Source organism: Atractosteus spatula, chromosome 26, assembly GCF_055471065.1.
Source record: "Atractosteus spatula isolate fAtrSpa1 chromosome 26, fAtrSpa1.hap1, whole genome shotgun sequence".
NCBI lineage: Eukaryota > Metazoa > Chordata > Actinopteri > Semionotiformes > Lepisosteidae > Atractosteus > Atractosteus spatula.
Genome location: NC_142731.1, coordinates 10,518,272 through 10,658,908, shown reverse-complemented (window position 1 = coordinate 10,658,908; position 140,637 = coordinate 10,518,272). Strand labels below are relative to the sequence as shown.

General features: G+C 51.1%; 5 protein-coding genes across 8 annotated transcripts in view; 3 read left to right on the top strand and 2 right to left on the bottom strand.

The window, feature by feature from the left end:
* The window catches only part of LOC148814859 (polycomb complex protein BMI-1-like), an 18,152-nt gene extending 5,339 nt beyond the window's left edge, over window positions 1-12,813 (top strand). The window contains exons 2-11 of one of the 2 annotated variants that reach the window (XM_088906294.1): window positions 3,931-4,061; window positions 4,834-4,930; window positions 5,571-5,626; window positions 6,542-6,592; window positions 7,158-7,266; window positions 7,455-7,500; window positions 7,919-8,017; window positions 8,629-8,709; window positions 9,475-9,633; window positions 9,751-12,813. In XM_088906294.1, coding sequence (XP_088762420.1) covers window positions 3,950-4,061; window positions 4,834-4,930; window positions 5,571-5,626; window positions 6,542-6,592; window positions 7,158-7,266; window positions 7,455-7,500; window positions 7,919-8,017; window positions 8,629-8,709; window positions 9,475-9,633; window positions 9,751-10,131 — 1,191 coding nt within the window. In that variant the 5' untranslated portion in view covers window positions 3,931-3,949 and the 3' untranslated portion in view covers window positions 10,132-12,813. The remainder of the gene's footprint in view (window positions 1-3,930; window positions 4,062-4,833; window positions 4,931-5,570; window positions 5,627-6,541; window positions 6,593-7,157; window positions 7,267-7,454; window positions 7,501-7,918; window positions 8,018-8,628; window positions 8,710-9,474; window positions 9,634-9,750) is intronic. The other variant, XM_088906295.1, reaches the window with a different exon arrangement.
* On the bottom strand, window positions 11,608-17,248 carry LOC148814858 (uncharacterized). 3 transcript variants are annotated; one of them, XM_088906298.1, is made up of 4 exons: window positions 17,104-17,240; window positions 15,995-16,805; window positions 14,296-14,418; window positions 11,608-13,902 (listed from the first exon to the last, which is right to left on the bottom strand). In XM_088906298.1, exons 2-4 carry the CDS (start codon window positions 16,064-16,066, stop codon window positions 13,717-13,719), a joined length of 381 nt encoding a protein of 126 aa, XP_088762424.1. In that variant the 5' UTR covers window positions 16,067-16,805; window positions 17,104-17,240; the 3' UTR covers window positions 11,608-13,716. The 3 variants fall into 3 exon arrangements, with proteins under 3 accessions (XP_088762424.1, XP_088762422.1, XP_088762423.1); XM_088906296.1 differs by having other exon boundaries at window positions 11,608-14,418; window positions 17,104-17,248; XM_088906297.1 differs by lacking the exons at window positions 15,995-16,805; window positions 17,104-17,240 and having other exon boundaries at window positions 14,296-15,980.
* A 14,045-nt stretch (window positions 17,249-31,293) lies between these two features.
* Window positions 31,294-36,161, top strand: LOC148814857 (uncharacterized). Its single transcript, XM_088906293.1, has one exon. The coding sequence runs from the start codon at window positions 33,624-33,626 to the stop codon at window positions 36,054-36,056; it is 2,433 nt and encodes an 810-aa protein (XP_088762419.1). The 5' UTR covers window positions 31,294-33,623; the 3' UTR covers window positions 36,057-36,161.
* Window positions 36,162-60,983: 24,822 nt separating this feature from the next.
* On the top strand, window positions 60,984-89,542 carry LOC148814856 (protein AF-17-like). The gene is made up of 20 exons (XM_088906143.1): window positions 60,984-61,309; window positions 63,098-63,177; window positions 64,633-64,687; window positions 65,804-65,913; window positions 66,575-66,678; window positions 67,031-67,124; window positions 67,226-67,339; window positions 72,734-72,829; window positions 78,759-78,924; window positions 79,493-80,179; window positions 81,321-81,472; window positions 81,994-82,114; window positions 82,706-82,772; window positions 83,280-83,419; window positions 83,859-84,056; window positions 84,314-84,402; window positions 84,508-84,869; window positions 85,205-85,307; window positions 86,366-86,701; window positions 87,223-89,542. Exons 1-20 carry the CDS (start codon window positions 61,201-61,203, stop codon window positions 87,253-87,255), a joined length of 3,216 nt encoding a protein of 1,071 aa, XP_088762269.1. The 5' UTR covers window positions 60,984-61,200; the 3' UTR covers window positions 87,256-89,542.
* Window positions 89,543-91,146: 1,604 nt separating this feature from the next.
* LOC148814855 (junction plakoglobin a-like) lies at window positions 91,147-121,580 on the bottom strand. The gene is made up of 16 exons (XM_088906282.1): window positions 121,424-121,580; window positions 101,674-101,726; window positions 101,301-101,465; window positions 100,567-100,817; window positions 99,726-99,964; window positions 98,210-98,411; window positions 97,813-97,957; window positions 97,535-97,638; window positions 97,097-97,435; window positions 95,753-95,908; window positions 95,225-95,344; window positions 94,793-94,943; window positions 94,264-94,385; window positions 94,045-94,087; window positions 93,355-93,538; window positions 91,147-92,781 (listed from the first exon to the last, which is right to left on the bottom strand). Exons 2-15 carry the CDS (start codon window positions 101,684-101,686, stop codon window positions 93,366-93,368), a joined length of 2,223 nt encoding a protein of 740 aa, XP_088762408.1. The 5' UTR covers window positions 101,687-101,726; window positions 121,424-121,580; the 3' UTR covers window positions 91,147-92,781; window positions 93,355-93,365.
* Between the last annotated feature and the right edge of the window lie 19,057 nt (window positions 121,581-140,637).

Sequence of the window (140,637 nt, the reverse complement as noted above, 5' to 3'; positions counted from 1 at the left end):
GTCGTTGTCGTTTGGTTGTTTGTTATTTTTAAATGCGAGGCCGAATTCCATTCAGACAGCATAGCGTTTCACATGCTGGTGTGTAATCGGCAAGAAGAAAATGAAAATCGGGGGTTTGACCGCTCAGACACTCACCTGAAGAAGGCTCCACGGCCGAAACGTTGTGTTCTCTTTCTTCTTTTTTTCAGCATGGAATAAACCTATTACTTGTTCCTTTGTACTCTATAACTATTTTAGCTTTGAAATCCTCGTCCTCTTTGACATTTGACATCCTAATGCCCCAGTCTAGTGACGGGGACACTGTACTGTAAACAGGCGCCGTCCTTCTGAGGAGACGTAAAACCGAGGTCCTGACTCTCTGTGGTCATTAAAAATCCCAGGGTGTTTCTCGAAAAGAGGAGGGGTGTAACCGCGGCGTATTTCCCATTGGCCCTTACCAATCATCCCTCCTAATAATCCCCATCTCTGAACTGGCTTCATCTCTCTGCTCTCCTCCCCACTGAGAGCTGGTGTGTGGGGAGCGGACTGGAGCATCATCCAGGTGGGGCTGCACACTGGGGGTGGTGGAGGGGATCCCCATTACCTGTACAGCGCCTTGAATAGGATGTCCAGGAAAGTGCTCTATAAGTGTATGCAATTATTATTATTAATTATTTGATCACCACGCTGTAGACTGTAGCACTGTCCTCAATGGAGCCACAACGAAATTAATAAACACCCCAACCCTAGCAATAGCGTTGCATTTTTGAAGAAAATACTACAAAGGAGAAACGCGCGGCCATTGTCGGTGAATTCGGCATTCCCACGCAGGTCTGGAGAAAATTCCCATTCCTGCTTTAACCCCTTCGGCGCCGGGAATTAATGGAACTTTCAGTCCACTGGCACCCGGCCAAGTCTCCCCGTGTCTCCATGGAAACGAGCCTGTGCTGGTGTGTTTACCATGGAGACTGTGCCCGGCAGCGCCTTGATCACTGTTACTACAGTATTAATAGGAGCCGCGCAAGAGCCACCAGTGGGGAATCCGGAAGTTGGGATCTAATTACCTGCGGTTCCGTGCGGTAAGGTTATTGTTGTCTTTTATTTACTTAAACGTGGGTATAGACACGTGTGGTCGGTGCCAAATCTAGCCAGTTCGCGCTACCAGTTCGAGTTCTGTGCTCTGGGTCTGTCTGTGAGTGATTCACTCGGCACAGCATTAACGATGGCTAATTCAGAACCTTTTAATGCACGAAATTAGCTGGTCGTGCACAACTGATGAGCGATGTGGCGGGTTTGGGCAGAGGAGCTCCTAACCCCCACGAACCGCGGCTCCGGCGATCTGCTGTTGCCTCAACGCGAGCGGTGACCGATCCTTAGTCAGAATTAGTTTCAAATCTGGGTTAATAATCAAATTTATATTTTTATTGTAATGTTTTACGATGCGTTCAGGGTTTTTGTCCTGTATTAGCTGGTAAAGAGGATATTATACTGCGGAGCTGTGGCGCGGAAAGAGGTTTTCTCTGTGGTCCTGCTCATTCCTGCTGCCGGTCGTTGACAAGAAACCGGAGATGGATGCGTGAAGACTCACAACTCTAGAGACTTGTCTATAAATATTATAATCCCTCGCCTTGTCTGAAGATTACTTAATTGAATTACTGAACAAATCACCGCTCGGAATTTCAGGTTGATAGACCACACAGACTATGGAAGCGCAACCTCCGTTATTCTATCGCTTTGTTAAACCCTGCGTGCGGTATCCACAGCGGTGGGACGTGTTGTTCATTGGCAGGACACACACAGAGGCTCTCCCCGCCGCCGAGATACTCTCACACGGGCTGGAGTTTCCTCTCAGCAGAATGCGTTTTGAGCTCCATGTGTGCAACTTTATCTGATTTGTCACGGCTCATCGCGCCTCTTGGCGCGCACGAGCAGTACTGCGAGAGGCTTAGCCTGCGGAGGTAATAAGGCGTTAAGCTCGGGGATAAATTCATTTGCGATCGGAGCAATTACACTGTACTCGACGGAATCCGCGCCACAAAACAAAATACAAATTACTGTTCAGTTTGCTGCTGCTACTCTATACCTGATCCTCAACAGTTGGGCAATAGAGGAACAATCGCACCGCCTCCTGTGCAGAGAATGGTCTTCTTTATTAATTATTAATATCTATTAAAAGTCTTTTAAATAATTCAAGCTTAACAAAACCTGAACAACAAATCTTTGCTGTTTCGTGTTTTAATTTTCGGTTTGCTTTGTTTGATCTTGGCGGTCAGGATGCAGCTGCTACAAGTGGAGCTCTCATGCTACAGAGCCGCACTGCAGCAGAGCATTGTGGGAGCTCCAACCCAGGCCAGTGAAAGGGGTTGGAGGGCATCCTGGACTCCAGTCCCTGCAATGCTCTGCAGGGAGGTTATGTTGTTTCATGCTGAAGAAGGCTGCAGGTCCTGCTGAAGAGCCTGAGTCAGCAGGTGTAGGCCACAGGGCTCCGTGTGCCCGCTGTGCACCTGCACTCTCCGTGTGCCCGCTGTGCACCTGCACTCTCCGTGTGCCAGCTATGCCAGAGCCCCTGAAAGAGAAGATTCTTACCACCTGATTTATTAAGGAATGCAGTTTTCAGACGCAACCTGTTTCTCCTGAAACTAAAAAATAAGTGGATTAAAATAATGTCCCCATTCCTGGTCCCAGGCTGGAGTTGAGTGGGTTTTCTGGAACTTGCTCAATTTTCAGTAGATAAAGACTACTTAACTCGGGTCAGTTTTATGCTTTTCCTCCTTTTTGACTTGGAAAACCTGCTTAGTTCCTTTTGCATTCAGTTAGCATTGCGCTGCCCGAGCCCCTGAGCGCTGGGATTCTGCTCGGAGTGTCACAGAAGCCCTTCCCAGAGAGCAGCACAGGGCCTGGAGCACAAGAGTGTTTATCAGCGAGTGTTAGCCCATCATGGGCTTCAGGGGGGACCCGCCGTGACAAACCCTCTGGGTGCTGTGGGGTCGTTGCAGTTTTTACCCCACTGTGGGAATAAAGAACCCCCCCACCCCCCGCCAGCTCACAGTAGTCACAGATTTCCCAGGAGATCTGAACAGTGGCGAGCCGTCAGGCTGTGAAAGCTTGCTTCCATTCTGCACAGGCTGTGTTTTCAGTGCTGCACATGCTGTGCTGTCAGTAAACACCAGCAGTTGCCTTTCATCAAGCATATGACACTTTTTATTTTTCTGTAGTGCTGGCATTGTCGTGCTGTAATTGCGCTGTCCTGCTGGCAGGCTGCAAACAGAGCTGCAAGACCCCTTTTGAAACAGGCGGGGGGGGGGGGGGGGGGAGGAATGGGTTGCAGTTGTCTGCAGGCCTGAGTTTAGATACCTGTGGTGTCTGGCTGACTCTGACCAACCCAAAGCCGACACCAGACCAGGTCTCTGCGGCTGACAGCACGGTCGGGAAGTTAGTGGACTGAGAGCCGTCCCAGCCTTGACTCAGAAATGAGATGCTACCTACACATCCCCTTCTGGGTGTGTAATGCAAAATGCAAGGCAAGGCGCTGGCTGGGCTCTTCTCTCTGGCTTTGGTTTGACCTGTTACTTGAATTATAATCCCTCTGAGATGTTTGGTTTTATTGCTTTTAAGAGGGAGTATAATCCTTTGCCATATGTCATATGTGAAGAGGTGAGTTGAAACAGATTGTAGACCTGTTGTTTAGGAGAGCCCCAGTCCTTTGGATTTTCAAACTGGGCTCAGAGATCTTGTTAATCTCAGATAATTAGGCCACTTGTTGTTTGTAAGTACAAGCAAGTTTTGTGATGAAACATTTGTAGCTTTTTACAATGTAGACATTTTAACATGTAGACAACACATCATATGGAACTACCATAAAGGGAGACTCCACCTGTAAATGCAGACTTGGAATTTTATGTTCCTCCTGGATTTCTCGAGCTGAGGGCCCAGTTTTATTTTGTCTTCCAGATCCTCCAAGCTGGATAAGATGCACAGAACCACCCGGATCAAAATCACAGAGCTGAACCCTCACCTCATGTGTGCCCTATGCGGCGGCTACTTCATTGATGCCACGACCATCGTGGAGTGTCTGCATTCCTGTATGTGTCCTGAGCCCTTCTGCTGCACACTCCCACAGGCATGATCCTGTCTCACACACACACACACACACACACACACACACACACACACACACCACCACCACCACCATCACAGGCATGATCCTGTCACACACACACACACACACACACACCACCATCAAAGGCGTGATCCTGACACATACATACACACACACACACCACCATTACAGGCGTGATCCTGTCACACACGCACACGCACACGCACACGCACACGCACACGCACACGCACACGCACACACACTGTCGAACCACTATTCACGTTGTCTCCAGTCATGCTGGAGATTCTCCTAAAACATTATTGAACATCTAATGATCAAGGCCACAGGTTATTTCCAATTCTTTAGAAAGTGCATGTTCCTCCTGAATGTATTTAATTATAAATGGGATACTGGCTAAGCTTGAATTTCTAGTAGCTTTTCCAGAGTCCCCCATCTGTGAAATTCTTATCATATAGTATTGACAAACCTTTCATGTATTTCATTTAATCATCGCTCCACTGGCCTGTATGACAACACCTTGAAGCCGTAACTCTCCTGGGAGGAAGCGATGGTAGAGAGGATTTGTTGCAGTAATTAATTTTGTGCAGGTGTTCAGAATGAACTGTATAGGTGTGGTCTTTCCTGTGTTGGCAGGGGGGATCTGTTACCTGTCAAGAGAATCACATTAGGAAAAAAAATCATTTTTTTAGCGCTTTCTTGGTTCAGAAATTGACCCTCTCTCTGTCTGTCCACAGTCTGCAAAACGTGCATTGTGGGATACCTGGAGACCAACAAATACTGCCCCATGTGTGATGTTCAGGTGCACAAAACCAGGCCCCTCCTGAGCATCAGGTAAGCACACCTGCTGTGCAGGCGAGCAGGTGCAGGTCTGTCTGTCTGCAGGCACCCAGGAGAAGGGCTGTCTGCGCTGTAGGATCTTGAAATCTTCCCAGGATTTTGACTCAGCATGCATCTTATCCATCCCATGGCACAGTTCTCTTCCTGCTAGCTCCCTAATTACTTAATTGATAATTAGCAGGAGCAGCGTGACAGTGGAGGTGGTGACTGTTAAAGAGTGCAGTGTAGTGGATAAGGAGGGCCACACATTTGTATGAAGGTTTTGTACTGATCTAGTGAGAGAGAGGTTCTCAGCAGTGATAATCCATGAGCACTGTCTATTAAATAGAGCTGTGTTGTGCATCATCTCGATGGCAATTTCTCAGCAGTTCTTAGAAAGACCCTGACAGGGGCAATCAGCACTTCAGAACGAGAGAGGAGCAGCTCAGTTCTTCAGTGCTCTGGGAATGACTTGAGAGGAGTCCATTCCCCTGCTGTCTTGACAGACCCTGCTCCTGTCTTCTCAGATTTACATATCTCCATTATCCAAGTCATCTTGTACTGTTAAAACTTTTCACTAACCTGTGTATTCACATCCTGGGTGTGCTCTGCGTGTTAAAGATATTTTAATTTGTTTTCCCATTTCTCTCTGAAGGTCCGATAAAACCCTGCAGGATATTGTGTACAAGCTGGTTCCTGGACTCTTCAAAGGTGAGGTGGTCACTGCCCAACTCTGTCCCTCAGATGGCTGTTGTGATTAAGAGAATTAAAAACTCGCTGATCTCCTGGCTCCGTCACTCATGTCTTGTATGTATGACATCACACTCTCTTTGACATTAAATTCCCTGAAGCCAAAAAGTGACACAACAGAAATGTTACTGGTGGGCAGCAAATGTCAGTGATGGTGGGTGGCTTCCTCATTCATGCGTCAGCAATAGTGAGGAATCTGAGAGTCACAATTTAATCCTCTCCTATCTTTTGAGTCCCATGTGAAAAAAATGGTTAAGACATCTTTAATTCACCTTAGAAATATTGCCCATATTAGGCAATTTCTATCCATTTCTGGGTGCTTGATTCATGCATTTATAACATCATGTCTTGATTTTTGCAACTCTTTACTCTGTGGGCTCCATCATTCTCTTCTCAGTAAGCTGCAGTGTGTCCAAAACTCGGTCAAATATGAAGTCACATTTTCAATATAACTAGCTTCAAACAATCTGGCTCCATCAAACATCCTCCATGTTTACACTTGCTTGTGCTGCTACTTTCCTGCCCTCTGACCCTCCTTACCATAAGAATACAAACAGGCAAAAGCACCCTGAGCTCTGCAGAATCTGAGACTTTGCAGCAACATATTATTGCGTAATGGTGAGGTGCCAGTGGCAGGTCTGGATCACCTGCAGCGTGTAAAGAAAGTCTGCACCAGACTGAAGCCAGCAAAACAGGTCCTGTTAAACCTGTGACCACAGGCGGACTTCTCAGATTTGTGCTTTGTGTTCAAGTGCAGCGGCTGGGTGACTGTGCTCCCCTGTGTCTGCGGTATGAGAGCAGGCGTGTTGCGCTGTCGCGTGTGCGGGGCAGCCATGTTCCCTGTGTGACTCCGTGTCTGTCTTGCTCTGCTCACAGATGAGATGAAGAGGAGGCGGGACTTCTATGCAGCAAACCCAACAGCAGACAGTAGGTGTCGCTCTTCCTCCTTCTATTTGTTAGTATAGGACAGAACATGCATAGAGAACATAAGAATATAAGGACTGATATAAATAAAAGAATGCCTCTCAGGTCCTTTTACTGATTTGGTTGTTAGTAGTTTTTTGATCCCAGAAACTCATCCAGCTATTTTCGCTGAAGATCACGGGGAGTGAGTGTAAGCTCCACAGCTGGATAGTCACAGACAGCCTCGTGGCTCTCCATCTGAAGAAGAACCTCCAGTTCTCGGTTTTAAATGTATTTACTCTGAGCTTCCACTTGGGCACCTGGGTCCGTGTGTCAGGGGAGAGACTGACATAGCCCAGCGGGTCGATCTTGAGCGTCGCCAAGAGCAGGTTGTGATTGAACATCTGGATCTCAGTGGGACGGGACCCTGCTGGTGAGATACAATGAGATCTGAGATCTGTTTCCAGCGTCACTGGGAGCGCCCCAGCTGTTTCTAGAATACTGTACCCAAGAGCACGTTGGGCAGAGATTGTACTTCTCTCCTCCCCTGTGATGTTTTCTGACCTGTGGTCTCCCTGTGTCCCGTCAGCGGCCAACGGCTCAAATGAAGACCGGGGGGAGGTGCAGGAGGAGGAGAAGAGGATTATTGCGGATGACGAGATCATCAGCCTGTCGATCGAGTTCCACGAGGGCACCAGGTGAGAGGCAGGGGTCCCGCCGTGCTGGCCCCTGGGCACCAGCTCTTTCCGCACCCCCACAGGAGAGTGACCGACTTGGGTAGCCTCATCCCAGCCTTTTGTAGAGGTGATAGAGTTGGTAATATACCGAGTGCAGCTCTCAGCTGTCACAGGTAATTGTGTCATCTCTGCACTTCTCTTGTTTGCAGAAACGAAAAGAAAGTCCATGAGTCCAGAGAGTCGGACAAAGAAAAGGTGAGTGAATGTATCCTGATTGACCAAGAGTATTTTTCTTCATTGTTGTATGTGAAAACATGTAACTATTAATATGTAATGCATTGCTATTCTATCCAAATTTAAAGATCTTACTGATTATGTGAATTATTGTGCTTTTGAGTGAGGTACTACACCTGAACTAATCCAGTAAAATACCGAAATGAATTAATGGGTGCAAATGTAATCTTGTGGTTGAAAAAAACCATCAGCCAAACGTATAAATATGTATCATAGGTGAACTGCTACCAGGTATCAGGAAAAAGTATTTTAATATCACATTGCTACATTCATATTTTTGGAACATCTCTGCTTGCATCTGCATCTGTATCTGCAGACAGCTCTGACCTCTGTGCTGTTTCCTCTGTAAAGTTCACCTTGTGTGTTTCTTTCCCATCAGGGTAACAACAAGCGCTTCTTGCGCTGTCCAGCAGCCATGACAGTCATGCACTTGGCCAAGTTCCTGCGCAGCAAGATGGACATTCCCAGCAACTACCGGGTATGTCTCTGTAGCAGGCTGGGGCTGGCCCAGCGCATTTTCACATAGCGCACTGCAGTGGGCCAATAACAATGTCCAGCTGCCAGCTAGACCACTGTGACATGCAGGTACAATGAGCTGATGCATGTGATAGTGTGATGGTCCATTCCCATCCCAGTCCAATAATGTTAGTAATTACATTGCAGTTAATGGGTAAAGACTTGTGGTTTCACACTTGTTTCTGTACTGAATTCAGCACTGTGTCAGCTGTACCATTGTTATAACACATAAACATGCAAAACAAATCCTAGTTTGGCTCTGACCCAGTCAGTCCCCTGTGCAGCAGCATGTCAGTAACAGTTCAAGTAGGTAGCTGTGTCAGCATGCATAGGCTGCAAAGAAAAAAGGTTTATTCGAAGCTGAAAAGAAAGGAGACGCAATGTTTCAGCTGTGAAAGAAGGCTCCACAGCCAAAACATTGTGTCTCTTTTCTTTTCAGCATCGAATAAACCTTTACTTGTTCCATGTCAGTAACAGTGCTAACCGTGATAACCACTGGTAACTAGCCAACTGTCTGCGCTGCTGTGTGATTGAAGTCTCCTGTTCATAGAACTTGTCTTGTTTCTGTTGCAGATTGAGGTTCTGTATGAAGATGAGCCCTTAAAAGACTATTACACACTCATGGACATTGCCTACATTTACACATGGAGACGGGTGAGTTCTGTTGTCTTCTAAGCCCAATTTCCTTGTAGAACAATAATGAACAAGCCACAAGCCGAAAGCACAGCTGGGTCTCCTAGTAGGGTAGTATGTATCATTACATTTACTAGTAGCCTATTTCAAATGTGCATTTTTAACTGTATTGTTTATTATTGTGTGTGCTCTGGTTTGCAACCTAAGTCATCCTGCATGAGAACCTGCTAAATGAATAAAAATGCCCTTGCACAACACGCAGCCCTGACGCTGGGTCCATTTGCACTGGAGAGTACATGCTGTAGCACAAGCAGTGTTGTGTCTGTAATATTAATACAGCTTTCCTCTGGGAATGATCACCTCCATTCCTCCTGAAGGGCTGGTTTTAGAGGACATGTAGCTTTTAAGTTCAAACCACACGTGCAGCAGACCTGGAGAATCAATCAAAGGGCTCAGGTCCAAGGTGCTCCTCCTGTTCCCCGAGTGAAGGAGATTCTGGCTCCTGCTGCCAAGGGAGCCCTTCAAGTATGTCGTTCCAGACAAGCTTCTTTTTCAGCTGTTCAGTTTCCTACTAAAAGGAAGTACGAAAACATCAGTGTGCTGTAATATTGTTAGAATATCATCAGACCAGTGGAGGCCCTGTTATTGTCCCCAGTACAGCAGAGAGCATGATTGCATCAATCAAAGCAAAAGGTCTGCAAAGCCAATTAGACATTACAATTATTAGACACTGCAGAAGCATGTGGTCCCAGTATGGGAAACAGATAACCCTGAAGGTCTGGGCAGTGTCTGTCTGCTGCAGTGCTGTGGACTGAGGTGGCTGTGGTCAGCGTGTGGTGGAATCTGACCGGTGCCTCTGTTGATCAGAGCACACTGCAGGTGCGTCCAGCCACGGTGCTCCTCTTGGACTCAGGAGGGGTCGGGAACAAACCAGTCAGCCAGAAGGTAATGGATTCCCTGGGGTCGTCTGAGGAAGGACTGGCCCAGGGCTGGTGTGGGGGTCTCCGCTCGTGCGCAGGCTGGCTGGAGTTCTGACGTGCTTGTGCCTCTTGTCCCTTGCAGAATGGCCCCCTGCCCCTGCAGTACCGGGTGCAGCCCACCTGCAAGCGCCTCAAGCTCACCCAGCCCCCTGCGGCCAACTCGGACGGCATGAACACCAGCGCCAACTCGGAGAGCGAGTCTGCCAGCGACAAGGCCAGCAGCCCAGCCACGCTGCCCTCCTCCTCCTCACCGCTGCCCAGCCCCACGCCCCCCAGCCCCAGCCCGCGCCCCGCCCAGCCCACGCCCCCGCCACTGCTCAACGGGGCCCTGAACTGCCGCCAGCTGTCTCCCCCCGCCGGCCGCGGACGCAAACTGACTGTCAACGGGGGCTCGGGTGCCGGCGGGGGGGGCAGCGGCGTCGGCCCAGCAGTAGCCACAGCCACAGCCTCCCCCCTCGGCTGAACGGACCGATACCCCCCGCCCGCTGCCCCCTAGAGGCTGGGAGCTGAAGGACTCTGCTGGGCTCGACCCAGGCAGCCTCGACCTGGCCGTCCTCCTTGTTCTGCTCCCACGGACTGCTGCAGATGGGGTCCTGCGCTGCGTCTCTTGGACTTTTGACCTTTATCTGGGGGGAAGGATGGGTGTGACTCCAGAGGGGGGTGGAAGGTGGGGGGAGGCCGTACTTCAAGAAGAGTGAGTGAGAGGTTCTTGTAATTGCAAATAATTCTCCAGTCCTACCTGTGTCCATGTCGATCTGCATATATACAGTGCATTCTATGTATATGTCTGTATATATAGGAGTGCATGAGTGTATATATTCACTCTTTAACCAGAGCATGTGTGTATATATATATAATTATACATATGTATATACAGTATATGCATACATATTGCCTTCTCATTAGTGAGTAGAGAAAGATTTTGAGTTAACCTGAATTTCCTGTTTGTTTTCCATCAGAACAGCTGTTGTTATTCTGTTCTTGTCCTTGAGTGTTGCTCAGGCTCGTGGCTCGCTGGTGGGAGGGGGTTGAGGGTGAGAGACAGACAAGTCCCAGAGCAGCCCGGGCGCTGGGGTTTGAGTGTGCTGGACAGGTCTGTTGCGGCTCATCGTAGCGCAGCCCCGAGGATGTGTGGAGGAAGTAACCGCGCGGCCGGTAGAAGCAGAGCCGAACCCACCTGGACTCCAGTCGCTGCCTCTGGCCGAAGCCAAACTCTCCCCTCGCCTCAGGATCTCTCCGCTGGGAAAGCAGAGCCGTGGAGCGCTGCCCCCTGCTGCTTCCGAGAGCAAATGAATGGGGGCGGACAGTGATCGACAGTGAGCTCCAGCTTGTGGGTGGTGCAGCCTCTCCTCTGGATCTCCAGTGTGCTGTGAGGTTATGGACATGTGGCCAGCTGCCAGTCCTGATCGAGACCAAAGACGGTGTCATGTCCGGGCAGTACAGAACAACTCCTCGACAGTTCCTCAGATTCCTTTTTTGTATTGTGTGTATATATATTTGAAGGATTTTTTAAAATACATTTCAAAACCTTTCTAAATCTTGATTGCGAACACCAGAGGGAGAATATCAGCTGTTCACTCTCCTCTCCACATTATTCCAGCACAGGCCAACAGGGGGCGCTAGAAATCACAGGTGGATCAGTTGTCAACCCTCAAGTCCCGAGAGCTATTAACCCTCAAGTCCCGAGAGTTATTCAGCTGTAAATACAAAAAGATCAGCTCTATCGCCCCTTTCTTCAGCTCCTCCAGGCTGAGTAAGAGGTTCTGTTCCTGCTCGCCACTTGAGCCTGGTTTCCTCTTCCTGCTGCATGGAGACATGACTGACCAGTTCCCTCCATGTGTGAAGGGTTTATGAAATAAACCTCCAACTTCCGTTTGTTCTGAAAACAGTTTTTGAAGTTACCTAGGATGCTCGAAGGGGTAAAAAAAAAAGAACTGGATTTTATTTTTTAAATCCCAAATTTATTTTGAGCGATCTGTCACCAAGTGATGCTTATAAACAACCCCTACAGACTGAATAGATTCACCACCAGCCTGTGTTCCCATCGGCGCTGTGCTTCCACACCCTGACAGATCTCTCCTGCTTCCGCGTTGCAGAGACCAGCAGCGTTTGTGTTTGTTAACTGAAGCTCTGGGCGTAGTAGCAGCTGTAGCCGGTCTGACAGTGGGCTCTCGGAGCAGACTGGTCCCCTTTCCCACAGCCATGTGTGGGGTGCAGATCAGAGGTACACATCCTGCAGCAGGGAGCTCTGTGCTCGGAGCCCTGTGTGCTCTGTGCCAGGAGCTCTGTGCTCAGACCGCTGTGTGCTCTGTGCAGAAAGCTCTATGCTGGGAACCTTGGTATAGTGAGCTCTGTGCTTGGATCCCTGTCTACACTGTGCTGGGAGCTCTGTGCCAGGAGCCCTGTGCGAGTCTCTGTTACACAGCTCTGCGCTTCACCGTGTCTCTGGGCTTTTCATTTCAACTGTGTCCTGAAATATGTAATTGAAATAATTATTGGCTTAGCTGAACAGTTTAATCCTCCATAGATCTGAAACCGCTGAAAGGCCCAAACAGGCAAGGCCAGAGGTGTGATCTCCTGAGGGGAGTCTCAGCTCATTTGAGCTAGTTTTTTGCTTTCCTTCTGTCCATAACTCACGTTCAGGGCACCTGGACTCCTACAGGAGTGTAGGGGCATCATGGCGAATTACAGAAGTGAAAACGTAGGTCTGATTTAGCCATGCAGAGTCACCTGGGACGAATGTGCTGAAAACCCTGTGGCTCTGTGTCTCTCTGGCTGCAGGTTAATGCTCATTCAGAACACAACCCAGAATCTGAGCTGGGAGGGCTGAGGATCAGTGTGTCCTCTGAGCGTCGCACTTATTTTGCAAAGTACAGGACTGAGGGGAAGAAGGAAATGGACTTTTAAAAATATATAATAACAAAACTGTACAAACTAAATGGTACAACCAAAATGTGTTGCATCCTGTACAATGTTACATTTCATGTAATATATTACAGTTAGCCTAAATGGTTATTGTAAAAAAGGAAAAATAAAAAGACAAAGAAGTCAGACTATCCTGGTTTGTAAATGTAATAAAAGATTTTTTGTGAGGGAGTATGAAATAATTTTTTGTACCTAAATAAAAGAATACATCTTTGTGGCATAAGGTTGTGTTAGTGCTTCCTTAACTGACACTGAGCCTCCACAGTGTCTGTCACCCCAGGCATGCAAGAGCCCTCCTGAGCCCCCACTCTGCTAGACAGCCTCACCAACAGCGGCTGGGGACATTAGTCTACTGCCAGGACAAGATTGTAAATAAAATACCACCTCTGCAGTCTGTACCCCCTGACCCTGCTGGCGGGCCAGTCAGGCTGTCTGTGGTCTGTATGCCTGACCCCGGTTCTGACTGGTGACAGGCCAGTCGGGGTGTCTGAGGTCTGTACCCCTGACCTAAGTTCTGACACACCTGCTAAGCCGTACTGAGAGACTGAGAGCTGTACTGACAGCAGTTTGTGCTCTTCGGGAGAACTCAAGCAGTAGATTCAGCTGTACTCTTACAGAATGGAGGGCAGAGCCCAGTCTGGGAGGAGGGAGGCTGTGACAGCAGCAGGGACAGTCTGACTGGGAGAACCCGGAGTCTCTGTAGGCCCTCAGGATCTTCTGGCTTTGTGTTCGTTACAGTAAATGCACCAGAGTCTCAAGACATGGCAGGTGGGAAATTTTAGTGTTGTGAAAAGTAATGCAATGACTGCCCCCATATCACGTGTATTGAACACTTTCATTGCAGAGAATACCTTTACAGCAGACCTGAAACATCTTTACAGTCAGCCAAGAACAGTCTGGTTTTTTACAGTGGCAATCTTAACATTCTTTAAAAACTGAATTCAGCATTGAGACACGCGTCTGCCACCCCTGTTAGTGCAGCACATGCAGCAGACGGCTGATGTCAGCTGTTTAGGAGAGATTCCAGCACAGGGCAGCCTGCACATCTGTACGCGGAGCCTGAGGCTTGTTGACCCCTCAGGTGCAGGACGCCCGATTCCCGGGGCTGGACGTCCTCTGCGCCTCACAGCGGCTCGGGGGGGGGGATCTCGGCCTGCTGCACGAAGTCCAGCTGGTGAGTCCCGTCGCAGAAGGGGGGGCGGCCTGTCCGCTTGCAGCCGCACAGCCAGGCGGTGGCGTCCTGCTCCACAGTGAAGCGCAGGGGCGCCAGGCCGGGCGCCAGCTGCTTGTGAGTCCCGTCGCAGAAGGGCTGCAGCACAGACCAGGCAGGAGGGGGTGTTAACGGGGCCAGGTGGTTCACAGGAAGCGAGACGTTAAACACCCTGACTACAGGAGCGCATGACAGGCTGAAGGCCAGAAACTGAGGACATGCAGAGGAGAACGTTCAAGGTTGTACATCATTTAACTTCTCCAAGGCTGCTCTGCTCGAACGGCCTGTGATTCTCAGCCAGAGTGCAGCAGATGAGCTAGGCTGTGCTGTGAACAGCTGAGCTGGAGCTGCACCACAGTCAGTGCCTCCACACTCAGCGATGAAGGTGCTGTGTTTAACCTCAGTGGAGCTCTGGAAACCTTCAGTGTCACTGATCCAGCGGACTTGAGCCCAAAGCTGGTGAAGTGGGCTGTGGGCTGTGTGGAGCCTCACCTGGTTCTTGCTGTGGCCACAGGAGCACCAGGAGTATCGTTTCCCTGCCTTCAGCTCCACCTTGTAGGGCTGTTTGGCAGCAATGACCGGCGCAGGGCTGCTGGACAGCGGCTGCACCTGCACCTGCACAGAGAGACATTTTCCCCGAGTTGCACTTTTCCATCTAATCACATTTGCCTTGGAATGGAGGCTGTTTCTTGCTCTTAAAACAGAGACCATCGGAGAAGTTTCCCGCAAAGCGACCGAACTCTGTGAGCCACCTGCTACAGGCGACTCTCGGCTGACCGCGGCGGAAGCTCGGCTAGAGGGCGCTCGTGTCCCAGCCGCCGAGGGAGGCGAGTCTGAGCCGCGGCTGCACTCGTGAACAGGACCCTCTCCTGCAGAGATCAGACCCGTGCGTGAATTACTCGAAAACCGTTTTCAATCTTGAAAGCTTGTTTGATTATCAATATTTCACAAGTATTCTGATGGAAAGAAAACACGCATTAACCTACATTTCACCACCAAAGACATATATCTTCGCTAATCACATTCTGTTTCTCACCTCAAAGCATCCCCCCTTTAAAACCGGTGATTAACGGTCACCCGCGGGGAATGTCTCTCGAAAGGGCCTCTCTGTGATCTCAGTAATTTATAGTAATTAGAGGCGCGCTAATGAAATATGCCCTGCGGGCAGAGAATCTGCAAGCTACAGCCGGCGAGCGTGTAAGAGTGTGTCGGGATGCTACAGAAACTATGCGCGAGAGCGCGAGATGAGAAGCACGCGGGTGTGTTTGATTCAGGACGTTTGTCTTGTGAGCGGTTTTTTCCCCCTCGAGATCAGTCAATAAGCGCTCATCAGCTCAGCTGTTTAGCCTCCCACTGCCCTTTCTACCGGTCACGGGAGGTCTACATGAACAAACTGACCGTCTCCGGACTCCTGCAAAAGACAGGATGTCGGAATAATAATAAATTAATAATAAGCCTGGGCTGAGGAACCAGCGACACGTTTCCATGATCAAGTGCGACGTCAACAGCCCATGACAGGATAATCTCTGTGCACGCAAGACTTCATGTGTCGCCTGTCCAAACCCCAGACTTTGTCGCGTATGAACTCGACAGGAGGCGTCCCATCTTTTGCATTTAGCTTGGGTAAAAACAGCAACACCCGCAGCCGCGTCGGTTCTGGTGCAGACGGGCGAAGTCCAACAGCTCGAGGGCAGAGGCGGATCGTCACACACGGCTGCCAGACACGAGTCCCCTTAAAACTTGTCTGCTGCTCGTCTGAAAACGAACGAGACGTCTTCGGATTTATTCAAATTGTCTTTTTCATCGTGATGCGGGATAAAAAGTACGGTGCTTGTATATACGACACAGATGATTCCCCGTTTTTATCATTTTCAACAAGATGGCATTTTCTGCAGTACCTCAGCAGGAGGCGCGGGGGAGCTCTTAGCCCAGCCACTTGCTCTATGTAACGAACACATTTTGTACGTGTTCCTCTGTGCTCCTGCAAACATGTCATATTCGTCGGCATATAACGACCCTCTCTGTTTAAACACCGCTGTAATTGCACCCTGAAAACAGACGACCTTAAAATCTAAGAAGCTGATCAAGTGGCAGCTCGGTGTTCGCCGGTACTGCCCGTGTGCTGCGGAGCTCGACAGGTACGAGACACTGCGGCGGCAAATTCCTCGCAGCTCCGACAGCCTTCACTCACCCGGAATCTGCAGCCGTGCCCCCTGAAGGCCGCCGGACTCGCATTGCTCAGCGCCAGCCTGTAGACACTCATCTCCGCCGCACAGCGCTGCCGCAGCTCCAGGTCACCGGAGAGCTGCAAGACTGGGCGGCACTGGCGGGGCCGTGCGGGGCACACAGACTACTGACAGAAGGTTCCGCTTGTCTTAAGATGCGTTCCCTGATGGGCTTCGCTCTAACTGACCAAAAACAGATTTTTCTTTTGTGAAAAGATCTCGAGTAGCCATGCTTAAATCAGACGTACACCGAATTTCTAAACGAATGCGAACTACATTATCGGCGTGCTGGAAGTCCGTGACGGAGGGTGCAATGTTCTGTCTCCTAAGGTTAACCTCTGCTTTCTTCCAGCTCCAGATCCGAGCTTGCTGCTGGTAACATCGTGGTAGAAAATATCCAGGTCAGAGCGGGGTGTGACGCCCTTCTGATCTCCTGTCTTGATTTCAGAGGGGTTCTGGGTGGGCCTGTCACCGCGAATCACTGCTCGCTGTCTATGCAGAAAGGGACCAGTGTCAAGGAGCAGGGCCTCCTCAGAGCTCCCCAGCAGACAGAGACGAAGGCTTTAGTAAGGTCAAAGAAGGTCGTGCGGACTGTTGAGCTCCGAGCCTGTTTCCTGCTGCAGTGAAGGTGATTTCAGCTGTGTCTTCCGCGGGCCTGGACCCCCGAGAGCTCATCAGCAAGGGGGTGCTCTCCGCTGGACCCTCTGACTGGAGTACAGAGCTGATCCGGGATCTCTGCACCCCAAAAAACTAACGAGTCAGGTGGCCAAAAGTCTGCTACAAGGAGAAAAAAAACGGCTGTATATCGCCCTCCTGTGGCGCACGTAGGCATTGCATACACAACCTCAGAAAAGGGGGTAAATGATACAGTAAACTATTTAGGCTACATATTTCCAATAGCACAAACGAGTACGTATCTAATCATTAAGAACGATAAAATACAATGATTTGTTGTCACCATCGTTGGGTTTAGTTTTTTTTACTTTTTTGTACAGAATAAAAATGTATTACTTTTTTAATGTAATATTAACTAGAAATGTATAAACGGGGAAACTCGGGGATATTATAAACCTACCTGTTCTTGGTAAATGGTGAGCTCGCCAGTATATCCGACTGAATGGAATCCCACTTAACCCCGTTGCTAGGCACCGCGGAACAAGCTTCGCTGCGTCGCTATGGATACTGCAGGATTCCACGTGAAGTTGAGAGCCTCGTGCTTGTCTGCGTTAATTGCCAAACAAAGTGCAGGAATGTGTTCAGCTGACGGTATAAATACAGCACCTGTGGGCTAGAAATACGCATTTCTTTATGAAAAGTTAGGGAATAAATTATTAAAACTTAAACCGTTATACAAATCAAATCAAAACACTCCACACAAGTTCAAAAGAAATGGCTATAAAACTCCTGAGTCGGGCGTCTGGGCTGGATCCTCCTGGTCTTAAAGAGGCGGCTAGTGTGACTATTGTGAGTTAGCCCACACATCTCTCCCCGCTGGCTCTTCTCAAAGAATCGTTTTAGGTGTTTTAAACTCAAGTCTTCCCCCCTTGTCACGTCCGTGAAGTTCCGTGCTCTGTCAACTGTTTTTCGCCCTATTTAAACATTTCAATCTGAGCTCTCGTTTCAAACGTTGTGGTGGACTATTTCGGGTTACAATGCAATAGTTAAGCACTTGAATAGACAAATTGGGTTTTGTCGTTCTCTCGACAGCTCGACAGGGGGCGGCAGCGGGTCACATCGCGGGCTCTGCGTGTTGGTTTCTCTCGTCACGCAGATCAGACGGACGTGCCTCTGAACGAGCAGCCGTTTCAGCACCTGGACGTTTACTTATTCTAAACACAGCGACGACTCTGAAAATCAAATCCTAACTTATCCGTGGATCTCGTCCAGCCGTTTTTCGAAAACACCCGTGTACCAGCTTTGACAGCACAGCGGGCCAGATAGTTCCCGGCTCCTACACCCCTTTGTGTAAAGTGCTGCCTGTTCTTCCCCCCCCCCGAGTCTGTGATCCCTGGCTCGTCTTTCCCTCTTCTTTCTGAAGATATATACTTGGTTAACTCTGTTAAGGGTTAAGGATAATTGAATCGGGCCGACTAAAACCGGTTTTATTCTGTCATCCTTGAGCTTGATTCGTGATGACAGCAGACACTAGAGAGGAGGTACAGCGGTCCTTGCTCATATCTCTGTGGCACACCAGGTAGTTAATCGCTCCAATCTGAGAATTCATCCCTAATGTTTTTTATTCATGAATTAATTATCAATTCAAATGTGGCTTTGAAAGGCCAGTACCGGAAATTCGATTCTCTTTCATGACAACCTTTATTAAACCCTTTAAAAAAAAATCGTAGTATACCATATGTTCCGTTTGTAGCCATCCCTGCTTGTAATTACGATACTAATGGTAGCAAAAACGAGTCATGAAAAATTCGGAAACATCTGTTTTAGCTGTTTTTTTTTAATGAAAGGGTTTTTAATTCTGATCATAACTTTTGGGTTAAAATTTGGAATCTGTATTTTACCTCTACTGCACGTGCGATGGACATTCGGAACAATGTTCGAAAAAGTGGTTGAATGACGCGATTTCATCCCAGATAAAAGAAATAATAGTCTGAGAAACCCATTGTAAAGAAATCCAGAAATTGTTACTACTGTTCGTATGACATAATTCTGCGAGTCAGACCTGTGGGGAAAATTCAACCGCTTTTTTTAAACCAGGATTGACATACAACGTAATTTCAACAAAGCAAAAATGCAATTGCGCTTTGTGACTTCAGCAGAGTTTGAGCGATTTGTATATTTTTAACGTGTTGGTAACCGTATTTAAGATGCAGTAATGCCCGTCGCTTGCTGACGCTTTATCGCCTTCAGAAGCGGTTAGAAAAAGTAACAGACATGATGTTACAACATTCTGCAACAGCATCGTTGCGCTCCTATTCCAAAGAAGCTGCGAGAAATGTTTTTCTCGACGAATTCTGGATTTACCTCCGAATCCGGAGTAGTGTGAAATGCGTCTCTGCAGAATCACGGTTCCGGGTGATCCAGACCTCTCTTTGGACGGAACCTTAACCGAGCCGCTCAATGGTCACTTTTAGCTCAAATCCCGCTCAGGGCGTGACTCTTACGCGCGTGTTGCTCGCTTCGATTCTAGCGGGCCTGCAGGAGGAATCGGGCCACGAGCCTGCGGGAGGGTTCTATACGAATCAAAGGGACATTCACTGGAGAAACACGGGCTTTAATAGATACCTACCTTAGGCAGACTTTTAACGCGGCTATTCAAGACCGACGTCTTAAAGACACGAACGACGAGCTAATTATCTGGACTTTTATTTGTTCTATAAACAGAAAATCTGATCTGAAAATCGAATCCAAACGATTTGTGCAAGGAAAATAAACTGTCGAGACTTTTTTTTGGTGGAGGGGGGAAGTCGATTAATAGCAGACCCATAAGTGGCTTTCAAAACAATTTCGTAATCAGCAACATATGTCTATCTCGGTAATCTGCGATTTCTTGCTCTTATCGAGTTACCCCGGAACGTGCTTTCTCTGCGTCCACTGATCCTGGGCCGTTACTCGCGGGCCCTCCTGTCCAGAAGTGAGCGGATTTCAGACTCCGCGCCAGCCGCGGGCTGCGATGAGCTGGTATATCCTCACGTGCTCCGTGCAGCCCGGGAAGATGCCCGCGAGCGCGTCGGAGCTCTTGAATATGTCGTTAGTTTTTAAGCGACCTGATTTCCTGTCGCTGGCTGCTCTCCTATTAACTTTCCTCAATTACCGGTATTAAAAGGACGGAAGTTTGACGCAGCGCGTTCTGGTGGACAGGAAGGACTGTACTTTTCTACTTGAGTTGTTTTTCTGTTTCATTACTGAAGTGGAGGCTTTAAGAGTATACAGATGACTTTAAATGCATCTTTGAGATGCTACCTCCGTAGTATGTACGTGTTTGAATGTTTCCATCTAAAATTACATTTCGTTTTTAATTGGTAACGGATTATTTTGCTAGGTACGTCTATTACACAGGAGCCCATAATTTACAGGCACTTAAACTTTGCACAAACAGGATTACAATGAATTTCACGATGCATACCGAATTTAAATGATTTCTCTTCTTAGAGTAACTTCATGTTTCAATGTGAGACTAAGATAACGGCTTCTTGGTGAGTTGAAAGAGCGTGTGAAGGATTTTCGGGTTTTTTTTTTTCGGTTTCCAATGGATTTGTAAACGTCCGTTATACAACAAATAAACATGATTCCGCGAGACACATGATCCACGTGGTTAATGTATAGACTAATTATACTGTACAATACAGAGTGCGAAGAAAGGCTTTTATGCAAGTATTTAAAACCAGGATTTATTTACATTGTCACAAAGCGGTGGATTAATTAATTCTCCTCCTCCCAGCGGTGCTGAAGCATTTAGTCAAGATTCTTCTGCCTGACGGACAGGACAGCCCCGGTTCAGAGGAAAATGTTTTTTTTTTTCCCGAGATGCTACCTTTCCAGGCGACATTACCGACAAACTGACAGACGCGAGAAAAAACTTATCCCGTCAGCTGCCGTTTTATTGAATCGCTTTAGATGACGTGTTCACGCGTTGAACCGCGCTCTCCGGTCGGAGGCAGGTAACTCGATAGCCCCACATCCTGCGACTCTTAACCCGGGTCTGCTGCAGAAGAGCCGCGCTCGTAGCGGAGGCGCCCAGCAGCTCTGTGGAGCCGCTGGTCTGGGAAGGCTCGCCGAGAGCGACGTTAAGAAACCCGATTACAGCACGAGACCCAGCCGACAGCCCGAGCTGGTCTCCTGCAGCACGCGGGTCCCGGGGCTTGGCGGGCACTACACCAGATATTTCACATGCAGTTGGCCAGTTTCGTAGCCTATACTCTGCATGTCATGTTTCCTGTCGAAAACGACCAGCGCAGTCGGTCCTCGTGGGGGTCCTGGTCGAGTGTTTGACTCCACCTGAGGATGTTACCGAGAGAAGCCGCCTGCGGCCGGTCGGGCTGTGGGGCAGACTGCAGTAACTGCGGTGCTCAGGCCGCCTGCCTGTGGCTGCTAGCGAGGGGACTAACTAGAACACTTGCACATGGTTTCCTCGTCCGCTTTGCGTGTAAATATTACAGCGGATTTCTCATCTATGTTTTTAGGGGATCGTGAACCGCACTGTACAGAAAAAATAACTCAAAAGCGAAGCTTTTAAATAGCACAGACTTTATTGGATGCAAAAAAGTTTCCAGTTTCACACTGATGTAATAAAATATTTGAACCTTGTGTTCAACATAACTTCCCCTACACCTTTCCATTCTTTAATAACCCGAATAATCGAATGAGCTTAAATTGGCAATTGAAGTCTTTTGTTTAGCGACGTCATCCCCTGCAGATGTCCCGAACATACAATTGAACAATACAAAAAATATTCTGCTTTGTGAAAGCAAATGCGATCAATCAAACGAAAGAACAGTCTCCGAATTCTGCGCGCTGCGTTCGGCTCCGGCATGTTGAAGATGTTTTGGCTGATGTGAGCTCGACTTTAATCCGCAGTATTTCAGGGTTGCTGGGGGTGGGGTGGTGGAGGAGGGGTCATTAAGATGAAATGTTTTAGCTCTATTCTGTTCTTTCTAGGCGATGTGTTTACATTCAACAGCGCCTTTTGTTTTTGGAGGCACATCTCGTGAACGGTTCCAGGCCCTACCCCCGCGCGCTCGCCCCGCGCCCCTCCCCCGGCTCCTGCTCGCGCATCCCCGCCAGCTCAGCGGGGCCGGGTCCTGCCGAGGTCGCGGGGTCACGCCGGGGTCAGCGGGGTCATTGTATAGCCATTACGGGTCAATAAGCAAGTGGGCGGCAGCCCCTCCCGCGCACAGCCCAGCCCGAGCGATCATTCACAATAGCGATGATGCCGTCAGTCGCCTCTTCCCCTGAACGGCGATATTATTAACTATTTTTTTTTCAAATCTAGAAAGTTAGAATTTGGAATTATTCCTGGCATGTAACTGTTGTGTGTTCACCTTCACCGTGCACGAAGTGAAGAGGGAGGCGTTCTCACCGTGAGCTCTGAACACCGGGACGTGTTGTTTGTGCAGCCTATTGATTTTCTAAGCAAAACTCTTATCTGGTTTCCCCTGCATTTTCACTCATTACATTAGCTGTGCTGAACGATCTCCGGGAAAAGAACCTGTCCGGAAATCTCTTTCTTCTTGAAGAATTCTTGCTGTTACTGCAGTTCATTTTTATTTTCGCTTTCTCGCCAGTCAATACAGCTCGGCAGCCGTGTGATTTCTGGCCTCGTGTTGCGGCGCTTCGTGTCCGTGTCTCCTGAACACGATCCCACGGCGCCGGAGTCCCTGGAGCTCGCGAATCCGTGACGTCACGCGGGTCTTGGACCGCAGATCTCGTCAGTTTCTCATTCAACCGCCCATAAGCTTCCCAGAGGTGTGACGGTCTGCTGCCTTTTTCTTTTGGCTTTCTAATGAACTGCACAGCTTGTAACAAGCAGCAGCTTTTCCGAACCGCTCTTTTTCTCCGGGTTTTGATCTTTGTTATTTGAAGCTAACTCGGTGTCATTGCGACTGATCCATTTCAATAGCCATTGTTCCATAATTTACATCAAGCACTGGTTTCTGCTTTAACAGACTATGGCATTTAGTCTCTTTGGGGGTTCTTTGTTTGTTTGGTGGATGATGATTTATTTTAAATATGAAACAAGTCATTTCCGTATTCCTCCATTCGCCCACAAAACTGTGAAGACTGTACAAGCCATCAGGCTGCAGGATGTCTGCTGTTGGCTGTGCCCCTGGGACTGCGCTGGGCTCCTGCCCGCCTCTCCCTGCAGGCTGCTGGGGGGAGGTCACTGCCTGCCTGTGAAGACAGGGCACCTGCTCGGATGCACTGAGCTGCTGCAGTATCTGGGCCCACAGCTGACGCATCGAGGGCATCTGGGCAGCCTGCACCCAGAAACCAGACCCCGCTGCCATGCCCGGGGCAGGGGACCTGGAGATGAGCCTGGAACGGGGTTCGAGCGGCAGTGTGACCCAGCCCTGAGGAGAACTTCTGATTGTTCAAGGGTTCTCACCGAAAAAAGCAATTCCTGAGAGCTGAGTGCCCTTTAAAACTCGGAGGAAAGCCCTAATCTTTCTGGGGGCTCACTGGCATGCAGGAGTCTGAATGAGACCAGGTGGGGAAAAGCTCTCCCTGTAGGACCAGGGAGTCCTGTTTGCTGTCTCTTGCAGACAGTGGAGAGCTTGATTCCTTTCTTTGAAATGCCCCAATAGGATGACAAATGTGTGTCTCTTTTACCTAATTATACAGGTAAAGATGCTACTTTTTATTTCAAAGAAGGAGTGGAACACTTTCAGAAGAACTGGTTTACTTTTCCATGCTTCCCGTCAAACCTCCATGTTCAGCCTTTGCATCCTGCGCACCAGTCCTGCAGCTCACTGTCCCCTGAGCACTGCGCCGAGGGAGCAGAGGCAGGGAGCAGCACAGGTGGTGGGTACACTCAGGAGACAGAGGTGCAGGAGGTAGATGCACTGACAGGCTGAGTGGGAGGGACTGCAGGACGAGCTGCTGCTCAGGTCTGGTAAGAGCAGACCTGCCCGCCAGACACAGGACATGCTGAAAAGCTGCTGGGTGTAAGGGCTGGACCGATACGTGTAGGATAAACTAGGAATATCTCTCATTGGAGCATCAGCAGGACAATCTTACCGTCTGCTTTCCTGAACATGGCAGAAGAGACATTAAAGCCCAGTTAGGGGTTGGCGCACCGTCATAGGAGGAAAGTGATGGGACTGAGGAAGGGGGTGTGAAGGGTGCAATGGGGTGAATTCAGCACCCCAGCATCTTTCACATCCTTGAATCAGGTTCCCTCATCTTCCGTTTGAGACTAACGTTGGCGGTCCAGTAGCCTGGCAGTGCAGGATGTTCTGTATCTGGTTGCTCTTCTCTCAACCTGTTCTGGCCCGGCACCACAGTATCTTTAATGTAAGGTCCTACTAGTGCATTGCACAATTTAAACACGTACCTGTTCTTTTAAATTCTGCCCTTTTAGCTAAATTTAATGGTTTGGCTGCCTTTATGAGTTCTCCATCTTCTTGCTGAGATGAAAATGATGCCAAGAGAAATCTTTCTCAGACGTAACCCCTTCCAACTCAGTATTTCTGTTTTAAAACACTCGGTTGTTTTGCTGTCTGCATAAAATGTAGACAAGCGGAAGAGTAAGAGCTGTAGTCTATTTCACAATGACAATGCTGATTTGTCTTCACGTGATCTGGATATAGCAAAATTTGGTTGTGTGGATACAGGATGAGTTTGGGATTACTAATAATAACTGGTTCAACGTCACAGCTGTAGTTGCACGACTGTCAACAACTGTCAAAAAATAAGTTCCCAGTCATAAGCATGTTCCTTTACTAACCCCTCAGCCTCATGCACACCAGAATGAACTTCTCAGCTGAAATTGTTTTCTTACTATTCAGTTTAATATCTTCCATATGCACATTTATCAAGTAGCTCAGTGTGGAGCCGAAGTGCGAGTTCAACAAGCCCAGGGAGCAGTGATCAGTGTCACCTGAAGGCTCTTCTAGAGGAAGGGATGAGGCTGCTGCACAGGGAGAGACAGAAGAGGCCAGGAACTTACTGTGGGACGTTTGGAATCGTTATTTTTCTTATGAGTGATTCTACAACACTTTCAAGTCTGCCATTCTGTCAGGTTCCACGTTGTAGCTGCACAATTTATTTCCTGTATAACCAGCTCCACGCATATTTTGCACGTGGGAAAAAAAATCAGATGAAACTACAATAGACGTGGGTGTGCTGAAGAAGAAAGCCAGACAGCACTCGCTTCTCCCCTCGCTCCGGGCAAACGCCCCTCTGTAATCCTGACCGCTCCTCCTGCAGTCGGGGGGAAACCCGCTGCTCAGAGCGCCACCTATCGGGCTGCTTCGCCGATCTGGAGGCCGGGCCATATGGGACCCCCTGTCGGGCCGGAGGTGGAGAAACGTGGGTAGACTGTTAGTTAAAAATCAACTGCGACAGTCCATAGGCAATAGTCATTCTGTAGCGCCTAAAAGATACGAGTGTTTAAAGAGCAGTGTGTTCTGGTGCAAAGGAACAAGGAAAGGTTTATTCCAGGGCTGAAAAGAGAAGAAAGGAAACAACGTATCGGCTGTGGAGCCTTCTTCGGGTGTGTTCTGGTGCCGTGGACAGCGCTGGAGTGGATTCCCGTGGATCTGGCGGACCAGCTCCACGTGCAGGAATCCACTGCCTTGACTTTGAACCCGAGCTGGGAAGAAGGGCGAGGAATCGCAGAACACCCCCCCCCCTCCCCCACCGGGGACAAGAGACTGCAATAAAACTATACGTCTCGGCCCGTCACTTCAAACACAAGGCACTCAAAATCCAAACAACCCCTTTAGTAAGATAAATGTCGAATCGTTTGTTAAGAAGACTCTGGGGAGTTCTCTTGGCCTTTTACTTCATTTATTTTATAATGTGAGCGATAAGAGAAAACGGCTAATTCAGTGCTTGTTACCATTTTAATAGCTACAGTGAGGATGTATATACGGCTAGGATCCACTTTACTGACGCAGACAGTCTGACGGCCTGGTCAGGTGCCTTTTCTCACCTTTTAAACCATGTTCTAAACCCCTCTCGTGCGATAACCAGCTCTGTTGCCGCGTGGATGTTGCATTTGAAAAAGAAAATTGTTTCGGAAAGAATATGCAGACCCCCGTGGTATCGAAGCAGGCTTGTTTTACTAAAAGCGTTTTTCGTTCTCCTCTGCTTGCCTGCTAACCACACAGCTTTTCCTGCTGGTTAAACTGCACGACATTCTTCATAACTAAAATAAAGCTTTTTAAATTTCCCAAACAGCGTTCTAGCGGGCAGATAAAATACCGCCTCTGGCTTCAGCTCTCTTTCTGCGGCTGTAGGAATGTCGAAAGCCTTTTCTTTGGAGTCAGAAAAACGGTTTACTTTCACCCTCTAAGATTTTAACGTGTAACTCATGAAATAACATATGTAAAGTAATGAAAAAATAAAAAAAAACGGCACAGTGATAGAAATGGAAGTAATAAGCATGTCGGCAAAGTAAATTTTCTGAAAACGTGTCTTTTAAATTAATGAGTAGGCAAACATGCCTTTTCTTCGCGCGCAGCCATGACTGAATACACTTTTAATGCAAGCTGTCAGAATGAATCTCGGCATGCTTTTCTTCATGCAGTAACAGCTCCTCGGCTTCTAAGTAGATTGTTCTGAGCTTCTCGTGTCTGCGGGCCCAAAGGCACACACACGTGCTCGTGCACATGGCCTCCCTCCCGCTTGTCCGGCACGAGGCGCCCCCCTGTCCCGGGAGCGCGGACTCGCCGGAGACGCGGCTGCACTGCAGAGCATCGCGATCTGTGTAGCTTGCTCCATGTTTAATTTTACAGACGCCTATAGCGGTACACTGTTTGCTCGTTGGCTTTAACCAGAAACACATTATCCCGGGTTTGAAATGTGGTTTTGTTTGGCAATGATTGCACAGGCTTCGTCTGGGTTATATTAAAGGCACCAGTTTACGATTCCTCAACATCCTCCGCGATATATATTTAACACAACAGGTCCATACAATTAACTCAGCCAACAGGACTTGGAACGGTTCAGATATCAATGCAAAAAAGTCGGCTGCTCAGCCTACATGCAACTTTAATGCGGATTGTGTGATTAAATACAGAAGCTTCAAGTATGTTAATCACGTAAGCGTTTATTTTCGTATATGATTATATATACATATACCCGAAATTTCTTTGAGTCCAGATACAATCGGGTGTTCGGTCTGGGCGTGTAAAGCAATGTTATAGACCGCCAAAAGCTTTGTGTGAATTAATATTCCGCCCTCCCTCCTCTCTAGTCTGCTTTACAAAGTTTTCCGAAAGGTTCTTTGTCGTCAGTTTTAAAATGTATATCAATAAAAAAATCAAACAATTTCGAATAATTACAAAAGGCAATTGTGCACGCGTACCTCCAGTAAATAAGGAAATTAGCTTACTGTTTGCAGGCTCAACTGTCCTGGTGCCCAGACTGCCTGAAACTTTCTCGTTAATTAGAGCCGCCAGACCACAGAGCAGTCTCCGGTCTTTGTCCAGCACTGCTGAAATACTGCGAGCAGAGAGGAGCAGACTGCGGGGGAGAAGTCTTTCAATTAGAGCCTAAACTTCGCACCACTGACGCAATAACAAGGACAAATTAGATTGAATAAAAACACAAATGAAGTTGAAAACAAACGTCTGTTTTGGTGTTAAGCTTCGATTCGTTTGCTAAGTTTGATTCGCTGTCAGGATTCGACTCTGCAAGGCAGGAGGTACAAATTGAGGCTTCAATATTCTGTATATGTGTTTAGAAATAAGTTAAGTAAAACCAAGCCCAGCGAGACAGCTGCTGTAAAGGCACAACCCTGCTGTCCGGGAAAAGCTCCTTGTCCCTCAGCTAGATGTTGAAAACAACAGGATTGGTCGTGTTTGCAACAATAACCAGTTCCACAATGATGGGATTTTGTCAGCGAACGTCTCTTGCAGAAACGCGTTTTTGTGTGGATATAAAACACAATTGTGTTTCATTGTGCTTTGGTGGTGACAGAAAATGCTGACCCTGTCTGAACACTGGACACCCGTTTTCAGCATATTCTCTTGCTAAAGCAGCTCAGTCGTATTTACGCGTTGGATGTCCGACTTTACTTTTTTTACCACTTTTCCACTATATTCGATATACCGCTTTATTGAATTGTTGTAATTTTCTCGCTGTAAGAATAATGGAAAAAATGTAAAAGATAAAATGACAAAAACGTCAAACCTTAGGCAGCATGAGCAGTCAAATGCAATCAGAAATTCCCTTTTTCTCGGTGAGTGTGTTCATAAAGAGAAATAATAAACACCTTTCTATTAGGAGCGCTAAACTGCGCCCTCGGTTTGACGAGAGCAACCCACGGGCCTCGGCTGTCACATGTAACCCAATTCTCCATCACTGATACAGCAAATACCGACCTGTCGGCGGTGATTTATGAATTTTCACATTGTTTTGGGAAAGTGTAACCCATCTGTGTCACCCGAGCACTGAAATGTATGTTACATGAGTCAGGTGCGATCTTAATCTCTCAAAAGCAAATTAAACGCACTTCAGATTAGGAAATGTAAATTCTCACTTTTAAATTTTAAGATTCCGATCGGTCCATAAACGTCGGCACATGCAGGTTTTGGTAATCGATTTACCTAAAACATCTGACGTAAGTATACCTACAATTATATAAAATCAGGACAGAGTTTCACCAAAGAGAAAACTGGTATTAAGTCTTCGGCAACTTGCTGATTGAAATCAGAGACACTACATTTACAGTTTGTTTTCTATAAAAGTGTTTTTTTTTTAAAGGGATTCTCAGTTTCTTTCCTGATTTACGATTTGTTAAATGAGAATCTCGCGCCTCTGGAACGGTGTGTCTGCGCTGTTTCGGTGTTTCGTACAGACTGGTCCTTCCGGGTATTTTAACCCAACACCTTTTTAAAGCCTTTTTTTTGCCAAAATCCACAGACCCCGGTCAACACACAGACATCTATTAAGCGACCCATATGAAAAATACCAGGAGACGTGCACTGACACCAGGGTGTCTCCAGACATGGAATTAACCTTATAAATTAACTAGTCTGTACACGCGAGGGAGAGGCGAATGTACGAATGGTTATTTAATATCACGATATACGATTTCTTGTGAAGGGCTACCAAGTAATGCCCCCCGCCTCCGACCATACGCTAATTTCCCTCCACTAAATTACTGCTTAAGAGTCGCCTCTTCCCCTCGGTCCAGCGGGTCCTGGTCACCTCTGGTCCCGGGCCCTCGGCGTGGACGGACGACGATTAGCCAGTGGCTCTACCGGACTTAAGAGCTTCGGAAGTTAAACAGTGTTGATGATGGAAAGGGTATCGGGCCCGTGTTTCAGACTTTTCAACAGACAGGGCGGCTTTGGTTTAATCGAGGGAAAACAAAGAGACAGTAGGCGTAATGACGGCTAATTTTGCTGTAGTTTTACTTTACTTAACCCTGTGATAGCCTGTGCCGTGGCGTTTTTTTTTAACTCGTGAAATGTATTGAATGCACAGCATACATGCAGTCGCCGCTTCGTGTTTCTGTACCATTATTTTAATTTCCAAAAACTATTTCTCTGTATAAACCATAACCACTACTCGAGATGCGCAGTGTGACCGTCTGCCCGCAGTTTCGTGCTGATCTGATGGCGGTGATCAGTCCTTTATTTATTTCGTGACGTTTTGGTTATTTTCCTGCGCGGGGAGCCGTCAGGCCGCGCGGGGGCCGGATTCTGACCGCGTGCCCACGTCTACATTCCATTCAGGTGAACAGATGGGTGACCTCGCTCGTTCCGCATTCATTAACATGCATTTATACTCGCTCCCCGCTTGTGCTGTGAGGATATAATGTATCTTATGGAAAAAATGGGGGTTGGGGAAACGAGGAGAGGGGATCGGCGTAGCGCAAACACGCATATTTACTATTTACATTTATCGCAGCGTTTCAGTGTTTTCTGCGTAAATCCGTGTAACCCTTTCCCCAGCCTGTTACTGAGCTCTTAGATGTTTTATGCGGTCAGGCCTCGACAGCAGCGGAAATGTTTTTTATTGCCATCGCTGTCATCTGTGTATTTGCACTCTAAGCGTCTGCAATGCTGTAAAAGCCCAAATGCAAAAAAAATACATCTTCAAATGTTATCCCATGAGCAGAGCTTCGCTTTTGTTTTTTTTTACAAAATCGTCATAAACGGACTTTCTTTTCGTGGAGTTCCGTCTATATTCGAATTGATTTATTTAGCAGCTGCAGCCGAAATTTCGACTGGGCTAGAGTTCGGCAGGCGGGGATGTTACACAGACCGAAACATCCTGAAAGTGCAGGACAGCACCTCGTGACAGTGACCTGAATTTACTTATAGTAATAATAAATAATTCAAACTTCTTGGTAAATGTGCAGAAGTTTCGCGACAGACGGCGGAGTTTTTAAATCGTGCGATCTTCAAGAAATCGTTACACAACCACCTCATTCGCCAGGGCGATAGATAAGCTGTAGCCGACTGTATTCACTACACACGGCTATTTAATGTCTCCTAAAGCTGCAATAATTTGGGGTTTGTTTAAGCGTGACCTTAGACGTGCACCCTATAGGGGAAAATCAGTTTTTATCTTCACTAAAATTCCTGCATTGTTAGCTATACGAGTCGGGACTCTTTCAGTTTAATCTCCCGATACGGACTACAAGCCGGGCCCACAGTTCAAACAGCTCACTCTGTTAAAAAGACAAATAATCCCTTCACCGGATATTACTAGAATCTCTAGTTTCTAACCCTGCTGACTTGTTGCTGGGCTGCAGAGATGTGCCGGGTGTTTTAATCTCTGAAAGCGGACTCTGCGGGCAGGGCTCGCGGGCTCGCCTGCTCCGCAGAGGCGAAGCCGGGCTGGGTACCCAGCTCTGCCGGCCCCAGTCTCGGCCGCACTCCGCGGATCCTGGCCCTCGTCTCCGGCTCTGACCGGTTCGCCCGACTGGAGGACGAATGGAGTGTGATCGACTGCCACTACCTTCGCTCTCTCCCATCTCGCCCAGCCCTGTGTGTAACCCCTGATCTCCCGCACAGCGAGAGCTTTCAGGCAAACATCGGACTGACTGCCTCATTGATTTCGTGCTCTTTATTTGCAGTTGAGATTTTCTAAACATTGCTTTTATAAATATATCCGCACAAAGAATAGCTGATCAGAAAAAAAATCAAGGCACAAAACAGAAGGGCACATGAGACAGACGAGCCGCGATGGTTTGGAAACTATGTACGATTTCAGTGAATTATATCCTTTTGCCCGATGCGTGTAATTAAACGCAATTATTAAACGACGTGATGAGGTTGTAATTAAAGCCCTTTTTCTAGATGGAAGAGTGTGTCTGAAGTCTGATGCGAATGCTCTCTACAACCTCTCGCTAAGTGCTCTCTGTATCAAAAGAGAACAGCGATTCATCTCCGTTTAGGCGAAACAGGGCGGAGTGTCTGAGGTGCTGGACGGTGTGGTTTCTGTTTCTTGTGTGTGGATGTAATCTTTTACTGGTCGCGGATAAAGGATTCTGCTGCGCTCATAACTACAAAACAATAGGAGTTGCAGTTCTGTATTTTAGCGAGTCAAACGGCTTTAAAAGCGAGGCTTTAAAATACAAGTGTTTCTGTTATCATTTATTAAAATACAAAAATAGAATGCATTTTGATTCAATAGGAAGAATTTATTTTAAATGAAGTTTCGTTCATTGTTTTAACATTATACTTGCAAATATACTTTTGTTCTGGAAACTTCTGGAGCTACTGATCAGCCTTCTGCGGAAGACGGCTCCTCGGCTGTCTTGTGCAAGCATGAGGCTGCGAGGCCGGACCAGGCGGGCGAGTTACACACGGCAGGGAAACGGGTCCGAGCGGATGTGAGAGCTTCCCCGCTGAAGGACAGCGGTTTCCTGCCGGCGCGAGGCCCGTGGCTCCCGCGAACGCTGCAGTGATTCGGAGGCTCTCCGCGCGCCGACAGAAATTCGCCACCGTCGCACAACGTCCTTGTTATCAACGCCAACAGAGCCCGTTTAAAGGCTCATACGCATATATGTCTCTACATAATCCTTTTTATGAGGAAGAGGGAGGTCTTTAACCCCCCCCCCCTTCTAAAAAAACACGCACACAATGGAATAAGTATTTACATTTAAAATGTCGCACAAAGACTCTCCGCGCTGCGGCCCCGTGCAGGGCAGCGACGCGCCCGGGAGGAAGTCCGGGGGGTCACAGGAAGCGCCACAGGCCGAGACCCGGTGCCGCTCCCAGGGCTCTGCGGTTCTACAGCCTGTGCCGGGAAGGAAAGGAAAAGTCACCCACGTCAATAATCGCTTTTCTCGCCGGCTGAGGTGAATTTGGAGCGACAAGCCCTTAGAAATGTGTGCGACGACAAGGAAATTAAATTCGTTTTTCTTTTTGGGCTATATGCTGTCTTCTTATATGAATTCTTTACATCCACAAATGTCTTGTTTTGGAGGCTCAAAAGACCGCATTCAGTTCGCATGCAGAGAGCACCGGAGACAGCGCGTTTCAGGCGGCGGCCTGTACTGAGGCCCCCTCTAGCATCAGCGCCCACTGTGACACAATACGGACTGTAGGGCATCATTTAACCTCACAGAGCCCGGAACGGTATAAAACACATCTTTACACAACGCCAGTTCATCTTCACCTACATCGAGTGAACATATGGGATCTATTTCCAATTTAATCCGAGATTCAGACAGCGCAGAAAATCAGTTCCATGCTATTCTAGGCCGCGCACCCGGTCTCTAATTGAATAATTATATCCCTGTAAAGGCTTCACATTCAAATTAAGGTTGTGCTTTTGAACCCTTAAAGAGTCATTAATTCATGGCGCGCTTTAACTGAAGTAATTACGCTTTTCCCCCCTGTCCTACGGATAGGTCTGACTTCGCTTAACAAAAGTTCGAGTCTGTAAACTTGAGAGGATTCTAGTGCTGGGCTGATTCCTGACGGGAAATATTACAGAAGACAGAACCCCGACCCCCGAAATAAAATATCCGGAGAAGAAATAAAATATAATGTCGGTATTTGCTTTTTTTCCCCCGATCTCCCTCAACCAGGACTGGCTGCTTTCAAATCTGAACTCATGGTGTCTGCTTCGCTCGCGGGTCAAACCGCCATTTAGCAAAAAAAAAATTGATTGATTGATTTTTTGGCCGCCGAATGCAAACGGAAAGCTACCTGGACCAGCGCGTTTGAACGCGACCCCGTGTCTCTCCGGACAAGCGCACGTGGGTACGTACACAAAGAGCCCCGCGCGCCGGAGCGGTGCGGGTTGAGAGGGGTTTACGAGGGATTTAAAAGGAGGGGTGGAATGTTGGTTTTTTGTGACATCACAAACGCCGACATCCAATCGGAAGGCCGCACGGAGAAATTATTTGCCGGGGAGTCTCCTATAATGTACTGTACGAGGACTCCCTTGGAAGAAAGACAAGGGCCGAAGGTTGAGGTGGGCTCGCTGCTATGTGAACTATGCGGAGCGAAGCTGCTTTCCTGGCGTTTCCTGCAAACTCCTCTTTCCCCTTTTGTTTCACGGCATCCGTTTACACCGCGGACCGCGGCTGAAAGCATGCAGGTCGAACTAGAAGCTGGCGTTCCCTTTTGGTAGCATAGTTTACACGTAATTACATTCATGTTGATCTTCGCCTTTTAAAATTATTTAATCATTAATCATTTATTCCTGCTATTGTGGATTAAGATCCCGTGTTTCGTTTTTGCCATGGAGCGCCGCGTCGAAGCCTTGATTCCTACAGAAGTCCATTTTCGGGGTGCGTTTCCTTCTGCGTTTTTTTCTGCTCTGGTGGATATTACTGGACATATAACTCCATTGTTTCATTCTTGTTAATTTTAATTGCGTTTCCTAACCAGCGGTAATATTTCTCGACCTCCGCGGAATTTGAGAGTAGCGATGGATCTGTCTTTTGGAGTGTGGAAGGACGTTTTGGACATCGCCAATGGTTGAGCCGGAGCTGCAACAAGAATGGATTACAGCTGCGAACTGGGAGAAGGAGGGTTTCAAACTGGCCATCAGGAAATCGACGGCATCAGCATGGGGTACCTGCGAGTGAACGGGCAGAAGATGTTCGCTCTGGCTCAGGTGTTCAGTGACCTGTTCAGAGACATCCCTCGCACCACCGTTATGAAGAGAATGGAAGTTTTGAACATCAGAAGCCGGCGGTGTGACATCCAGGAGCTCCGCACGCTGAAAGCCATGCAGTCGGTGCCTGTGCGAGCCGTGAAGTGTTCGCTGATTGCCAAAGAAGACCTGGAGGCTCTGTGCCTCGCCTGCCAAGCCCTGAGCCCCAGCCAGCGGAGGAAGAGGAGGAAAGGCAGGAAAGCAGAGCCGGGGACACGAGTCCCGCCGGCCACGCTGCGCGCGAACATCTGCCCGAGCGGCGTCCTCGCTCCTCGCGCACTCACCGCGGATCCGGCTGCAGCTGCGCGCGGGAGCACGGCGGAGCGAGCGCAGCTGCAGCGGCGGGGACGCCGCTCCCAACCCGCTCCCAGTTTCTCCCACAGCCTGCTGCCCGGGACCGGCGGCACTCACCCCAGAAACTATGAAAAAGTTGCGAAAGGGCCCAGCTTCTTCAGTTTGACCGGGGTAAATGGGCTTCTTCCCTCGGGCATCGTGAATACGTTCCACAGTGGCAGTCTGCACTCCGCCATTGCTGGGAATGAATGTCGCATAACCGGTCTCCCCTTGTATCTGAAGAGCAAAAGGCCGTGTTACAGCAACTCAGACGGGTACGCAAAAAAGCACAATTCTGCTCCACTGCTGTTACACGATAAAAACTTGAACTTCGCCCAGGGAAACGGCAGAGCGAGCGCTGGCCCTGCGAAGCGGGGTCGCTGCACTCAGGGCACCTCGGCGGGCTATTCCAGCGACTCCGAGTCCAGTTTGGACTTCGAGAAGGATTCCGACTTCGGGTCCAGCTACCAATCTACCTCCACTGAATCTTCCGACGAGGACGATCATGTCGACGGGAGATCGGTGCTCTCCTCAAGCAGCGAAGAAGGCAGCTCCTCCGACACCGACTCCAGCTCTGCCTGCAGCGGGGACTCGGTGCAGAGCACACGGTACCGCCAGGCCGCCCTGCCCGCTCCTGCCTCCCGCTTACACCTCCCGGGCAGTAGGGACGCCGGTCCGGAGCTCATCCCGGCCTCGTCAGCCGCTTCCGGTGTCTGTGCTAAGAGCCCCCCCGCACCTGCACCGCTGCTGGACGTAAAGATCAAAACAGAGCCGTTTCTCCCCGACCCAGCTCTCCTCTTCCCACAGGACAAAGACCAGGGCTGGCCAGGTTACAACCCCGCTACCTCACCCCAGAGCCCCGGTTTCCGCCGTGCGGCGGCGACAGTGAAGGCAGAGCCGGTCGGCGCAGGGTCGGGCTCGCCAGAAGGGCGAGGGCGGCCGTCCGAGCGCGCAGCAGCAGAGCTCGCTGGCGACTGTGCCAGACGGGGGCCCCTCTCCGTCTGCGCTGACGGGCTCAGGCAATCTCCACAACAAAAGAGCCCTTCTCTGCGTCCCGAGGGAGGCTCTGGGGCAGCTCTTCCACTTCTCAAAAATGGAAACTCTTTGCACAAAGGGGGCCCAGACAATGGGCCCCCGTCAGGCCCGAGCGAGCAAGCACAGAGCCGCGCTGGAGACGCTGGCCTCCGGGGATCCCCCTTGCGCGGCGGCCCGGCCCTCGCTGAGCCCCCGGGCCGGAGCAGCGCGGACGCTGAGCGCATTAGTGTCGCCAGCGATCCCCAGGGGAGCCGGGAGCCCGGCAGGGATACGTTTGAGCCGCTGATTAGGACTTCCAAACTGTGGTGTTACGCCAAAGGGTTCAACTTCGATGGTAAAAATGGGGGTTACGCCAGCAGTGTTTCCAGGGTCCCCAAGTCAAAAGGGGGCAGAAGACAGTCGGGGCGCGGTGGGGGCAGAGGCAGCGTCCTGCTGGAGGGCTGCCCCTCTCTGCAACCCAGAGGCCGCCCTCCCTTGTCAAGAAAAGCTTTTAAAGTCAATGGCTTGGAAAGGAATTTGAAAGGGAGCCGGCCTCCCAAGCGCAGCGAGGCGGACAGGCAGCAGGAGACTTCAAAAAGAGACAGGAGCGCGCACGGCGACCGGAAGGGAAACGCGGCCAGAGCCGCCGCCGCCGCCGCCGCCTCGTCCTGCCGGCGCAGGGCCGCCGCCGGCTCGGGCCCCGCCGCTCTGGACAGGCCGTTCTCGCTGCTGCGGAACTTCCCCTGCCCGCCCTCGCTGGTCGTCGGGGAGGACGGAGACCTGTGTCCGGCTTATTCCCTTTGTTCCAGAAACGGTTCCCCCCACAAAGAGGCGCACCCACCGTGTCGCTACTGGCAGCTGGGGGGCAACACGGTGCCCGTCCCCCCGAGCCACAGGTTCAGGGGCTACAGGCTCGAGAGCGGCGACTGACCCTGCTGCTGGGGGCAAAGTTCACAATCACCCGCGGGTTTCGCTTTTTACTTGGTCTTTTTTAAAAAGAAAAAAAATCTGAATAAAGTACCTATGTTTCCAGGAAAAGTTGTTGCGAGTCTAGTCGGAGAGTCTTCTCATTTGAGCTCGTTTAGTTCTGGGTGCCGTGTCTTAAAGAAAAAGGGTGAAATTGACACTGTTGGGGCTCCGTGATCACCAGTTGCGTCGTATTTATTGTTATTATTTTAAACCACGTGTTTAATCACGCCTCTGACGTCTTTTTATAGGGTCCCAGAGGCTGGTTATTTTCTTAACTCTATTGTAACGGTGGTTCGGTTGGGTTTAAATTGATTTGCATTTTCTTTTTCATAAAATGCTGTTCTCCCAGGTCGCGTTTTTATCGGTATTTGTGTTTTAGACGCCACTTGTTGTCTCACGTTATTTGTGAAGGCTCTATTTCAGCTCTGGAATGTTTTATTGATTAACTGGATTATTAAAGGCCCAGGATGCTGAGTCACGCTTCGGGAGATTTTAGTACAATCGGGAAAAGACCCGAGCGCACCCAACCTGAGCCGAAGCCCCCGGCTCAGCGGGCAGCTGGGCTCCGACCGCACAGCCCGTGCTGCTGGGGGAGGGGTCGCTCCTGCACAAGGTTAGCTCACTGCTGTTGTTTTGTTAAAGTTAAAGGAAAGACAAAGGGGCTTTGGCCCACAACATCAAGGAAATTTCCTTCTCATCAACCAATAAAAATCGAACTTAAACGTAAATACTCGCGGCTCGGAATGTATATTGGCCTGAAAGCAAAAGTAAATAAAAAACCGTTGTCGGGTTCGGTCAAGCTTAGATTTGCGTTTTACAAGCATTTATTGTGTTCTTCTCTAAGTAAGCAGAAAGATTCGGTCTGTAAACTGACTCGACGCCGGCCCTCATTCCACAGACCTCGGCCTCCCTGTAAGGTTAGGGCCATTTTCATTATTCGCTTTGTGTCCGACTCGAGCATGTGGTTGTGCGTGAAAATGGCCTGAGCTATAATATAAATTATATATAAAAATATAAATATATGGATATAAAAATAACTTGAAACTCGAAGATATCTCGCTCATCACGGGCGCTTCGGCGAGGATGTTATCTCAAGTCCGCACGGGTGAACGTGCATGTCTCAGAGCCGATAGAAAAGTCTTTGATTTGAGTTCACAGTGAGCAAAGCAAAAAAACTACACTCCAGTACAGTCACCCCGTAAGCTTAATGAAAGCTGGCTGATGACACCATTTCACCAAGCGTCTTCTGAGAGGGTTTACCTTGATCTCGCTTTTATGTTTTTGTTGAGAGCAAAAATACCCCCGCATGCTTAATAAATTGCAGGAAAGTAAAGATTAATTCTATGCTTAAAAAAATTAAAAAGAGAAACAACGTTTCAGCTGTTGAGCCTCCTTAACAGGACACGAGTTTAATATGTCATCAGTTCAGAAACTGGTTAGAAATTAATATAAGAATTTGCGTGGTCACTAATTTATTTCCCATTTGTTTTTTTTTACTGAAAAACATTGTATCTAACATTTAGTCTTTAAAACATTTTCACAGATTGAGATGAAGTTGCGCTTTTAGTTCCTAAAATTTTCTTTCAATTTATCAGAATAAGTGAAGTCTTTTTTAAACAGAGGACATATTAGTTAGGTGTGTAAATATACAGTATGCGTGTGCGAGGTACCCAGTAGTCCGTGATCAGAGGTATTTACAACGGTCAAAACGTTAAAACAGAATCTGTGCCAGAAAAGCAAGTTATGCAGATGTGATGTGAAAACGTGTTGGTGCGGGTCTGTCGGTTCTCCCCCTGTTCTGGCCGGGAGTGTCGAAGCGAACTTGAGGGGAGTTCGCTGCTGGGGACTCTCCCCCGCGCTGCGAGCGGGCCCCCAGTTTCCATTGTCTGTTGCCCCTCGGCGCTGACACCCCCATACCGCGCGGGGCCCCTCAGGAAAGACGGCGGGGTGAGCTCGGACCTCTGGGCGTTTGTCACCCGAAACCAGGGCCCAGGGGCCTCGCCGTAAGCCAGCTCTGCCTCGCGTCTGTTTCGCAAGGTCGTGTGGCGGTGGAGACGGGTTTTATCGCAAGAGCTGCCCGGGATCCTTCATGGAGAAACGGGGCTCCGCGACCCGAGGGCTCCAGCAGCACCAGAGGCCTGCGCTCGCTTCGGTGGTTGTGAGAGGGTGACGCGGGTTCATGTTATTGATGAACTGAAAGGGTGTTGGTACGAAAAGGGAGCAGCAACAAAGCCATCCCTGTATTTATCAAAGAAAAGAGGTCGAAGGGAAAGGAATAATTCTGCACACACGCCAGCTCCTGATCGTCAACGCCGGTCAGTCAGAGGCTGTAGTGTTAAATGGCTGCTAGCTGGTCAGGGGCTGGGGCTTTGCTCTGCACTGGGAAACGTGTTGGTTACTGTTTGTTAATTATTTTATGAGCCTTGTCGGAGAGGGTCTACTACGTATATCGATTCGCTTCTTCTTATTTTTAGAGAGTTAATACAATCACGCGCGTGTGAACCCACAGTGTAAAACTGTTTCAAAGTCAAGATTTGGAGCTATTGTCATAAAAAGGGCATCGCAAGTCACAGTAAGACCGCTTAGTATTACGGATAAATACTGGCGTTTGTTTCTCTAAAATTGTAAAATCTGCAAGCGCTGTTCACCCCGTTGTCCTGATCATTCCTGAGAATTGTTTTCCCAGCTCCGTCTAAACACAGGATGGCGTTTAATAAACGAAACATCAAGTGTTGCACTTTTAGGTAACCGTGAAAATGGTTCCTTATTTTCAGAAAATCGGAGTATCGATAATCACTACTATTCAGAACAAATGTATTGTAGTGTCCAGGAAGGCGGATATTGATTAACTATCCCTGGACAGTCGTTTAATTCCGTGTCTCTGTGCCGGGAGGCCGCAGGAAGCGGACACTGTCTCTCAGGGACAGTGGCCAGTTCATTCACTTTCAGCGTTTCCCCACAGGTTTAAAATAATGTATATTTTTCTAAAAAAAAAGAAAGCCATAATTGTTAAATTAATTACTAATGCACCTTGTCTGTAGAATACAGTAGTTGTCTGCCCTGTTATATCCTGAATTGTCGTTACCTCTGTTTGATCCCTTAAAACGATTAAAGAGGTACGGACAGTGACAATCCTGTACCCAAAAATGTTTTTAAATGATAAACGTCGACTGGACTCGACACTAATCTCATATGTCACGTATGTAAAACACATTCTAAGGTAAGAGTCTCCTTTTTACAAAGACGAGCAGCTCCGTCACAAAAAGATAGTTTCTTACATACGTACAGCGACACGAGTACGAGCTTGTTGTCGTTTTACTGCCCTGCGACTCACTGTAAACAGGGCGACGAATCAGATAATCGAGCAGCAAAACAACGAGACCATTTTAACTGTTTTCTCAGTAACTGGAAAGAGAACTGAAAAAAAACGCATTAATGTGCTGGACTAAAAATGAGTTTTGTTACCCGTGTAAGATGTGACAGTTGCATCATGAGAGTCGTGAAGCTGTTCCGTCAAGCGGAAACACGCGTAGGCCCACGGACACGCGCTGGATCTCTAATTATGTTTCATATGGCAATTTTCACACGTTTATCGCTTAATTGGCATAAGCAAAGAGCGCATTGGCCTCCGCTGGCGCTGTGATTGGGTCAGACGCGTGTCCCTGGAGTCACTGGCAGGCGCAGAGGAGACAGGGGCTGATTCTTCGTTAATACTCAGCCCGGGTCCTGTGCCACAGATGGGTGTGGGTCACCAACCCGCTTTCTATGGCGGACGTCGACGGCCTGCGGCCCGACTCTCCTCTCTGGGGGCCGGGAGCTGCGGGGCTTCAGCGCCAAGCAGGGCGGCAGGCTGGTTGAAACGGGGCGGGGTCGCTGCCAGTGAGAGCAAGGGGCTCTGAACTGGGATCGCAGAGGCGGTTAAGTCCCTGTTATTTTCCGGGGCAACAGTGGCGCCCCAGAGCTTTCACTCGGCAGTCCAAAGTATTTAAAACAACTTCGGTGTTTACGGCACGTTTTCCTCAGAAATGAATGCAATACAAAGACAATTCTAAAGCAAAACGTCACGATGTATTCTGTTTATTTGAGATTTAATTTAATTTAATTCTGATTATTTATGTGGAGACGTAATCCTTTAGACTAAAACACTGCTGACAGTGTACCCGGGCTCTGGGCCCGGCGGTGCGAGTACAGCTGACCTTTTGTTAGTATATCCAGGGCTCTGCGGTCGCCGGGACTGGGAATTTCTTCAATATCGGCCTCGAGGGGAGACACGGCGGTCCCCCTGTTCCCCGGTATTCCCCGGTATTCCCCATTCAGGGCGACTGTTCAAGTAGTTTTTAAAGACTCCCCTGCCGTGCCCCTTGACACCCGAGTTCTCCCCTTTGTAAACCAGCAGCACCTCGAAGCCCCGGGCGTTAGCTGGAGGATCTCGCCTTCAAATGCTCAATAAGTCATTTCATATCTTTCTCGTCGTTTCCAGCCAAGTGTTCGCGAAACGACCGAAGCAGAAACGTCGCTTTGTACGTCTCGAGGTTAGAAACGCCTCGTACGAACAGGAGGTGGCCTGTAGTCACTAAAACGAAACATCGCGACGTGTTTTCTAACGGGGGCGCCATCTTTTGCGCTGAAGTTAATCGTGCAACCGTTCGAACTACATTCGTGATGCACGCAATATTAAAACAGAAATACTGGGTTCATCGATGTTCCCTAGAGCCGCACACGTGGAGGATCATCCAGCCGTGAGCCGGCGCTGCAGGACAGAGCTGCAGGCAGGGCTGGGGACGTATGTCCGTAACGGCCGAGGAAAGCAACCTGGAGTTTTAAAACGGTTCAATGTGAATCATAATTTATCCTAGTCACATTCTCATTTTTATAATGTCTGGAAAACGCTTGACGGGGTGTTCTCCTGCGTGACCGTCACCCCGGGCCCGGACAGGGTGCGCGGAATCCGGAGTGCGTGGGTGCGCTGTGCTGTTTGAGACTGTATGAGATCCTCGACTCCTCTTGCTCAGCCTCTTTCAGGTCCTCGTTGACAAGGTGCGCTCTGTCCTCACCGCTCCTCTGTCTGCTGCGCCCATCCATTCAATCCAATTTCAATTCAAGGTGCTTTATTGGCATGACCAATGACTAAATCAGTGTTGCCAAAGCAAAACAAATACAATTAAAATTAAAAAAAAATCTACAGGCATTTACAATACAGACACATCATAAGATATTTACATATAAACATAACAAGCATTACTGGGAGACAGGCTCACTGTTCCTCAGGTTGTGACAGGAGATCACATACTGGGCTGCCAGTTCAACTGAGCTCCCTCCTCCCTCTCCCAGTAGGATTGGGAGCTGTTGTGATTCTGGCAGGTGTGGGAACTCTGGGATTAGATGTGTAAATTTGGGGAAGAATGTTTCTTTTATCCCAGAGTATCTGTCACAGTGCAGTAGGAAGTGCACCTCTGTGTCTATTTCTCCCCGCTGGCAGTGGGAGCACAGCCTGTCCTCTCTGGGCAGCCAGGTCTGCCTGTGTCGCCCAGTTTCTATGGCCAGGCTGTGGTCACTGAGCCTGTACTTCGTCAGGGTCTGTTTCTTTTTGCCATTTCCTATCTTGGTTAAATATTCAGCTACTGTGTTTTTGTCTGTTTAGGGTTCTGTAGCATTACAGTTTGTGTTGTGTTTGTGTGTGTGTGTCCCAGTGTGTGAGATATTGCTGTGTGATCTGTGCTGTGATGTGGTTGATTCTGATTTGTGGTGCTCTAGCAGTGCTGTCGTGCAGCTGGCTGCCCATCAATCACTCGCTAACCTCTTTGTACCAAGATCGCTCTTGGCCATCAGGGATAGCAGCGCTGTCATTCCTGGTGCGGGATGAGATCCGGGCCCACTGGCACTTTTGTTGCTCACAGGAGCTGGAAGAAAGCTGGAGTCAGACGCGACTTCACTGGCTTGAGAGAAGCACTTCACAAGGTGCTACGTGCAGGATTTGCTTTCTGAGTTTCTGAATGTGCTGCCCTGTTTACTGTAACCGTGCAGATCCTGTTGGTGGACCAATGAATATTAGTTTGAATTAACGCACGGAGCAATTTCAGCACCAGGACAATCAGCTTTGAGACGGATTGTCCCATTATTTCCAGAACTGTGTTACCAATCCTTAAAGCCGGTTTCACTGGACAGCAGACTGGTGCCACATTATACAGAGACTTTTCATGCTCCAAACAACAAGAAGCCACACTCAGATTGTAGCAAAGAGCGAGGAAATCAACTGTTGCAACATCTTCTAGACAAATCTCTTTGATAATTTAGGGGGACGCGAACAGAGGCCGCAAAGATGTGTGCAGTTTTATTGATTGGGTGGAAATGAATTGTCTGGAAAGCACTAGTGATGCAGAGAGCTGGGGACACAGTTAAACTGGTGAGATAAAAGATCACTTTATTGGCCATATACAATTTCTTGGATTAGGAATTTGTCTTTTTTCACAGACCCCAGCTTGCTCTCCATGAGACACACAGACAGGGAGAGAAGCTGGGGGTCAGAGCGCAGGGTCAGCCATTTATACAGCACCCCTGGAGCAGTTGGGGTTAAGGGCCTTGCTCAGGGGCCCAGCGGAGTAGGATTCCTCTGCCGGCCGCAGGATATGAACCGGCAACCTTCCAGCCACAGGCGCAGATCCTGAGCCGCAGAGCCAGTGCATCACGGTGTGAACTGTCCTGCATTAAAAACAAGACCAGGGTCCAGACTCCGTTAAAAACCGGAGCGGTAATGCAAAAATTCAAATAAAATTTGAATCATACAATATGGTGTAAACACAGTAAAAGTGCGCGTGAGAGGGTTACTGTGTCAAAGAAGATTCACTGATGTAGTTTGTGAAATAAAGTGACCACCCTCCACACCCGCTGTGCTGAGGCCGGCCTGCTGGGAAAGGACATCACACTTTCATTGCCCCCTTGGAAGAAAAAAAACTATAAGAAAATTTGTAGCAGCCATATCACTCTGCAGCTCACAGCTCACAGCTGGCAGCCCACTGGAGCTCAGCAGGTGTAAGCCTGGCCAGTACCTGGATGGGAGACTCCTGGGAAAAACTAAGGTTGCTGCTAGAAGAGGTGTTAGTGGGGCCAGTAGGGGGCGCTCACCCTGCGGTCCATGTGGGTCCTAATGCCCCAGTATAGTGACGGGGACACTAGACTGTAAACAGGTGCTGTCCTTTGGATGAGACGTAAAACCGAGGTCCTGACTCTCTGTGGTCATTAAAAATCCCAGGGCGTTTCTCGAAAAGAGTAGGGGTGTAACCCCAGCGTCCTGGCCAAATTTCCCATTGGCCCTTACCAATCATGGCCTCCTAATAATCCCCCTCTCTGAACTGGCTTCATTACTCTGCTCTCCTCCCCACTGAGAGCTGGTGTGTGGGGAGTGTTCTGGCACATCATCCAGGTGGGGGTACACATTGGTGGTGGTGGAGGGGATCCCCATGACCTGTAAAGTGCTTTTAGTGCAGTATCCAGAAAAGCGCTATATGAGTGTAAGCAATCATTATTATTAATTTAAAAAATCCCAGACTGGTGAGTAATGTATTGGCAGCTGCTACATTCCTCAATGCCTGGATTGCGTGCCAGTAGCCCGAGAACGTGACAGGGCGAAGAGCACCGGACAGCGTTCAGCCCACAGGTGTGCAACCAGCCCAGGTCCAGGGAAACACACAGCAGGCGTGCTCCACCTCTCCTCGCTCCGCTCTGCCGGCGTGTGGCGTTACTGTCGTCGTGCAGTGTCAAAAAGACTCATTTAAAAGGTTCAGCTCTGAAGAATGTGTGGTCTGTGGCGCAGATGTCCAGAGAGGGGTGTTGTCGGACAAGTCCCTCTGTGCTGTCACTGTCCCCCGGGACACTCCTCAGTCGTGCGAGTGCCTGCATCATATCTGCGAGTTTCCAAAGTGTTTTAAACACTTTGTGTGTTTGGTGACAGTGCAGTTATTGTCCCACTGGAGATGAAGTACATAACTACTTCCTGCAGCCAAACGTGAAGGAGCTCTTTGGTGAAGGGACCCGGTAGAGCTGGAATCAGAAGAGCTGGCTGCCCGTGCTGTGTGGAGACCAGCCGAGGAAGCCGTGCAGGAAGCCAGGCCACGGGGCTCTTGAGCTGGTCCGCTGCCTGTAGATCCGGGGTCTCATCCAGCTGCTCACGGCTGGGCCCGGGCAGCGGGCTCGCGCGTGCAGTGCGGAGGCAGAGGGGAGAGAAACACACCGGATCTCAGGCTCGAACCCAACAGCTTTTAACCGCAGGAGTGACAGGGAGACTTGACATTCAATCGGACTTTGTTTTAAAGCGCACCTTTCCTCGAAAGCATCCTTGCTGTACCTTGCAAACAATTCATAGGCAAGAAAATTCGTATGCACGATCTAAAAAGAATTGTTAGGTTACTCCATCACAACAGTTGCAAACTAACACACTTGTCCACGGACATCTCCGCGCAGGAGGTGAAGCCGACAGCGAATCTACCAGCTGGAAACTCAACTCCAACACACCACACAGTCACCAGCCTGAACAGCAAAACTCATTTTCACTAAAGCACAGTGAACGACGGTACTCAGCACAACAGCAGAAGACTGAATCAGATATGGTTTAAACAAATCCCATTGTCCTCGTCATCACCACTGTTCCCGGGGTTGTGTAGGACGGCGCAGCCGGGGGGGTCGGATTTTTGGGGGAGTGCTCTCGGAGAAATCCGCGCTCCAAGACGCTACTTGACCCAACACGTTGTTGAAACTGCCGCGGCGTTATTGCAGAGGAGAGTTTTTAATTCTAAGTTTCACGTTAGGAGTGGCGGGGCGGCTGTGGGGGTTGTGGGTTGTGAGGCCTGTTTTCACAGTATTTGCCCAGAGGAAAGCGGCTGCTGGTGGGGCGAGACTGCGGGGCTCTGTCCTACAGTATGTCTTAACAGATTCACACGTTTAAGATATCAAGTATCTTATCTAATTAATAAGGTAAGAAATATATATATATAGAATATTTGAAATAATTACAAGATAAACTGAAGAAATACGTCCGTATCTAATACACTTATATGCAGGTCACTTTGTATCTGTTTCTATTCAACACTGAGGGTCGCACAACGTACGCAAGGATTATTGTATGCTGCAACTTCTGACCTTTTACAACTAGGTCTGGTTGCAGAACCAACGTGGTTTTCGAGCTGTTTTTGCGAGGAACAGCCCGCCGGGGCTCCAGGGCGAGATGAACCGAGCTGTCTTTCTGCTGTGGTACCGAAGCGCTGCTGACGACCTGCAGTACCGCCGCCCCCGCCCCCCTTCTGCCTCCAGCCGCGGCCTCTGCTCTGTGACTGGATGGATGGCCTGGAGAGAAACTCGGAGAGCCTTTCCGTTTTCATGTAGATCGGGCTGCGCAGGAAGGGGGTTAACACCCCCTGACATGCTTTACTGATCAAAATCAAACCAGAGGGGCGAGGCGGGGAGAGGGGGGGGACGTTAGAATGGATTTTTAAAGGCGCAGATTACCCTCGGAGGAACGGGTCCGCTGTCCGGTTTCCGGGTCAGTCCGGAATGACGCCCGGCATCCGCCTCCCCTTTGGCGAGCAAGTTCGTCTCTGTCCGCCACCAGCCTGTCCGAGAGGCCACGCCGGAACCGGACGACAACACGGGCCAGGAAAGAGAGTTTAAACACGCTGCTGTGCAAAGCTCTTTAAATCTTAGCAGACTTTATTACGCTAAACTGTGTGCAGTACCAACGTTACAACAATAAGCATGTTGCAAAAGGCCATTCGGGGCCAAAGAGGAAAAACGCAGACCTTGCATTAAGCAAATAAAAGTGTTTGTGGTGTCGATATTTTACAGCCACGTGTGTTGGTGTAGTTTAAATTTCTGAACACAAACCCTGCTCTCGCTTGCAGAGAGCGTATATTTTAGCGTGCAATCGGGTGTGTGCTCAGAATACTTCTGGGTCACTCTTTAAAAAAAGAGCTTTTATGAGTTCGCTCAGTAAGAATTGACAGCACAAGCTGGTGTTTTAGACGGGGCGAGACGTGTGTGTGTGAGTTCAGAGCATGTTTCCAGCCCAATACTGCACGGGTTAACATTTCCACAAACCCTGTCATCGGTGAGTGGGGTTGTTTGTAGCTTTACTGAGGCGTGCTCGCTCTTTCCGAAAACTCCGGAAAACTGTCTCCTCTGTACCTCTGAGTCAGAGAATCGGACCAAAAACAAAAAAGCTCTGAGCAAAACAATTGTCATTCACCCCTCATGGAAAGCCGTATCGAGATCATGAAGACGCAGGGATACGTGTCTCACAAGGCCTCGGGGGTGCAAAAAGTATTGGTGGTTAAGAAGCAGACCTGCTCTAAGTATGAGGAATTTACCGGGGTGTCCTCCTGCATCATCTCGCTGTTTTGCTCAAGGCCTGCTGGTGAATCGATATTCGTGCAGCGTATCGTCTGTTGGAAGCTGGGATGTTTTTCTCCCTGCGTTTTTATGTGTAGGAGGAGATAGGTTGTTTTTTTTAATCCTCAGACTTCACCTGGCCTGAGACTGAGGGAGTAGAAACAGACTGGCTAAGATTCACGCCTCTCCCGTGCGCTTTACTGGAGAGCTTCTTCGACAGGGGCATCCGCGTGCTTTTGCACACAAACTCACAAATTAGCACAAAGCTGCCTTGAATTTCCAGACCACACGGCGGTACGGCACCCCCCGACACTGCACACGGTCACAAGGGCTTCTCCAGGCGTCCCCTTTCTCATCTTCTTGTGGGGATGTGCCCACCTTGGAATATAATGTGCTCATAATAATTAAAAATAATAATTCAAACCGCTACAGGCGGGCGCGTTTTTGAAACAGAGCCGCATGGCTTTGTGAGAGAGCGATAAATAAACCGACGTGAAGAGCGAAGTAAATGCTGCGAACCCAAAATTCGTCAAAAGATGACGCTTCCAGACGGCCGTTGCCAATAGACCAGCTCAGCTGCGGAGGAGCGCTAAGAGATTAAAGTAGTCACATTCATCTCCTACAGCACTCCATAGATCACTGTTTTTGAAGAATGTATCGAATGTAGTCAGCGGTATATGTGATTTAATACCCTAAAAGTATTTTCGCCCTGTTTCTTTTTAAATCGCATGAAAAATGACCGGCCCGGCCCGGCGGTGGTCTGGAGCTCCGGCTGGGTTCCCTCCGCTCTCCGCTCTGAATTAGACGGATTAAAAAGGGGGGACATTTCCTTGTTGCGAAGCATGTGGCGTAGCTGCTATCAGGAATAGATGCCAGTGGTAGCCACAGGGGTTGAAAGGCTCAATTTATTTAGCTTAGTGTCAGGGTGTTAATGATAGATTATGCAGGGGTGGGGGCCGAAGGGACGGCTGTCCTCGCGGCCATGAGGAGGAAGAGGCCGGGGTCACGAGACCCGGAGCCCGAATTGGTATTATTCTTACACGACAGAACAGGTCCAGAGTGAATAAAAATGCGTAGTATGCCTTTGGAAAGGGAAGGTTAAACACCAGCCCACGTATTCCGCGGAAACGACTCTTCGTGGGGCAATTCCTGTAAGGCTGTGCGCGTCGAGCTCCTTTAAAACATTAAACCCGCCGTTTTAATAGCGCGCAAGCGGTCATACAAATAAATAAAAGAGCAGGCTGCTGGAAGTCGGAACATTATAATATGACGTTTGAGCCAATGTTTAACATCACTGTCGAGAAAATGTATATTTAGCTGATGTGTGTTTGTGTAAAAATCCGATTTATTGCCCTGACTGGTACAATAAAAATGTACAGATTAAATTTAGCTGTTGAACCCAGAAGCGGCACCACGGCGCTGTTTTTAAGAAGAGCGATTTCAAACGTGCTAAAATGAAACTCTTCTCGGTACTCCCCCAGACCGAGCACAAACCTCACCAGCAGCTTCAAAAGGCGCAGCGACACGGGAGAACATTCTCTGAGAAAACTGTGGTCAGTTAATACATTTTCTTTCTTTCCACGTCAAAGTAGCTAAAGATGTTGGGGGTAAAATTCTTAGAAAACGTTTTCATTCTTTATTGAAGCTTAATTTGTGGCAGTGTTGTGTTTTACACATAGAATGGATATTTCTACTTTTCAATTTACATTTGCTTTGTTATCCCGGATGACCTGTTAATCCTTAATTTCAGAGTTTGTGTCTCTCCCGTCGATTCAACGGAATTTCTTCAGATGTCCTTCATACTGGGGCACAGCACTAGGACAAACGTCCTAAAGACAGACATTACAAAAAGTTCAGCAGCCCTTTCAGAAGATGCATTTAAATATATTTTTCTCTTTCTTTCGCAAATGTTTTAACACTATGCTGAACTGCAGCAGGAAAGAGACAGAACAGTATCGTAGCTGCAGTTCAGTGTCTAATGGGTTTATTGATTAGTGAATGAAACTGCTTCAGTTTGCCCCTGTGTTTCTGTGAAGGCTCTCAGGGGGTCAGGTAAACAAAACTAAGCATCCTGCATGCTGTTTTCAATTATCTCGCTGTGGTAATGAAGGGGGGATTCATGTCGTTTACATTTTATAGCGCCTTAATGGAAATTTAAATAACTCCCTTCCCCTGGTTTGAACATGTGGGACACTAAGGACAGACTTTGACCATACAAATAAAATACAAAACGTATTTTTTTTAGAAATTTAAAAGGAATACTCACGGGACCTGTAGCCTACTCCCGTTCGTACTAACTGACAGAATGCTACGTTGTCCTGGAGAAGACTAGTGATTAAAAACGATCTCTTAGTCTTCAGAACGTGCACAAAAGAAACGATTAACTCGATAGCAAGATCCTACACTCTCACGTACAAAGTATTCGTCGTATTCACAGACACTCCGATGGAATCGAAAAACTATTTTGTACATTTATTCAAAGTGTATTGAAAGAAACCACGCGTGGTCTCACGAACGCCGTGAAATCTGATGCACCGATATGTCCTGGGTTATTTAAACTCGGCAGAAGTTCGGCTCACTTTACCACAGATGATCCAACATGTCATCAGAGGACGTTCTCCTCAGTTTGCTCTGAGGTTATTAAACGTGTGAATATCTTTGGTCTACAAGAGCGATTTACAGTCTCCATAACTCTCTGAAATTGATCAGGGAACGTACAGTTAAATAAAAGCCCTTTTGAATTAATTTGGGTATTTTACAAACAGGCGTGTTTCTTATTTATTATCTGAAACAGGGGTAGTTTTTGATATATTCCTAGTTTGAGTCAGTGATGTATCTGTAACTAAAATAATGCTAAGTGTGAGAATACTCTTTCTGCCGTTCAGCGGAGTACTGGGTGCTTTGCGCTGGGTCAGAGGGAAGTCCTACCCCGCCCATGAGTAGCCTGGACAAGTCAGTCGTGACAGCAGTAGTAGTGAAATACCCCACCGGTTATTTTTCCCGCACACACGACTGTGTATGTTACAGTGACTTTCAGAAATCGTTTCCGGTAGTTTACACCATAGAAACAAATAATTCTGGTAAAACAGCGCCCGCATCGTGCTTTAATATGCTGGAGACCAGGAGCAGCGCATTAAATATGAATACAACTGCAACTTTTTGGTTTCCAGACATTTCTTGGGAGCTGTGAGGTTTCTAAATTAGAGTTTAGAACACTCGGTCTTCAGATCTTAAAAATGTAGAAACGACCCCTGTCTTTTTTTTCCGATCCTGAAGAGGAATTTTATCCGAAGTACTGAGTTCAGTCTCGTCTTCGGATCTTCGCTTTGCTCTCGCCTGCAGCTCGGAGATCAGGCGGAGAGAATGTCTGTTCTGCCTGGTTTGTACTACACTTCAAAGCTGGCCGGCAAAAGAGAACATATTAAACAAATCGTTTGCTTCCTAAGATAAGAAAACAAACAACAAAAAACGTAAATATAATACATAAAATATAATTAGACAATTAATTATACATAATATAATTTAACAGACTTTCACTGATCCTGAAGGACTTTTACATTAGAAATTGTTAAACGGAGTTTGCCGATTCGCTCACTGGAGGCCAAGACTGACATTGTCGATTAAGGCAAATTTGGCAATCTCTGCAGAAGTGTGCATTCGTATGTAAGCGATGATAAGTTCTGTTTCGTAACATTTTTTTATCTTTCTGCCTTCCAACGTGAAATTAACATTTATTTTGTTCGCTTGCTGTCAGCCCGGATTCGAATCTCTTGTTGTGATGATGTTTGTGTTCTCTTGATTTAAACGCAATAAATGTGTTGTTCCCGTCTGTCTGTACACTGGGACGTTGTGCAGCGTCCTCTCTCACATAAGGGACGGGGCAGATGCCGCCAGTCAGGATCCAGAATCCGAACCCAGTCCAGAGAGACGGGCGGTCCCGCTCCGGCCCGGAGCCTTCTGACTGGGCGAGGACTCGCGGTGCCTCTGATCTTTACTTCACCGGGGAAACTGGATTCTCGGGAAATAACCACACATGAGAAATTCTCTATTATTGTGTCAAGTAACGTTGGCTTCCCATAAATAATAGCGGAAAGGCTTTCGAGAACGACATTGCGGGGATTGTGAGGCGGGTCTGCGAGACCTACCTGGGAAGCACGTGTTCCCACTGTTCAGTCTTGCCACGTGAGCTTTGTGACATGGTTCCTCATGTTTTGGTTTAGGACCGATAAGGAAGGGATTTTCAATTAACTAACACGACGGACGCCGATATATTTTTCAAGATGAAGAACCCGGCTTGGACACTCTGCAGAGAGATTTTAACTTGTAAGTGTTGGCTGGTGTCTCTGCTGTGGGTCTTGGTGCTCCGCTGCAGAAATTCGGTCAACTCGTCGTAAGCGCGTAGCACCGCCGCACCGCTTCACTGCAGTCAGGTTTATTTTTTTACCTTTCCCCCCGCTCTCGTAACAGCAACACCCTCTTGCTAATGAGAGCAATTTCCATTTTAATGACCTGAGCTGTTGTGCCAGGATACAGACAGCGGATTCTCTCCCCAGGTCTCTCCAAACCTTGAACTTTGGTGAACTCTTACCTCCGCTTTCCAGCAGCTGAGTGTGACGAGTGTCCTTCTGCACACAGATACAAACCCTCGTGCAGCGCCGGGAGGATGTACGTGTGTGTGTCGGTGCATCTGTCTCATGTGTGTCTGTGTGTGTGTCTCCCTCTGTGTGTATGTTGGTGTGAGTGTGTCTCGGTGTGTGAATGTCTCGGTGTGTGTATGTCTTGGTGTGTGTGTCTCGGTGTGAGTGTGTATATGTCTTGGTGTGAGTGTGTGTCTCGGTGTGAGTGTGTATGTCTTGGTGTGAGTGTGTGTGTCTCGGTGTGTATGTCTTGGTGTGAGTGTGTGTGTCTTGGTGTGTGTGTCTCTGTGTGAGTGTGTGTGTCTCGGTGTGTGTGTGTATCTCGGTGTGAGTGTGTGTTTCTTGGTGTGTGTATATCTCTTGGTGTGAGTGTGTGTGTGTATGTATGTCTTGGTGTGTGTGTCTCGGTGTGAGTGTGTGTTTCTTGGTGTGTGTGTGTGCTGCCTGGCAGGGGGCGGGGGGAGGAGAGCTCGGATAAGCTGCCTTTCAGTTGTTAATGCACATACCACCCCGAACTCTTCAGGGACGGTGATCAGATTTATCACTGTTTAATAACTATGGCATGCAAATCATCTTTCTCCGTTAAATAGCCTTCCCCCAGATAAAACTGTAGCACCCCAATCACCTCCCCCCATCACCACCCCAAAATTAATGATCCGACTCTGCGTGGGGCGTTTCTAAGCACAGCTCTGATCGACAGACCGGCCCTTTCCTGCTCTCGCTGCTCAGTGCCCGGGGCTGGATTTGGCGATTCACGGGTTAAAACTGAAGCGTTTTCTCGCCCACACCAAGGACTTGATTCGGGTAGTTTCTGGTTTGTCCAGGATGAGCTACAAAAACTTTATACTAAAATACATACACTACTTTAAAAAAAACACTACTTTTAAATATTGTTTTAATAAGTATTATCGTCTTCAGTGTCGATGATTTGCTTTTACAAGCGAATTACCCATTTGGAACAATAAAGACTCTGTCTTAGTATTTTAGCTGTATTTTCTTATCACATAAACCCTTCCGAGTTATGAGTTATTCAGTCTTTGAAATAAAAAAAAACCCTGGGATTGATTCTGAGTTGTTGCTGCTTCTGTAGCTGTGAGTTCTTCGTGAATAGCCATTTTATTTTACCTCATTTTACCTGCAGTATTTTCTCCACTATGATTATTCTATTCATGGTAATATCAGGCAGTATCGCGATAGTAGACCCTGCAAGTAAAAATTAATATTAGGAATTGCCGTACTGTAGACTGATCCCAAATCCGTCAACAGTGTGTCAGTCTGCATTTGGGTCGGTTTAACAATTATTTAAACTGTGGGTTAGACTGACAGAAAATATTTTAATGATGTATTTCTTTGTTGTGTGAATTCTTAAATATGAACATATTTTGAATTGACCTGTTCGTTATGATCGAATTAATCACATGAGACAGAGGCGATTGAAATCGTACTTTCCTGTCTGGACGAACATTCTTCTGTAAATGTATAGGTAACTTGATCCTAAAGCTAAACTTGACACTAAATATGATTTAAAGTGTTTTGTATTTTGTGTAAAGTTTGTTTCAAATGAAATTTCGGTGTGCCAGAACCTTTTTGGGGATTTTCAGAAATGACATCTGGTGGTGTTCCACGGCCTGCGTCCGTGCCTGGCCCTTGTAATTAACCTCACTTCACAGGAAGCACATTATTTTATGAAAATAACTTGGAGATTTTATTTTTGTTAAAATCTTGTTACAACCGATAGCGGTGATGGAAAGAGAGAACAGGGCTCCGCCGCCGAGCAGCAGACTTCACAGCTGTACCGAGTCTGCGGAGGCGCCGGAGCTCCGCGCTCGTATCGCTGTGTGGATGTGTCGGTGAAACTATTCACTTGTTCAGGTGTCAGCAGTTTGAAGCTAAAACCGACGAGCACAAACTCTTTTAGTCTCCCTTTCTGGAGAAACTAACCCCCTGGATGCGTGAGACGACCCTTCGAGGAGCGTGGTCACGTCACAGTGTTGAGGTTTCAGAACTGGAAGAATTTTTATATATTTTTTTTTTATAATTGAACAACGTCCCGCGGTAATAAACTACAGAGATGACTTACGTATAAGTGCATATTCTGTTGCATAATGGATAAGGCATATATTATTTGTTTTGTAGTCTACAACACCTTTTGTTTCCAAACACAGTCAATATTCTTTCCGTGGACCACAATGTCACAGTACTGTTTTGCTCGATTACACTCTATGCGCACAGTTTTCCGCCAGAAAAAAAATGGTATGCGTTTGTCCCCGTTTGATCCGTTATTGTTGCAAATACATTTTAGAGTGAATTTAAAACAATTATTAGGCCTAATAGAAACAGCAGCGGTATTAATATGTTGTCCGCTTTCTTTCACAGAACTCTGATCTCTGCAGCTAAGCGTTAAGGAAAACGGAAGAGCTTTCTCTTTGTTTTCGAGTTTCTCAGTAGATTTTCCGTGTAGATTTTCTCGATTTCTGACATACAGGCAACGGGGTATCTGCGTAACCTCACACCTGGGGTTGGAGCTCTCGGGTGTATGACTCTGGCTGCGGTAGACGAGTCCCCCCGTCTTTTTACACAGCTGAAATCACGAATAACCCCGCGCGTGATCGAAAACGCGAATCTATTTACTTCGTAGTTAAAAATAATCCACGACGACGCGGGTGGAGCAGTCTCGCCTGTGATACAGATCTGCACCAAGCATGTTATCAGCAAACGATGTTCTCGGGTGCAGAGCAGTTACTCTTGTGCTGTGTGCAGTCGCCATGTTGGGTCTCTTTGTCTCCGAGACTGCAGAAAAAGCGAAATCTTTTTTTACGTGTTGTGGACTTCTTCTTTAATTGTTTTTATTTTTGAGGGTCGAACATATAATTACAATTGTAGCGGGAGTAGATGCTGTAATCGTCTTTTCACGAACTTTGTAGAAAAGGGTTAAAAATAAAAGAAAATAACGAGGGTTTTAGCAATTGTGTTGTTCGCTCTCAGCTGGGATGAAGGATCCGGCGCTCCGCTATAAAACACGTTTTGAAATCAAACGCGCATTTGGAGCATTAAGAGAAAAAAAAAACAAAACTTTAAACAAAACTAATTTCAGCTGGTGCATTGTTGTTATTTAAATCTGCCAAAGCTTTAGCGAAAAATAATTTCACGACGTTACGAAGCCAGGAACAAATATGTGGTTCATGTTAATTTCGACAAACATCACATCTCGTAAATAATACAGCATAAAAATAATAGCTGACCAAGCAACGCAAAACGCTATATAATAATAATAATAATATAAAATTCAAATTAATTAATTCTAAGAACACCAATTAATATTTTTGGGTGTCTTATTTAAGATTTGGTTTAGCACTGTTCTTCAATTTAACACAGGGATGTCGACCCAAGCGCCTGTACCTTCAGGCTGCAGGGAGAAGCGGAACCAGGGAAGAGCGAGGCTCCCGGAGGACAGAGGCCCGAGCAGTGGGGACGGTCTGGCGGGCTCGTCTCCTCCCGGAGCAGCAGCACTCGCCTCCGGGTGCGAATCAGCGGCCTAGGTGATCGTGTTTGACACGTCAGTTTGATCACTCCGTGAAGATTTTCGCAGTAAAACACGTCGGTTCAGCTTCTACTTAATTGAACTAATTAGACTTGAGAGGGGAGTGGTGACATTTGTTGCTTGGGCACGAAAACATGCTATTTACGAGCTCCTTGGTACGCCCTGTTTCACGGGAAGCAGTGCGTTTCGGCCCTGCGTGGAGAAGTCCCGCTCAGCTCGAGTGGGGTCTGGCCCTTTACAACCGAAGAAGCTTCTGTAGGAGAATCGCAGGACAGAGTCTTCATGGCAACTTAGTTTCACGGCCCTTCGTATGATTTCGGCATAGGTTTTAAATGAGAGAAAATCGATTTTTAAATTTTAGTTGGTTTTAAATGCTCTGTCAAACAGAGTTCATAAAATTATTTCTTTAAGGGATTTTCTGTGCTTTACTTCCAAATAAACGCCCTGTTTATGAATCCAGTTCTGAACTAGTAGGTTTCGGCCTTCTTAGACTTTTTGTCTGTGGATTGTCTATTAAACCTGTCTATTAAGAAACGTAGAAGTGTAGCATAGTGTTTAATCTCAAAAGCTTCAGTGCTCATTGTGTCGTGTGTTTCGAAAACCAAGTTTTTTAGCGTTATTGTCATCACTGAAGCGAGAACACATCGGCGCTTTGACTCGGTTGTAGTATTTCCCGGTGCTACTGTCTTAGTGTCTCAAAACACTGCAGCCGTCTCTAAAGGCAGCGAGCCTGGGAACTTCACGGTGTTTACGTGTTAACTAAGATCGTGCCACACCATAATTTCCTTCATCTGTTTCTGGTAGATTCCATTGTATTTGATTTTTTTTGACTGGCGGTTTGTGCCCACGGTTCTGCCTGAGCGAAGTCGTTCAGCCTCTGCACAAACAATAGGCGTAATACACATGACAACAGGTTCTTAAGCAGGCGGTTGGGCTGGAAAGTACAAGATGGAAATTAATCTTAGACATGAACAGGACGGCTTGTTCCTTTGATAATATTACAGATTTTCACACTCCGCAGAAACTCGGGAGTATTCCCGGAGCAGGCGGGTTAACTCTCAGCTAGTTCAGGGTTCTGTCTCGCCCAAACCTAGCTTTCCCATTCATACTTTGTTTTGTTAACCGGGTCGGATTAAAATAATTCAGAAATATATGTATATGTTATGTTGCCATATATCTGTCAAGTCCATACTAGAATATTGGTTGAAACATAAATAACTTTTTTTAAATAGCAGCATAGTTATCGACTTCTTACGATACTACAATATAAGGGAATGTGTGGTGCTTTTGCCGAGATGTACAGGCACACACAGCTCTTCCAGGAGAAGCACGTCTGGGAGCTGAGTGAGGGTGAAACGGAACCCGCCGGGCCGCTACCCCGCTTGATCAACACATTTACACCTCCGCCCAGCGGCCGACTGCAGGGGCTCCTCTGCGCTGCTGTTTGAAGAAGGAGACTTCAGGATTTATCGAGTCTTATTTACAAGGCTTTTTTTTCTGTAGCTGAACACTTAACTCTTCTACAGGCGAACCTCAGAAATCCCCTCCGTCGGCGTAGACTTGGTCAATAATAATTTGTGATTTTTTTTTACAGTTACATATAATATTTGTTTTCTAATAATAGAGCAGACATTTAAACTAATTGAAAATGTGAGTAAACGTCTAATAGAGACGCCTCTTATTACCCCTCAACGAACTGCACTTAGTCGTAGCTGTCTTCTGCTACAGCCGGGGCTTCTTCTGAAAGAGAAAGTAACAACTTTTAAATCCTTTTTATTTTTTCACTTCGTTGCACGGGTTTTAAACTGTAAAACAGAGGAACAGTTGCCCGCCCGGAGCTGGGGGAGTCGAGAACGGATGAGGCCTCCGCGGGTGCCGGTTACTCAGTTTGGCGGAAGCCCGGACGGGAAGCCCGGCTCCCGGCGGACAGGCCGGGCGGGGAACCGGTGTCGGGCCGAGAGGAGCAGGGCGAGACGCGAGAGCGGTGCAAAGATTTCAGAGGGTGGAAATTATTATTGCACAAATAAGTACTACAGTGGATATGTAATAATATATTATTATATAGACAACTTGATCATTCGTGATCCCGCCCGACCCCTGCGGGACAGGACTACCGGCTGGAGGGCACCACTGCCGCCGCAGCCCCTGTGAGAGCGACCCGGTCATATGTGTGTGGCGAGAGGCAGCGCCAGGCTGAAGCCGCAGCATCTGCTGAGCAAAACCAGCAGCCCCGCCCTCCTCTTGCCCCCCCCCAGACAGTCTCTTCGGCCGCGTTCTGCACGTATGCGGCCACGCACCTGCGGGTCCCCTCGCCACCGACAGGCGGCGCTGCGGGTCGCGGTTCCACGGGTTCCCTGGCGGTGCAGATAAGCCGCTGATGGCTGCGTCGCCTTGTTGTCGTATGCTGTACAATTATAGAGAATCTCAGATTGGACTGGGAATCCACAACCGACACTTGGCCGTGAATGGGAATTACCAAAGACTGGCGACCAATCGAGTACAGAAACAGCCATAAAGACTGACCTTACATACAACACCAGAAATGGCTTGTTTTATTAGAGCATAGTTTACCAATTAAGAGCAATGGAGAATGTTATCAATATTTCCATTGTTTTCAGGTCATGTTGCAAAAACAAGAAACTACCGTACATGTTCATGATTCTTTTGTGAATATGAATGCTACCAAATGCAACATTCAGGTGAACCATGGAAAAGATCTAAATGCTCATTCTGCGTATTTCTAAAATCGTAAGAAAGAACTATTCCTTCTGCTCTCCCCATCTTCTTCTCTTCAGGTAATTCGTGCTACGCGGCCTAAAAAACAAGCTCCACGAAACGGACTGGCCTGAATTTTTAACAAACTAACAAAATATACATTCGCAAAATGAAAAAAACAGCAACATATGCCGCGGTGGCCTAAAGGAAGGAACGTGTTTTCTGTGGGGATGAAGTGAATTCCAGCGGTGAGTCCGCTCAGCACCGGCCTGTTTGCGTCCTGGTATCTCCCTCCGGTGCAGGACGATAATCGCGGAGCAGGAAGGTGTTCGAGCGCCACCTACCGGTGAGCTTTGTAATGACCTCCGAGTGGATTAGAATCACACTGACAGTATGACGGTAAAGTGCGGGTACTCTGAAAAGGATTTGGGCCTTTTCAGAGTTTGACACCATCGGTGTGAGGAACCACAACTATTACAAATGAGAAATGTTTAATTATGCTGCATTAAAAATATCCTTATAAGCGCATTAGCATCGATTATGAATAATTTGGTTTGATACATTAACAGCATTTGTAGCCAGCAGCTCTGTCACCCTGCAGCTCACAGCCAGCAGCCCACTGGAGCTCAGCAGTGTGAGTCTGGCCAGTACCTGGAGGGGAGACTCCTGGGAAAGCTGAGGCTGCTGCTGTAAGAGGTGTTAGTGGGGCCAGCAGGGGGCGCTGTGTGGTTCCTAATGCCAAAGTGACAGGGACACTGTACTGTAAAAAGGTGCTTTCCCATGGATGAGATGTAAAACTGAGGTGCTGACTCTCTGTCATTACTAAAAACCCCAGAGCATTTCTCAAAGGGAATAGGGGTGTAACCCTGGTGTCTTGGCCAAATTTCCCCCTGGCATTTACCCATCATGGCATCCTAATAATCCCCGTCTCTGAACTGGCTTCATCACTCTGCTCTCCTCCCCACTGAGAGCTGGTGTGTGGGGAGCAGACTGGAGCATCCATCCATCCAGGTAGGGCTGCACACTGGGGTGTGGGTGGAAGGGATCCCCATAAGATAACATCACTTTATTAGCCCTATACAATTTCTTACATTATTTTCTTACACCCCAGCTTGCTCTCCATGAGACACACAGACAGGTAAGAGCGCAGGGTCAGTCATTTATATGGCTCCCCTGGAGCAGCTGGGGTTAAGGGGCTCAGGGGCCCAACGGAGTAGGATTCCTCTGGCGGCCACAGGGTTTGACCCGGCAACCTTCCAGCCACAGGCGCAGATCCTGAGCCACAGAGCCATCGCTCCGCCCCTGTCACCTGTAAAATGTTGTGAGCAGAGTCCAGGAAAGCGCTGTATCCGTGTAGCAGCCTGAGGGCAGGAGGGGTGTTTTACAAGCCCCAGCCCCGGCTCAGCCCAGCTTGATGACGGACCAGCTTCCTGCCTTTCTCCACTGTAGCCTGACTCACGTTTCTCAGCAGAGGCCGCTGCTGTCTTCATTTATTACACTCGGTGTGAAAGCAAAAAAAACTTACAGGCTCTTCTAGTGATTTAGACACTGTGGACAGTATATTCTATACGTGTTGTGCCTGAGCCATATCACTCTGCAACTCACAGCTGGCAGCCCACTGGAGCTCAGCAGGTGTGAGCCTGGTCAGTACCTGGAGACTCCTGGGAAAGCTGAGGCTGCTGCTGGAAGAGGTGTTAGTGGGGCCAGCAGGGGGCGCTCACCCTGCAGTCCATGTGGGTCCTAATGCCCCAGTATAGTGACGGTGACACTATACTGTAAACAGGCACCGTCCTTCTGATGAGACGTAAAACCGAGGTCCTGACTCTCTGTGGTCATTAAAAATTCCAGGGCATTTCTCGAAAAGAGTAGGTGTCCTGGCCAAATTTCCCATTGGCCCTTACCAATCATGGCCTCCTAATAATCCCCATCTCTAAACTGGCTTCATCACTCTGCTCTCCTCCCCAGTGAGAGCTGGTGTGTGGGGAGCGTTCTGGCGCACTATGGCTGCCGTCGCATCATCCAGGTGGGGCTGCACACTGGTGGTGGTGGAGGGGAGTCCCCATTACCTGTAAAGCGCTTTGAGTGGAGTGTCCAGAAAAGCGCTATATAAGTGTAAGCAATTATTATTATTAATATTATATTCTATACGCGCTGCGCCTGCGGACTGCAGCGGGGGGTGTAGTTGTTAATTTAACCGCCTTGAACCAAAGGACGCGCCAGCACGATCCCAGCGGGGCTCTGCGGCCCTGCGGGTCAGTCCCGGGTCAGGGATTAATCACGGCGACATCGCCAGCAACGAAGCGGGTCATTCGAATTAGCCCCCAAAGTAGGACTAGACTTATTTAATTCATTTGCACACAATTACCCAATATATGAAGCGAAGTCAATAAGATGTTTCTAACGGTCCAGAAAATCAGTCTCCAGCAGTGAGCGCTTTGACCTGCTCCCGGAGAGCCGCGACGAGAAGCTGGACGGAAGCTGACGCGTCACCTGGCCGACCAGCTCGCGGACAGGTGCACGAGCCGCCCCGCGTGCGTGGCGGGCCCCAGTCTGCCTGGAGAGCCCGAGAGCCGCCGCTGCGCTTCTGGACAGAGGGCGGTAGACGGCGGGGAGCTGGGAAAGGAAACCCGCCTCCGAGCACTAGAGCACCGGCGGGGCGAAAACACAACTTCACGTCACGCCAAACTGTAACTTGAGCGCACCTGTCCTCGCCCAGGTGACTGCACGGCCAGCACACCTGACACACACGCGGGCCGCGCAAAAACAGGAAAGCTTGATTCCCTTCCGACAGGAAAAGAGGCACAGCGGCCACCGTTCAGCCGGGGAGCTGCTCCGGCCGTTCAGCCCGCTGCCGCCGACCCAGAGCCTGGAGCGGGGAGTCCGGGGCGAAGCAAGCGCGATTCAGGCAGCGAGTCCTGGCTGTGTTGAAGGCGGCCCGTCTCTGGCTCGTCAAGTTCGCCTCGTGGGTGCGACTGGCTTTCAGTGTGTTTGTAGTAATAGTGGCCCCGGCCCCGGCCACACAATGTGGTTAAAAGGCACCAGTAAAATTATTTCGTGTAATGCTCGAAGCAAAATGTTTAGTATAGCTAATATATACAGAACCCCAGAGCTGCCAGAAACAGAACAGCTGTCCTGCAGGCTGCTGCGGGAGGAATCACACTAGAGCTGCAGCTTAGCAATTACTGTTTAATCATCATTTATGATTATTAAATAATACAATTTATAATAGTTATTTAATAATAATAATTGCTTACACTTATATAGTGCTTTTCTGGACACTCCACTCAAAGCGCTTTACAGGTAATGGGGATCCCCTCCACCCCCACCGATGTGCAGCCCCACCTGACAGCTGATTTAATAATAGTTATAGTTTGGGATGTTTTGCTAAATGTTGCTGTTCTGGTAACTGATTTCTATGCCAGTAAATCTCTTTGAATCTGATCATTTGGGTTCGGTGAAGGGAGTTTCCAATATGCCCTTTTTAAAACTTCTCTCTTGAGCTGAACACTGACCTGTTATTTTGATAGGCGAGCACGCTGCACTCTCGCCCGCGGGTGAAACTCGGGGCGCCTGGCTCGCGGCGCGTGCCCGCCGAGCCGCGCGCCAGCGCGCGCGCGAGAGAGCGGCCCTCGCGGATTCCTGCACCGACGGAGTCTGCGCGCGCTGCGAGAAAGACAACATCGTTCTGTCTCACTGCCCTGCGCCGCCAGGACCGGACCGCCGGGCCACTGAGGAGCCCACAATGCTGGCAGCGCTGAGTGCTTCAGGGGATTCCAGGCTCCCCGGCGCAGCTGAGCTGTAGAGACCCGTCCGGACGGAACCGTATGGGAACAGTATGCGGGAGATGGTGGGAGGCTGCTGTGTGTGCTCAGACGAGAGGGGCTGGGCAGAAAACCCGCTGGTGTACTGCGACGGGCACGGGTGCACTGTGGCCGTGCATCAGGGTAATGGACTGCGATACCGTGTCTGAGGTGTTGTGTGTGTGTGTGTGTTGTGTTTACGCCAGTTGTGCTTTAATTACCAACGACGTGCGCGGCCGCTGTCCTGCTCGCCTGCGCTCACAGCGATGTTGATGTTGGAACACTGCCGTAGTGCTCGGCTAGAGACGAGTGCCGTCGGGGTCAGCTCAGCGCCGCTGTGTTGTCTTCTGCGTGCGTGTTTGATGGCGGTGGCCCCAGAGCCGGCGCGTCTGTGCGTGTGGACGGGCTGGAGCGGGTCTCTGCCTTTCCGCCGCTGTTTGTTGTGGTCGTCAGCTGAGCGGGATCATGGCGATCCGTGAAGGCTCGCCGCCCCCTGCACACTGCAGCGCCCTTGGAAAGACGAACTGGTGTCCGTGAGCTGCCGGGGGACGCGCCGGCTGTCCTGCCGCTACCGCGCAGCGCGGAAACAATCATTGTTCATGTCGGACTGTTTACGTGCCGTTGCGAGCGCGTCGTGCGTGTCCTCTCCGGGCACCGAGACCCGTGTCCCGGCACTGTGTCGGCTCTCAGCAGGCCCGTCCGCTGCCCAGCCGGGCCTCGGAGGCCGCGGGTTAGCGCTGCTGTGCGACAGCTTACGGCAGGGTCACCTCGGGTAAACGGTTTGTTTGCTGACAGCTAATTCCGCCCTTCAGGACAGGCGCGGGGCATTAGCTGGGGCAAGGTGTCTCGGGGGGGGGGGGCAGTGACGCAGATTCCCTTTAGAAACGGACAACCCCCCACCCGGGGCGTCAGGGAGAATCTCACTCCTGTAGTTTTGAACTTTCCCATGGGAAGACTCCCTCAACAGTGTGGTGTGATCCCTCTTCCGAACTCCAGGGTGAAGCCGAGCAGCAGATGTGTGTGAGATAGCCATTTTAAGGCTGTGGACTTTCCCCCGTGTATTTACTCTAAGTACTATCCCTGAAGCTCCCTCGTGTACGGCTGCCAGCAGCTCTTAAAACCCGGAGTGGATCGGACTGCTCTGTGGATCCTGTTCCAGTGCCTGCAGCAGCTGTACTGGGCCTCAGCGTGTGGCCAGGAGAGTCGCACCGGGTTTTACTTCCCGTCTGCTCGTGGTCTCCCTGTGGCACACGGACCTCGGGCAACCTCCACTTCACGAGTGAAAGACAGATAAGACCCCTGATGGCAGCTGTGATGTTGCACTGGTGCCCTGATGCAGAGGCCTGTCCTGTGCGTTTGCCCAGTGTGTCCTTGGCAGGAGAAGCTGCCACAGTACTGCGCACATCCCGGGGGTCCGCAGGCCTCGAGCGCTGCTGTCGTGGCGATGCTCTCAGCGGGGCTGGAGCGTGCTGTGTGTGGAGCAGCTGCCCCCCCCCCTAGCACCTCTCACCTGGGCCCTGGTACCAGTGGAGACAAAGGGGCCACAGCCGGGCGCACTGGCACGGGGCACAGGCAGCAGCGCTTGTAATAGCAGTGGCTTGTTGTCGCAGCAGCAGGTGTGGAAACTGCTTGGCTCAGCAGTTCGAATTGTTACCGGCCGCACCTGCTGTTAGAGTGCTTGAGATCCGGGAATCCGGGAGGGAGGCCAGCCCGGGACGCGGTGTGCTCCCAGTGGCCGAGGCGTGGGGCTGGTATGTTCCCCGGCTGCACTCGGCTCCCCCCCGACGCCTGCCCTTGGCCAGTCTGCGCCAGGCGGGCAGCAGAGAGTCTCGCAGAGCGCCGGCAGGGACACAGCGGGCCGGTGTGTTGCAGAGTCCCAGTGCGTGAGTATGAGGGCCTGTCCATGTGTGACCCTGTCTCCCTGTCTTGCAGCCTGCTATGGGATCGTCCAGGTGCCCACTGGACCCTGGTTCTGCCGCAAGTGTGAGTCCCAGGAGAGAGCCGCCCGAGTGGTGAGTCCGGTCGCTGGCGTTATCGCGGCCCGTGTTCGGAGTCGTAGTCCTTGTGAGCCACAGCAGCTGGGAGAGCAGAAGGACAGTCTGCTCCTGTGAAGCACTAAAATCTTTACACAGGGAGAAAAACAGTTCAGTCTGTGTTCTTATTGCTGGGCTTCTTGTTCAGTTACTTCAAATATCCAGTCCATCTGTCCCTTCTTCGACCAGTCAGAGGAGCTGAAAATGTTGCAGTAAGCCCCTGCACACCTTAATCTCTGCATACCTGCTATCTGTACTGTACTGCTGCCAGAATATACAGACTGTAGGTAGCAGGGCCTTCAGTACATAGAGTCTGTCTGTGCAGTTCATGGCTCTGTCATCTGTGTTTGTGCTTGCTGTCCTCTCTCTGTGTTGAGGGTATTTGCGTGTGTGGGGAGCTCTTCTGTGTGTGAGCAGGTAGGGCAGTGGCAGCACAGCGAGGGGGGCAGCCTGTCTCCCTGACTGCGTGTGACTCACACAGAGGGGGCTGCTCTCTCTTTCTCAGCACTTTCCTGTCTCTCTGATGTGTGTCTGCTGTGAAGCACAGGAAGAGCTCGAAGTAGGGCTCGGCTGAGTGGAGAGGATGTTGTGGCCGCTGAGATTAGCTCAGAGCTACGTGTAGCTGCGTTTGTCGCCCTCCCATGTGCCTGTGCTGCTCGGCAAGGCTTGAGAGACACTCTGCCCCAAGCCGAGAGATTTTGCTCTTGGTTTGTAACTGTTTCTCTGTCTCCATTGTTCACGGCTGTTTCTCCAGAGAGCTGTGTGAACCACTGGTCAGACTCTGAACTCCTGACTGGGGGTTGTGGGTTCAAATCCCTGCTGTAGTCTTGAGCAAAGTACCCAGAGGGCAACAGCGACCCGCAGTGTATGAACGGGTACCAGGACTTGTTACCCCTGTGAGCTGAGTGTCAGTGAGAATCTCCAGCTGCCTTCCACAGACAGGCTCCTGAAGCTGTAGTGCAGGGCTGGCCTTTCTCAAAAGTTAGAAGGAGAAGCATGTGCTCATGACAATGAGATCTTTCTGTGCTGTTTTTAGCTGGGGTTGTCATGCATTACTGAGTCAGCAGGGCTGCCGGGTACAGGAGGAGACTGGAGAGCTTCTCAGAAACATTACAGAGAGGCAGGTTTACAGTGGTGAAGAGAGATGGCAACACAGCCGCATAGACCTCCTTACTTTCTTTCCTCCTGTGCAATGATCCACACTGGATTCATGGATTTCCCAATGAGGCTTGATGGTGCCAAAGTACTGTACATTCTTCTGCACTGAAAATGTGCTTAAGTTCAGGAAGGAAGTCTGATATAACCAGGACCCAGTGTTGAGAGCTGTAGCTGATAAAACGTAGAATGGATGAAACAGGAGTTTCCTCATGAGGTGCCCAGCAGTGTCATTAGCGAGAGGGAAGTCACTGTCTGTTTGTTCTTTTGCTGTTTCAGCGATGCGAGCTCTGCCCTCACAAAGATGGCGCTCTGAAGAGGACAGACAATGGAGGTGAGGTGGGCTGGGGTCTCCTGAGAGGGGCTGTAGCCCCTTTCTCCGCTCCCCTTGGGGCTCTGATCCTGGCATGTCACTCTGATCTCTGAGTTCCTCCCTTCAGAATGACGGTGTAGTGTGTATTTTATTGCTCCAAGTGTTAAATAGGTTCATTTAATTATATAAACCTGAAGACACTGTGGCCCTGGAGCATTGAGGTGTACACAGCTGCTGTTTATGTGTGGTATGTTTTCAAGTTCATAAAACTCTGCGGCAGTTTTTTTTTTTCAATACAATGATGAATGTCACCTAGCAACAGATGCTGTAGCCCCCTGTCACATGACACCAGTGGCGCTGTCTCCCCAGCGGAGCTGTGCAGTGAAGTATCTCTTCACCTGTACTGAGGGTCCAGTGGAGTTTTTTTATTCTCTGTTACTGTCTTTCCTTCCAGTCGTTCTCTAAATGTCTCCTATTGGCTGCTCCACAGCCACTTCAGTGAGCACCAGCTCTCCAGCTGTGCAGGTCCTGTTCAGGGCAGGGGCACTGGCCAAGTGAAATATTTTTCTCTCTGAGGCACAGATAGTTACCTGTATTATCCAGTATTAACTTTCCACTTCCAAGAGGGGTAGTTGAAAAGCACAAATGATGATTAATAGCTCTCTTTGTGCTAATAGCGCCTCTCAAAGAGGCACAGATTGTTTGTGTTAAATATAGTATTTCAATAAATTACTGGCACATGTGAATCAAAGTGGAACTTTCATATCTAGTTCTTACAAGAGGAGGGTTTCTTTTAAGCACAGAAATTACTGATACATGGAAATGATCAGCAGGCCTCACTGTGGAGGTGGAGACAGGGGATATTCCAGAGCACAGCCTGGTGCTGAGAGAGCGAGGCCTGTCTGCAGGGGAAGAGCTCTGATTTAACCACTTTCATTGCTAATTAACTTGTAATTTACACAGATTATCATTCAGAATCAGTTAGAACTACTGGTTTGTATTTTGGGAAGGGAAGCTGGCTGTGTTCTGAAACTGCTGATGAAGAGGAGGCGTAGGAGGAGGAAAACATGTCTTGTCTCGTCGGCTGGCCCAGTGGTTTGCCACGAGTTTTTCATCCGGGTGTCTGTGTCCCTGCAGGGTGGGCGCACGTGGTGTGTGCCCTGTACATCCCAGAGGTGCAGTTTGCGAACGTGCTGACCATGGAGCCCATCGTGCTGCAGTTTGTCCCCCACGAGAGATACAACAAGGTACCCCGATGCACGACCCCCCCCCTCCCCCCCGTGGGCACAGGTCCTGCTGCGTGGGCTGTCTCTCAGCCACGCCTCTCTTTTCAGTTCATTAGCACAAGTGTTGTCCATCACAGGGCAGTATATGGGTCTTCTCTCACAGTTTACAGACATGCTGTCCAGGCTAAGTGTTGTTTCTAAACTGTCCCCAGTATGTGTGTGTTTCATGCACTGGATTGGCATCTTGTCTAGGGTATATACCCTGCTTGTGCCCAGTGCCCGCCGGGTTGGGCTCTAAGCTGGAAATAAATGGATTGGTAGAATTGTTGCCAAATACATTGAGCTCTAGAACCAACATGAAAACCAGATGTAAGACATCTCTGTTGTGGCTCCCTGTCTGCTGTTTCCTCTCTGTTCAGTTCAAGAGGCAGTATTGGGCTGGCAAGACTGAGCATGCTCTGTCAGAGCCCCGCGCTGGTGCTTCCAGTTTAGACAGATCAGTGTTCCCTGGCACAGGAGCGGGAGCTGTGTTTCTTGCTCATGGCTGCCAGGGAGTGTCTTATTTCTGGTAGCAGGCGGCGAGACAGCCTCTCCACTAATGCGCTGGTGCAGAGCTTGGCTTCTCTGTGTGCTCAGTTCCTGCCTGGTTCAGCAGGCATCTTTCTCTCTCTCTCTCCTGCAGACCTGCTACATCTGTGAGGACCACGGGCGCGAGAGCAAGGCTGCCTTGGGGGCCTGCATGACCTGTAACAGGCAGGGCTGTCGGCAGGCATTCCACGTCACCTGGTGAGGGAGTGGGGTGGGACTCCGCCTGGTGAGGGAGTGGGGTGGGACTCCGCCTGGTGAGGGAGCGGGGTGAGATGCCACCTGGCACGAGAGGGAGCAGGGTGGGACGCCGCCTGGCGTGAGAGGGAGCAGGGTGGGATGCCGCCTGGCGCGAGAAGGACGGGGTGGGACCCTGAGTGACAATAGAGGAGGGGGCAACTGGGCGGGGGGCTGACGGAGAGGAAAGGGTTAATGTGTGCTTGCTAATCTCATTGTGTAGTGGCTTGGCATGTGGGTGGCTGTGCCAGGCACCCAGAGCGTCAAAATTGTACCTGTCGCTCTGCCCCCTCCGCTCACTGCCTGTCTGTTTCAGCGCCCAGATGGCCGGGCTGCTGTGTGAGGAGGAGGGGCCGGAGGCTGACAATGTCAAGTACTGTGGATATTGCAAATACCACTACAGCAAGATGGTGAGTTTGTCCCCGCCGACCTGCGCTGCCCTTGTGCTGTACGGGAGCGGACTGCGGCGCGCCGCTGTGCTCACACTGTTGCCTCTCGCTCTGGCGTGCAGAAGAAGACCAGGCCAGCAGGGGGCAGCACGGGCGGCTCCTTCTGTCACACCCGCAGCAGCTCCACCTCGCCCTCGCAGGACAAGCACGGCTCGCACCACTACCGGCAGAGGAAGGTGAGAGTGCGTCTGCCCCCCCGCCCCCAAGGGAACTGGGTCCTGTGTCTGGGAGGAGTGGGGTATCGGGGGTGCAGTGCCCACTGTGGCACTGCGCAGGAGCGTGTTCAGTGTGGAGGCGGCGCGTTACCTTAGCAGCCCCACTGAAAAACACACTGAGCCCCTCCCCGCAGGGACGAGCAGGGCTCCCCCGGAAAGAGAGGAACTTCCACCTGCAGTCCCAGAGGGGATTGTACCCGAGCCTGAGGCTGTCGTTTTTCTTCTTTTTATTTCTTTTTTATTTTTTGCGTGCGCCATCATGTATCTCTACCGGCGCAGGCTGACCGTTTTCACAAGTCGGGTTTTGTTTTGTTTTGGCCCCTGCTCCTCCAGGCTGGGCCCTGTTAATGGAGTAAACGCGATGCGTTTTTCTTTTTTGCTTTTTGTGTTGTTTTTTTTACTTTTTTCCTCTTATTTTCGGTTCTCACTAACCTCACGCTGGTTCTTCCGTCCAACAGTAGGGGCGTCTGTTACACCAGTGGGAACTGGGTCCTGTGTCTGGGAGGAGTGGGGTGTTGGGTGCGGGCAGGGTGTGGGGGTAGCCGCGCAGGGTGAAGCTGCAGCCACGCTGTGTGTCTGGACTTGAAAGAGACTCTGCCTCTGTGCCTGAGGAGCAGCAGGGCTCTATGACTCACAGGCTCCGTTCAGGCCTCTGAACGCCCTTATAGCAGAGCAAACACCGGAAGGGAGTAGCTTTTTTATCTCTGGTGTTGTTTTACTTCGGGATTTTTTTTTTAATTTCACACTCTTGGTTTAGAGTTGTGCACCTGTGGAGCAGATGAATGTGTTCCTGTAAAAGTCCGGTTCTGCTGAGCCTCAGAAAGTCCCTTTCAGGAGTCATCCTGTAACTCTGGGTTGGAAAGAGTGAGTTTGTGGATCTCACAGCAGAAAAGAAAAAAAGTTAGACTGTGAAACAGACCGAGTGTAGCTGTTGCTGCACAGTGGGAGTACGTACTGTAGCCATGTGCGCTGAATCTGGTTGTATTGGTTGTTTTTATAAATGAAGTTGCTTAGCTTAAACTAAGGTAGCCCTCATTCACAATTAGCATTGAATTCTAACAAATCATTTTATTAGAAGAAAAAAAAAGAAAATTAATATATATTGTTAAAAGTTTACAATGTAAAGGCCTTGTTTACCATATTGTGTACAGTTGTGCTTCAGACTTTATGACAAGGTATTGCTGCTGTGGAAATGGAAAAGAGCAAGGAGATAATTCCTGGGTTTAAAGGAATATCCTGCTCTGACAGGCTGAAGGAAGCAGATCTTCATGCTGTAGAACACAGAACACTGCGAGGGGACTTTGTCCAAGAATTACAAATCCTGAGAACGTAAACCAAATGAACTGCATTTAGAACTCAGAACGGGAGGTACTTCTTTACACAGAGGGTTGTGGGAGTGTGGAACAGGGTTCACAGCCATGTGGTTGGATGCTTTCAAGACGCAGCTGGATAAGATCCTCTCTAGGCAAATAGCCAGCAGCCAAACCAGCATGAAGTCCCAGTGGCCTCCTCTTGCCCCCAGCCCTTCCTAGTACATTTTGTAGAGCGTTGTGTGCAAAACATGAAGCAGCACTGTGCAATAAGCACAGCAGTGCCAGCTGCAGCAGTGTGGGACCTGTCCTCTCCAGTATGCGAATCCTGCTGGCTGGAGCTTTTCTCAGTGATCCTGGCTCTTTAAAGGCTCATAATCACCCTTGAGGCCTGCTGTCATCAGGAGCTTTGTGTGCGGCAGACTGTTTAAAGATTTTATTTTGAGAGCACGCTGGTGTTACTACACCCATTTCCTTTCTGAGCCTTAACCCTGCTGACTCTCAAAGCAGCGTGAATTGCAGTGATGCTTGAGTTATTCTGGCACTGCTCTTAATAATAATAATAATTGCTTACACTTATATAGCGCTTTTCTGGACACTCCACTCAAAGCGCTTTACAGGTAATGGGGATCCCCTCCACCACCACCAATGTGCAGCATCCACCTGGATGATGCGACGGCAGCCATAGTGTGCCAGAACGCTCACCACACATCAGCTATCAGTGGGGAGGAGAGCAGAGTAATGAAGCCAGTTCAGAGATGGGGATTATTAGGAGGCCATGAGTGGTACGGGCCAATAGGAAATTTGGCCAGGACGCCAGGGTTACACCCCTACTCTTTTCGAGAAACACCCTTGGATTTTTAATGACCACAGAGAGTCAGGACCTCGGTTTTACGTCACATCAGAAGGACGGCGCCTGTTTATAGTGTAGTGTCCCCGTCACTATACTGGGGCACTAGGACCCACATGGACCGCAGGGTGAGTGCCCCCTGCTGGCCCCACTAACACCTCTTCCAGCAGCAACCTTAGTTTTTCCCAGGAGGTCTCCCATCCAGGTACTGACCAGGCTCACACCTGCTGAGCTTCAGTGGGCTGCCAGTTGTGAGTTGCAGGGTGATATGGCTGCTGGCATATCAGCATATGATGCGACGGCAGCCATAGTGCGCCAGAACGCTCCCCACACACCAGCTCTCAGTGGGAGGAGAGCAGAGACTCTTGTCATTGTGCCTCCATTTTTCACACACCCACGCCCTCTCCCCTCTTCACACAAACGCACACAAACCGTCCCAGGAGAGAATCGCCCAGGGCACAGAGCCCTTCCAGGTTTTACCCAACCACAGATCTCTTGTGGACAAGTGCTGGATAGTTTAAGCTTTTTACCTTGTTTAAGGTAAATGTATATAAAATGAGTGATAAGCAGGGTAATGGTCTAATAGTAAAGTAGTGACATAGTGTATATACTGTATTTGCTTCCTGCCCCATCAGTGCAGCCCTCTATGGGAGCCTGCAACTTGCAAGAGCTGAAGTGGCACCTGACTGCCCTGTCCTGGAGGTGGCGCTGTTTGTCCCTCGTGATGCAGCTTTCTGCATGGCTGGTCACCTCTGCACCTTGGCCTGCCAAGCAGCTGGTTTCAGCATGAGGAGTTCAGCCAGAAAGCAGGATTATCTCTGTGGCGCCCAATCATTCGGTGGCATTTTCAAATCTTAGATGGTTTATATTGGATTGCAGTGCCACCAGCATCAAAGCCATGCGCTCGGAGATGAGAGCCGAGCCAGGGATTAGTCCTGGGTCTGCCGCAGCCCACAGCCCCCCGCTCTCAGGGGCCTGAGAGGTACAGCTGCTCTCGGCCTCAGCCTGTGTTTGTTCTGAGATCTGTGGAGGCAGGTCAGGATGGGGACTGAAGGCAAGAAGCATCCAATTAGTCTGTCCCTTGCTAGCAAAAGTGAGCTGTCTGCCAGTTTCATGCGAGTCGTTATATCTGGAGCGCACAGGAAATGCCTTTCCAGGCAGATGGATCTCTCCGGCTGCAGCGACGAGCAACTGGAGAGCATTGATTGCCAAACTTGCCCTTGGGAGGAAAAGAGCGCTGAGACCGTGCTGAACAGTGCTGAACTTAACCGTGTGCTCTGACCTGAGGCTGCTGCTCTGCACTTTGGCTTCTTGGTGCTGTTCATTAGTGGTCATTGGTGGCTGTGGCTGGTGAAAAGGAAGCCATTCTTGGAATCTTTTTTTTTTTTACCTCTTATTTTTGTGTGTGATCTCAGATCTAGCAGGGGGGAGGGGGCGCGAGACCGTGTTTTAATGCACGACTGCAAGTGAGCTTCCGTTCAGTATGAGGGAACTGCGTCACTGAAGAGGCCCTGAGAAAAGAGCTGCACTGGCAGCTTGGTTTCTGCCCATTCAGGTGCTGCTTTGTGTTCCAGCTCCAGCCTCCTGTTCCCTCTCCCCCCACAGTAACTCCGCTGCCCAACCCCTGTGCTGGATAGTAGAACAAGGAACGGGGGGGGGGGGAGGGTGTGTGCGTGAATTGTTCTGAGCTCTAGAATTTAGTGGGTTTTGTCTTTTAAAGAGACAGTGCACTGCAGGATAAAACAAAACATCTCTTGGCCCACATGTTCCCTAGCCTCCTTTTCTCTGCATGTGTGTGTATGCATGGGCAATTGTGCGTGCGTGTGTGTCTGAGTGTGCCTGTGTGTGTGCGTGAGTGTACGTGTGTGTGCGTGAGTGTGCGTGTGTGCGTGTGAGTGTGCATGTCTGTGTGAGTGAGTGTGCGTGAGTGTGTGCACGTCTGCGTGAGTGAGTGTGTCAGTGTTGGGATTAGCTGTCCTGTGTGTGCAGGATGGAGGAGGGGGGCTGGTTGCTGAGCGAGAGGTAAGCAGACACTCCCAAGCCCTGCTGGAGTCCTCTGTTCTTCCCTGCCTGCTCACAGGCCCCATTCTTCACTAATCACGGCTGCTCCCCCTCTCTCCCATTCTCCCTCCCTGTTTGTTCATGTAACGGTCTCTCTCCCTCCCTCCTGGTGTCTCTCTTTCTCTCTCTCTCCCGGTGTCTCCATGAGCGGCTGGTGAATTACTGCTGATTCTACGGTGTGAGAGAGGAGGCCAGATAGGAGACCCTCTGTCCTCTGAAGAGAAGACTGATGGTTTTTCATGCCCTGAGCTGCAGCCTCTGTGAGAGTGAGAGGCTGTCGGAGAGAAGGAGGAAGGAAGGGAGAGACAGACTGTCTTCTTCTTCCTCTCCCGATTCAACACAACACACTGCTAGCATTGCTAAAATGGTCCCCAGCACGCTAACTTCCCTACTTGTTCTTTTGCTGCAGTTTCTAACGTTTCAGTGTTTTAATTTAATCATTCCTGTAGGATGGTTAACAGTTCTTTTTTCCTGGTTAAAACAAAGTCTAATAGTGTCACTGGGTCAGCAGGACCCAAAAGCATCACCGATGACCCACCTTGTCTGTCAGACAATTTGTTTCCAGCCATGTTGCAGGGACTGAAGCGCTTGAACTGTTCAGAATCCAGAAGGATGTCTGGAGAGAACCCAACTCATTTTCTCAAATATAGATAACCACACTTGCTCTGGCTAGGGTTGCATCTATTTTTGCAGTGTTTTTCTTTACAGATGATCAGTAAATATAGGCTTTGAACTTTGTGCTTTGAGACTTGTCCAGTTGGTATTCAGAACAGTGTGGTGGCCTGAGAATCTAATCTCTGTAGTGAATTTACTGAATGAGCTCCAGGTGTCCTACCCACTCTGATCACTGTACTGAATGGGCTCCAGGTGTCCTACCCACTCTGATCACTGTACTGAATGGACTCCAGGTGTCCTACCCACTCTGATCACTGTACTGAATGGGCTCCAGGTGTCCTACTCACTCTGATCACTGTACTGAATGGGCTCCAGGTGTCCTACTCACTCTGATCACTGTACTGAATGGGCTCCAGGTGTCCTACCCAGCCCCGATACTGAATGTGCTCCCCAGTCATGTTCATTGTACTTAATGTGCTGCAGGCAGGCATCTTGATCAGCCCTATCCTGTCTTCCCAGAGCCACAAGGACAAGGTGCGGCAGAAGGAGAGACACAAGAAGTCATCAGATGGCCTGTCCAGCCTGAGCTCGTCTGTCCCGGTCAGCGTGGAGAAGGTGCGTTGACCTGCTATGCAGCACTACAGGCTCGTTTCTGCCCGCTTTTATTTAATTTGCTCTTGATTCTCTTTGTTGCGGAAATGCAAACGGTTCACAGATATAATTGTGGCCTCCACACAGGCAAGGTGTTTGCAAGATCAGATCTGCTTTCATTTATACCCGTCTTCTAACTTTTCCATTCCACAGCACACACATCACTTGCCAGAGCCTGTTAGTTATATTTTCAACTGAATTTATTTCAGATTTTAATCTGAGTTTTGCCTTGAAAAGCACAATCGTCTTATCATGGTGATGACAGTAAAAGTCAGTTCTCTACTTTTGATTTTTAAGTTCGGACTCCCCCCCCTGTGCAGTGTCAGGTGTGTCCCCAACAGCACAACACTTTGGTTACTCCTCAAAAATAATGAATAGATATACAATAGTTAATACATGTATTTTTCATTATTCTTGTATGTGACGTTTGCACACTTTGGCGGCACACTGGGGATGTATGAGGGCATACAGCAGCGAGATCGCGGGGGCTGTCCTGACAAGATCTTCCTCGGTGGGCTCCTGGGCTCGCCAGGGTTTTAAGCATTTCCAGCTCAAGCCACAGGTTCCTTTTGTTATGGGGAATAACAAAAGGCTGTAAGCCAGTTGCGTAAGGCATGTGATTTGAACTATGGCAAAGTGTATTAGAAATTGTCTGGAGCTCCAGTTCTGCTGTATTTAAACTCAGGCACCCAGATCATCTCTGCTCTACCTGGTGTAGGACAGTGTCTTTCAGACCTGAGCTGTTATTGGTTATTGTTGATGTTGTCCTGTTTGTTTAGTGTTCAGAGCCTCTGTAGGAAGTTGCTTCCTGCTTCTTTGAAGAGATCTGCCCCTCTTGCCCCCACCCCCTCCTATGCAGCTACCTTTCCCGGTTCAGACAGGGGGGCAATACAGGGGGTTTGGTTGGATCCTGCTGTTTCCCATTATGCCGGGGCTGTGCATCCAAAAGCAATCAGCCCTGTACTTGCAAATGCAACACAAATAAAAGCATTAATTGAATTATTAAGGCACTGAAAATTGGAGTCCTGTCTAGGGGTCAGTCCCCGACAAAGCCCGCCTCTCGGAGGGTAACTCGCAGCACATGTGGCAGCAGCAGCCCCACAAGGGGGGGCAGCTCTGGAATGTGACCCTACTGGTCCTGCTCCAGATGTTGTGTCATGAGCAGGAGAGGGAGACACTGGGGGGGCAGCAGTCGTGTGCATGAACCTGCGTGTGTGTACACGAGGATCCTGTGTGTGCGTGCACATGAGTGTGAGTGCATGTACATGTGGATGTGTGTGTGTGAGTATGCCGGTGTGTGTGGCTGGTCAGACTCCCATTGGTCCATTTTAGATGTTACAAGGAGCTGAACTCGAGCTCAAGTTTATGCTGATGGGCTGAAGAGCAGTTATATTTTAATTCTACACAGGAATAACGGTGGTGTGTCTCTGCTTCATCTTGGTTCTTTGGTCTTGAGTTACAGAGTGAGGCCACCCTCTGTGTGTGGTTTACATGTTCTCCCTGGGTTCATGTTGGTTTTCTGGTGCTTGTGATGGACTAACATCTGGTGCTTCCAGATTTGTGACAGGAATAAGAATCTTTCTGATGAAAGGAATCACTTTACACACCAGTCAGTGATTTCTTGGTAGACATTGAGAAATGTAAGCTTCTGAAGTGTGTGATCTCTTGCAGCAGTTAGTTTTGCCCTCTCCTGCAAAAATATTTTGTAACTGGCAGGTTTGTTATAGGTGATTTGCAAATTCTGGAGATAAATATTATTTCTTGAACTGCTCTGATCCTCCCCAGGATGAGTAGAATGAAATGGATAGGTGGATTTCTTACACTGTGCTTATTTTCAGCGGTACCTCTGCTTTAGTCATCATGCTTCTTTGTAAGAGGTAGCTGAGGTGCTCTGGCACATTACAGGATTGAGCAGTTAATTTATCCTGGAGAGGAGCTCGAGCAGCAGCACAGTGGGAGTCCCATCTCTCTTGCATGTTTTGTGTGTGTGCGTGTGTGTAGCAGTGATTGTGCAAGACAGTGTGTGGGCGTGCATGAATATTGCTGGGGGTGTGCTTTGTTCCCCTTCTCACTCCGAGGAGAGATAACAGACAGGTACACATCTGCGCATGTAAACCACAGCCCTGCTGATCGTCGGCACTGCACAGCGCCGCAGCTGTTTATTAAGGAAATGCTGGGGTGTGGAGGTGTTTTGGTTTATCTTTGCTGTGCTGAGGTAGACAGTGCCTCCTCGTTACCCCAGCAGCTGGCGTGTCCTCGCCTTAGTGCCGACCTGCTACAGCCGGGCTGCTGACTGACCAAAGGGCTCTGGCCACTGGTCAGCGCTGCGCTCTGGGATCCCTGAGGAGACCAGGAGGGGAGGAGGTCTCCTGTGACAGGGCAATCTTTCGGCCCCCATGAGCTGGGCCCGTGATAGTTTAACCGTCCGCGCAGCAGCCTTCTGGATACAAGGCTTCTCCAGCAGAGCCATGAATGGCGCTGGCAGGGGTGCTGTTCAGAAACCACACCGAAGCAGCTGCCCATTCTTGATCAGTCCTGGAACATAATAGGACAGGGGGCCCTGGCAGCTGCTCACATCTGTTGCTGTGCTCCCTGCGAGAATGGGGCCAGGGGCAGGCGGCGGTGGGGGGGGGGTCCGCAGTGCCCATCAGAGCGAGAGGGAGAGAGAGGGCAGCAGAGGGTGGCCTCGGTACTCTGGGACAATAGGCCCTGGGGGTCGCCACAGCAGCGGCAACAAGCCCCTCCCTCATTCCACCCACCGTCTCCCAGGGAAACACAAAGTCATGTGAAAACAGCTGCCCCCCCCCCCAGCCCTGATCCTCCAGCAGCTTTTGCTTGTTTCCCAGGTTACGGGTTACAGGTTTTTATTGGCCAGCCCGCCGGCCCGGGGCGTCTGGATTGGCCTTTATCTCCAGCTGCTGCTGTGTGTGGTGGCTGAGGGGAGGAGGGAGGAGGCCCTGTGTCTCCTCTCTGTGTGACACCACTATAATAATAATAAACTATTTTGTATAGCACCTCGGAGTGTTTTACAGTACAACACAAACGGAATATAGCAGGAGCACAGGGGCACAGAGAACCTTTTAGTAAAAGCCCATCTAAAAAAGGTTTTGAGTGCAGATTTGAAACGGCTCCGGAAAGGAGACTCTCGGATATCCTTTGGGATGGAGTTTCTAAAGTTGTCACTACTACAATTACCTGTACGATGCAACGGCAGCCAAAGTGCACTAGTACTCTCCCCACACACCAGCTCTCAGTGGGGAGGAGAACAGAGTGATGAAGACAGTTCAGAGATGGGAATTATTAGGAGGCCATGATGGGTAAAGGCCAGTGGGAAATGTGGGCAGGACACCGGGGTAACACCCCTTCTCTTTTTGAGAAACACCCTGGGGTTTTTAATGACCACACAGAGTCAGGACTCAGTTTTACGTCTCACCCGAAGGATGGTGCCTTTTTACGGTATAGTGTTCCCATCACTATACTGGGGCATTAGGACCCACACAGACTGCAGGTCAAGCACCCCCTACTGGCCCCACTAAGACCTCTTCTAGCAGCAAACTCAGCTTAACCAGGAGTCTCCCATGCAGGTACTGATCAGGCTCACACCTGTTGAGCTCCAGTGGGCTGCCAGCTGTGAGCTGCAGGGTGCTGTAGCTACTGACATGCTATGGTCTGGGGTGCAGCAGGAGAAGACCCTGTCACTCATAGAGTGGAGAGAGGCTAGGGGGACAAACAGGAGATCAGTATTAGAGGCACAGAGGGTGCGCGATGGGGAGTAGGATGATAGTAACTCAGACAGGTACTGAGGTGCCGAGCCATACAGAGCCGTATAGGTGAGCATGAGGATTTTGAAGTCAACACAAAACCTGAGAGGAAGCCAGTGCAGGGACTCCAGGATAGAAGTAATGAATGTGATCACTTGCACTAGACCTGGTCAGGATTCTGGCTGTCGAATTCTGGACATACTGGAGTTTGTTCAGTGTGGATTTAGAAACCCCAGCGAGTAGAGTGTTACAGTAGTTCAGGTGTGTAGCTGCGTCAGCATGTGTAGGCTGCAAAGGAACAAGTAATAGGTTTATTCCATGCTGAAAAGAGAAGAAAGAAAACACAACGTTTCGGCCGTGGAGCCTTCTTCAGGTGTGTAGTCAATTTGGGAAAAGACAAATGTGTTGACCAGCTTTTCAGCAGCAGTTAGCAAGAAAGATGTTTTGGCAATATATTTCACATATGACCACTGTGCTGCTATCTCAGTGCTTGGCACTGCGGGTGTAACGAATACACCCCTGCGTATAACAGGGATCTCAGCTGCCCAGGCTGAGGGAGGTCTCCTTTAGCTCAGCCGGCAAGTTCCCTGAACACGGGTTCGTGCCCAGGCAGTAAGGGATGAACTGGCAGGGCAGGAGTGGCAGGAGCAGAAACCCCAAGAACCGTTAAACGGGCATCACAGGCAGCACCTATTGCAATACAGGATTTCACTGAAATGCTGAAGAGTTTATATGCCACGGCTCCAGCAGCATCACCAATGCTACCAGCACAACTGCTGCCAATCCTGCACCGCAGCTGCCAGCGAAGAGGTTTGAGCCATTTCAGTTTGCACACTATGGGCTCTTGTGTTTGGCCAGGAGCTGCGCCACAGGCTTCTTACCAGGTTTTGAATACTTTTGCATAAGCAGACGCTGAGGCAGAAGAGTACAAACCACATGACTTTCCTGGTTCCTGAGTGTCGAAGAGCCTGGTGCTGGTGTAGCCTGCAGTTCCTGTAAACCAGGAGTCAGAATTCTGTCCCTGCTGCTAGTGCAGCCCCTCCTACACCATTATAGCCACAGCCACTCTGCTGTGTTTTTTTAGCTCCCATGCAAATTGATTTAAGTGATGTCATGGCAAGTTCTGTTTCGTTGTTGCTCTTTCCTGTCAGGAACATGTAGAACGTCAAGTAACACTGTGTCAGCACACAGCCACCCTGCCCCTGAAAGAGTTTAAAATAAATAGGAATTCCTGATTTTACATCATTCCTGATCTACCTACTGACACCCCCGCTCCTTCAGCCCCCTCAGCTGCAGGAAATCAGCCCGCTCTCGTGCCCCTATCTGCCCTCCTGCCCCCTGGCCAAGGGGAGACGTGGAAGAGTAGGCACAGCTGTGCACATCTGGAGCCTATTATCTCTCCTGCATGTCCAGATGTGCAGAGCTGCCTGATGTTTCCTACCTGAGTGGGGCTGTGCTCCCACAGCCCTGCGCTCTCTCAGCACATGGCCAAAGTGAGGTGGGGGAGGGGCTGAAGTGAAAGAGGTCAGAGGCCAGAGGTCAGGTGACACATGCCCCATACCCTGCTGATATCTTGACTGTGGAGTTCCTTGCCAGGATCTGCTCTGAAAGATGCGCTCTCCCTTCTCCAGGCTGGCAGAAGTTAACTCTAAAGCTGTACAGAAGCAGATTTTTGTTTATTGCATGAAAACATGCTGTTTTTAACACATTCTCCTGCTTTACTTGATTCTTTTTCTCTAACATCCACTATCAGGAGAAGTGATCTTAAGATAGACCACTGATAAATCATTGCATGTTAACAAGCAGTTTTTATCACACTTAGTAAGTTAATGAATAATTTTGTCTAATCTCATGTGGTTTATTTTGCGGTTTATACTTAGAAGTCTCAAGTTTTTTCAGTTGACTTCAGAGGGCTGGGGGAGGAAGGTGATAGAGACCCAAACTTCTAAACAATGTATGTAACACCGTATGATTTTCTTTAAGTTAAGACAAAGTAATAGTAACAAAAAGCACATTTTTTGTCACAGTAGGCAGCTGTTTTTCTTTTTTAAAAGTTTGATTAATATAATTGAGTGTCTGCGGGACTTATCCGCAAAAGCTTTGTGTCCCTTGACCTTTCTGTTTCTTCACAGGTCTCCTCCAGCCACCATGGGAGCAGCAAGGAGGGCAGTGAGGTCAGCAGGTCAGAGGTCAAGGGCAAGAAGCTCCTGGGTCACGGCATGGGGCACCGAGGGAAGAAGCAGGGGAGTGCGGGCAAGAGCTGCTCCTCCTCCTGCTCCTCCAGCCCGTTCAATACAGGTACCCCTCTGACCCCCGCCGAGCTCCTCCAAGTCTCACAGAGCCCCTCCGACCCCCGCCGAGATCTTCCGACTGCCGACCCCCCCCGAGCCCCTCCGACCCCCGCCGAGCCCTCCTCCTCCTACCCCCACAGAAAGACTTACCTGCATTTTCAGAGCTTATTTGTCGGCACTTGATGTCCATTGGAACCCACCCTGCCCCTTCTGCCTCCCAGTTAAAAACACAAAACAGTGTCTGATTTCCAAAATGCCGCCTGACCCGCTTTTTTCTCCCAACGGTATCTTTGCTCTGCAGCCGAGCGTTTCGCCTCTTCGGTCACAGGCGACTGGTCCCTTCTCTCAGAGCAGCTCTCAGTCCTGCAGTCCGCCAGAGGACAAGGTCACATTTACGTCCCCCAGGCTCCTGTCTGGAAAGACGTCTGGAGTGCAGAATCATCCCCACGACGCCCTCCGCCCCAGTGATAAAGGCATCCTGCTCCACGGGCAGCGAGTGGGTTCGGCTGTAGTGGGCTGTCTTGGCTCTGCAGCCCCCTGCTCGCTCGCTGTGCTCAGTGTCCGTGTCTCCGCAGGCGGTGGATCCCTCCCGTCCTCGCAGGACTTCCTGCACTTCTCGTCGTCCTCCGCGAGGCTGGAGCGGGAGCGAGGCGGCGAGGGCGCGGAGGGGCGGGAGGAGAGGGAGGAAGAGGAGGAGGAAGAGGAGGAAGAGGAAGAGGAGGAGAAGTACCCCCCGGGCCTGCCCCCCGCCCTGACGCCGGCCGAGACCACCAGCCGCAGCTCGCCTGCCTACGAAAGCCAGCGGGGTGGGGGGGACTCGGGGGGCAGCTCCTTTGAGCCCAAGGTCACCATCTCCACCTTCGGCTCCATCATGCGCATCACCTCCACAGGGGGCCCGGCCAAGCTGCGCCGCGTGTCCCCGGGGGAGTACAAGCTGGCCAACCCGGTCAGCAGCTCCGGCCACAAGCACCAGCCCGGCGCCCCCGCCCTGGAGGGGCAGCAGTCGGCGGAGGCGCCCCCCACGCCGCCGCCCCCCCCGCTGAAGGAGAAGAAGCACCGCGGCAGCAGGAAGAGCAAGCACGGCCCGGGACGGCCGAGGGGCAGCAAGGAGGGCGCCGCCCACGGCCACGGCCACGCCCACGCACCCCCTCTCTCCGCCAGCCTGTACCCGGGCCCCCCAAGCCTGCCCCGCAGCACCTACCCCCTGCACTCCTCCGCCCGCAGCCCCTACCCCTCCTCGGGCAGCCTGGGCGCGGACTCCGGTGAGTCAGTCTCTGCGCTGCGGGTTCGAGCGGCTCGCTGATGGCTGATGGTGTGAAATATGTTTGCTCGTGTGCTTCATCATCACACTGCGGTGCAGGAACCTGCAACTCATAAACCCTGGAAGGGATCAAGCTGCTGTATGATTTGTGCTCAGTGAGTGTGCCTTGTTCACTCTGTGCAGTGTGTTCAGTGAGTGTGCCGTGTTCATTCTGTATACAGTGTGCTCAGTCAGTGTGCCGTCTTCACTCTGTGCAGTGTGTTCAGTGTGCTGTGTTCATTCTGTATACAGTGTGTTCAGTCAGTGTGCTGTGTCACTCTGTGCAGTGTGTTCAGTCAGTGTGCTGTGTTCACTCTGTGTACAGTGTGTTCAGTCAGTGTGCTGTGTTTACTCTGTGTACAGTGTGTTCAGTCAGTATGCTGTGTTCACTCTGTGTACAGTGTGTTCAGTCTTTGCAGAGTCTTCTTGCCCCGATTAGCTGTTCTGTGTTTACAGATCTCTTCCTGGAACAGGTCAGGAACAGGAAGAGGTTTTGGGCACAAGTTCGAACTAGATTTAACTCTTAAATGTCTGGAGCTCCTGAGACCTCATACACACACGGCACACAGTCTTCGCACACAAAACACACTGCGGACATCCTTCACTGTGTACTTACTGCTCAAAACACTGTTCTTATCTGTGACGTGTTCCCTGGCTGGGTGAGAGAGGTGAGAGATGGGTAGTTAAGGGCGGAGCGGTGGCTCTGTGGCTCAGGATCTGCGCCTGTGGCTGGAAGGTTGCCGGTTCAAATCCCTCGGCCGGCAGAGGAATCCTACTCCGTTGGGCCCCTGAGCAAGGCCCTTAACCCCAGCTGTTCCAGGGGTGCTGTACAATGGCAGACCCTGCGCTCTGACCCCAAGCTTCTCTCCCTGTCTGTGTGTCTCATGGAGAGCAAGCTGGGGTCTGCGAAAAGACAAATTCCTAATGCAAGAAATTGTATAGGGCTAATAAAGTGATGTTATGTTATTTAGTTATCATGAGCCTTTGAGCTCCACACTGTACAGCAGAAAGTGTCCCCATCGGGGTCTCACCTTCTCACTTTTGTCACCTTCCAGGCTTGTGCCTGTGCTGTTGTCCTCCTGACCCGTCTGTCCCTCTCGCAGGTATCTACACCAGCAACAAGGACCCCATCTCCCTGGGCGCTGGGGGGCTGGGGTCGGTGTGCAGTACCCCCCTGTCCTCTGCCCTGCTGTCTGACCAGGGGCCGTCGAGCCGCCACTCTCTGGCTCCGCCATCCTCTGCAGGCAGCTCACAGGTACCGCCATTCCCGGGATACGGAAGAGACAGGAGACACATTTCCTGGTTTCTAGTTCCTTGTCTTTGCAGCACCAAGTATACCAAATTCCTTGTATGTGAAATGTACCTGGAAGATAAAGGTGATTCTGATAGGATAGGAAAGAGCTGAGGAGAGCAGGAGGCTCCCTCTGGTGGCTTATTCTGTAAACTACACTTCCTAAGGTCTTATGAGACTCATAAGGCAGTCTGTTTTTAATAATAATTAATATGAAGTATTTTTTTTACCTAGCAAGTAATTAAGATCATATGAAATGTCACAAACAAGTGGGTCATTTGGCACATTTAGCCTGTTTTGGTTAGTAGCTAATTGACCTGAGGAACTCATCCATCCCCTTCTTGAAGGAAGTTATGATAGTTGAAGATGTGTGACAGCAGTGTTTCAAAATAACAATTTCAAATGCACTAACTTTTAAAGTGTTACTTTTGTGGCAGGAGGAATTTGTACTCTCTGTTTCAGTGACACATCTCTCTCTCCGACAGGTCTTCTCCTTCCCTGGCTCATCATACAGCCTCAGTTCATCTCGCGTGTTTGGCAGTCCTCTGACCTCCACCACTTCTCTGCCTTCTGCACTCAGCAGCCAGACTCAGAGCTCACTGGGAGGTACTGCTGGGCTCAGCTGAGAGCCTGTGATGTCTCTATGTCTCTGATCACAGTGCTGGGCTCAGCTGAGAGCCTGTGATGTCTCTATGTCTCTGATCACAGTGCTGGGCTCAGCTGAGAGCCTGTGATGTCTCTATGTCTCTGATCACAGTGCTGGGCTCAGCTGAGAGCCTGCGATGTCTCTGTGTCTCTGATCACAGTGCTGGGCTCAGCTGAGAGCCTGCAATGTCTCTGTGTCTCTGATCACAGTGCTGCGCTCAGCTGAGAGCCTGCAATGTCTCTGTGTCTCTGATCACAGTGCTGCGCTCAGCTGAGAGCCTGCAATGTCTCTGTGTCTCTGATCACAGTGCTGCGCTCAGCTGAGAGCCTGCAATGTCTCTGTGTCTCTGATCACAGTGCTGCGCTCAGCTGAGAGCCTGCAATGTCTCTGTGTCTCTGATCACAGTGCTGGGCAGAGAGCCTGTAGCCTGTAACTGAAGTTGCTTGTATGTGTGTCCAGGTTTGCACAACACAGGAGAGTTCAGGCCATTCAGAGATAAGCTGCCCCTCTCACACTCCTTCTCCCCTGTCGCCTCTGCCCTGTTGTTTCAGAGCCTGATCTGGAAGACTGCCGGTTTGTGTGTCGCGGCAGCTCCCCGCGAGAGAGCCTTTCTTCACAGTAACTATCCCTCTCCTGCCTCCGTCTGTCTCTCGGGCTGCAGCAGGCCCTGCAGCTGCGTGTGAATATATTTGTGTATAGAAATCTGTCTGCTGAAGATGCTGCACAATCACAAACTTCTCCTTAAATGAAGGCTCAAGATTAGGATTTTGATTCTGTCTGATTTATTCTCGCAGATATATTCTGATGTATGACTGGCTGGTGTATCTGTTGGATAAGCAAAGCTTGTAAAAACGTCAGCTGTAGCTCCTTTAAATCTGTCATTAAGAGATTGTCAGTCAGATGGATAGCTTTAAGTTTATAAGGAGCCTGGGAGAGCCTGCTTCTCATATGTATTTGCATGTTAATCCCTCTTTTACTACAGCGATTGGAGCTGAGTGCAGTGTGGCTGTAAGCACTAAGGGGGAGGGATTTGAGTGGGGATAGTGGGCATCAGTATCTGTTGGTACCCTTGTGTGGGTAGCTGTGCCAGAGCTACCCAGGCCTCACCCTGGCCTGTGTCTGCAGGTCCCCGATGAGCAGCCTGCCCCTGCTGTTTGACCAGAGGGAGGGGGGCAGCGGGGGGCGCCCCGAAAATATCCCACCTGCCTCCTCCCACATCGAGCAGCTGCTGGAGAAACACAGCAGTGGAGAGATGGGCATCAACAGTGAGTCACGACAGACTGGGAGGGGCAGGCTGACAGACAGATCGAGAGACAGACAGGCTGATGAGGGACAGGCTGATGAGGGACAGGCTGGGAGAGACAGACAGGCTGGGAGAGACAGACTGACCGGGAGACAGACTGACAGGGAGAGACAGGCTGATGAGGGACAGGCTGGCAGACTGACTGCAGGGAGAGGCAGGTCTGGTTGCTTGTGGGCTAATTCCCGGCTGTCAGGTCTGCTTCTTTCCCTGGGCTCAGCTCTGAGTGAGAGGTCACCTGTGCGCTGGTGAGAGCTGCGGTCAGGCCGCTGCACAGAGACTCTCCCTTTCTGGGAAAGGAACAGAAGCACCGATGTTGAGCTCAGTGTCTGCTTTCCAGTGAGCAATAGAAGGTTTGGGTCCCTCTGCTAATGTGCTGTAACCCCCCTCTCTGTCTGTGCCAGTTGTGGAGATGCTGAAGTCGCTGCACTCCCTGCAGCAGGAGAACCAGAGGCTGCAGGACCAGATCGTCACCCTGACGGCCAAGAAGGAGCGCCTGCAGCTGCTCAACGTGGAGCTGGCCGTGCCCTTCCCCCCACTGCCCCCCCCCGCCGCCGCCCCCCCCTCCTCGGGGCACTTCAGCCTCCTCTCCACACCCAACGGTCAGCCCCAGCCCCAGCCCTGAGCACCCGCATGCCCCCCGCCCCCATTTCCTTCTTGATTTGATTTATTCCTTCGCTTCCTCCTTCTTTATTTCTGTCTCCGTCTGGGGACGCCTTCGCTCGTTCCGGCCGCCGGAGCCCCGCGGGTCAGCCAGGCTCTTCGAGTGACCGGCTCCTCTCTCTCCCGCCCCTCGCTGATCCGTCCTGAAAGATTTGTTTTTTGTGTGTTTGTGTTTTTCTTTTTTTGGTTGTTCCAGTCTGCAACACTGACCCCCTCACCACCAGCATAAGCCCCCCCTCCAAGACCAGCATCATCAATGACAACTCGCTGACAACCTCATCTGAGGTGAGGCCCCCCCCCAAACCTGTGCTCAAGCAGCCGCTGGAGATTTAGTGTCACACTGTTTAGTCGGCCTCACTCTCCTCTGTGCGTTTTCCTCCTTTTTCTCAGGAGCTTCATTCAGGCTGTCAGAGTCGCAGTAGCTCCTCCCTGTCCTTCCAGGACACCCCGCCCCCACAGCAGAGCCCCGCCTCCCTGACGCAACCATTGGTCAATGGCCTGGGCAGAGGGTTGAGTGGCATGTTGGGAGGTGGAGCTCCGGCAACAAATCCCACCATCCCTATGGTGGGAGGGCTGATGGGCAGCTTGACAGGAAGTCCCCAGCTCTCAATGAATGGCATGATGGGAAATCTGAACGGGGTGATCCAGACGCCTGCCACTGTCCCTCAGCCCCCAACTCTACCACCCCAGGCACCCAGCCTGGCCCCCCAGGCCCTGCCCCAGAATGTGCAGCTATCCAACAGTCTGAGCTCGTGAGTCTCCCTCTGCCACTTTTCCTGGGGTCAAGTGTTGGTCAGCAGATAAAGGTGATGTCTGACTAGTGTGCTCAGAGGTGGTGCTCTGGTGTGCCTGAGCAGTGTGTTGTGTTGTGTGTGCCAGCGCAGCCAGTGGACTTCTACACGAAATAAGGATGTGTATTAATGGCATTGTTACAGTACTGTGATGTTTAGTGACTGTGTTGCATTGTTTGATGAAAGTGTGACATCATTTGGTAAGAATGCTGTGTTATTTGGCACGTTGTTTGCCACTTTGTGAGTGTTGTGTTGTTGTTTGCTGACTGTGTTATGTTGTTGTGTTGTGTTCTCAGGCTGCCCAGTGCCTCCCTCCTCTCTGAGCAGCAGAAGCAGCTTCTCCTCCAGCAGCAGCAGCAGCAGCTCCAACAGTTCCTGACCTCCCAGAACTTCACTCCGGTAATCAACCCCCTGTCTGCTCGCCTGCGCCCAGTCTGTTTCCCAGTGTCACTCCCCACTCCCTGTCTCCCTTCTATACTCCTGTTTGTGGACTCCGCACCCCACACAAGTACGAGGCGCTCACACTTTAGTCTGAGTGGGTCCTAATGCCCCAGTATAGTGACGAGGACACTATACTGTAAAAAGGCGCCGTCCTTCGGATGAGACATAAAAAAAACGAGATCCTGACTCTCTGTGGTCATTAAAAATCCCAGGGTGTTTTTCTACAAGAGTAGAGGTGTTACACGAGTGTCCTGGCCAAATTTCTCCCTGGTCCTTACTCCTCAGGGAAGGAAATCATTTTTCCCAGAAACAGTTTTGATGTATTGACTGCTTGATTTCTGAGAGTTCTCTGTTTGTGTGTGCTTTTCTTCTTTAGGGTGTGTTTGTAGTGTTTTACCATCTCGTGGTATCTAAGGCGCAGATCTGCGTTGTGTGGTTGTGTTTTTGGTTTGATAGTTCTCAAAGTGCTTTTATGGTCTTTCTGCACTCTGTATCAAACCATTCTTCTTTTTTTCTTATATTCTTTTAATTTTGATTTTAAGTTCAGTTTCTCAAAATATAAAATTTAGGTATTTTAGAGTCACATTTATGCCTTAGTTTTTGATTTGATACAGTGTTTTGGAACGTTAATAATTAATAATGTCTGAATTTCCTGGTTGTTTAGCACTCTTTGGTATTTGTCCCGGTTAGATCAGGTCATACAGCTGGCTGGGCTGTGTCAGTGTGTCTCTGTGCTGGTGTGCTCTCTTGATGTAGAGTGAGATCTGACTGATGCAGAGAGAGGAGTTTGTGGCCTGACAGCAAAGGCACTGATACAGGAGGGGTTCAGGTCAGTGATAGCGTAGTCCACCACACTGCTGCCCAGAGCTGAGCTGTTGCCTAGAGAGTTTTCTGGGCTCTCCCTGCGCCCTGTCTCTCCCCACGTCTGTCTCCGCGTCACTCCCTGCTACACTCCTCTCTCCCTGCTCTCTTAGCTTTCCCTGTTTTTCTTACTCTCATGTCTCTCACTCTTTAAGGAGCAGCAGGTAGTTGTGTACCAGATGTTGCAGCAGCAGCAGCGACAGAGGGAGCTACAGCGCCTCACCCTGGCCAACACCCTGCAGCCTGGCCCTACCCTGATGACATCATCTGCCGCGCCGCCTCTCCTGGCAGGCAGCTCCCCCCTAGGCAGTGGTATGATGACCTCATCGCCTACCCTCATTCCTGGGAACAACCTGATGTCATCAGGCATAGCCCCGTCTCTCAACGCCCCCGGCAACAACTTGCTGACCCCAGCAACGGCCTCGCCCCTGCAGAGTGGCCAGGGAAACCCCTTCTTCAGCCTGCAGCAGGACAGTCTGCAGAAGTCAGGGGTGAGGAAGATCATACAACACCCAAAGAACAGTAGCAATGACAAGATCTTCACTTTACCTGAGCCTTTGTGCTTAACCTAATGGCTTAATTGAATTAATTAGTGAGTTAACAAGTCTAAATTACCACTTTTTACAAGCTTGTAGAGTCTGTTGCTTTTGAGGACCAGAAGTGTGGGGAACTGATATATATTAATGACAAATTCACTCTTAACATATTTTGATAAGGAGATCTTTCCTAAGCTGATACGATTTCAGTGTTTTGCATGCTGTATAAAGATATATTTTTCTGTACAGCTAGTCAGTATTGACTCTACCAGTTTGAGTGAATATACAATAGAGAGATAAATGTATGAAAGACTTTATCAGTATAATAGATATAGTCATCAAGTATTAAAGGCCACAGCGTTAATTCGGTTCAGTTCTGTGTGTGTGAGAGTTTGGGGCAGCTGGAGTGTCCGAATGTGCCTGTTCTTTGCTCCGGCTGGGAAGTGACCCCTCTGTCCCTCTGTGTCCGTGTCCAGAGAGGAGGGGAGAAGGGCGGAGACAAGAGCTGACCCACCCACTGCTCCTGAGGTTGTCGTCTGGAAGGCGTCCAATAAGGAGTCCAGGCTGTGAGTGGAGGGGCGGGGCTTTGAGAGGCCCTCCTGTGAGACAGCACCTCTCTGCTGCACAAACACCATGTATCTGGCCATGACCTCCTTTGCGAAGGTGGCTTGCTGTTTGCTTGCCTGTCAGCCTTCAAAATGAATGTTTTTCCTTAAAAGGATCCATGACCTTTCCTTCTTCCGGGACATTGTCAGTGCCGGTTGGACACCACTGGGGCTGCATCCCACCGGACTCATGCAGAGAGAAGAAGGAGGACAATGGAGCAGAAGCAGCTTTCAATGCAGAGCTCGGCTGGGGAGAGACTCCCCCTGGCAGAGAGGAGCCAGTCCTCGCCCGTGCTGCTGGCACAGGGCTGTATAGAGCGTAGCTGGAGCAGCCTGGCAGTGCCAGCCCCTCCTCTGTGGTCCAGGTCTGTCCAGCCTGCAGCGCCGGCTCCTCACACAGACGGGCCCCTTGCAGTGTGTGAAACAGCGGGTAATGATGACATTTAGCATTCTTAACTTAATCATGGGTTTTGTAACTCTTTAACTCTTACAGACGTGTCACCCAGATCTGTTAACGCTGGGTCTCCGAGCTGGGCCAACAGTGCTGGTTCTGACCAGCTGGCCAGCTGTACTCACAGCTCTCTTAGCGGGCAGACAGCTGTTGCTCAGTTTTATTCTTGTGTCCTGTTATGAAAAGCACTTATAAACTCTTGTAGTGCAGGTCTTAAACGGTAGGTAGTGAGCTGTAGCTATAAAGTAAGCCTGTGAGCTGGCAGAACCTCCAGGAGGAGCTGTGACAGCGCAGATCTGTTTGAGGTTATTTCACTGTCGTCCACGTGTTGTTGTCCCTGTGTTTCAACTACACACAGGCTGCTCTCACCCCTGCGTCTTCCCAGCATGTGGAGCATAAACAGAATTTGAGAAAAGGGGGTTTCTGAGAGGTGGGCGTGAGATTGTTTCTCCTGTGTGCGCCTCCTTGGGCTTCTCTCACTGCAGCTCCAGAAGATGGGGACAGTCGCAGGGTATCAGCTCTGAGCCTGTCCTGGGAAGAGAGCGTGCAGGGCGGAGGCTGGGCCAGTGGGCCCGGGGCTCGGGGGGTCCGGGCTAGGGCAGTGGGCTCGGGACGGGGCTTGGGGGGTCCGGGCTGGGGCAGTGGGCTCAAGACAGGGCTCGGGAGACCTGAGGGGTCCAGACCTGGTGGGGCAGTGGGCTGGGGACAGGGCTCGGGGCGTCCGGGCTGGTGCAGTGGGCTTGTGACGGGGCTCGAGGGGTCCGGGCTGGGGCAGTGGGCTCGGGGGATCTGAGGGGTCCGGACCCGCTGGGGCAGTGAGCTTGGGGGTCCGGGCCAGTGGGTAGTGGGCTCGAGACAGGGCTCAGGGGGATCTGGGCTGGGGAAGTGGGCTCGGGGGATCTGAGGGGTCCGGACCTGCTGGGGCAGTGAGCTTGGGGGTCCGGGCCAGTGGGTAGTGGGCTCGAGACGGGGCTCAGGGGGATCTGGGCTGGGGAAGTGGGCTCGGGGGATCTGATGGGTCCGGACCCGCTGGTTCAGTGAGCTTGGGGGTCCGGGCCAGTGGGTAGTGGGCTCGGGATGGGACATTGTGTCCTTGTGCGCAGGCCGTCGGGGCCCTGCTGTTGGTTCACCCCTCACTGGGTAGCGGGCCGCTGGGGCAGGTCGGGGCTGGATACTTCCCAGCCTGGAGCATCTCCAGATAACAGGACTGAAGGATTTGACTTTCTGAGTTGCACTGGGGCACTTTGGCCCATTTTAAAGAAAATGTTCTTAAAATTCTGATTGATATTTTATATATATATACATTTTTGTATATGTTTTGCAATTGAGGTGATTTAGGTAATATATATGATATATATCTTGTCCTGTTTCTCTCGACTGTTAAAATTCAGCATTTTTCATGTTCAACGACTTCATTATGGGGTTCTAGGTACTGAGATCCAGTGGCACAGGACAAATCTATTGAACTCCAGATTCTCTTGCTAGGTAGACCGAGTCTAGACTATGCATAGTTTAATATTTGTGTTGACATTTAACTATAAATATTTCAAGCACTTCTTTTTGAAATTGGCACACTTGCCTGTCGATGTACAGCCTTTGTTTAAAAGTAAAATGTAACAGGAATTTGCTGATGTAGAATAAACTTCTGTAAAGTATTTTAATATTTTTTACAAAAGCAAAAAAGCGCTAGGACGATACATAGTATCGCACCTTTTACTGTTAATAAATGTATTTTACTGAGTCTGTGGTCTTGGACTTTCCAGTTGTGGTGTGTGGAAAAACGGCACTGGGCCCCATGAGTTCGTCCGAAAAAGTGGAGGAAAACAATTCAGTCCTGATGCGTCACAAGTCTGATGAATCTTTCACAGATCCGTCTTTGCTACTTTGCTCATTTCAGGCTGGAGAATACAAGTCACTTTCCGTTAGGGAGCCAAAATGGCATAAAGGCAACAAAAAAAGCCAGCAGTCTTATCATCCTGCAACTCTCACCTTGCGCTCAGCCGTGTGAGCCTGTTTGAAACCTAGGTTGCAGCTGGAAGAGGTTTTAGAGGGACCAGTAGGGGGTGCTCACCCTGCAGACGGTGTGGGTCGCATCAGATCTCTTCCAAACCGAGACAATAAGTGTTTTTACTGAGCTTTGCCTAGCACAGAAGAAGCCAGGTTTCAGCCATCATGAGTTTATCAAGACAAAAATTACTCCCGGATTTCAAATTAATCTCAATCTGTGAACTGGCTTCATCACTCTGCTCTCCTCCCCACTGAGAGCTGGTGTGTGTGGAAAGGACTGGAGCATCATCCAGTTGGGGGGGGGGCTGCACAGTGGAGGGGATCCCCATAACCTGCACTGCTCTTTGAATAGAGTGTCCAGAAAACCTTACATAAGTGTGAGGAATAATAACGATAGCTTGGACATGCTGCAGTCATTATTTTTTTTTTCCATATTGCTGATTTCTTCAAAATGTATTTCTATTGTGAGACAGCTGCTCCAGTAACTGTTGGTTTATTCTGCTCCAGCTGGACAGGACTGGGCACAATGAACGCTGCTGTTTGTGGTGATCCACTCTTTGTCTAGATTTGCCACAGGAGGGAGCCCTAATGCCACTGTTGCTGCACTGCACATAATGCCGATAATTTTGCTCTGGTGCTTGAAAGTGCACATTGTGAATGTCAGTACTATACCCTTGTGCACATTGTGGGGCTCCACACTGCCCTCTGCTGAGCACACACCCAATGACAACAGATTTGATGTGATCACTTGTACAAACGCTGGAGCATGTCTGCTCCACTACTGAATTTGCCAGAAATGCCATTTAGAATTCTGTCAGGCAGCAGATCCTTTGAACCACAAGTGACAGGTAAGTGTTGCTCTGGTTTTACTGTATCTACATTCCTAGACAGCTGGATCCTGCTGTTCTCTGTACCAGGCTGGCAGTGTCCCTGGCCGTGCAGCCCCATCTTCACTGGGTTTTGCCAGAACCTCCTGCTCCTGCCCTCAGACAAAGCTGCTGTATCCCAGGCCTGGTTGGGGGGGGATATCAGTCAGCACATTTATGTCTCAAACAGCCTCCAGCAGGATCAATGTCCGGTGCGGATATCTGGTGGAGGTCAGCTTCCCCAACAGTGTCTCCAAGGACAGAAAATATGGGCACTGCCCAGCCATGTGGGGACACTAGTTACATATTTTATCGTCATGGAACGCTGTGAGTCTGGGGCATGCTGGGAAGTCCTGCCCTGTGGTGTAAGCAGCTCTTCCTGTGCACGGGGAGTCCTGGGAAGGGCTGTACCACAGAGGCAGAATAGGGCAGCGTACACAACCAGGAGAAAAACACTTTCACAGCAGCTTGTGGGTTTTTTTAAAACGTGTATTTTTAACGATCTATACAAAACGTACAGAAATAGGAAACATCACTCCATTTCAAACCTTGTGATGATCAAGGGTCAGTGTTAGTGTAGAAATCAAGTTGACAGGAAATGGGTTTTTTTGTTTTATTTATAATTGACTGTTCCTGTAGGCCCCCCATCTCCCCCACGCAACGTGCACGCTCTCCACACAACAGAACACGATTAAGATCTGAAGGCAAACACTCCCCACACTTCACTGAGAACAAGGACAGTTTGGAATAGAATAGTGAGAAGACCCACAGTGAGCTCTGGGCTACAGGGACTACCAACCCAGTCCTGCTGCTACTCACACTTCTAACAACAGGAGGGAATTGTGAACAAAGCACAAGGCTGACAGCTTGCGTCTATATTTAAAAAACAGAAGCTAGAAAAATCTACTGGGTGTCTAGATTTTGTGTGACTTAAATTGTCAATTTGCACATACAGACTCAGAAGAGGGACTCTGCTGTATATATTCAAAAACAAAAAATCAGAAGAATACAGAGCATTTCTGGAGGTCCTACAAGATCCACATAAAATCAGTGTTAGTGGTTTAGCAAGAAAACCATGTCATTTGACATTAGTATGTCTAGATCCTCTATATAGAATTTTCTGGACTACATAAAAAAACATAGGATTGCACACATTCAATACAGTAAATAACTCTTGCAAAGGCTTGTGAGTGCTGTGTTTAACAAAGCTGACTGCACACCGACAGACCCAGAGTCTCCTGGCACAGGAGCCTCTGCTGTCCACGCAGACACGAGGCGCCTGCCACTCAGCAGTAACAAGCCGCTGCCGTCAACATTAGAACTATCCAAACAAGATTAAAACGTCTTTCTTTAATAGGATTATCGCCACAAAATAAAATCTCTTTGGCTTAACACCCCCCCTTCCTCCCCCAAAAAACACATTTCCACCCCTATAATCACCAGAGGTTCCTTACAAAACAGCAGTAATGAGGACAGTTTCAGCTGTGAAGGTGTTTCCCTGCCTGTGGAAGACAGGGAGACCAGCCGAGCGCAGTCCACTGTCCACCTTCACAGCTTCCCTTTCAGACGCACGTCCCGTCCTGGGCATGTGCCCGTCCAGGACTGGACCGTGTGCGGGACGAGCATGGCGAAGCCAGAGTGTTAATGCGCTTACAGACTGGACGAGTAGCCATTTACAAGCTTGTGTTCTCAGGTTTAGTAAAAAAAAAACACACATCAGGTGTTAAATACAGCTAAGTTAAAACAAATCAAAGGCTGGATTTGTCATTTTTAGCAAAACAAAAACTTTCCACTCCTCTCTCCACGTACAGAGTCTGACATGTTTCAGTCAGCCGCCCTTGGTTCCAGACATACAGAAAATAAAAACAGTACAAAGGTATTTCAACAAATCACTAAAAAAAGGTTAAAGCTTCTTTTGGAATATAATAAAATGGCTTGAAAAATGAGGAACAGAAGTGTTTGAAGTAAACCCCGATTCCAGCAGCCCCCCACACCCCCCACCCCCTTTCCGACGTGGAAGCGGGGCTCGTCAGGTCACCCGCCCTGCGCCTCACCGCCGCCTGTCGCCCGTCGCCCCGGCGTCAGCCCTGTCTCCTCACCTTCGACCTGCAGTAAGAAAACACAGGCCCTGATTGGACAAAAGGGTCACCCTGGCAGCCAATAGCATGTCACCAGTCTCCTAAAGGGGAGTGTCCACTGGGCAGGACCAATAGGAGCCCGCGGTCTGAGCAGTGATGTCACACACTCAGGGCCTGATCCTTCATCACTGCCGTGTCCCCGGCGCCAGTGAGGCTTTTCCGGAATGTTCTGGCTCCCCTCTGGGCTGATACATTCCTCATATACAGGAGTGTAAAATAAACTTGTGCTTAGAGGAAACTAGCTAAAATCCCACAATTAACAAGGTTAAAATAAAAAAAAAGCAAAAACACTTTTAGTCTTTAAGGAGAGTATTTAAAAGTATTTAAAATCTTGAAATTGAGGACATGACCACCACATGACTAATGGTGAAACACAACCATTGTACACAAGTTGAAACTCAGCTGTTACACATTGTGGACAGAAGACAGGAGGCGCTCCCCTACACAAAGGGTCATAGTTGTGTTGAACAAACATCCTGCCAGCCATCCTCAACGGGCTGACGTGACAGTAAAAGGCCGAGAGGAAAGTGATGGCTCTTACCTGCAGCTGGGCTAGTAGTGCTCGGGGTATCCCTGCCTGTTCATGCTGTCGTAGCCTTCGTGCAGGAACTCCTCGTCCGGCACATGTATTCCCACGTCTCCCTCCAGGACCATGTGGTCCATGCCCATTCCCATGCCCATGCCCTCCACCTGGTACCCGTAGGCGTTGAAGCCGGCGTCAGGCTCTGCAGGGGACAGAGGGAGGATCAGTCAACCTGACCTGGTCCTAGAGTCAGAGGTACCACTTAGAACGCCCTCAAACCTAAATCTTAATATTAATGAAAGAAGACTCTGTGAAAACCTGCCAGGTTTGGGCCCCTCGAGGCCCAGAGCTGTGCAGCACGTGTCTTCCAGGGGGTCTGGACTGCGGCAACTTCAGAAATTGAAATCTCAATCCCTAACCTCCCTGTGCTGAGGCTCATTTAAAATCCATCTGCCGTGGGCTCACAAAAGCAATCACTTCAGCGCCGATGTTCTGAGTTTTCGGACCTTTCAAATGAATCTGTCTCAGAGAACCAAAGACCACAGGAATGGCCCGTCGAGGTGCTGAGAGACCCTGGGCTCCCCGACACGACTGAGCCTGCTCCCTCCCTCATGAAGAGGACTGGTAATTTGTCGGTCCATCTATCCTTTTACTCTCCGAGAAACATGGGCTCACCAGCTCAGAGTGGGGAAATGGGGAAAAACTTACCATCGCCAGGATAGACAGGTTCCATCTGCACAGCATTGTGGGCCTGGAAAAGACAACATGATTAAGCATTAAAAAGAGGAAAGGCTAGCCAGCCCTGTGGATGGGATTCTGCCTTGGGTTTCTCCTAAATATCTTTCCACTCTTAAATCCAATAAGAAACAACTTTAGAAGTGTCTAACAGGACAAGCGCCTCAGTGACAGAATATTCCGGTCTCTCACCAACTCCCAGGAGGCAGGGTCGTGCTTGAACAGAGAGTGGGTCAGCTCCACGGAAACACGCTTCCGATAGTCGGAGTTCTTGTCCTCGGAGATGCGGAAGAGCACGGCCGCGGCGTAGGTGGCTTTTGGGGAAAGAGGGGATCTGAGTTCAGTGGCAGAGACCGATGCTCCTGGGCTGGAGGCAGCTTTTCCATCAACATCAAACCATCTCTCTCACATATAGACCTTGTTTATATGGACTATATAATTTATGGCTGGCAACACCACTGCCTTGGCTCTCCTCTCGTCATCTTCTTTTCTCTTCCCACTTGTCTGCCTCTTCTCCAAACTTTGTCCCACCTCTCTCCCCCTCCCCCTGCCCCGCCCATCAACCACCCTCCCCCTCCCCCACCCATGAACCGCCCTACCCCTCCCCCTGCCATTAAACTCCTTACCTTGCTGCCCAAACCCACCAATGTCTCCACCCCTCACCCCGCCCCAATGTCTGTGCCATCAACTTATCAGCCCCTCCCTCCGCCCCGCCCCTCACCGATGCCCTCGTTGTTGGAGTGCAGCAGTTCCATCAGTGGGGCGGAGGCGCCCTCTGCGTCGATCTCCTCGGACGACTGCTTGTCCAGCGCCAGCTCACACAGCACGCCAGCCGCCACGCGCTTCACGTTCTCGATGGGCGAGTAGAGGAGCTGAGGGGGCAGAGACCACGGGAGAGTTACTTAGGAGGAACGGGGAACACTAACCACCGAGTGCGACATTGACCCCCAACTCCGGGACAGTCCGGAGCGCTCGGTCATAACTCGGGATCGGGCTCACAAAGCCTGCAAGCATCTATCACCGCTAAAACACATTGCATACGTGTCGCCTCCGCAAGCTCACTGTTGATGGGGATTTGTTTCCGGGTGTATGATCGAGCAGGTGGATCTGGGCACCCCCCACCCCACGCAGGCGCCGTCTGGCGGTCTCTCACCTGCACGAAGAGAGGGATGGTGTGCAGGCTGGCGATCTCGCTCCTGTTGATGGGGTCACGGGCCAGGATGTGCAGAGCGCCAGTGGAGCCCTCCACGATCTCCTCCATCCTCACGCCGTCCTGACAAAGAGCGGGAGAGCAGGCGCAGGTCAGCCCCTGACCACACACAGCTCAAGACAGGGCAATTGACTGCCTGTCAGGGCCAGTCCCAACCAGGGAGTGGCAGAGAGGAGCACCCAGGGCTCTGGACTCCTAACTGCACACACTACTCTGTAGCCTTGCTGCACGACCGGGTACCAGCTTTGCTGCACGTGACCCGTCCAAGAGGGACATGTGTCCTTGCCATCTGTTCGACTCTACAGAGATGGGGCAAAATCCAGACTTGATCCTCAAGTGCCTGTTTGTGCTTTTGCAATCATTGAAGCTGGCAAAACCTGCTGTGCAATGGGAGTTTGACTCCAATTATAGAAGATCTCGCTCTTTTCTTCCTCCTGTGTGCTGAGACAGACCAATCTCGCCGCCTCTTACCTGGTATGTCTGCTGGGCGCTGGAGGTGGTCTGGCGCTGGGCGTCCTGGTGTGCCTTCACCAGCAGGTTCACCAGCCGCGGGATGGTGCCAGCATCACGCAGGGGGGCCTGGTTGGCCGGGCACAGCGCCAGGTTCCGGATTAGACCCACAGCAGCCTGGGAGAGACAAAGACCAGTGAACAAATTCATTCAAAAACCAAAACGATCTGGCATGTTCAAGATGCGCTAAAGGAGGTCTCTGAGGTGGCACAGAAAGCAGCTTTTAAACATCTTGACACCTGAAAATAAATCTCAGCTTTTCTCTTGTGACTGTTGTTCAAATCTACTCAGTCCAGCAGATATTTTTAGCTGTTTAAATCTCGTGCTAAAGCATGAACGATTCCAGGGGCACAGGACTGAGGATCCCTGATCGGGATCAATTTTGGGATCATGGATTCCAGTCTGTCCGGCCTGCTGTCCTGGGTCATTACTGTGTGTGTGGACCCTGAAGCTGGCCAGTACAGCCCCTGTTCATGCACAGGGAATTCTGGGAAGCAGCGTCATGCCAGCTTGCATGCACAGACAGACAAGGCTGCGACATGAGCAGGGGTCTTCAGAGGCCCCGAACTAGACCTGGGGGGGGGGAGGCTTAAGCAGAGGCGGGGGTGGCCATGCAGTGAACTAGGTGGAGTCTTGTGCTCTCAGGCCACGGAGCCTGGGAAGGGAATTAACTAAACTAACTGGGTGACTTTCTGTCCAAGTCAGTGTGTCACAGTGTGCACACTTCTTCTGAACTGGGCTGTCAGTGTGTGTGTATGAGCTCAGCAAGTCCTCTCACTCAACAGATTCCCACCGGCTCAGGCCTCTCTAATTACTTCTTCTTTGAAGTCAATGTGATTAATTAACAATCCTTGATCATTAAATTACTTTTTCTTTTCTAATTCCTCGGTGGGTTCTGCTTTCGTGGTACGTGCCTCTGACAGAGGTTCCCTGCTCTGATTTTTTATCGAGAGATGCTCTTGAAGGCAACGTCAGTGAGATGGTGGAGACCTGTCTCTACAGCTGGGGAAACACCACACACACCCCTCCAGCCACCACCACTCCCTGGGAATCATGTTAGCCATTCCGGCCACAGACTGTTCACCCCCCTGCGTTCTGGCCAGCGGTACTACACTGTTAAAGCAAGAACCACCAGACTCAAGAACAGCTTCTATCCCACTGCAGTGCGCATCCTCATCCATGACCTTTGTCCTTCTGCTTCCCTGCCACACACACACACCCTCCTGCCATCACCCTGTGGCCTCTGCCAGCCCGAGTGGCCCTGGCAGCGGATGAAGAGCCGGGACCGCGGTGTTTCCCTCTCACCTTGATGACGGGCCAGTAGTACGGCTGGTTCAGTAGCTTGACGATGGCAGGGATGCCGTAGTGCATGCGCACGGCATTCTGCGCCACCTCGGCGTCGGGGTGGCGGCTGGTCAGGTGGCGCAGGGCGCAGACGGCGGGCTCGGTGATGTCCTCCTTCTCGCCGGCGCGCAGGATGGCATGGATCAGTGACTCCACCCCGTTGCTCTGCGTCACCAGCGTCTTGTTGCGGCTGTTGTTGCAGGTGAGGTTGGACAGGATGCCCGTGGCGCAGGTCAGGACGTTGACGTCGTCCGAGCCCAGCTGGGACACCAGGACCTGCAGAAGCCCATCCAGCCCGTCCTGCAGATGAGAGGACACGGACAAGTGAGCAATGTGTTACCGGAGCAGCGCGCGTGCCTGGGCCGGGCTGGACTCTGGCCCGGTTCCTCTCCTGCTTACCTGCTTGGTGGCAGCATCGGACAGGTTCCTCAGAGTCCACAGGCAGTTCTGCATGAGCCGCTGGCTGGAGCCAGTCAGGTGCTTCCCCAGGGCCTGCATCCCACCTGAGGGACAAGGGAACAACATTAGGGAGGGAGGACAGAGCCGTGCGACAGGTGTGTGCCAGGCGTGCGGACGGCCGCCGGCGGGAGGACAGAGCCGTGCAACAGGCGTGTGCCAGGCATGCAGACAGCTGCCTGCGGGAGGACAGAGGCGTGTGCCAGGCGTGTGTGACTCACCTGCCTCCACGATGGCCGGCTTGTTGCTGGGACACACAGACAGCACCTTCAGCACACGGCTGGTTGTCCACAGCAGCTTCTCGTAGTTGTAGTTGCGCATGATTTGCACTAGCCCTTCAGGGCCACCGTTGGCCAAGATGATCAACTGGGGAAAACAGAGAGACAGCACGGCTGTCAGCTCATGGGCACAGGCTGGCACGCACACTTGGGCACAACCTGGGGGACACGTACAAAGGCACACTGACTAGCACAACACTGTGTGCACCCCACAGAGCTAGAAGAGTACCAACATGAAGACGGGGTGCGAGCAGATCGAGTGCGTTGGTCTGGGAATCCCACCCCACAGGAAGCTGGACCACAGAAGCTCGCGCCTCTCTGACCTCTGGCTCACACACACCTTGCTCTCCTGGTTGCCGTAGGACAGCAGCTGCAGGCAGTCGGTGGTGATGGCCAGGAACTTGGGGTTGCTCTTCTTCAGCAGGGGGACCATGCGCTGCAGACCGTCCGCCAGCCGCACGGCCATCTTGGCGCCCTCCTGGTGCAGCAGCAGGTTGTGCAGAGTGGTGATGGCGTAGAAGAGCACCGACTCCATGGGGGAGCTGGGGGGGGGGGGGGGAGAGACCGTCAGAGGGACCGCAGGGGAGCCACCTGGCACTGAGTGCTCTTGTGGTGGTGGAGTGCTGCTGAGTCGGTATCGACTCATGGCGACCCTATGGACAGCTCCACCGCCACTATCCGTAGGGTTCTCATGCCAGGATAGGGAGGAAGATTGCCAGGCCTTTCTTCCACCCAGATACCGCCAATACTGCTGCTGCCCAGTATGGGTTATTAGAGAACCTTGCACCCGACATGGGACACGAACCCACTACCATGAGATTACGGGCCCCTCAGCTTGTGTATTCCCTCATATGTGCATTAATTTCCGCATGTCCAGAACAAGTATGAAACAGCCAGCTGGCTCGCACGTCATTTCATACAGTAGTGTCCAGCCTGGAGACCCTTCTTACTTCATATCTGTTTAGTGGAGAAAGAATGCAGTGGACTGGCACACACATCATCCATCTGGGGCTACACATTGGTGGACATGGAGGAGAGTCCCCGTTAATTATCAATCAATCATCATCATAATCACAATAATAATAATTCCTCACATTTGTATAGCGCTTTTCTGAACACTCCACTCAAAGCACTTTTTTCCCCACCCCCACCAGTGTGCAGCCCCACCTGGATGATGTTCCAGTCTGCTCCCCACACACCAGCTCTCAGTGGGGAGGAGAACAGAGTGATGAAGCCAGTTCAGAGAAAAGGATCATTAGGACGCCATGATTGGTAAAGACCAGGGGGCAATTTGGCCAGGACACCAGGGTAACACCCCTACTCTTTGTGAAAAACGCCCTGGGATTTTTAATGACCACAGAGAGTCAGGAACTCGGTTTTAAGACTCATCCATAGGACAGCACCTTTTTACAGTCCAGTGTCCCCATCACTATACTGGGGCATTAGGACCCACACAGACCACAGTGTGAGCACCCTCTACTGGCCCCTCTAACACCTCTTCCATCAGCAGCCTCAGCTTTCTCAGGAGTCTCCCATCCAGGTACTGGCCAGGCTCCCACTGCTGAGCTCCAGTGGGCTGCCAGCTATGAGCTGCAGGGTGACAGAGCTGCATGGCTGCTGGTTATCTGTAAAGCGCTTTGAGTGGAGTGTCCAGAGAAGAGCTATACAAGTGTAAGGAATTATTATTTTTAATGACTCAGGAGTCTCAATTATCTGTTATTCATGCCTGGAAACCTCTCCGCCGCCCGATGGGTCAGGGTTGTCCTGCAGGAGACCTGTCGAAGGTGTCTTGGCCCCCCTGCTGCATGCCTGTATGCAGGGCTGCAGCACCCCCTGCTGGCCAGCGGCTGGCGTACCTGAGCATGCGCACCAGGGCAGGGATGCCCCCAGACTTGAAGATGGCCAGCAGCCCCTCGCGCTGGTGCGACAGGTTGTGCAGGATGCTGGCAGTGCAGCGTGCCGTCTCCATGTCGCTGGTGTTCTGCATGGTCCGCACCACCGCCGCCACCATCTGTGGGGACTGCATCAGCACGCGGCGCGACGCGTCCTTCCGCGTCAGCTGGTTCACGATCATCGCCGCCTTGTTCACCACCACCTGGGGGCACAGCGGGCACGGCGGGGTCACACTCGGTCTCCCCCACTGGCACCCCCACTGCCCAGCCAACCAGATACAGTGGAGAACTGCAGTACCAGCTAAATTACAGGGGATCCTCTGGGGGGCCAGACTGTACCAGCCGGGAACTGACTGCCCCTTTCCTTGCTAACAGTGCGAGGAGCTCTTCAATCAGGGAGCAGTCAGGACCTCAGCTTTCCTGGCTGGTACTTTCTGAGGTCTGAACACATGCGGCTACTAAGAGGCAAAACTGTATCAAATTAACTTAATAGCCAAAGTATGAAGAAAGGTTTTTGTTATGTTTTAAAACAAGTAACTGACTGATGAGCACAAACAAAACAAAGCAAGGGACCCACGGTTCTGGTTCGTGGACTGGAATGGGGCCACCGTCGCTGGTGCATAAACTGGTTTTAGGAAACTCTCAACCTACCCTACTGAACACGTGCATGTGCACATGATTGCAGGCGTGTGAGCATGTGAAGGTGTGCACATGTGGGTACAGGTGAGCGCACGAGCGTGAGCACACCCGTGCACGCGTGTACAGCAGACGAGCATGTGCGCAGGTGCAGGAGCACGTGTGGCACCTGGTCGTCGTCGTTCAGCAGCTTGGTGAGCTCCGGCACGGCGCGGGTGGCCAGCTCAGCGTCATCCTGGTAGTTGATGAGGTGGATGATGGCCGTCTTCAGCAGCTGCGAGGGCTCGGCCAGCTTCTGCACGTTGGTCTGCTGGCTGGAGTCGATCTGCGTGGACAGGATGGTCTCCCCCACCACGGTCTCCGGGTACATGGCCGCTCGCACCCGCTGCGCCCGCGTCAGGGCGAGCTGGGACTCCACATCTGTGTGGGCGATGGGGGGTGTGAGCACACACAAACACATGATCATGCATTCCTGCCACCTTAGGGGTGGACTAGACTCCCAGTGAACCACAGCCCTCCGCCCAGAAGTGGGAGTCTTAGCTCAAAGATGAACGGTGCACCACCGAGACATGCAGAGTTGGGGAGACACCAGGCACAAGAGCGCTTTTGGGTTTTTGGGGTGATACTGAGCGTAAGAGCACTGGGGGATCCTGGGATGACACCAAACACAAGAGTGCTGCAAGATTTTGGGGTGACGGAGTGTAATAGTGCTGTGGGATCTTGGGGTGACACCAAATACAAGAGCGCAGCAAGATCTTGGGGTGACATTAAGTGTAAGAACACTATGAGATCTTGGGGTGACACTGAGGATAAGCACTCTATGTGACCTTGGGTTGACACCAAATACAAGAGCACTGTGGGATCTTGGGGTGACGCAGAGCGCGGTGGGGTCCTGCGCTGTACCTGCAGGGCTCTCTGTGGTGTAGGTGGTCGTGGTGATGGTGTAGCCCTTCGTCTCGAACGCGTCTTCGTCTTGGAATCCGCGCATGGAGTGGGCCGTGGTGGAGGTGCCACTGTGGATCCCAGAGTCAATCTGCCACTGGTGCACCTTCTCCGTCGACTCGGTCACTGCGCCCGGAGTGCGGGAGAGGAGAGGAGGAGAACAGGCTCATTTTCTGGATTTCAGGATGAAAAGCTTACTGACAGACAAGACACAGATCAAAGGCTTAACTCTCTAATTTATAACAAAGCTTATATAGACTCTCCTGCTCCCTGCAGGGCAGAGGGCTTAAAGCACTCGTCTCCAAACGTGGACCAATCGTGGTCACGGCCTCACCTTGCATGGCCATCGCAGCCTCCAGGTGTCAGCGTCCAGCCCCTCAGAAGAACCTGCAAGACAAAAGCACCCTGTCAGAGCCGAGAGCGAGCCTCGTGGGCAACGTGTCCTGACCCTGTGTGTTTGCAGAGAGCAGCCTGAGGAAATGGCCACAGGCTCTGAGCCGCTACAGTGCAGTTTGTGCAGGGGGCGAGCCCAGAGACCCTGGGACTGGAATGGCAGTAAATCTCTCTGACAGTTCGGAGCCCATGGCTGTGGGCTGGGCTGAGGAGGCTCCTCCTGTCCCATAGCCTAGGAGGGTGCAACTCGATCCCTGCATGCGCTGTGCTGGGCACTGGGGGTCAGCAAATACCCCCCCCACCCACCCACCCACCAGCCCCCTCTTCCTCCTCCACGCCCGGGCGCACAGGGGAGAGAGGAATGTGAACGCACACTTTAACTCCAAGATTCACTGGAGGGCATAAGTGAAGCTGCAGATTGAGTATTGAAAAAGCAAACACCCTGCAAACTTCACAGCTGAAGACCCGGGCTCACCTAAGCTTCCATCAAACTTTAAAAGAAAAGGCCAAGTCGTTACTCACGAAGCCTTACTGAGGCGATCGGAACACAGGGGCCTGAGGGTGCCCTCTGTCGCCCTCTCTGCAGGAGCAGGCAGCATCTGCGCGCTCCGAATAGCCCAGTGGGAAAGAGCTGAAGTGCCGATCGCAGCCCCGCACCTTCCTGCCTGCTCTTCCCTGGAGAACCCTGACACCGGCTCTCTGCGGCAGCTGCATGATGGGAGCAGAACAGGACTGCCTCCCCCCAGCGCCCCCTATCCTGACTGCCCAAGTACAGCCCGATGCGCGACCTTTGAACCGGGATGCGAATGAAGAGGTTCAGCGTGAGCAGAGCCCATTACATGTGTGCCAGCTCTGCCACTCAGCTGCAGCTATTTGTCATGGAGACTGATCATTCCTTTATTCCCAGAATATTTCCAGATTCGCTTTCACTCCAGCCAGGAACGTCTTCAAAATATGACCCACAGTAACCCCCCCCCACAGTCATGGCAGCAGTCACCCCCAAAGTACGGCCTTCTCACAGACGAGCACAAGGCAGCGCAGCCGCTGCAGAGCACCTCAGAAGCTCTTCCTCTCACGAGCTCTGGAGGGGAGGAAGAGGAAGTCGCCAGGGTCGAGCCCGTTCTCCAGCACTGCAGGCGAGCTGGTCACCACGCAAGCGCCGGGAGAGGAGGCAGCAGTGCAGCGTGCGAGAGACGTGTGCCAGAGCGCAGCACGGCGCTGTGACACTAGAGCTCCCTTAACCTGGAACGAGGGGATTTCCAATGATTCTACAGCTCCTGCTAATTACTGTTGTCATATGTAAATGTTTTGCTGTGCTGTACTGTTTATGGAAAAGAATATGTGCAGCTTGAGCTGTCGAATACCACATGTTTATAGAGGGTATAAGGTATCTCTGCTCCGCTTGCCTCACTATCCCATGAGTGGCTCATCAGGGTTTCCTGTGCAGCTGAGCTCAGACTACTTTGCATTACAAAGCACAGACTTCAAACCACCCCCGAGCAATCAGTATACTGGTCTTTCCAGTCGCCGACGAGGGAACATTCTTCTCCATGTTGCTGGGCATCTGGCGCCATCTGAATTTACAATAATCAGAATGGAGTTTGCTGCAGAGATGAGCTTACAAAATGTGTTTTGGCTTTATGACCTTGCCCTGCGCAAGCCCAGTGCCACCTGCAGGCAAGATTTCCTGCTCATGTGTGTGCCAGAAGAGATCTTGAAGGGCATGATAACAGCTGGCACCCAGGCGGCATTGTTGGCCGGTCTGGGAGCTGAGGCAGGCGTAGGCATCTTTGTCGGGGGGTCTCGAGGCAGCTGCAGACACCCGATCTCCCGGGAGTCCCAGTTCTGGGAAAGTGGACAATCCAACCCAACAGGAAGCCCAGGAGAGGAGAGAGAGGACAGAGCACCAGGACAGGACAGCAGCAACATGCCAGTTTGCTCCGTGTCCCATTTTCCAGTCCGTCCCGCACAGGGAAAAACCTTCAACTCCGCCAGCGCGGCAGTCTGAACCTCATCGGCGTTTGCCAGCTGCCAGCGCTCGTGTGAAAGCTCACACCCGCGGGTGTGCTTCCTCTCTGCACGGCGGCGGCGGCACAGGGCGCCCCCCCCAGCTCGTCGCTGGGACGGAGAGAAACAATCAGAGCTCTGAAGAATCCTCCGACCGTCTGGGAAAACAGTTCGATGATTCTTGCTGGGAGGCGCAGCGTTTCCCCGATGCAGGAGAGCTGCCGAGAGCGTGACCTCCAAACAAACCCCCCTGTGGTTGGCTCCTCCGGAACAGGCTGGCTGTGGAACAAAGCTCGTTGTAGAGTGTGCAGCTTTGTTTTCCCTCTTCTACTGAAAGCAGTAGTTTAAAAATGTGTGACCTGAGAAAAACAGGCTAAGGAATTAATACTTGAGCCTCGTCTCTGAAGCACAGCCTTGCGAAAAGAGGGCTGGTGAGCAGATGAAGCCAGGGGTCTTGAAGACCACTGAGGTACACCGGCCCTGCCAGCCCCCCCTGGTCTGGGTTCCCCAGAGCCACAGCTTCCCCTGAGCAGAATCCAAAACCCCCCTGCACCCCTCTTCTTCCTCACCATCCCCCTGGCCTGAACCCCCTGCACCCCTCTTCTTCCTCACCGTCCCCCCCGCCTGAACCCCCTGCATCCCTCTTCTTCCTCACCATCACCCTGGCCTGAACTGAACCCCCCTGCACCCCTCTTCTTCCTCACCATCACCCTGGCCTGAACCCCCTGCACCCCCTCTTCTTCCTCACCGTCGCCCTGGCCTGAACTGAACCCCCCTGCACCCCTCTTCTTCCTCACCGTCGCCCTGGCCTGAACTGAACCCCCCTGCACCCCTCTTCTTCCTCACCATCGCCCTGGCCTGAACTGAACCCCCCTGCACCCCTCTTCTTCCTCACCGTCGCCCTGGCCTGAACTGAACCCCCCTGCACCCCTCTTCTTCCTCACCGTCGCCCTGGCCTGAACTGAACCCCCCTGCACCCCTCTTCTTCCTCACCGTCGCCCTGGCCTGAACTGAACCCCCCTGCACCCCTCTTCTTCCTCACCATCCCACCAGACTGACTCCACAAAGCAGGAAGTCATGGAGCTGAAAGGGTTCAGTTCCAGCTGCTGCCACCAGCAGGCTGCTGATGACCCCCCTCCTGCGGGTGAGCTTAGTCATGAGGAAACCCACCCCAGAAACCATCATCATCATCACCACCACCACCATGATGCTGTCAGGCTCTGTCAGCTGACCAGACTCCAGAGCACATGGAAAACAGCCCCTGGCAATTTATAACACGAAACTATATGCCATTACCAACAGATTACGCCCCAAAAGATCAAACTTTGCAGAAGCAAACTAAGAGGCTTATCTGCGAATCATCATCAGTCGGACAGGACCGCAGGTGGGAGTAGGGAGCGGCTCTGAGCAATCTTCTTTCACAGGAACCTGCACACTCAGACGCCTGAGGCCTAGAGCTCCTGTCCCACCCATCGCCCCTCCTGCATGACGGCATCGACACATCCCGCAGCCAGCCAGGCGGCGTGAAACTGCTTCGCCAGCGTGTACAAACAAGTCCGGGCTCCCCTAAACCCATCTCCCACAGCTGCGGCGAGAGTCCGGGCTCCTGAGTCACCCCGTGGGCTGGGTGAGTGACTCAGGGCTGCAGCAGCTGTCTCCAGAGGGAGGACTGCGTTATCTCAGTGATGGAGGAGGGAAAGGCTCATTTTGCTGATTACTGCTCATGACCTCGTTATGGTCTCTACCAGGCAGAGAAGAGCTCAGGCTGCACAGATACACAGTATATGATCTGCACTCTCTCAGAGCTCTGGGAGTGGAGCTGCACACACAGGACCTGCAGTGACAGAGCAGGCCAGCAGGGGGCTCACAGCGCCCGGCTGCCAGGCCCAGGCATGGGGGAGAGACCGAGACGCAGAGAGAAGCCTGCCGCCCTGTGAAATTCTCTCTCTGCTTGGCGTTTCACTTTTACTTTGCTGAGCTGCAAGACTTTTAAAATCCAAGTGAAAAACCTGACACCCTTGCCCGACAGGGCAGTCCTGCGCCTGTGCTTGCCCAGGGCTGGAGAAGAAGCCCACCAGCACAGCAAACCACCCTTCTGCACGAGCTAAAAATGCCACCAAAGGCCCACCGAACCGACAAGAGAGGACATGAAGGACACTGCTGCATGGCCTGAGCCCATCGCCATCGTGACGCTGAAGGAGAGCGTGGAGCAGAGTGACTTCGTCTCAGTGGCTGAGCAACAGTAACGGCACCAGTTCTTCCACGGCTTCCGGCACTCCAGCCTGCTGCAGTTTCTGCCAATCACCCACACTTCACTGCTCCTGCCCCGGTCTCGAGAGCTCTTTCATCGGCTGGCTGAAGTGAGGCCTCCTGCGTGGCTCTTGTTTCCAGGTTTCGATTGCAGAAATCTCTGCCCAACTTCAAATCCGAAATTTAAACCACTAAACCACCTTAAGCTGTCATCTGATTCCACAGATAATCTCTTACCTCTGGCTGCAGGGAGGATTTGCCAGGTCACTGACCTGCCACTGGCCACACCTGTCACTGACCACACCAGACCTGCCACTGGCCACACCCACTGCATCACCAGACCTGTCACTGACCACACCCACTGCATCACCACACCTGTCACTGACCATACCTGTCACTGACCACACCAGACCTGCCACTGGCCACACCCACTGCATCACCACACCTGCCACTGACCACACCCACTGCATCACCAGACCTGCCACTGACCACACCTGTCACTGACCACACCAGACCTGCCACTGGCAACACCCACTGCATCACCAGAACTGCCACTGACCACACCAGACCTGCCACTGGCCACACCCACTGCATCACCACATCTGCCACTGACCACACCAGACCTGCCACTGGCCACACCCACTGCATCACCACATCTGCCACTGACCACACCAGACCTGCCACTGGCCACACCCACTGCATCACCAGAACTGCCACTGACCACACCCACTGCATCACCAGACCTGTCACTGGCCACACCCACTGCATCACCAGAACTGCCACTGACCACACCTGTCACTGACCACCACACTCCCCTTAACCACTCTCACTGCCCCAGCAGCATGGAGAGACCCCACAATGTTCTCTCGGAATACTGCAGTTAATGATCTGCTTACAAATGACACGAGTCTTAACCAATGAAGAGCTTCATTCTCTGTTTGGAAGAAATGAAAACTGCACAAACACCACAGTCTGACACTGCTGCTATACACAGCTGCCAGCATGCAGCTCCATGGGCCCCCAGTGTTATTTACTGGAAAACCTCAACCGGCATTTTGTACAAAGAAACTTTGATGAGCAGTCAACAAAACATGCAGTTTAACAAGACTAACACACCTAAGAAACTATATATGAATAAATGGGGCGGAGCGGTGGCTCTGTGGCTCAGGATCTGAGCCCGTGGCTGGAAGGTTGCCGGTTCAAATCCCGTGGCCGGTAGAGGAATCCTACTCCGTTGGGCCCCTGAGCAAGGCCATTAACCCCAGCTGCTCCAGGGGCGCTGTATAGATGGCTGACCCTGCGCTCTGACCCCAAGCTTCTCTGCCTGTCTGTGTGTCTCATGGAGAGCAAGTTGGGGTCTGCAAAAAGACAAATTCCTAATACAAGAAACTGTATATGGCCAATAAAGTGATCTGATCCGAAACCACATTGCCGGCCAAGTTCCAATATTTCTGCTATAAACAGCACGATTGTTTAAGAAGCTGTCCTGTGCTGTTTGTTAGGTGGATAAGAAAGTGCACTTTGATCCTGTCAGAGCAGGAGCAGCTCACACTGGCCTTTACTGGGTTAATCATTGCCCTGTTAGCTGCCTCTTGCTGAGGGCACCTCAGGGAGACTCTCCAGTGCTGATAATGGTGGGTGTGTGCTACTGGGAACGGGAGGCTGAAGTAGAATGCAGTGATAAGCCCTTGGCCATTCCCACACTGAGGCCAGCTCTGACTCGGAGCCACACGGGACCTTTATATGGGCATCATCCACAACGCCAAACCCCAGTCTCCCCTCCTCAGTCCCTGAGGACTGAACACTGTGCAGGCACCAAGAGCGCAGGCAAGCAGAGGGATAGTCACAGAGACTCCTCAGCCCAGCACGTTTGGCGGGGAACTATGAAAAGCCAGACTCATTCTGCACAGAGAACAGCTGGAATTTGCAGCTGCTGACAAACAACACACATCAGGCCTGCGGGAGACTCGCTAGTCTAACAGACACCAGAACTAATCAAAGAGCTGAGCGCTTCCTTCGAAAAAAACACCCGCATACATCTCACTGCCAGACTTCGCAGGTCACCTCAAAATATGCACCCGAGCCCAGAGCAGAGCAGGGCAGCACCCTGGCCTGTAGGGGAGTGGGCGAGACTCTCCAGGTCGGTGAGACATTCCACAGGGCCGGCTGGAATCTGCAGGTTCATCACAAGCGTCTCTAGGGCTCAGCGACGCCGATACCCCTGAACACCAGCGCAGCACTGCCACACCTGCAGAAGCAGATTTTCTTGGAAGGGGAAACGCGCCACTCTTTGTGAGAGCTAAGAAAAGAAAGCAGGCGGAGAGTTTTGAGTGCTCAACAGGCCGCTGGCAGCATGATCTCAGAGAGCTGCTTCTCCACACACTCGGCGTGGAGCGAGAGGGGACAGGACAGCAGCAACCAGCTCAGAGGTGAGGAGGCCGAGGAGAGACACCTCATACAGCCCGTCCCACAACGGCAACTCACCACAACACTGGCGGAAGCACATGGTCTTCCTACAAAGCCCTCAGAATTGTCAGCCCTTTGCATGCAGTTTTGAATCAGACCCAGCCCGGCACTGCAGTGTTTGTCAGCTCCACTTTGTGCTCGGTATTATGTCACATATATCTGACCTCTGCAGGCTGCTCAGATGGTCTAAATGTGGCCTGACAGTGAGTCATCATCCAGCACAGCTGCGATCAGACAAGCTCAACTGCTAAAGGAAAGAGATATTCCAATAAAAAATTGCTCATATTCTGTTTCTTTCCAACATACTGCTCATTAAAATGAAACACTAATTTCCAACCCACAGCTCTATTAATGCTTGATCCTAAGATACCGGACATCCTCTCCGGTCACTGCCGATGGCCATGTGTGGCGGCATCGGCTCCTCCGGCTCTGCAGGCTGGATCCCACAGAACTTCAGAAGCAACAACCCTCCCGAAAACAGGAAAGCGCAGGCTTTTATCTGAGCCATCTCCTCTCTTCTAACCCCATCCATTAACACCGCTGAAAGGAAAACGCAGTAATAGCTCCTGCGCACAGCGATCAGCCCTCTTCCTGTGCCTGTGCTGACACGCTGGCTATTTGCATCGCATATTCCTCATCTGCAATTTGCATTCGCTGTACTTTTCATTCGAGCGAGGGGCAGGACTCTCATTACGGCTCCTCCACGCTCGTTATCCACCGCGTGCCAGAATGACTGTTCTGAAATTGGTCTCCAGGTCCTCCTGACCGCACCTCCTCCTCCGCGCCACGCACCCCGGAACGCGTGTGCTCCGAGGGCGGCAGAATCTGGGAAACCTCAAATCGCTCGGTTCCGCCCAGTCCTGTCGCACACGGAGAAGGGAGAGATGGACAGAAAGTTCATCTGAAGTCTATCAATGCCATAGAAATGGCGTAGATGTGACACCTTCAAGGGGAACTTTAGCTGTGAAGAATACTGGGGAGTTTGAACTGTGATGCGGTGTTTCGCAGGGCCAGGAACAAGCCCGGTCAGTCCACAGGGAGCCTGGGAGGAGCAGCTGCCTCTGGGAAGGAGGTTCTCCTGCAGATTTGCCAGGCAGGGAGAGTGGAGAGGCACTGCTGCCCACCACAGTCCCCCGACAGCTTCACTGCAGCCCATCGCAATGCACAAAGACAGGAGACCGAGATGGAAACCTGGACAAATCGAATGGACGTGATCGCAGTACAGCTGGTGGGATGGGGAGCTGCTGTCCTCCATTAAAACGACGACCCCACTCAATGGCAGCAGGTCGCCTGTACTGCACAGAGCCAGATCACCACTTCCAGTTCGCCTGCGACCACCTCCTGCTCCCGGTGGCCGTACACAGAAGCTGCAGGCACACTAACCCAACACAGCCCAGTCCCATGGTGGCCAGCGGGGACAGTGCTGGGTGTGTCCTGTACTGCAGGGAGCGCAGAATCTCTCAAGCACCTGTGATTCTGATGCACTGGAGAGGGCAGATAAGAACACCGACACAGTCTGGGAGCAGCTCCCTTCCACTTTCTCACTGTGGCCTGATGAAATCCCAGCATCTCTGAGAGACTGCAAAGGAACTGCAGATCACAGTGCCCCACTCCAACTCCCCCTCAGCGCAGCACTAATGGAAGCACTATTAGCACGAGAAGAAAGCACCGCCGGTGTGACGCGGCTCTGCCCTGCAGCCACGGCTCCTGCGCTTCTGGGAACGATGGAGAGGAGATGCTATCAGCCGCCTTTCAGCTCCACACGCACTTGAAGCCACAAATACAGGCAGCCGAGGAACTGTTCTAACTGGTCTGATTCGAAGGCGTCTGGGATGAAAAGGGACCATTATCTTTCATATCCGTGTTGATTAAGAGCAGGGAACATGCTTTTCATCTGGAAACACATCCAGGAAGAAGCTTCCTCACCCCAGCAGGCCTGTGTGCGCTGGAGTGCTCAATCACACAGCAGAAGCAGCCAGTTAGCCACGGTCTCTCTTCATTCATGGTAACTTAAAACGTGCTAATTGAAAGATTCACATTTGTTTTGGGTTTACAAGCTTTTACATTGCACATTACCAAGAAGGCCCAGCTTGAGAGCTGCCGTAGCATTAAAACTGTGGAAGTTTAAGTGTGCATTAGTTTATTAAGACTATTATTAACCTAATTAGCGGTTAAATACACCTACAGTGCTGAAACAGTGAATATCACTCCAATCTCAAAGGCTGAGCGAGGGCGTGGGGGTGGGACTGTGGGACTTCAAATAAAGCACTGCAGGCGCAGGCGGGACGGAGACAGAGAAGCCATCCCGCGCAGGGCAGAGGGCGGACGTGCAGCACGACCAGTCCGATATTCGGCTTCCTCACTCATCGTTCACGAGCAGGCAGGCCATCCTGAGCTCACCTGACCCGACCCGCGCATATATTATCAGAAAGTGGAGAGATTATATAAAAGGAAAACATGAAGACATTTGAGCCAAGAAAAACAAACAGGCAAAAAAGAACCTTTCATTTATTTTGGGTGCATCAATGGCCTATTGTCTGTTTTATACCCAAGAAGAACCACCCAGGTCACCTCTGTGCTCTAACAGGTCAACCTCTGCCCCGTTTCCCAGAATCCCCTCTCCTCAGAAAGGCAGGGAGACGCAGAGAGCAGCCCCCCATAACCCCCAGGGCAACTGCCCAGGCCGGGCAGAGCACAGAGCAGCTCTCCTGTCGGCACTCAAGCCACCAGGGGAGCAGACAGCAGCAATCTAACAAAAATCAACCGTACTCAAGTGCAAAAACAGCCAGAATCCCACTGGGAACCAGAATTCCTGGGATTGTGCTAAGGTTCCGGATGCCTATTCGTTTCTGTTTTGGGAAGTGTCCAGAATGACTCAATGCGCATTTAATGAAATTAGCTTCAGCCAGTTCAAACAGTCACAAGGCATTAGGGCAACGTCTCAGCGCGTTAACAATCCTGCCGAGCTGCCTCGGGGGGCCAGGGGCTCCCCAGAGCAAGAGAGGGAGCCCATACAGCTGCTTCAGCCTGGGGCAGCAGGAGGCGCTCGGGCCATTCCTGAAATAGCACACTGAGCAGAGGCGCAGGCCCGACGGCCCCACCCAGCCCCCAGGTCTCCAGCCTGACCCCCGGAAGAATGGCGCCCACAAAGACGGCTTCGGGCGAGCCCCAGCCGAGCTCACACAGGAACGAGGGGGGTGCGAAATATAATTCAGAATTGCTCACACTTATATAGCTCTTTTCTGGACTCTGCTCAAAGAGCTTTCCAGGTAATGGGGATCCCCTCCACCCTCACCAGTGTGCAGCCCCACCTGGATGATGTGCCAGTCCTTTCGCCACACACCAGCTCTCAGTGGGGAGGAGAGCAGAGTGATGAAGCCAGTTCATAAATGGGGATTATTAGGAGGCCATGATTGGTAAAGGCCAGGGGGAGATTTGACCAGGACACCAGGGTAACACCCCTACTCTTTTCGAGAAACACCCTGGGATGTTTAATGACCACAGAGAGTCAGGACCTCGGTTTTACATCTCATCTGAAGGACGGCGCCTGTCCCTGTCACTATATTGGGGCATTAGGACCCACATGGACCGACACAGATCGCAGGGTGAGCGCCCACTACTGGCCCCACTAACGCCTCTTCCAGAAGCACCCTCAGCTTTCCAAGGAGTCTCCCATCCAGGTACTGGCCAGGCTCACACCTGCTGAGCTCCAGTGGGCTGCAGGGTGACAGAGCTTCTGGCAATGATGACAAAGACCCTGGGAGAAAGTGTCCTGCAGCCATCGCTAGTACCTGCCGATAACACAGGGCACAGAAGCTCAGCCGGGACAGGCCGGGAGGGATGCCTGTGCACAAGCCATCAGGTTACTTAGCCAAGGACACTTGCAGGAGCCAGGGTTTAGAAACAACACAAGAATCACAGCAGCTCCTGGCAGCCAGCACTTGCAGTCAGAATTGTGTTCAACATTTGCAGCTGCAGTAGGAGCTGGGTTGTACTGTGTTCAACAGACTGAGTATCTGACAGTAATTAAATCTGATGTTGTGGAGGGGGGTGGCTCTAAAAATACTCTCTACTACTGATTTTACAGTTTGCTGCGAGGGCACTTAACACAGACATTCTCTCTCAGGATGGTGGAGAGGGATTTAACTCTAGTCTTTATTTCCACATGTATCCTTTTTGATCGACTGTGGTTTCTTCTGGGCAGTTCTGGGCCCGGAAAAGCAGTCCGCTGTCCAGCACACTGGCCCGTTTCCCTGGGTTGAGCAGATGGCCCGGAGCTCTGGGATCTGTTTCTCTGCACAGCTGCAGAAGTGGAATCCAGCTGTTTGCAGCTGCAGCAAAGCAATCAGTGACCCGCTGGGCCAAGCCTGAGCACCAGGGAGCAAAACGACCTTGAAGCCCCTGGCTAACGAGCACACACAGGGAGCATAGGGAAGCAGATAAATGAAACGAGAGTGAGGAGGAAAGTAGGGATGAACAGATGGATGGAGAGACACAGATGGACAGGAGCTGGAGAACAACATCCTTACCTGCAAAAACAGCAGGAACGTCTAAGTCCAAGTGCATCCTCATGCCAGATGAGGGGCCTGCTGAGTTTCGGCCAAGTAGATAAGTGAATCAGCACGAGCGAACCCACGCCACGAGACACCGCGGGCACTGGAGCGTGGCAGAGCAGACAGGCCCGCGCCGGGTGGCACAGCCAGACCCGGCCCTGCGCTTCGCAGGTGATATGCATGAGTGTCTCCCAGGACAGAGCCAGGACGACAGCTCATGAATACTTCAGGGGAATGTGGGCGCTGGCAAGGGGACAGGGGCAGGAGCACAGCTTTTATTCTCTCAGACAGTTAACCAGCTGCTGGCAGCAGGGAGCCCAGCCGCCCTGCTGCGGTCTCACACACCGGAGCTCGTCCTCGTGCACCGCAGGAGAACAGGAGCTCAGGAGCTCAGATCTCCCTTGGATGACCCAGGAAGCGAAACAGAAACTAACTAGTAATAAATAGAATACAAAGGAACAGGTAATAGGTTTATTCCATGCTGAAAAGAGAAGAAAGAAAACACAACGTTTCGGCCGTGGAGCCTTCTTCAGGTGTGAGTAAAAACCTGAATAAATAGAACACATCCTTACAAACTGCTTCACCCGGGTAGTGGGATGCTTAAATGATCCAATCCCAGGAAAACTCCACTGCACAACAGTTTAAGCCATTCCAGGTTTTACCAGCCGCATAAACCACACTGAGCTCGTCAGGCGAGTGGATGACTTCAAGCTCCACAACCACCTCAGGCCCTCAGGACACAAGGGCACTTAGGACTAACAACAGGAAGCACTTCTCTCACACAGAGAGTGAGGGAGCCAGTCTAGAGCAAAGCCCCGGCCCCGTCGCACAGAGAGCCGGTCTAGAGCAAAGCCCAGCCCCGTCGCACAGAGAGCCGGTCTAGAGCAAAACCCAGCCCCGTCGCACAGAGAGCCGGTCTAGAGCAAGCCCCGGCCCCGTCGCACAGAGAGCCGGTCTAGAGCAAGCCCCGGCCCCGTCGCACAGAGAGCCGGTCTAGAGCAAAGTCCAGCCCCGTCGCACAGAGAGCCGGTCTAGAGCAAAGTCCAGCCCCGTCGCACAGAGAGCCGGTCTAGAGCAAAGTCCAGCCCCGTCGCACAGAGAGCCGGTCTAGAGCAAAACCCAGCCCTGTCGCACAGAGAGCCGGTCTAGAGCAAAGTCCAGCCCCGTCGCACAGAGAGCCGGTCTAGAGCAAAGTCCAGCCCCGTCGCACAGAGAGCCGGTCTAGAGCAAAACCCAGCCCTGTCGCACAGAGAGCCGGTCTAGAGCAAAGCCCAGCCCTGTCGCACAGAGAGCCGGTCTAGAGCAAAGCCCAGCCCTGTCGCACAGAGAGCCAGTCTAGAGCAAACCCCCAGCCACTGCCATCCAGGCTGATCTGGACAAGATACAGGGATCAACCAGTAGTTTGCAAGTAGAAAAATCTGCTTTACAGTCTCCTCTCATTTGCAACCACTGTAACTGTATTCTTCTAGAAATGAAAGCGAAGGTCCCAGCACCTGAAACTGGCAGCAGAACACCTATTCTCATCTGTCCCCCACCCCCTAGCAGAGCAAAGCGTTTCTCATGCTGGTCTGTAGACAGAACCCCCTCTCACCAGAAGATGAAGCTCTCGTCTGTTCTGCTGTCAACTCGAACCCCAGAAACGCAGAGACAGGGGTGCTTGAACCCCCTGCGTGTACTGGGTATGGACACGCCCCAGGACACCAGGGGGACTCGCACACCCAGCAGGGCAGCTAGGGGACATGAAGAAAGATGAGGGCAGAAGTGTATGGGAATGAAACAAAGGGATAAATATTAATTAATTTGGGATTCTGGCAATTCGCACCCATCGCCACAGGGACCTGGGAAGCATGAGGAGAGGTTTTGTTCTCCTGTCCTCTTTCCACAAACAGGGGTAAGAGAGAGACTTCAGGGACAGTCAGCATGGAACGAAGACACTTTCAGACTTTGAAATACAATTTGAAAGAAAACACATGCTCACATGAGGCATGGCAGCCAAACATGCAGGAGTTCCACTCCACAGCTCTCTGCAGAACCCTGCTTTGGCCAGAATTGAATCATTTAATTGACATCTTTCAGGATCGGTGTGTCTTAGTTATACGGCAGTGGAGAGCACTGGGCTGGCTCAGAGTAACCCAGCTCCAGCTCTCCTCTAGCTCAGATAAGAGTTTATCTCCATGTTACCGGAAAGTAGGATCATTACTAATTGGGTTTCTGACGTTGGGAAACAAGCGCCGGTGATAATTTTATCATTGTGAGCAGGAAATGATGTTTCCACTGGATCACAATGGCCAAACAGGTCTGGGACAGGAGGCACTCTCAGATCGAGGCAGACATGGAGCTGGGGAGCTGCGAGAGAGGAGGGGCAGAGATTTCCAGGGAGCTTTATTGAAAGGCGCGGGGGCTCGGAGGGTCATGCAAATACAACTCTCACACCTCCCGAACTCAGCTCGGCACTGGGAAGGACTGGGAAGAGCTGTACCCCAGAGCCAAAGGAATTGAGAGCTGGGAGACCCCAGAGGCACAGAGGACAGAGAAGAAGAGCACGAGAGCACTGAGCGCCTTGAGTGAGAGAGAAGCAGAAAGCAAGAGGGATGCTGAGTGGAGCTGGCAGCAGGCTCAAGATCCTGACTGGAGCCCATGAGAGACATAGGGATTAATACACACAAAGGCGCTCGCTGTCGCACACAGCACAGTCCAGTGGGGGATCTTCTCCTTCACCTGCCCCTCGACCTCTGCCCCCCAAAGCCTAACCCAGCTCTCCACTGTAGACAATAATGCCAGAACGACACCGGCGCCCAGCAGGCATGGAGCAGACTGCGTCCTCACACCCCACTCCACGCCTGGGGGCCAGATACCAGAAGCCCTTCTGTCCTGCACCTCCGTCTAAGAGGCAGTCCCCCAGCTGCAACTCCACCAGCAAAGCACCCTGCCTTTCCTCCTCCAGAGGGATGTGACTGACCCTCGGAGATCTTCTCGTCACTCCTGACTGCGAACGATTCAGTTGCCCGCTGTCTGTCCCGGCCCCTCCCCAGATCCGCAGGAAGAGCTCTCACGTGCTCCTTCCAAGTTTGCCGCTGGGATTCACGGTGCGGGGGGGGGGGGGGGGCTCTGCACGCCAGGCCAGAGGGCTCACGGCTTGTCTTTGGGGTCCCGAGTCCCCGTGTCTAAAAGGGGCCAGCGGCTCAGCTGATCCAGGTCTCCACACAAGGGAAGCGTCTCCGTTACATCCATTAGTCAATTCCCAACCATCAGAGGCCAACGAGCAGACACTAATTAGGCCAGTCATGCTTTCTAGCAAAAATCAATAGGGCTCCTCTGAAGATCCTGGGCTTTCTCTTTCTAATGTTTCACAAAGCAGCGACCTTCACTTCCAAACGCTCTGTGCAAAGGGAGTGAGAGGCAGTGCCGTGGAACACAAACCACACGGAAACAGTCAAACCAGCACAGCCAGAACCTCAGACGCAGCGAATTAAGCTGAATTACACCCCCACTGCTGGAGCCAGTGCAGCACAGCCATCGGGTTTGTGGCTCCATTATAAAACAGGGAACGCGTGTGAAGGGCAGAGGGCACCTGCTGTGTGGCGTGCTGTGCTGTCAATGCTGGGCGATGCAAGAGCGAGACATCCACGCTGGGTACAGCTGTCAACACCCGTGGCCTCGGACTGAGAACAGCAGCCCACCGACGCACAGCTTGTGTCCGATATCCCCTGCCTGTACAGTCCCCAACGTGGCCCCCAAATGCCCCCGATGTCCCCCACAGCGTGTACAATGTAAAGACTTTTCAACCGTTAGAAACCACATTTCTGTATTAAACTGGGAGACCCGAGAGTGTCCAGACCCATTATGCACTGTCCGCTAGGACTTTGCTGTCCTCCACAGGACATCCCAGGGAAATCAGGCTGTACCATTTTCTTCGGGGTGGGGGGGGGGGAACAGTGGGGAGCTCCACTTCCCAGAGGTGCAACAGACACTCTGTGCTTTCCCCCCCCTTCATTTGCTACAATAGTGGACCAACCTGCTGCCGGTTCACCTGGGAGAGCTGCTGGCGGCCCTGAGGTCTTGTGCTCTGAGAAACAGGGAACAGGGGGCTAGAGAGATTGACATCTCAGGGTCCGGGAAACAGAGGAGGACGAGGTCATGAGTCTGGGTTCTGATTACCAGCATCAACAGGCATTCATTTGGGTGCAGCTTTAAAACCCTACGGATTAGCCGAGCGGCGCTATGTTAATCTGCACGGAGAAGACTGCTGCTCCCAGATAAGGAGATTCCCCAGGGCTTTGTTCGCGGTCCGATGGGGATTAGACGATCTGCTGTTAAAGCTGCACCGAGCTCTGGGGAGGGGTGGCGACACGCTACGGAGGAGCCCGGGAAGGTGCAGCCGATAGCAGACTCCTCCACGGCTCCCGAGAGCCAGTCTCCTCCCATCCTCGGGCGCCCAGTTTAAACCAACGCCCCGCGGGAAATAAAAACCCCTCTCCTGGCCTTGAAATCCACAAACGCGGTTTTCTTTTCCCTGAGCTTTCAGGACGAGTCCGACACAGACACCTGGACGCTGGCACGTCCTCCGCGGGTCTCTGTGGGAGAGCGGGCCCTGGCTCCGGGCTCAAGCGCAGAGATATCACCCGCCTGCCGCTGCTCGAAGAGGGAGAGATTAGTGCTCAATGCCCAACACGCACATCTGCACCGAGAGGCTCTGCTGGAGAGGGGATTTGCTGAATGGGACTCCTGAAAGCAGTGACAGAACCTATTAAACACAACAATTAAAAAACGACAGCCCTGTTAAGGAGCTCATCTGCTCCCCCCCCTCCACACACACAAACAGCACATTTGCTGAACGGAGAAGAGTATTTAATAGCTGACAGCTTCCTAACGCCGGGCCATACCCAGGAGCCCCTGCAAGAGCTAAGGTCCACGCAGAAAATAACAGGCAGCAGAGGTTACCCCAATCCTGGCAGGGAACATGGCCCCGCCAAGGGACTTTAGTGCCCCAGGCTTCATCAGTAGATCTCACTAACGAGCAGAGGCTCCAGAGTCATGCCAGGATCGGCATGGCGGGGTAATGATTTAATTAATGCAATTAAGTTGGATCGGGTAGCCCAAAGACGAGCCGAAACGGCAGCCGGTGTCGACGAGCCCTGGCCTGTTCCCACCACACTCCAGCAGGCTCTGCTGAGGTTCTGGGCTGCCACGCCCCATAAAGAGCAGCCCTCCAGCGTCACCTTCAACATGTGTCAACAGACGCGCCGACACACAAGGAGAACGACGTACAGTAGCGCAGGGCTTGATGGAGCCCGCATGGGGAATTAAGAAGCTTTTAGCGTCACTGTGCTCATGTCCAAGCCTCCCCTGAAAAGATCTGTGCAGTTTTATTTATTTAAACTGGCAGCCCTGGGAAATATTAACCTATATAGAGCGAACAGGCCTGCTGTCAGCTGCGCTTGTCCTGCAGGAGGAACTGGCGAGTCTCACAGTGACAGCTGTGGCCTCCCCCCCGCGCTGGCCCTCTGACTGCAGCCTCAGGCCAGCTGACCTGCCGAGACGTGGCTTTAATGTGAAACACTGAGCTGTTTGGCCACCTTCCGAAAACCGCCGAGAGCCACTCCACTGCTCTGGAGAGGCTCCGATCGGGGTGTTGACCAGCACCCCCGCGGGGCAGGAGCGACGCCTGACCGCGGCAGAGCTGGATTCTCGCCAGCCCCGGCGCTCTGCGCTGGCAGCCGCTAGCTGGCGTCGCCTCGGTCACACACGATGTGAATCCGAACCCGACTGCGACTGCAAGCTGGTGGACACCGTGCACACGAAGGCTCACAGACACTGAGCGAGTGTGAGCGCTGTGTCCTAGCTAACAGTGGGATGAAATCGCTGTGTGACTGGACATGCCTCTCCTGCTGATGGACATATCAAGACGCCCCAGAGCCACATCGCAGAGCTCCCCCTCCCCCCAGAGGAGTCAAGTCCGCAGCTTGCTTCCTCTCTCCATCCTCCTCCTTGCTCCTCTGAAGAATCCGGGACCTCTGGGGTCCCCTCGCACAGCTGCTCAACAGGGAAGAGATGAGCTCTCTCGCGCACGTGGAGGAGATCGAACCGCGGTGACAGGGGCAGAGGGCACCTGGGGCCCCCGAACCCACAAACTGCCTCACCGAGCCCACTGCTGCTCCTGGGCAAGAGGAGCCATCAGCATGCCACCTCAGAACAGATCACTTTATTGGCCCTATACAATTTCTTGCATTAGGAATTTGTCTTTTCACAGGCCCCAGCTTGCTTTCCATGAGACACACAGACAGGGAGAGAGGCTTGGGGTCAGAGCGCAGGGTCAGCCATTTATACAGCACCCCTGGAGCAGCTGGGGTTAAGGGCCTTGCTCAGGGGCCCAACGGAGTAGGATTCCGCGGGATTTGAACTGGCAGCCTTCCAGCCACAAGTGCAGATCCTGAGCCACAGAGCCACTGCACCTGCCCCACAGAACAGCGGGTATGCCAGTAGTGGGCTCAGCAGCTGCCCCCCCACAGTAGAGACCAGCGCCGCCCCAGGTACAGAGGGAGTTCGGTCCCTGGAGGAAGCCTGTCAGGCCATCCCACCAGCACCGGCACCAGCGCGCAGGTGTAACACCTCACGGTCCCAGACAAGCCCGCCAGTCCGACAGGAAAGGGTCACCCCTTCCTCCCAGCGCAAGAGGCAGGCAGGCAGGCTCTGCTGTGGCCGCGAAGGGTCAAGAGTTCACAGCTGCCTCCTGCCTCAGTCCTCTCTGTGCCTCCGCAGCCCCCGGTCGCTGCTCTGGAGGCGCCGACTGCAGCTCCGGGATGGAATGAGTGGAATGCGCCGCCCCCTCGCGCAGAGGGTCCTGCCAGCCGCGTGCGCTTCTCCCGCAGCTCCGTCAGCCTCACAGCATCGGATCTCCGACTCAAAACAAGACAGGCTTGATTTAAGGACTTCACCACCCCGACCCCCCCCTGCGCGGAGGAGCCCCTGCGCGCTTCGCTCTCGTCACTCGTCAACAGCCCGTCCGAGCTGGCGGATCTTCCGCGTCAACAAGACCAGGTCGACACACTTCCCCCGCCCCGCAGGCGCCGAGACTCCCGTCTAAGGTGGACAAGTCTGGACGGGTTTATAATCGTGTAATCACTGCATACAGAGAAGAGGAACGCTAACCGAGGCGCCCGCACCACTGGTGTCGCTGAAGGTTCAAACCGCCCCAGAGCACAGAGGGGGTGGGAGGTCCGGTTCGGGGACGGTCTGCCGCCCGTGGGGGTGGGGCTTGTTTACATTGTGACCAGTCCGGCCGCTCGGAACAGCCTCCCCTACAGCCAGCTCCACCAAGAGCCGCAACAACGTGCAGGCGCTCACGACAAAGGCGGAGAAGCGGGGGACATCACTCTGGAATCAGAACTGTAGCCCCAAGGGCTGGACGACTTATGCACAAGATAAACTGGAGACTTCAAAACTGCGGGTGATAATGTAGTGCGACTTATTAAAGGGACTGGAAATTCACACATCAAATGTCGCTAGTCAGTCGGGCAAAGCCAGGGGAAGTTGACAAAATGTAACTTCTGTGCGGCGCCCCCCCCCGGGAGGCAGGGAGAGGCGCGCTTCCGTCTGCACCAGTGCGCGCCCCCCCCCCAGCTGCTCCCACAATTGCTCACCGCGACGGGTGGGCGCGCCTCACCGCCCGGAGCACACGGGTGTGCGCGGCAGTCCGGACAGGAAGAGCAGCCCAGCTCAAGCACAGCCACACAATGAGGACAGCTCGGCGGAGCCGAACTGCGCTGCGGAGTGCAGCCAGGGACGAGCCCAACAAACTCCGGTGTAGTAGGGGAGAGCTCCCGCCCTCGGTAAACCGCGCACTGTAACTCTTCCAGCCTATTTCTGCTCAACACGTCGGATCGCCGCTCAGATTTACAATGTTGCAACTTTCTCCAGCTGTGTGGACCGGGAAAACTCCCCGCACACGCCAGCTGCCCACAGCCCGGCAGCGCCCCACCTGTCTCCCAAGAAGAGCCGAAACAGCTCCCATTCAGACACGGAGTCTCGCCTGTAGCTGCACAGTTACTGGCCATCTTAATGCTCAAGCCAGTGACAGCTGCCGAGACCGTCCTCAAAGTTTCCACACACCGGCGCAACATTTTCTTTCTCCTTCCCTTTCCTTCTCGGAATAATAACACAAGCGACACCCCGGATAGAGATCGCACTGGAAAAGGAGACAGACACCGATAAGCAAGACGTTCACATTATCCAAACAGCAGGCTGAAAACAAACACCGTTCCCACATTTCAACAGACCGCAAGCAGCCGCATCAGGGAGAAACTGGAAAGCCCGAGCCCCTACCGAAGCGCTCGCACAGAAGTACAGACCGCATCCTCGTTTAGTACGAACACTGGCCGTCGCTCAGGAGAAAAAAGACAGTTAAACATTCTCTACCTTTGGAAAAAGATAGTCGATCTCGTCCGTGAATCCAGGAACTCGGCGAACGGGGTAAAAAAAAAAGTTTGTTGCACAGCGTTTCCGCCACAAACCCCCACAACCACCAGACTCCGGACTCGACTGAACAATAACCGAGAGACAGCAGCGCTCTCCTCCAGACACCGCCCACACTGCCTCTGCCCGCCCACGGCTCGGAATCCGTGCGCCCATTGGGCGTTAGGGCAGTAAGGGTGTGTCCCAGCGCTAGATGAGTGGCAGGAATGTGGCCAATCGCTCTTAAGATAAAACCAGCGGAGCGCTCAGTCTTGACGTCAATCATCTCTGCTCAACAAAGACCCGCCCTTCAAAGCTTTTCATTGGTTTCTGGCGTGTGGGGGCGTGCACGGGGGGGCGTGTGTTACACAAGGCGTTGTCACCTCTCTCCACAATGCCCCGCCCCCTCGTGTTTTTCTCTCGTGAGATCAGGATACCTAGGAAAGGTAAAGTGGAAATGAGCCACACCTGTGTGACGTGATGAAACTGTGCCCAGACAGGTAGTGAGTCACAGGCCTGCTGGTAAATGAACACAGTCTCAACGCCATTAGTACTGCCCCTTGTTATCACGAACAGAAATAGACTTACGACCTTATGAACCCTTCAATATGACCTTTATCCGCTTGTGTTGACCAGAAGCTTTGAGGTCGTGTTTTCTGCCCCGTGCTGAAGAGAGATGAAACTCGTGCTCCCAGCAAAGCCATTCCCCAGGGATCGCGCTGGGACTGCGGCTCCGGGATCGAGGGCAAAAGTAACGTATTGAGCTTTTTGCTTAAATGAGGAAGAACTGCTAGAAATGAATTTAAACAAATTGCATGCGAAGGCAAACCATATGTTGAATAGATCTGCTAATTCAAATAATGCTGGAGCACCTGGATGAAACTCACGCGATCCTGGGGAGAACATACAAACTCCACACAGACAGCACCCCAAGAATCCAGGGCCAGGGCTCTGCCCTCAAGAGTCATGTAACAAATATGTTTATGGCTAGAGTCTAAAATAAAACAAAGTGAAACAATACAGTTTTCTACACACAAAGTCCTGTTACATTAGTTTTTTTTTGTACAAAACATTAAGATCACTTCATTGGCCCTATACAATTTCTTGTATTAGGAATTTGTCTGTTCACATACCCCAACTTGCTCTCTGTGAGACAGAGAAGAAGCTTGGGGTCAGAGTGCAGGGTCAGCCATTTATCCAGCACCCCTGGAGCAGCTGGGGTTAAGGGCCTCACTCAGGGGCCCAACAGAGCATAGTAGGATTCCTCTTGGGATTTGGGATTTGGGATTTGAACCAGCAACCTTCCAGCCATAGGCGCAGATCCTTAGCCACAGAGCCACCACTCCGCCCAACCATAATGAATTAACACCTAATAATCCGCTCGGGATACAGACTGACACTGGTCCCACCCTGGAGCTCACAGACAGCACCCTGCCCTGCAGCCTCTGTCCCGGTTCACAGGCTGCAGCTGACAGGTGTGGCGTGGGAACGTCAGGCCCTGGCAGGTGTGCCCCTCTGTGTTACCTGTGCGGAGGCTCTCACTTGAGATCTCATTCCCGGAGAAGAGAGGCTTACTCAGCAACAGTGCTTGACAGGCACGTTTTCTCAGTGCTCTGGTAGAGGAAACATGGACCCTGATGGATTTGTTACTGCTGAGCTCCCCCTGAAACAATCCCACCCTTTCTTCCCATCAGAACACAGCTCAAATGTTGGTGGGTGTTCGTTTTTAGCTCTATCTGCCCGTGTAGCAGAATTCCTCATTTAGCTTTAAATGAAAAGAGAGATAACAAGAAAGAGGCTAAAGAAAGAGAAATAAGAATACAGGTCCTGCAGAAATCAGAGAAGGACTATAAATATCTTATCTCGGGATTCTTCGCTCTGCTTTCTGCTTGAGCTGGGGGGGCAGCTGCAGAGAAAGCAGATCTTTTTGGGGCGCAGGGGCAGCAGGTGCCAGTAAGGGAACACTGTAGGGAACAGGCTGACGAGGACTCAGGAGCTCAGCAGGGCCGGGAGCAGAAGTCCAGGGTTGCTGGGTCTGCTCCACGACCCTCCATCAGACCAGTCCCCTGCGCTGCAGGCCGGAGAAGAGCTTACTGCCCCCAGCTCTTTTCTGCGCCCCCAGAGCCTGCTGTGTGGAGCCGATGTGCTGCTGGCCCGAGGCCTGAGTCCTGAGCTGTTGAGTATCTCAGGCCACTGGCGTCCTGCCGCTGCCTCAGGGCTAATGACAGTGTGTGCAAGAGCTGCCTTTCCTGTTAGAAAAACAGGCCTGCGGAGACTTTCATTATTGTGTCCTTCCTTTTGCTTTTGAGTGAGCATGCACGGTCGTTCGTTGTTTGTGCAATAGCTGCTTTCCGCTGGCCTGGCCCTTATTTATTTCATCTATTTGTTTATTCCTCCTTTCATCTGTGTTCAGTTTGACTGAGACGGTGATGGAAGTAAAGTGGCCTTCTGGCAGATCCAGTGAAATTACTCACGACGCAGGACCCAGAAGCCCTCTGCGGCTATCACAACCTTTTGAAAAGAGATGCATCAATTATTCTTAGACCCCTTCAGCTATAAAGAACAGCAGCTCTGCTCTCTGCTAATTTCTCTGCACATAGAGGTTTAAGAACCACCTAAAAAAGATAATTAGAAGAGAATAGATTAGACACCATATAGAGATTTTTTATTATTCTAATTTGTTCTTAAAGCTACAAAAGGGAGAGGTGGAAATTAATTATCTCTTAAGCACACTGTGCTGAAAGCCAGAGAGCGATCTTCTGAAAGGAATAAAAAGCTTTTGTTTAAAATCTTAAATTAGCACTAGAGTGCTGGGGCTTCCATGCTTCTAATTTAATTGCGAATTCTCTGAGAATTTAACTCACTTAAATCTGAGGCTATCATTTCAGATCTGATTGGGTGTCTCCAAACTGGGATTTAGACTGGACAGACCTGCTTTTCACACTTGACCTGTGTCACAAGGCTGCTGTGTGCTCTCTAGCGTGGGGAGGGGGCTGAGCTTGGCTTAGGCGATTCTTGCCAAGCTTGACTGGACCTGACTGAGAACATTTTCCCAAGTGTGGCCACAGTGGGGACACTATTGCCCCCCCCCAGCCTTCTTTTTCTAAAGGTACATTGAAAGTAAAGGTGAAGTCCATCTCAGGGGCACCCCAGAACACCAGCTAGAGAAACCCCCGGACTACGCCGGCTGTGCAGCGCCAGTGTGCGGCTGGCCACAGACATGCTGTCGCTGCCCCAGTGACAGTGCTGGTGACGGAGCAACGCTGACTGGTCCATGCAGCGGCCCGGAGGAGCCCTACTGACTGAACTGCGTTCGTGCTCTGGGCTGCTCAAGGAGGAGGACCTCAGGGCGCTGTGTGGTACAGAACAGGTTGAGCAACACTGATCTGCTTGACTCCACAGCCAGCCGGCAGGCAGTCAGACAGGCAGGGTGCTCCAGCGCCCTGCACCAGCGAGGCAGATATTTCAAACTGGGCTCCGTCCTGGAGGAAACTGCGCTTCCCATTGCAGGGTTGTTCTCTGTCAGTTACACAACGGAGCTCATTGATCCAGAAGCTCCGCAGCTCTCAGGCAAGGCAGTCTGTACGCCCGCGCCAGGAGCAGTGTGCATGACACAGAGAGCCTTTCCCCGCGCAGGGAGAGGGAAGAGCCGAGCCACCGGAGAGCAGAGGCGTGTCTCTGGTGCTGGCGGGCTGGGCGCTGCTGACCAGAACCCACCTGTACAGGTCACTGCCCAGAGCTCACTTCAGTATTCCCAGTCCAGAGTTGATCAAATTGAGAAACAGGATACTGCTGTTAAGATGTCTGTATTGCTAAAGACAGTTACATCTGCTATAAACAAGTGTAATTTCTAATACAATTAATTGAATTGCATGAATAACCATCTCTGTCTGCATCAATTGTCTACACTCATGCCCATGTTGCCAAGTTTGGAATAACAGATTTAAGGGTCCACATTTTGAACTGCTGACTTTGTACCTCGGATTTGTACTCTACACATCCTCCCCAGGTAAGACTGAAAAGGATCACTGCTCTCCCTGAGTCAGGATTGTTCTGGGAATCAACCAATCAATCAATCAATCAATCAATCAATCAATCAATCAATCCATCAGAGCTGATAATTAAAAGTTAAAGAACCACTGAAAGACACTGAAATACACTTCACAGTCTGGGAGCCTATTCCCAGCTTGGAATCAAAAAAGACTCCAGGCCTCAAATCACACCCCAGCACAAGACTTTTGTGTTCTGTTTCTCTTTCTGGCTGAAGGTCTGTCACTGGGGTCCTGCAGCATGAACCCGCTGTCCCTGCCAGGAAGCCCTCCTTCTGGGCCACACTCCGCACTCCACAGGGAAACATTCCCCACGCACTCTGAAATTATACCACGTGTTTTGTTCTTGGGCAGCATGACAAAACATTTGCGTGACCCTTACAAATACCTGCTGTGGTGCAGTGTGGTGCAGTAAGGTGCAGTGGAATCAAGTGCAGACGTGTGTGTGTGTGTGTGTGTGTGTGTGTGTGTGTGTGTGTGTGTGTGGGGGGTTACATCGTACCTCAAATCACAAAGTCTGGTGGACACTCAGGAAAACTCATTCCCCGCTCTCGCCCCCTGACACTACTCCTCTCATACAGACCCTTCCCCAAGACAATATCCTGCTCTCCTGTTGTCTGCATACAGCGCACCCAGCCTCAGCGCGGCTGGAGAAAATGAGCTCTGTGCCATCTCTGTGAGGGATTCTTCCTAATGTGGTGGTTGCACTGCAGTTAATTAAATCCAGAATCCCGCACGCAAACACCAGCGATTCTACGAAGTGTGATTTGCATTGAAAGTATGTCAGCTGCAGTGGGACTGAGCTCGGCTCTGGTGGTGGCTGAGCCAGAGGGGGCAGATTCCAAACGTCCTGCCTGCTGCTTCACTCATGTTGCTTTTCCTGCAGCTATGAAATCAGACAAAGGCTTCAAGCCACTCAGACCCTCCCCTGGCTCTAGTGGGTTTTGAAGGACCTCTATGTGTCAGGAACTCAGTTTCACTAACAATCAGCCCAGGACATAGATTGTGTGAGTCTGCAATGATAGAGCACACAGGAGTCTTCATTACTGGTCAGTACAGGAACCAGAATTGTCTTCGGCTTCTGAGACACAACATGCAAGGAAGACACAATGCTATCCAGGAGCAGGGCTGGAAACTACTGTCACATTTTCTGACTGTTTTACTGGATACACAAGCCCAAGAAGATCAATTAGGAAGCAGATACTTGTTTTTAGTTTGGCACTTTCATGTCAGTGATCCTGCGCGGGGACTGTATGTACAGAGTAGCAGGTCAGATTACTGAGCAGCACCAGGCTTCTCCACGCATCCAGGCCCGGATCCAGGGAGCCCAGACAGTGCGACCGAGCAGGACCAGCGGTGTGCGTTGCTCGGTCTGACCCCTGTCCCCTCCTGCACGCTGGGCTGCGGTCAGGGCAGAGAGAGGATGCCCCCAGCCCCCGTACTGTCCTGCAGCTTGACAAGGATCACCACTCGCTTTCCCCTAATGTGCTGGAGAAGATCCCTTGGACCCAGACCCACTGCCCCCCCCCCCCCGACGTGCTGTCCTCTGGGGGATTAACGCTCCCTGCACCTCCCTGCCTCCATGTCCTCACTCACCACCCGAGCGAGCAATCCTTCATGTCAGCTGGACAAAGGACAAGGCTGCAGGACACTGGGCCTGAATGGCCGCATTCTGAAACATGCAGAATAAAGAAGTGACAATCAGACCCCTTGAGGTTTCAGCCAGATTATTCTGTGAGGAACTGATGTTTCATGGCAGATGAAAAATTAATTACAGTTCTTTAATGTTCTTTTTAATCTCTCTGTCTACGAAGCTGCCACACTGATGTAGCTGTGGTGCTTGGAGCACTAGTCAGAAGCCCTGGAGTACAAGTTTCCCCTTGGCAAGGGAGTAGACCTGCAGCCTCCTGACGATCCTTCATCACCCCAGTGAGAAACACGAAGGTAGTCCGTCATTAACACTCAATTACTGACACGTCTAATCAGGGTGTGACAGTCTATCAGGGCGTTAATGAGCATCACAAGCAAAGGGAAGCTGGAGTTCATCAGCATTCGATCAGCTGAAAAGGATCCCTGTTTACAGACAGGCACAGAGGTCTAAGTTCCTAAAGCTGCTTTTCAGCTGTCGAACACCAGGAATGATAAAAACAACTTTGAAAAATAAAAAAAGGAAACAACAATCAATTATTGTCACTTCATTTTTATGAATGAACTTACCAACACAGATGTTACTCACAGCATCGCTCCGGACACAGCTGTCTGCAAGGCGTCCTGATCTCATTCATGTGGTGCCTCAGGCACACTGTACTGTGACATCGCGTGATAGTTTCTGGATTCAAGACTCAATTAATCAGCCAGCCCAGCGCAGTCCCTGGAAGCCAGCTGGAAGTTTGCAGGTTTGACTCCTGCTGTGTCGGTGTTCCCTCTGTCCCTGGAGGCTGTGTGGCGGTGCGGTCTGGTCATCGTCTGCTCCACAGCAGGACAGTGTCCCCAGCTTGATTCACACTCTGCCTGTGCTTTACATCCAAACCAGGCTCAAGGCTGGACACTGGCCTCGACGTTTCCTTTAACCTTCACATCACATTTCTACACAGCCTGTGTCCAAACAGACAAAAACACGAAAGCCTCCAGCACTTCATCAGCAGCAACCAGCTTCCGGAACAAAAGCAATTTTCTGAAGTCATTCTACACCTGATTTATCACAGCGCCTTTAAAAGCAATCAAGTCAAAGCGCTTGAATTTCAGGGTAATGCAAAACCCTGGCTAGGGTTTTTTTGTGTTAGGGTAACCCTGGCAGACACAGACTGAAGCCTCATCAAGTGCTACTGGGGTGACCGGACCCCCGATTCTGCCTGATGTGAAGGAGTCGGGCTGAAGGGGTTCATTCATGGATACAAGCAGACTGGGCTGGGCTGGGTCAGGCCCGGGTCAGAGTCTGGGTCAGAGGCTCGTCGTTCACTGTCTGCCAAACGGCCTCGGAGACGAGGGGGCTTTGTGCCGTCGGGAGGAATGGAGGAAGCAGTAAATTATTAACGCAGGGAAAAGGAAAGAGAGAGAAAGACAGCTTTGTGTGTCTCTCTGTGCTCCATTGTGGCTGCGGCACATTAATCCAGCTGGAGCTGGGACAGTGTCCCTCACAGCAGCAGCCAGGACAGAGAAACCCGATGTTTTTCTCCTGGCTTCCCAAACTGTAAGTACAGAATGAAAAACAAAAGCGAAAACGTCTGACACTCCTAACGGGCTTGTGCGTCTTGTGTGCCTTCCTGTGCGCGTGTGTGTGTTTGTAAACTGGGCCAGTCGCTCTTCCTCACTCACGCGTGTAGGGCTGTGATCCTCGGACAGCGTGGAACTGGACACGCACACACCCAGCAGTACGATCCTCCCTCTCGCTGGCCGCTTGGTTCTGACAGCTGGGCCGCGCTGCGCGAGCGCAGAGCTCCGACAGGGAGAGGCGGGATGGGCAGGAATCTTCACAGGAGACTCCGAATCCTCACAGCCTGCGTGCCACGCTCAGAGTGGATAACTCCACACGTCCAGTCAGTCACAGATGTCCTCTACTGAGAGGCCATTCTGTGCCACACACCTCACCGTGCTTGACTGCACTTTCCTGCAGGTTACTGTGCTGTTATGACACTGCTCCACAGCCCCCACGTCAGGCCCTGCAGGGCATCACGATTCTGGCACCAGACCTGGACCTCCTCAGCACTGGCAGGACAGCACCTTCTCCTGCTTTGTGTCACAGAGCCGATCAGGCCAGACAGCAGCGTCTCCTTTAACAAACTGCTCTGCAGGGCTTAAACCACTTCCTGGAGCCGCAGTGTCTGCAAAGGTTACTCAGAGCCCTGCCTCATAGAATGAGCTCCCCACCACCACATTATTACCCCAAGAAAGCTCAATGAATAATGAATTCAAGCCCTGGTCTTGCACAGGGGTGCCCACACTAGTAGCTGCTGTTTCACGTTGTACACTGTCTGAACGTCACACAGATGGGCCTGCTGGAGCCACCACACACACAATAACTGCTTCCTCTGCGTGCAGCTGTCTGCAATGGCCCTGGCAGGGCTGGGCTCTGCTCTCTCCAGGGAACGCCACTGAGCACAGAGCTGCTGCCTTCCACTGAGCCCTCAGACGGCACTCTGGGACAGCCGGCGTCGACGAGCACGCCCGCGCGGCCAGGCCGGGCCCACATGACCTCTGCAGCCCAGCTGGACGTGCGGCGATTAACACCGCGCCTTGTGAGCAGCTCTCACCTCTCATGCAGGGAAAACAGAGGCTAATTGCCATTGAGCCGAGAGAATGATTCTGTGGTGTGACCTTCCACAGCTGCTGAATCTCTTTCATAGAACATTAGATATTATTAACATTCCTGTTTCAAACGATAAGGTACCTCTCGCTCACTCTCTCCTTATCTCTCTCTTGGTAACTCTCTCCCTGCCAACATGACCAGCTTCCAAACTCCCTTTGTTAATCCAAGGTCTCAGTTTTTCCTGAGTCAGAAATTCCGGTCCTTCGGTAACCTGGCTCATATTTGTAGCCTCTTATTTTCATCAGTTTAATTGTGACCAAATGCTCAGTGGAACTGTCTCCTTCCCCCCACAGATGTGTGAGAAGGGTTGGAGGAAACTGCCCCCTTCTCCTCTGGGGCACATTCTGTGGGCTGGCCCCTGCCCTGCCCCTGTCTACTGTCAGGAAGAACACGATTTCCTAACCTAACTTACAAACTTTTTTATTGTTATTATTGTTTGTTGTTACTGCCTGAGGTGTCTCAAGAGTGTAGATAAAGTGTGTGAAACTGGCAGCATCAACACTTCCAGCTTCAATAACAGTTGGAAAGTTTACCTTGGTGTACCTAGTTAATGTTCTTAAGTTGTGGGTTAATGATTGTCACTGAGCAGACAGAAACACACCACATAAAATGACATTAAGACCCCAGGGAGAGGAGGAGAGAGGAGAAAGGACAAGAAGGGAAAGAAGAGAGACAATAAAGGAGTTGGGACTTGGAGCTTGAGCCAGGCAAGAGCCCGTATCCCATGATCACCCAAACCACACCTGACTGGAGCTAAGCATTTGAACCTCTAGAGAGAGGTTACTATTCTGTGTTTTTAGGGAACTTGGTTTTCCTGGGTAAAAGATATCTCAGTTTGTGGCATTAGGGGTGCAGAGAGAGAGATGTAACTGCAGGTTGTAGTGCATTTATTTAGAAAAGCAGTTTATCTCTTATTTGACCTTTGTAGGCTTGAAGAGTTTAATAGTAGCAGTCTGGGGGTTTTCTGGGTGATTAGGATGTTAGGCCTCTGAAATACCTTGTTTGTACATTTCTGTAAATAAAGAATCTTGTGTGCTGTATGTTTTGTTGTGTGCAGCGTAGTGTTTGTCTTGTCATTGTTAATAAACATTTGTTTAACCAATTGAGCCTGGATTATTGCTCTTTTCACCAAAGCTGTGCCTTTAATGAGAGTTAAGAATTCACGTGCCTCTAATTACACCAACCACTTGGGTATATTCTAGAGAAATCACTTACAAGTAGGGGGTTATGAATAGTGATTGTACTTATTAACTAAACCTCTCGATCTATTATTATTATTAGTAGTAGTAGTATTACACAGTAGCAGGTGTAACAATCGTCTCCCTGGAGATGAGGGGGCCTCACCTGGAAGGAATCCTGCAGACCAAACACGTTTTCAGGCTGCTGCTACATGATGCTACAGAGTCTGCAGCGGTGAAGCTGGGTGAAGTGTGTGAGGTCTGACACCGGCTGTGCCAGGCTGCGAACGACCGCAGGAAATGTGTGGCTCAAGCACAGCGACTGCGATTGGGAAAACATCACCGATCCTGCAGCACATGGGGAGAACCTCCCCTCTCCTTCCTGCCCCTGCTGTCCCAGAGGAATATCCCAGCTCCCTGTGCTGCAGAGGCAGGCTGTTCCATGCAGCCCAGCCCTGAGATCAACAGCTGAACCTCGCCGTGCTGAAGATGTATTCTGCCTGGCTGTGTGTCCACTGTCCTGGGCTCTGGTCACCCTCTTTCATCACGACGGAACCCAGCATCTTCTTCAAGACCAGTCTCCTTGAGCTACATAACTTCCAGCATGGATAGACAGAGCGATTTCTATGAGGTCTAAGCTCATTGAAAATATTCTTGGACTGTACACCTTGGGGCCCATCATAAGATCAGGAGGAGAAGAGACACCTTCAAGCCCACGAAAACTTATTTCCACAGGAGCCTGAGGGAGGTGTCCCAGGTCTGCTGTGCACAGACAGGGGGGCCGGGCAGGGTTGGCACAGGGGCACAGGGGCACAGGGGCAGCTCCTCATATATCTTACCTGGCGCTCAGACGTTACGTCTCTGCCAACAATATCGCTCTCAGAGTCACCCAGCACCAGCAATAAAATGAAAAAGAAATGAAAAAGTCAAATAGGAACTAAGCAGTTAAATAATTGATTAAATTGCAGCTTGGCTCTGCCTTCGGAACATGTATTATTCAGCACGGGCACACAGGCTGGGCGGATCCAAGACCAGCTAGAGTCTATGTCTTCTCTCCCAGTTTCCTGACCCGGCCCAGCTCAGAGCAGAACCAGACAGAGGAGACTTGGGGACCCGATTGTGGACAGGCGTGGCATCGCTGAGAGCTCTGAGGCTGGCGCAGTGCTGTCAGCAGTGAAACTCTTTCTGAAAGAACTGGAGCGGAGCCCGTGCAAATCAAGTCCATGTGACTGATACATTATTGAAGGTGCAGGCTGGCATGCTGTAAAGTCACTGCCTGGTACTGTCGGCACTGACACTGCAAACCTTTTGGCCAGAGCCCTGGAGGTCTGTGGCAGGACAACATCTCTCCAGGCACTGCAGTGTTGGACTAGAGTGGCAGTCCAATCCAAAAGGACTGGACAGCTCTGGGCACAGCAGCCCTGTCTCCCCGCACCTCTCCCTGCCAGCTCTGCCTCTCTTTCATTTTCACTTGTCCTGCCTTCTGCCAACAGAGCAGCTCACACCTGCAGGCAACCCGTAAAAGCCCAGGGGTAAGAACTCTCTCAGCCAAAGCAACAGCTCTGAAATCCTCCAGCAGGAATCAGGCTGCGGCCCTGGAGAACGAGCTCCCTGCTGGCAAGGCGGGCTGTGAGCACTCCTGCTGCCTGCCAGGACTCGCCGTCGTGCCCCGGGGGCTCTCCTGGGCGGCGCAGCGAGCTGAGCGCCTTGTGAGGGGAAGAGATCGGCTCCCCCAGCCTTTCAACAAGCTGCGTCCTGCTCCTGCTCTCGGAGAGCCAGTCGCTGTCAGCTCAGCTCTTCTTCATATCCGAACTTCCTTCACACGATGTGGGAAGGACAGGGACAAGGAAACTGGCAACAGAACACAAATCAAACACTTCGTCAAAGTCAGAACTTGTGGGAGCTGAAGCCAGTGGCCGCCCAGAAATATCAGTTACATAAGAAATCCGTACATTTATATAGCGCCTTTCGTCCCGAAGGATCCCAAAGTGCTTTACCCCAGTGAGGGGTGCAGCAGCCCCCCTGCGCCGGCAGTGCAGGAAGAGGGGGTGTTTCAGCACCTGAATGGAGGGGGAGCTGCAGGGAGTCCAAGAAGGGAGTCCAAGATTGTACAACCCAGAGTGGAATTGAGCCAGGACGCCAGTGCTGAGACCCAGGGGTCCCAGGGGAACTGGCCGAGTGGTCAGGACCTGGGTTTAGCGTCTCAGCTGAAGGCTCGCAGTTTGGAGTCCCACTGAGGAAGCCCGCGGGGGAGCACAGGGCAGAGACGATGAGGTGTGCTCTTTTCAAGACATATTAAAATGTTCCCTCTTCACAGCCTGAGGGCTTTTGTGCAGACCTGAGCTGAGTGTCAGTCCGAATCACTAGACTGAGAAAAGGCAGGAGAGGGCAGGGCGGGTCAGGGTGAGGGCAGAGACCCCTGAATTCTAGGAGCTCATCAGCCTTTAATCTCTCCAGCAGCTCTGGCTCTGTACCAGCCCGAGGAAACCAGGCCAGGCAATTCAACACAATCATTTGGCACTTGAAGACCATGGTTTTCCTCTGAGGTGCACACTAATTTTCCTGGCTTGACGGCGCTTTTCTATGGATTTTCAATGCTTTTACTGTGCTCTACTAACCCAGACCGTAACAAAAAACAATTTACACAGTGAAGCTTCGTAATAGCAGTATCACCCGTTTCTTATAAGCACTGCATGTGAGAGGCACAGATGAGAAAATACACCTCCTGCAAATCCGGTTCCTTATCAGTGACTGACAGACGGGGTAAATTCTAAAAAATACGGCTTTTTCTTCTGACCAGTTTCAAACTGATGTTTTGTTCTCTTTCGGCGACGGGGAGGAATTTGGCATAAAGGATCCAGAGTTCCAACGCTTTAAAAAGCTCTGCTTGGAGACGCGAGACGTGTTGCTGCCAAGCCACACATGTGAGGTAATGCGGCTATCTGCACTTCACACAGGAGCTGAGCTAAATCATCTCCATTAAAGCGATGTCTGCCACTGCGTTCTCCTCACCCTGCTTTGAACTGTTTTGTCTTTTGGACTTCAGGATTGTGCTTGACATCAGGGACAGCGAACACAGTGTGAACTCCCACCTCAGGCCCACACTCTGTGCCAAGAACTGAGAGATGATCTCTGGGTATAGATTTGCATCAATGTTGCCTTGCTTGTCTAAGATCATGGAATCAAATAGTTAAGCTAAGCTTTTTCAGACAGCAGCTGCATTATAACATACTGTACAGTACTCTATATGCATCTTATTCTGAGCATGAATGTAATGTATAACAGCAGTCCTGTAGGTTCTCAGTGACATTATAATGGATCGTTGTGACCATCTTTACAGATGAAGCTATAGGATTTTGGTTTCCTGGATCAGTAATTAGTTTTGCAGTATTGGTTGTGATGTGAACTACTTTGCATGCTTTTAGAATTGCTTATAAGACCATATACAGTGTGTGAAACCTGACGGGTATGTTTGAGAAGCTTTCCCAGATACATACCCTGGGTTTTGCTCTTTTCCCATCTGTATTCACACTCTTTCCAGGAACTGGGCCACTCTCATATCCACCTCTATACCAACCACTTCATCGTCCATGCAGCCCAGCCCAGTTTACCGTCAGTAATGACTGGTCTGCAGCTCAGGCTTTCTGCAAACTGTCTCTTCTGCTGAATTATGATGAGAGAGAATTAGATTTATACTATTTAATAAAACAATTTGAGCTGCTTCCTTAGTAACAATATCACCATTTTTACTTAAAGGAAAATGAAGAGGATTCCAGACACCATTTACGAACATCTAAGCATTTGGTTGGAATAGTACCTTATCTTTTAAAGCTCAAAGCTGAAGTCAAGTCTAGACTTGGCTACACTCATTACAAACAATTCTTGTTTTACACGTTCCTCTAGTAACATGCTGGTCCAGTGCACAGACTCCTCGTCATGAGCTGTGCTACAGAACAGTCCCCCGAACTGATCCTTCGCCGTTCTGCCACACCACTCATAACTGGCGCCCCCTGTTGGATGCTGGCAATATTTGCTCTTTGACAGATGTGGCCCTTGCTGCATACCACTCTATTGCTTCACGGGTTTTAATTAATTAAGAGATATCCAATTAAGAAAAGAAACATTCTCTACTTAATTAATGGCTGTTCTCTGATTCCTCCTTCCATTGAACATGTACAGTAGATGGTCAATCATCAGAACCTCCCAAGAGCAACTCCCAGCTCTGAGCACATGTCTCCCTGATCTTCCTCTACTGGAACTGTCCCCTTTCAGGACTGCGGGGGGTCTTAAGCAATCACTTATTAATGTGTCCCATTCCTGCATTTCTATTTTACTGACTTTCCCGGTCTTTTACTGCCCCAGTGTCCTGTTACGTCATTACGATTTTGCTGATTGTTCTATTTGAGCCTCCTGGCTAGATCATCGCTGTGAAAGGGAGTCTGATCCCAGTTGACTTCCTGCTTCTGTAAAGGATTGGGATTGTCCTGAAAGTGAGCTGTGCATCGATTCTGTCTGGATCTCGGCTGCTGCTGCAGCGGACACGCTGTGCCCCTGTGAATTAGTTCCTGCACATTGTGACCACGTTTGCCCTGCTTGTGACACTGATGCTTTGCCACGTTGTGCCACAGGGGCGGCGCCAGCCGTGTCCAGGCAGGGGGGGCTGAGGTAGGCTTAGAAGAAATTGACTTCCAGAGGAGGGAGCAGGGAGTCACATTGCAGGGTTGTTAACTTCCCTGGGGAAGAACCCATGAGGTTTGGGGTGTTTTTACTTTCAGGGTATAGCCACACATTGTGCACAGCCACAGATATTTTTCAAACGGGCTGGCCTTCTCTTAAACTGGGAGGGCCTTTCTTTTAACTGGTGGGCAGGGCTTATGGCTAAACTGCATTGGTTAACCCCAGCCCTTCATGCTTCACCGTGACAAGAGTGTTCTGTGCTTAACAACAGGTTGCACCCCCATTGGGAGATGTGGACTTGGGGGTGAGGCACCACACCTCTGAAGTGTGTATAACAGGACTGGTCTGCCTTGCAGTAGCCCAAAATAGGAAACAGCCCATCACTCACACAGCTTCTGACCTGCTTTTAAGGTCTCTAGAGGAAGTGTGTCCATTGTGGCTGTCCAGCACGATGTTAACAGGATACCTAAGACAGGGCTCTGTGAGGTCTCACACACACACAGGCTGCTGCTGAATCTGCAATTGAATGTTTCCTGGGATGACACACAGAAACACAACAACAAATCAACCGGCGAGACCGCTGACCCCCCCCCCCACCTGCAGAGAGCTGAGCTGGAGCTGGTTCTCTCAGGGTCCCTGCTGTTGGCCACTTCAGGACTGAGCCAGGGCAGCAGTTCCACAGAGGCAGGGCGACACAGCAGAGAGAGGGGCTAGGCAGGGCAGTGGAGGAGGAGGGGGTGTGATTACCTCCTGGGGGAAGTCTGGTGAGACACAGCTGGGACTCGGTCATCACACAGCTGACCTCACCCCTTTCTCTCATTTCCACTCTCCACTAAAATGGCCAGGCAGCCAGGGGAATGAAATCTGACTCTAAGTGCTGGTCACTGCTCACTGCCTTCAGAACCCCTGGTTTTCTAACAGTGGCCGACAGAACAGAAAATGCTACAGGTCAGTGCTTTCTGAACACTTTGGCACCGCGTGGTTTTAACAAAGTAAGTGGGTAATCCTTTTGTTTAAGAGGTTTAGAGGCTGGATGGAAGCTAAAACTGAGCTTCCTACTGCACAGCTCACAGAAGCAGAGCTGAACACACACGATCCCAGCAAAAACTCAAACTCGAAAAGGATGCCGATCTGCAGCTGTGTGGCCCTCCTCCGTGCGCCATGATTTACAAAGCCTGCAGGAGCTCAGCGCCACAGCTTGGGTGTGGGTGTGTGTGAGTGTGAATCAGAGAGCTGCTCGTGGCCAGGCAGGGCTGCTGTCTTCACTGCAGCTGTCCTGAAGTCGGCTGAACAAAACAACAGATCCAGGGACGTGATTCAGAGGAGCCACAGCACCCTCACTGACAACTGAACACTGCAGAAACTTTTCTTTCAGTGCTCGGAAAGACAGGCGAGTCCCTGGCTGGTTATCGATACACACCCTTACGATTATAATGAGCTCCACCACTGCCTAGCAACACTTGCACACCTGAGGTATAAACAGCTGCCTCGCACAGAGTCGTGTGTCAGGGTCTGCGTGCTGCACAAGGCACGCTGTGCACATGCTGCTGTATTTGTGTCTGGCCTTTTTGTGCGTGGTGTTGAGTCACATGCATGTCACATTATCCCCGTGTCAAGACTGCTCATTTAGAAGTGACAGCATGTCTCCAATGCTACAACAGCACTGCAGGGTCGTCACCAGGTGAGTCACAGAGGGTAACTTGACCAAACAGGTAAAACTGGAGTGAGCATTGAAAGCCCAGCCTGTCCTGCAGGGGCGCTGTAGTCCCTGCACGCTCGGGTGCTCAGAGCTCAGCTTGCACTGGCGAAGGTGCAGAGTGACCCCTGCCCCCACCCGGGACCGGCTGGTCCAGTCACAGTGAAGGCTGCAGACAGGCCACACCTGGCGATGGAATGTTGCGTTGCCTAGGTGACAGGGCGTTGCTGGGCGTTGGTTGCCGGCAGGGAGGGTGAGAGTGATCTCCTGGTTTGCCCGGAGGCGTGCCTCTCTCGGTGTCTCACTCCCTCTCTCACACGCTCTCCTGTTCCCTCTGCCCTCCTACATTTCAAACGCAGGTGCTTGATTGGCTGGTGGTGGAAATAGATCCCCTTCCCCTGAGCTCTCTGCCTGTGGGCTTCCCTTCCCTTCCCTGTCCGACACTTTCTGACCCGAGATCACACTCCGGTATTACTGCCAGGGCTGCTTCTCTCTCTCCTGCTCTGCCTGAATCCCGGGCACCGAGCTCTGGTGGACAGGCTCCCAGGATTCTCTCCCAGCTCCCAGATCGCAGGGGAGGGCACAGCACAGCACAAATTATTCCAGGACCCCCACCAGCGAGGGTCTGTGACCTCACCACCACAGGAAATCAATTAATCCGCTGCCAACGCACCACAAATCAATTAGCACAGAGAGCCAAGTGCATGTTTGATGTTGTCCGCCTGCCTGGGGGTCGGACAGACGCTACACTTCGGCCAGTTCGTGTTCCTAACGGTCCGTGCATCTCTGTGGCCTGTGTCTCGCCCGGGGGCTCTGAGCGTACTGCACGTGAGAGAGAGAGAGAGGGGGCAGGAAATAAAAGGAACTGGGGCAGAGGAAGAGAGAAAATGAAAGAATCGAGTGACAAAGCACAAGGCCTGAATGGCAGGAAGGGGCGGGGCGTGTTCCCAGAGGAAGTCGCGCACGGTGCGGGCCGGAGTGTCGGGGGGTGTAACGGGAGTAACCCCCAGGGGGCGCCGGTGGCACCGCTGTCCTGCAGTCAGACCCCAGCGAGTCAGCTCCACCTCCAGCGCCTCCTGCGCTTGTGACGCCTGCAATGAGGATGAGGGCGGCCGCACCCGGGCCTGCAGCAGTCCCTGTTCCTGGATCAGCCTGGCCTCCTCATGAGCACAATACCCCTGGAGCTGGGCTCTGTGGGGCTGTCACAGCACACTGATAATACATATATCTTTCTTACATGTTGCCATTCTATAATCTCCAGGTGTATTACATAGCCAGCAGCCATATCACTCTGCAACTCACAACTGGCAGCCCACTGGAGCTCAGCAGGTGTGAGCCTGGTCAGTACCTGGAGGGGAGACTCCTGGGAAAGCTGAGGTTGCAGCTGGAAGAGGTGTTAGTGGGGCCAGCAGGGGGCGCTCACCCTGCGGTCCATGTGGGTCCTAATGCCCCAGTATAGTGACGGGAACACTATACTGTAAACAGGCACTGTCCATTGGATGGGACGTAAAACTGAGGTCCTGACTCTCTGTGGTCATTAAAAATCCCAGGGCGTTTCTCGAAAAGAGTAGGGGTGTAACCCTTACCAATCATGGCCTCCTAATAATCCCCATCTCTGAACTGGCTTCATTACTCTGCTCTCCTCCCCACTGCGAGCTGGTATGTGTTGAGTGTTCTGGTGCACTATGGCTGCCATCGCATCATCCAGGTGGGGCTGCACACTGGTGGTGGTGGAGGGGATCCCCATTACCTATAAAGCGCTTTGAGTGGAGTGTCCAGAAAAGCACTATATAAGTGTAAGCAATTAGTATTAGTACTTTAGGAACTAAAGAGAAAATCCCTGTGGAGGACTGGCCAAGCGCAGTTTCAGCACCGGGACAGGGACACGGCACGGACAACAGCATGTGGAAGGGCTTGGAGGGACTCTTCCAGCGTGCAAGTCCAGCCCCAGCATCCACTTGCTCTGATTGATAATGGACAGTCGCCCGATTAAGAAAGTTCTTACTTGATGTAAGTCTGATAACTTGTTAGAGTGTGTACTTATGGTGAGACGTTTTTGTGAAATAAAGTTTATTTTGATGAAAACAAACAGAGCGAGAACAACGGGAAGACATGACTTTGCAATTCAGATGAATACATTTTAAATGGAATTAAAAGCTAGTTTATAACAGTAAGTTTTAAAAGTGCCGATTGTCTTGCCAGATCAGCAGAGATTTGAATACACCTCGACTTGAAAGGCAAGGCTGCCTCTGACAGAACAAAGGTCGTAGTCTGTGCAGAGGACTTCACACCGAGCGGCCCTGAAACCCCCAGCCGGACACTTACTTCACTGTACTGTCACTGGCTCCGGCAGCGCCGCGCTCTCCAGGCGGGGAGCTGTGGGCAGGGTGCCCTCTAGTGAGCAAAGCATGAACAATCAAGCTTGTCCTGAGCAATCACTGGTCTCATCTGTATTACTATAGTCTACTGCAATATGAGAGCTATTAAACACAGAAATGTCAGTTTATATCCATACAGTATTTCTATTATATTTATGCATTGGGATTTTTGCCGTTTCTCAGCCAAGACCTGAATTTTTAAAGGTGGAAACTGAAAGACTTTTTCATTCAAATAACAATCATTTTCCGGAGAGTGGATCCAATGTTTTGTTTTCAGAAAGAACAGCGTGCAAAACATACAGAAACAGGTATAAATCCTCTCCTGCCCGGAGACCCGACTTCACCAACAGTCGATTTGCAGTCTCGTTGAGGGGGGCTGTCAGAGATCTGGAGTCGACGATGCCATGTGACACCCCGAGTTCAGACCCTGCCTGTCCGGCACTGGGATCTCCGCCTCTGCTCCCTGTCGGAGTTGCCCGCTGGGGTCCGCAGCTGGAATTGCTCATAGGAATTTTATGACCTGCAGGCATGGCTGGGCCCTGGGGGTCACTAACTGGACACTGGATGGTGTAATAATAATAATAATAATAATAATGTTTCTTTATTAGCCCTATACAATTTCTTGCATTAGGAATTTGTCTTTTCACATACCCCAGCTTGCTCTCCATGAGACACACAGACAGGGAGAGAAGCTTGGGGTCAGAGCACAGGGTCAGCCATTGTACAGCACCCCTGGAGCAGTTGGGGTTAAGGGCCCAAGGAGTAGGATTCCTCTGCCAGCCGTGGGATTTGAACCTGCAACCTTCCAGTCACAGGCGCAGATCCTGAGCCACAGAGCCACCGCTCCACCCCTAATAGTTGGTCAGTGACCCCCTCCACCCCACCTCTCGGCCT

Bases quoted from the DNA above. Each gene is read 5' to 3' on its own strand.
- LOC148814856 (XM_088906143.1), top strand. From the start codon at position 61,201: ATGCGGGAGATGGTGGGAGGCTGCTGTGTGTGCTCAGACGAGAGGGGC. The intron at 67,125-67,225 runs GTGAGTTTGTCC...TCTGGCGTGCAG, and splicing joins AATACCACTACAGCAAGATG to AAGAAGACCAGGCCAGCAGG. The intron at 67,340-72,733 runs GTGAGAGTGCGT...CTGTCTTCCCAG, and splicing joins ACCACTACCGGCAGAGGAAG to AGCCACAAGGACAAGGTGCG.
- LOC148814858 (XM_088906296.1), bottom strand. From the start codon at position 16,066: ATGAGTGTCTACAGGCTGGCGCTGAGCAATGCGAGTCCGGCGGCCTTC. The intron at 14,419-15,994 runs GTGAGTGAAGGC...CTCTCTGTGCAG, and splicing joins GGCACGGCTGCAGATTCCGG to GTGCAGGTGCAGCCGCTGTC.
- LOC148814855 (XM_088906282.1), bottom strand. The intron at 94,088-94,263 runs GTGAGAGACCGG...TGTCTTTTCCAG, and splicing joins ACCCTGCCTCCTGGGAGTTG to GCCCACAATGCTGTGCAGAT. The intron at 93,539-94,044 runs GTAAGTTTTTCC...TGTCCCCTGCAG, and splicing joins ACCTGTCTATCCTGGCGATG to AGCCTGACGCCGGCTTCAAC.
- LOC148814857 (XM_088906293.1), top strand. From the start codon at position 33,624: ATGGATTACAGCTGCGAACTGGGAGAAGGAGGGTTTCAAACTGGCCAT.